This window comes from Monodelphis domestica, chromosome 6, assembly GCF_027887165.1.
Source record: "Monodelphis domestica isolate mMonDom1 chromosome 6, mMonDom1.pri, whole genome shotgun sequence".
Lineage (NCBI taxonomy): Eukaryota > Metazoa > Chordata > Mammalia > Didelphimorphia > Didelphidae > Monodelphis > Monodelphis domestica.
The window spans coordinates 188,039,126-188,163,848 of NC_077232.1; the positions used below are offsets into that span (position 1 = coordinate 188,039,126).

General features: G+C 39.4%; 1 protein-coding gene across 1 annotated transcript; it reads left to right on the forward strand.

Annotated features, from left to right (window-relative positions):
- Positions 1–2,358: 2,358 nt before the first annotated feature.
- On the forward strand, positions 2,359–58,303 carry FHDC1 (FH2 domain containing 1). The gene is made up of 12 exons (XM_007496225.2): positions 2,359–2,662; positions 12,089–12,728; positions 26,069–26,130; positions 26,930–27,032; positions 35,708–35,793; positions 35,899–35,999; positions 41,167–41,237; positions 41,331–41,438; positions 43,024–43,094; positions 45,125–45,242; positions 51,069–51,233; positions 54,157–58,303. The coding sequence occupies exons 2-12, from the start codon at positions 12,129–12,131 to the stop codon at positions 56,257–56,259; spliced, it is 3,588 nt and encodes a 1,195-aa protein (XP_007496287.2). The 5' UTR covers positions 2,359–2,662; positions 12,089–12,128; the 3' UTR covers positions 56,260–58,303.
- The last annotated feature ends 66,420 nt before the right edge of the window (positions 58,304–124,723 follow it).

Consider the following 124,723-nt stretch of genomic DNA (forward strand, 5'->3'; position numbering starts at 1 on the left):
CTGAATATCCCACAGACACCACATTTGGGATTTTGATCACCTCTCCTTGCCCTGGGAATCATCAGGTAAGAACTCCAGGTTTAAAGCATTTTCAAGCTTGGCTAGAAGGAGCCAAGGTTGTTGCAAACACAAAAGTCAGCAATAGATGCCACCAGGGGAAAAAAAAGCCCTCACTGGTTATCTGGAATTACAGGGATAAATGTCAAAGGTAGCCATGACTTCATCGCCCAGTTCCCCCACTGGGCATTGTTCCCTCCTGAGCAGCAGGTTGCCTCAGGTTGCCTGTCTCTTCTGAACTGATTCTCATTGACTGGTACCAGAAGTCACAGTAATAAAAGATAACAGATTGAGCCATTTCCCCCTCCCTGTCTGAAGAATGGTTCCCAAGCAGTGGCAGAGGGAGGCTGCTAGTACCTGGGTTTTCTTTTACTTTGTAGCTCTGTGGAAAAAGGAAATCCCACCCAGTTTAGCCTGAGAACTGCCACCAATTTGAGGGAGAATGAAAGCCACAGGGAAGTAACTGGACATGCTGATGGGGCCACACTCAAGCAGGAGTTTCTTTTTGTACTATGTTTTTAGAAAGAGCATTGAAGTGGAATTTAGAGTGCAGTTCACTTCAGTTTTGGGTCCTTCCACTTTTATGCATCTTTGGACAAATCAAGAAACTGAGCCTTCATTTTTTTGGTTGGATTTGGTCAATCAATAAACATTTACTAAGCTGCTACTCTGTGCCAGACATTATGCTAAACAGTAGGAATACAAAGAGAGGCATAAGACAGTTGTCCCTGCTCTCCAGGAGCTCACTGTCTAATGGGGAAGACCACACACATGCAAACAATTATGTACAAACAAGTCAAGAAGAATGTACACTAAATAGGAAATAATCAACCAAAGGGATGCACTAGAATTAAGGATTGGGAAAGGCTTCCTGGAGAAGGTGAGATTTAAACTGTGATTTGAAGGACACCATGGAAGAAAGTAGGAGGCATCCATTGGGAGTTTTTAGTGTTGTCATGTTCCCCCTTGGTAGTCTGATGAAGCCTATGGGCCCTTTCTCAGAATAGTTTTCTATAATAAATTTTATTTTACTAACAAATTTCCACATAAGGTTTCCAAAGTCATATGATCCATATTGTCTTTCTCTCATCTTCTCTCCTCCTTCAGGGAGCTGACAAGCAATTCAATCTAGGTTATACATGTATTATCACACAAAACAAAGTTCCGTATTATTCATTGAATAATCCTTTCATTTTATTCTTTATTAAAATTTTATTTTAACAACAAATCAGAATAATATTTTTTGATGAATAAAACACATAAAAGGAGATGAAGGTTAGTGAAAATAAAGATGTAATTTTTTCCCCATCCAAGTTCATAAACCCAGTTTAAGAACTTCTGGGTTCCTTCAGTTTTAGAATTAATACTTTGTTTCAGTTCTAAGGCAGTAGAGAGGGGAGGGCTAGGCAATAGGGGTTAAGTGACTTTCCCAGGGTCACACAGCTAGGACGTGTCTGAGGTCAAAATTGAACCTAGATCCTTCCATCTCCAGGCCTGGCTTTCCCACTGAACTACCCAGCTGTCCTCTCTCTTATTCTTTACAAAACTAGACTTTATTGGTTTCAGTGCATGGGCATGAAATAAACATTAAGGGCAAAGAGTGATTTTTTTTCTGGCAGTGGGTGGAGTGATTTGTTGATGTCGGGAGGAGGGGGAGGATCGGAGGGCTTCCATACAACTGCTCAGTTTTATGCTGTGTGTAGTGTGTCAGGGTGGAGCTCACCTTTGTCCCTTGCATAGGGGCACCTTCTCCGTGCCTCTATTAATAGCTGGTCTTTGTTTCTGCTTCTCTGGGTCTCTCCCTCTCTTAGCCTCTGGCTAAGGCTTTGTGGAACTGTCACACCAGCACACAAAGAACCAGATCTAACCCACACAAAGGGCAAGATCCAGACCTCCTCAAGGAAGACAGGCTCAGAGAAGTTTATGGATTTGCTCTAGTTTATAGAAGCAATCCGTACACCAGGGCTGGATTCTAATTCAGGCTTCCTCAGTCTCCAGACGTAGAGCCTTTTCTCACTGAACTGCTGCGTATCTTGGGGCCGGTAGCTGTTTCTTTCTGTGTTCCTCCCCGCCCCTCTCACCCCCCTTTTCTCTGCCTAGCTCTGTCTTTGTGCCTGTACTGTGTGCCTGTATCTGGATGTCACACACACACCGAGTCAGGGACTGTGCTCCAGCCTTTGTGTCCCTCCGGTTTCTCTGCCGAGGCTTCATCCTCCCTCTAGGCATATTCTCCTAGGCAAAGATGCCCGCCGCGCTCAGCACGACGGAAACTGTGAGGTCCGAGGGGGGAGAAAAACCGTGGAAAGCAAAGGGCGAGCAGCGCTTAGACAGTTCACTTGGGGAAAGAGGGAGGCGTATTGTTACCTGGAGAAGGGAAGGAGGCAGGCTGGCAGCCCCGCCTATCGCCTGCGCCCTCCTCCCGCTTCCTCTTCTCTCCTCCCCTAGGCTGCCGGGTCCCCTGCTAGTGGCAAGCTGCAGTGACATGGGAAGGGCCGGCCTCGGCGGTGGGAGGTAGTGAGACTACTGGCTCATCAGTCGGGGCAAGGGAAAGAGGAGGGAGGCTGATCGGCTAGTTGGCTGCTTCGGAGAGGGGAGCATTGGCGAGGTAAGGGCAGCCGGCGGCGGGCCGGGGGCAGTGCTGGAGGAAGGGAGGATCGAAGCTGGGAATGGAACGACCCTGGGAATTCACAGCCCACCGCCTCCCAGGAGGGGCCAAACTCAGGTCAGGTCAGCGCAGTGCAGTGCGGCTCCTCCGGGCGGGAACCGGGGCTGGTTCCCGGCCAAGACAGAAGGGAAACAGAGCCTTGGAAAGTGGTGGCGGGGTCCCGGCCGTCCTTCCGTCCCCGCCCGAGTGGGCAGCAGGAGGGGGAAGGGGTCTTTGGCCTCAGCTTGACCGCCCTCTCCCGCCCTCGCTCCCCCCCGCCAGCTCTGCCACTTCTTTTTTCCCCTGCCGTTCCTGCTGTTCCCGAATGCAGGACCGGGAGTTGGAGCTCTGAGCTCCCCCGAGGGCTGTTAATCCCTGCGGCTGTGAGGAAGCTGGGAGTCTTCGAGCTTCTCTTTACCCTTCACCTCCCTCCCAAAGCAGTGATGGCAGCGCGGCTGGGGGAGAAGTCACTATGCATCTGCTGATTGGGATCTAGTCTCATCTCCTCCTCCCTCCGCCTCCCCTTTTCTGGAAGGAACAAACGAGCGCGAATTCTTCCTGAGTCCGAACACCATTTCTTTCTGCTGCCAGACCAGGTTCGGGATGGGGTTGTGCTGTGTTTGGCTTTAGACCTGGGCCCCAGTGCCCTTCTACACCCCCACCCCTCAGCCCATCTTCCCCTGCATCCCCGGCCAGTCCCCAAAGACTTGTGGTGGGGGTTGTTCCGGGCGCACCGTACAACTTTGTACGCGGCGATCGGCTGTTACACTTGCCTCTTCTTCCCTTCTTCCCCGAGCTGCACACTACACACTTGATCCGCCGCAGAGCTCCGCTGACTTCCATTCTTGGAAGCGGGTGCGTGAGGCGGGGGCGGGGCGCGGGAACTTGCACCTTGGGGTATTGATGAGGCGACACACGCTTTTCTGGATTGATTGGGCTGCGCTGATTTAGGAATTGGAGTTGTAGCGTATGTTGGCATTAAGTTTGGGTGAAGAAAGGGGTGGGGGTGGGGAAGAGTGTGTGTGTGTGTGTGTGTGTGTGTGTGTGTGTGTACGCGCACTAAACCGCCACCCACTCCTATCCACCCAGCAGTGCAGGAGGAGAACAAGCCCTTTATTGATTCCTCCCCCTGATTCTTCGGTGGCGAGTTTCCCGCGGGTACTGGTCCCCCGGCTTCCTTCTGCACCTCAGCCGAACCCCTTTTAGGAATGCTGGCTGTTTCTCTGGGGGAGAGGGAGGAATCTCTGGGAGGAGGGGGCCGAAGGGGCGGAGAGGCTGCGGGGTCTGCGCAGCTCGAGAGCTGTGAAGCCGCATGTGGGTATTGTTAGAGAAGGCGGTGAGGGACCCATCACCTTCCCCTCACTACTGAGAAAAAGAGGCAAACGCCGAGACTTTGCTGGAAGCTGCGGCACTCACGTCCCCGCCACTCCTTCACGTGGCGCTGGCTGGGGGGGGGGGGGGGGGGCGCTGCTTCCACCTGGCGCTTGGTCCGGCTCCCCTCCGCCTTTTTCTCAGGCGGGAGGGCTTCGTGGTGGGCTCCCCTTGGGGACGGAAACTAACCTGTAGGCCTGGCCTGACTGGACTCTCTTCTCACACTTCTTCCCCAGCCCAAGTCCGGCAACTTTCTTGAGGGCACGGTGGGAGGCGGTGGTAGTTCAGAGGACCCGTTCCCCCCCTCCCTCCCCCCCCCCCCATTCAGCTCTGAGACTGGGGTGAGGGGAGGCCCTGGCCGCTAGTCTGGGAGGGGGGATAATGTGCTGGATGGGCAAGACAGGCCCCAAGAGAAGATAGAAAATCCATTCTCTGGTAAGGCGCCCGATTTTAATTGGGACTTAGCAAATGCTGGTACTAATACTCTCGCCTAGGGAGGGGGCTTTCTGCTTTTGCACTTCCACCTCACCAAGAGGTTTGAAAGAAAGCACTTTGCAATCATCGAAGCACTACAGAAATGGTGTCTCTTCCTCGCCCTACTCTTTGAAATGCCTACTTATTGGAGGGTGATTAGCCCAGGAAGCTGGTGCTGCCCGCTGGTCCCGGGTTTGATCGCTACCCCAAGTTGGCCTTTCGCCTTCCTCTTGGCCCTAGTGAGCGTGTGTGTGTGTGTCTGTGTCTCTATCTCTCTGGAGCAAGGACTCCCCCACCCTCTGCCGCCCCTCCCACGTGAGACTTTAACGCCTTGGAGAAGCGATCGGGCTCCGCCAAGATAACACTAACCCGCCGAGGGAAAGAGAGAGGGAGAAAGTTGACATCATTGGGCGAGCAGCCGCCATCGCCTGGGTCCTCCCAGCCCCCAAGCTCTTCGCGGCAGCTGGTGGTTCCGCAGAGGCAGGCTCTGTCCACTTTGGGTCTCTGGCTCACTCTAAGCATCTCCCTCTTCCCTTTCCCTAGATTCAGAACGCCAGCTCTTTTAAGTGGTTATCTATCCCCCAACGAGTTATGTATGGGTCGGGGCTTGTGCCCACCCACCAGTTGTGTGGGGTTTTTATGTGAATGAGTTGCGGGTGTTTGTCGCTGCCGTCTCTGGGTTTGGTCACGAGATGCTTCATTGATTCCTTTGTGTCGCTTTTATTGAGTTCCAGACGTCTGAATGCTGCAATGCCGGGGTGGTGAGTGAACCAGGAGGGCAGGTAGCTAAAAGCACCACTCTTGAGTGCAGGGTTTGGTGTGCACCTGAGTCGGAAGTGTGGAAGGATTGGCTGCTTAAGGAGACAGATAACTGATAAATAGGGATCCCCAAAGAACCTACTGTCTTTCCAAGGTGGCTTCCAAGAAATATTCCTGGTAGCCTCTCTTGCAATATCTATTTTGCACAGCAAATAACTCTCGTGTTCTCCTTTGGGGACCTTTTTTAAAAATTGACAAATAGTCGTTTTTGGAATATTTCAGTCATTTTCTTTCCTTTCATCCCTAGAAAATTCCTAGGGCTTTGCTCTACATGCTTTGTGGAATCTCTGTAAACTTGAGACAATGAGAAATTGAAACTGGAACATTAAGTTTATGTTTTACCCATCTTTCTCACAAGGTATTTGGGAATCTGAGAAATGTTTGTATTGACCATACAAACTTAATATGTTGACCAGAAACACATACAGTGCCTTGAAGTTGAGTTCTTTCTTTGTTGAGCAGAGCAGTCCAGGTTTTTGTAAATATGCCAAGAAGAGTTGGGTATTGGCAGCCCTGTTGTCAACTGTTGCAATTGTAGTGAATGACATTCCTTGCCTAAAAAGTTGGGAATGGGTGGCTTTTTCCGTATAAATTGGAATGGAAAGGGAGCAAGAATTCTACTTTTATTATTCCCCAGTTCTCTTCCCGTTCACTTCCTCTCTCCCCTATCTATAAAAACCAAGAGCTGTGTTTTTATGCCCCTGATTTCTAGAGGATCCCTTTTTCCTCTTCAGCTCAGATTCTTTTCTTTTTTATTTATCTTTCAAAGGGTGTTAACTGACCCTTTTTGCCACCCTCTGAATTTGTGACTCACTTAATGAGATGATGGTGCAAGGTTTTCTGATGTGTTTTCTTTGGCACTGCTCTTGATCTACCATCTTTATTTTCAGAGGGTGAAAGACTGAGCCTGATGATCCAAAAGACATGAGTGACCCTATTGGACAAAAGCCTTTGAACTAAACCAAGCATCATTAAAGTCAAATTATGTCTACCTTCTCTCCTTCCTTGTACATTCTCTTGGATCTATCAGAACTTCACAAAACATTATTGGCCCAAAGGGTAATGTGTGGTATTGGCTCAGTAAATAGGTGAGAACATTTTTTCTTTGGAAGGTAAAGCTTATCGTTCCCTGAATATCCTTCTGGCAATATTTATTCTGAGGCCCTTTGTTTTTTCCAATCTAACCAGAATCTAAGTAAAAATATTTTTAATAGTTCCTAAGTAAAAGTTGGCACAGCTGAGAACTATTAACCTGAACTCTTCTTAGGGGGCACCATTGTAGAGGGGAAGAGTGCTGGGCTCAGTCAGGCTAGCCGGGTTTGAATCCCTGTCAGACACTTATTAGCTGTGGGCAAGTCAGAGCTTCTCAGCACTTCAGTTTCTTTATCTATAAAATGGGGATAATGATACTTGCATTACCTCCCTCACAGAGTTGTTTTGAGGAAAGTGCTATGCAAACTTACATAGAGTTGGGAATTACTATTTTTATTACCCCAAGAGGGATCACTCCTAGAAATGACCTCTGTTGTATTCAGTGGATTAGAAGAAAAATGATCATCTTGCCTTAAAAGACACTCAGGGGCAGGTTGATGCTTCACCCTGTTCTGTGAGTTGCTCACAATAAATATAATGGGCAATCCTAAGGAGCTCTCTGCTCAAAGGCCCTAACGTGTAGAGGCAATATTGTATACAAGTCTCTTAGTTCCAAAGAGATGGACAGTTAAGGAGATACCTTACATTTTCTAGACTGAATGGCTGCTAGCATAGCACAGAAAAAATAGGCAATATGCACTATCTTTATAGAATCTGCTCTTTAGCGTTTGACATATAGGTGCATATATCATCTATAGTGTCAGATCTAGTTATGTATGTACTTGAGGTATTGAAATATATCTTTGGAAAGTGAGCTAAGTTAGATACTTTCAGGTGAGTTGGAGAAGTATTTGTCTTTCTCTAGATTCTGGGAGGTAACTGAGTAAATCACACGTTCCATTCATTCATTGACTTCAGATCCTGTTAAGGCTTCATTCCTCTTGAGGACTGGTTGGTTCTCATAGAGTGTCAGCATGCCCAATTGTAGCCAAATTTATTTGGTCTCCTCTGAACATTCAAAATCTAGTTCTCCTAAGGTCAATCAAGGACCTGCCAGCAAATTAGTACCTCCATAAAGTAACATTCATATTCTGGATAATCATTACTGACTGATGAAGTGGATTCAGGAGAAGGTGCTGGCATTCATCTATGTGGCCAAGGGAGAAAAAGAAAATATGGAAGCTCCAGTGTTGTAAAAGATTATTTCCTTTATGTTTTAGGGAGAAAAGTCATGCTTTGCCAAGTGTGGGACAAAGGATCATTGCCAGTCACCTGACATTAGCATTTTTTTTTACCTATCCCTTTGGCTCCTCCAGAATAGGGCTATTTATTTTTTGTGCCAGCGTCTGGCACATAGCATATATAGTTAATAAATGCTACTGGACAGTGGTCATGGGTATCAGAAAGTTGTATGTGCCACTGAGGTTGTGTGTCTGAGACATAATTTTGTGTGTTCTTTCTTGTTCTTTTCCAGACTTCCTTCACTGCACATGAATATGTGTATATTTTAATGCCACTGTTGTCTAAATAGGCAAAGGCAAATGAACTTGTGATTTGGAAGTGTCAGAAGTTTCAATATGTCTGGTCTTAAGGACAATAAACTGCAAATGGAATTTATCAAATAGCTGGGACAACTACAATGAATTTTTCTATGCAAAATAGTTTTAAATCCATTTCAAGGATAATCTGCCAAAATTGCCTGTACCTTCTTGAAAAAAGAAGAGTTCAAATATAACTATAAACTGTAATTGACAATGAGTCATTTGCTTTAGGGGTGCCAACCATGAAAATAACATAGCTATCATCTTAATGATCATTCAGAACACTTTATTAAAGAGTCAGATATATCTCATGAGACCTAGAAGAATGTTTGGAATACATTTTTACAGTTTTGTCTATGTAAAGAAATTAGTCTTGAATATTTGCAAGACTCACAATGTTGTGGTCCTTAGGGGTACAGTAAGGAATGGGGGTTGGACCATAGTCTAAAAAGTTTATATTTGAATGGACTTGTAAAAGGAAAAGTCTCATGTATGCCGCATGTAGAAAATCTAGTTTGTGGTCATTAGCAATGAAGAAACAAACAAATCTAAGCATCTTCTGATAAACTGAAATATCAGATGCAGATCTCTAGTTGCCAGCGGGACAGTCCTGTTTTATATTTGTAAACCACAGTTTAGGATTGAGCATAGGGAGGGAGCAGGTCTCAAGAATCAGGTAGAACAAAATTCAAATTCTTACTCTGATTTATACCCACTGTGTGACCTAGGGCAAGTCACTCACCCTCTTTAAGGCATGAAGTTGTGGAGTGCCTAGTCTGCTTTGGTAGAGAGAACTTTCTCACTTATAGTTCTCAATAATGAAGTCAAAGATCTGGATTAAAAATCCCCAAACCATAAAGTACATTTTAAAGCATATGAAATTCTTGTAAAAAGAAAGAGAAATGCCACATATGACACAGCTTAAAGATAATACTTTCTAAACATTTCTTGATGTTTTATTAACAGGTGTGATTTATCTGTCTGAAAATATTTATGCTTAACAAATCACATCTGACAGCCTATATTTTGGACATTGGTGTTTTAGAAGCACAACTCTTTCAAATAGTTGGATTTGTCTATTTTTAACATTCATCTTTAAAGGCTTTTGAGTTCCAAATTTTCTCACTCTGACTCCTCCTCTATCCATTGAGAAGGCAAGGAGTATGATATCTATTAGGGGCAGATATGTTAGCTCAGTAGATAGAACAGTAAGTCAGGAGTCAGGAGGATCTTTGTTCAAATCTGGTTTCAGACACTTCCTAGTTTTGTGATCCTGGGCAAGTCACTTAACTCCAATTGCCAAGCCCTTGCCCTTCTGTCATAGAGTTATTACTAAGACAGGAAAGTAAGGACTTAAAAATAAATACCAGTTATACATGTGAAGTCATTAAAAACATTTTCATGTTAGCCAGAAGCATCACTCTTAAATAACAACTCATATTTATATTGCCCTTTAAAGTTTACAAAACCCTTCTCTGTTAGGAAAAATTCAAGTATTACCTGTCTCATTTTAGAAATGAAGAACTGAGGCCAAGAGAGGTAAAGTGACTTGTCTAAAGTCACGTATCTTGTAAGTTTGAGTGTGGAGCTGACTAGATCCAGGACTCTTTCCACCATAACAGATTGCCTTTCCCTATGTTACCTTCTAGGAATGAAAGTGAAAATTAAAAATAAAAAGATTACATGTTGTTCTTGAACAGGATTTATTTTAAAGGAAAATTAATATGCTGAAATGGTAATATTGAATCTCCCTCCCCCCCCACTTCACTGACGATCTTTCCACCTATAGAGTTTTTTTTTTCCTCCCTTGAATCTTTCACTAACTTGCATTTTTCTTGGCCAGGAAAATACTTGTTCTTATCCCTGTTTCTTTTTTTTTTTCACATTAAAGCTACTGATAATGGAAATAGAAAGCAAAAAACTAAAAAAGATAATGCTAAAAGGAAAGAAAGGTTAACAAGATGAGTTAGTAAAGTATTTGCTATACTGAAAATGTTCAGTACACTATGATGTGGGTGACCATGCCCTGAACTCCTTTAAGGCAAGGAAATGTAGAGAATTTCTTACCTAGAAGGGACCAAAGAGATTATCTAGTCCATTACTCATATTATCCTGGATTCTGTCACATCACTATCACCAAATCTTAAGCCTTTAAAAAAAATAACCCTTATCTTCTGTCTTTGAGTTGATTTTTTAAAGTATTGATTCCAAGGCAGAAGAGTGGTAAGGGCTAGGCAGTTGGGGTTAAACAACTTCCCCAGGGTCACCCAGCTAGGAAGTATTTGAGGTCAGATTTGAACCCAGGTCCTCCTGATTCCAGGCTAGGCACTCTATCTACTGTGCTACCTACTTGCCCCTAAATCTTTTGATGACTTCTGAGGCCCTCTATGATCTGGCTTTCTACCAACCCTTTCAGCCTTACTGCCCCTCATCCCCCTTTTTACACTCTATTTTTGTCAGAATGTATCCTTAAGAAGCTGTTTTCTAAATTCATCATGTCATTTCCTATCTCCACACTTTCTCAGAAGTCATTTCTTATGCCTAGAACTGTATGTTTTCCTCATCTCTGCCTTTAGGAATATTTTTTTTATTGGATTTCTTTTAAATGCTACCTCTCTCTTGAAACCTTCCCTGATTTCCCTTGACTGAAAATATTTTGTGTCTTCAGATACTCCTGTAGGACTTTGTCTGGATGTGTCCTTTATTGCCCCAACCCCAATTCACTCCAAGTAGACCATAGCCTCCTTGAGGTCAGGGACTTCATCACTTCAAAATCTTTTTCTGGGGGCAGCTGGGTGGCTCATAGTCTGAGAGCCAGGCCTGGAGATGGGAAATCCTGGGTTTGAATTTGGCCTCAGACACTTCCTAGCTATGTGACCCTGACTGGTCTTCTGCCTTAGAACCAGTCCACAGTATTGATTGTAAGACAGAAGGTGGGATTAAAAAAAAAAAATCTTTGGGGGGGCAGCTGGGTAGCTCAGTGGATTGAGAGCTAGCCCTAGAGACGGGAGGTCCTAGGTTCAAATCTGGCCTCAGATACTTCTCAGCTGTGTGACCCTGGGCAAGTCACTTGACCCCCATCGCCTACCCCTTACCACTCTTCTGCCTTGGAGCCAATACACAGTATTGACTCCAAGATGGAAGGTAAGGGTTTAAAAAAAAAAATCTTTGTTTCATGCTTTGAAAGTGATAGTTGCTTGATAGATTTTTTTTTAAAAATAGGTAAATATCTAGTATATATCTGAATATTCAAATATATTTTAAAATTTTATTTTATTCCAGTAACCAGTTTCCATATAAGTTTTCCAAGGTTACATGATTCATGTAGTCTCCCTCCCCTATTCCCTCCCTGCTCCTGGAGCTGACAAGCAATTTTCTTAGGTTATGAATATTCAAATATTGACTCTCAAGTAGAAGACAGAGAGGCAGGGGTCACCAAAGAACCAGGACCAGGTTTGGATCTGTTGACTCTTCTAGATGGAGATGGGTGAAGGGAAGGCATAGGCCATGTGGGCTTGGAGTAAGTGAAGTAAGAGCAACCTTTTGAAGCAAAGGCATACTAGGATTTTGTAGCTTTCCACCCAGAATGTGCTCTCTTCATAGTAGTTAAGGGTGCTGTGCTCCCCAAGGATCATTATGGGGGAATGGCCATCTCTTTCTATATGTATTGAAAGGCAGATGTTTTCTATAGGTTTAGGGTCTAAGATTCTGGAGCAGATGGTGGGCATAAGTAAGTCATCAGTCATATGATGAATAATTGGGCCTTCCACACAGTAGGCACTCAATAACTATTTGTTGATTGATTAAGAGCAGGAGTAATGGATGAGTAAATGGAATTCATTGCAACATCTTTGGCTGCATTCCAAAGAAACTTGGTTCAGTTCACATCTAGAGAAATATGATTCCTATTTTATAGATTTCTTTTTGCAGTTTGAGACATGTTGAACATTAGAGACTTTGTCAATTAAATGGCAATCAGCAGTTTAGAGGATGCATGCATTTTCTTCTAATGGTGGTAGGGGCTTCATTAAAATCTTTACTTGCACTGACTTAAATTCTGATTAAAAAAAATTTTTTTTAATTGCTGCAGGTTTGGAAGATGACACGCAGCACTTGTGCTCTTCTCATGGATGGTCGATTGGAATTTGGAAGAGTATGATGGGAGGGGAAGTTCCATTATTGGATGTTCCAAGTGCTCCTCGAGCCAAGAAAATACCTCCCTTGAAGGCTACAGTACGATGCATGTTATGAATTGTGTCTCCTTGGCTAGTGAAAAAGAAAATGGGGAAGTCTCTGTTGCAGCTGGATTAATGATTGGGCAAACACCACCACCACCACCTCCACCACCCCCACCACCACCCCCTCCGCCGCTGCCATGTCCAGACAATGGGTATCCTCCTGTTCCTCCCCCACCACCCCTGCCAGGGGGTCCTCCTGCACCACCACCACCACCACCACCCCCTCCAGGACTACCTCCTTCTTCTTATGTGAATGGACATGGCCACCTTAGTAAGAAAAAGAAAATGAGGAATTTTTTTTGGAAAACAATTCCAGAAGAGCAGGTTCGTGGCAAAACCAACATCTGGACGATTGCTGAAAGACAATCACAGAAGTACCAGATTGACACAAAGACTATAGAAGAGCTCTTTGGGCAGCAAGAAGACACCAAATCCTTTGTTTCTAGGAGAGGTGGAACTTTAAATGCTTCCTTCAAAGAAGCTAAAGAAGAGGTAAGAATCAAGCCTAGAGGGATAAACTTCCATCCACTCCACTTTCCTTTAAGGGTGTGCAAGCACATACTCTTCCAACATTTGCTGTAATTCTTTAATTCCACTAGGGAGAACCTAACATTGGGCTCAGTGATTTGTCTTCCTTGTGGATTCACTGCTGATTGTGTCTTAGCCACTGACAGGATAGAGCATTTGGCAGGTACTGATACTTTGGATTTTTGTCCCATTATTGTATCATTGGAAGAGCATTGGTTCAGAAGTTAGGGTCCTAGGCATTCTGGTCTTTGGGATCTTGAACAAGTCACACCCTGTCCACACCTTAATAATCTCATCTGTAAAAAGAGGTTTGACTAGAAAACTTCTAGAGTTTCTTCTAGAATGGACATCCTGTGCTCTGTAGCTCATAGCCAGCCTGGGGCTTAGTAAATGATTTCCTTTTCTGGAGTACTAATGGTCAACTGAAAATCATAATGTAGGACCTAAAATCATCCAGTTCCACTGAACTGGTAATCAAGAATATTTCCATCTAATTCTTTAAAATGGTTTGACCCAGCTGCTCCTAAATGCCACCTCCCCTGGGAAGTGAGCCTTTTTCAGTTTTGTCAGTAATGCCCCAAACTGCCTCAGTGCCTTAAAGCACTTGGTCGACAACTTTCTTAGGTATCTGTGGTATATCCTTTTGCATTATGACTTCGTGTGTGTGTGTGTGTGTGTGTGTGTGTGTGTGTGTGTGTGTGTGTGTCCTGTTTTCCTGCTGTATCATGAATTTCACAAGGACAGACACTGGATCTTTTTTAGCTTTTTTCTCAACCTCCTCCCCTCCCAGTACTGATTCAGCATTGAAGTAAATGTTGGAGCCATACTCTCTCTCTCTCCTTCTATCTCTATCTAGAATGGATACAAAGTAGTGGTTCTAAGGCAGAAAAGTGGTAAGGGCTAGTCAATAAGGGGTTAAGTGAATTGCCCAGGGTCAATTAGGAAGGTCTTGTGTGGTTCTGCTGTCTGACTAAGGCTTAAAACAAACTTGGTATTGAACATCAGGACAACTAATTAAACTTGTTTTGTGACTGTTGACATTTAAGTCAATTTCAAAGCACCAAATATAACATTTTAGACTTTTCCTTTGAGGACCAGATCAAGATTCTTTTATCAATTCATTTTCTTTTCTTTCTTTCTCTTCTGCTTTTGCTTTTCCTCTTTTGTATTATTTCATCAAAGTCTTTGGGGATTTTATTATAGGTCTCAAAATCATATTCCATTGCATGAATGTATCACAAGTTATTTAAACTTTCCATTTTATTTAGATAATAGGATTGCTTCCATTATAGATAATTCTCCTTTGAGAACTCTTTATTTTTTTCCCATTTGAATTAATTTAGTCAATTTAGAACATTATTCCTTGGTTACAATAATTACATTATTTCCCTCCCTCCCCTCCACCCACTCTTCCTGCAGCTGACATGCAATTTCATTGGGTATTACATGTGTCCTTGATCAGAACCTATTTCCTTGTTGTTGATGTTTGCACTAGGATGTTCCTTTAGAGTCTACATCCCCAACCATATCCCTTCGACCCATGTATTCAAGCAGTTGTTTTTCTTCGGTGTTTTTACTCCCACAGTGTTTTCTCTGAATGTGCATAGTGGTTTTTCTCGTAGATCCCTCCAAGTTGTTCAGGGTCACTGCATTGAGAACTCTTTAGACAGATAGCTCTTGTTGAATTTTTCACTAACATTTTCTTGGTTTATTCCCTTTATGAAACTATTAGATCAAAGGATTGTTTTTGTAGCTTTTTCTGTGGTCAAAGATTTTTTCTTAAATTAAAATTGTATGTTCAACTAGAACTGGGATTGTTAATACTCAAATAGATCAGTTAGTTATCTGTAAGAAACATCCACTTAATAAAACCTAGAGGCTTTGGTTTGGGTTAATGCAGTTTAACAGATTAGACATCAGGAAATTTCTAGGAGATACCTGGGTGAACTAAAGTTCTTTTCCTTTGTCATTTCTTTTTCATTAGATTATAGGGTCTTTGATGGCAGGCAGGGAATATCCTTTGCCTGTCTTTCTACCCTCTTCTAAGGCACAGTGCCTGGTACATACTAACACTTAATTAATGTTGATTAACTATATTTATTGACTTGAATTATGAAACTGAGAACTAGCAAGTTACTTCTTCTTTGGTTCCATGACCTGTGCTACCTCAGGAAGCAAAAATACTTCAGCTTCATAGGACCTCCACACCTGTAGATCCCTTCATCTTTTCATATATGATTCCCTAGCTCCACTTATCAGCCAGAGCATAGGAAAACTTAGAATATTAAATCTGTGCCATGTTAAAATTAGAGTAAACAATCCAAGGAAACACATGTTTGGCAGAAAGTTCTGGAGAAGACACAGGGGCTACTACTATCTCTTGTGGTTTTGCAAATAATGTGCTTTATTGTTTCTGAGGAGTGACTGCCAGTTGAGTCAGATTGGGTGGTGGCCATTGTGGATGGGAGAATACGTTTTCTTTTTGTAGACTTGCCAATGTTGCTCCCACAAGGACCTGATTGATTCTAGCCTATGGTGACTCAGGAAAAAAGGAAGTCAAGCATTTAAACAAATAAAACCTAAGCTTTCGACAGGTCACCCTTAAATTCACTCTCAGTATCAGAGTTCTGAGAACCAGGGCTTCCATTAAAGATTAGATCTACAAATGATCTTCTGATGGATGGCTTCTGTTACAGTCGATGCTTATGACACTATGGTACTGTTTCTTGTTCTTGGTGTGAATTAAAATTTGCTTGGGACACATCTAGCTCTAAAATTATGATCATAGTAATATCATTGCCCTATTAACATATTTTTATATTTCCAGTATTATTCATTTTTGTAAATGAATAATCTTATAAAACCAATACTCCCAAACACAAACCCCAAAATAAGTGAAAAATTGTATGCTTTCATCTGCATTTCTATTCAAACAGTTCTTTCTCTGGAGGTAGATAGCATTCTTTGTCACAAGTCCCTCAGAATTGTTCTGGATTGCTGTATTGCTGAAAATAATCAAGTCTCTCACATTTGATCATCCCAAAATATTGCTGTTACTGTGTATAATGTTCTTCTGCATCTCCTTAGTTCCCTCTGCATCAATTCATGAAGGTCTTTCTAGTTCTTTCTGAAATCTTGTTTGTCATTCCTTATAGCATAATAGTATTCCATCAGCATCATCTACCACACTTTGTTCAGCCATTCCCTAATTGATGAATATCTTTTCAATATCCAATACTTTGCCACCTCAAAAAGAACAGCTATAAATATTTTTGTGTAAACTGGTCTTTTCCTATTTTTAAAATCTCTTTGGGATACAGATTTAGTAAGGGTATTACTGGATCAAAGGGCACTACATTAACATCTTGAGAACAGCAATTCTTTTCTTATTAATTCTGGGGGTAAGAATAATCAGAGGTAATGAACAGAGGAGGTAACCTCTGGGTCCCTTCTCTCTCTGTGTTCTGAAGATAGAAAAGTGTGAGAACCACAATATTAGAAGGAAGGAAAAGGGAGTTGTCATGCATGGAATAGTGGCATAAATACCTGATATCCCAGTGATGGCCAACATTGAAGTATTCATCTGTAGGACAGAGCTTGAATTTAGGGAGAATCTATCCTCATTTAACTTCTTTACTTTTGTCATAATTGGAGTAAAAGAAGAAACTGCATAAGGTGGTGGTTCAAATAAATGCCTCTGGAAGTCAGGAAGACTGCTGTTCAGATTCCATCTCTGACACATACTAGCTCTAGGAGCATGAGCAAGTCACAGCTTCTTGTGTTGTCCATGGTCACCACCAAGAAATCTCAGGTCAGAACCCCTCTCACCCCAAGGCTGTGAGTGAAAGCATTACTCCAAAAGGGTAATGACACTGTGATTGTGTAGTCAAAGAACACAGAAGAAGTGACTCATCAGCTGACTTAAACTTAACTGCATTATTGAGTCAAATGCAAATATTCAATTTATAGTAATACTTGAGGAAGTGACAGGTAGAGATCCTTTCTTTTTTATTTTATTTTAAAAATATTTTTCCATGGTTACATGATTTATATTGTCTCCCTCTCCTCTTCCCTCCCCCCTCCTGGAGTTGACAAGCAATTCCACTGGGTTTCACATGTATCATTGCTCAAAACCTATTTGCATGTTATTCATATTTGTAATAATCTTTTAAGTTCAAGACTCCAAATGCTATCCCCATATAAAAAAGTGATAAATCATTTTTTTCTTTTGCATTTCTTCTCCAATTGTTCTTTTAGAGATTCTTTCTAAAAATTGTTTCCCCACAAATATGGCCAGTGACAGTTATGACAAAGTTTTGTGTACTTTGTTTTTTGAATAACAGAATTCTAGATTTCATCCTGGAAGTAACCTTAGAGGTCATCTCATTCAATACCCCTTCTTCTACAGACAAGGAAATGGAGGCCCAGGGAGGCAAAGTAATTTGCTCAAAGCCACAGAGCTAGTAAGTGGCAAGACCTGGAATTTGATCCATTTGCTCTAGCTCCAAATCCAGTGCTTTAAAAAAAAATTCTTACCTTTTGTCTTAGTATCAATTCTAAAACAGAGGGGCAGCAAGGACCAGGCAGTCCGGGTTAAGTGACTTGCCCAGGACCACACAGCTAAGAAGTATCTGAGGTCAGACTTGAACCCCCATCTTCCTGACTCCAGGTCAGGAGCTCTCTTCACTATGCTATCTAGCTGCTTCACTGCCTTTTCTAATCCAGGGCCCTTAATACCATGCTTAGAAATGTTGGTGAAGTACCTCCTAAGTTATTCTTAGTGAGAGGTGTTATGTCATTGCAGCCTTGGAAGTTGTAACCTTGCTAGGATAGGGAACTAGCTGACTGGCTAATCAAAGTCACTATCAGCAATAAATCTTCCTTCTCACATGCTAGGTTATCAAGTGGAGTCCAGGGTTGAAAGCAATAGCTCTTATCATCTGCACATGTGATCATGCTGAAAAATGACAGATTCTGAAACTAGAAATATGCTTTTGGCACGTTATAACACAGCTCGTCATTACCCAGATTTGGGTAGATCATCCCTCCTGCAACATAATTACCACCTATGGAGATATGTGGGATTAGGCGGTTAGCTTGCACTTTTAAAGGGTTATAAAGTATAACAAATGGGTTCAACTGTGTTTCAAAGAGAGAAAGGGACATTTTTCAGCCTATTGAAACACTGAGTTTGAAGAAGTTTGCATGTTGCAAGGTCAGTACATTTGAAATTCGAAAGTGAGTGTTGAGAGTTGTTCTTCTGATGTATGTTTGAAAATGCACAAAAGTCTGATGTAATGGTATACCCCAGTACTTCTTGCTACTGCGAGAATGAAGATGGTGGCCCACTTGCCCTCAGGAATTGTGAGTTGCAGGAGGGCTCCAACTGATCAGGAGTCGGCCCTGGGTCAGGCATCATGGGGGTGAGCCTGGGAAATGTGGGACCAAATGGCTGTTGGTGAAAAGATCAACTGGTTCAGATTGGAAATAGAGCAGGTCAAAGCTTCCATGCAAAAATAAGAGTGGGTTCAGGCCAACTGTATGGCTGGTACACTTTCAGCCTGGGTAAGATAGGGAAGGGAGGGAGAGAGAAAAAAGCAGGGAAAGAGAAAAGACCGTGATTGTAAAGAGCAGTTATGGTAAATATAGAGCATAAGGACATGGGAACATCCCCAAAGTAAAATAATGGGGAGTTATGAAAGGAGAAAAATTTTAAATATTTAAGGTTACTTCTTCTGAAGACTAAAGTAATTTAAAACGGATCGTGTAAGCAATAGCTGTAATTGTAGTATAAAAATAACATACTGCACGAGGGGGTGGTTGTTGATCTGTGTGAGACAGTGCATTTCTTTTTTCCCATGCTGTTCAATGGTTAGCCATGCTGCTCAGAATCCCTTGTGATCAGATTTCATTTTATACCACTCCTAGGCATAGATTCACAGTCTAGAATTTTTAGACTAAAGAAAGGGAAAATGGAAACTATACTGGATCTGGATTTTCCAGTTTTTGTTTATTTACCTTTTGGGGGGGAAATTGTACAACTGTTTCAATTTACACTTAACAGACTGCAAATGATGTACCACATCAGATTTCCAGAAGCTAAGGGAAAAGAGAAGGCAACTGCACCCCACTGTTTAGGAAGTTGATTTAGCACATGGAGTCAGTCAATCAATATTTGTTTTGTTCCTACTGTGGGCCAGGTACTGTGCAAAGGTGCTGGGATGGAGTGTGTAAAGAGGAAGCTCTAAGGATTATGGAGGTATAATTTTTTTTTCCATTTCTTCTTCTAAAAGGTTATATCTAACTATGGAAGTAGGGCCTGGACCTAGGATTTCATTTGTGTATGCAACTCCGAGGTGTGGAAAATCCCTCTACTTGTGTAGGTTAGTGTCTTCTCTGCAGTTTAAAACACTGAGAGCTCAAGTGATTTGCCCAGTGTCACACAGCTAGTATGCATCAGAAATGGGGCTCAGAGCTTCTCTCTCAGCAAAGTAAATGAAATATCCCCATCATTTAAAATGCCTTAAGAAAGAATTCAATGAGGGGCAGTTAGCACAGTGGATAGAGTTAGGATACTTCCTAGCTCAGATACTTCCTAGCTAAATGACTGTGGCAAGTCACTTACCCCAGTTGCTTAGTCCTTACCACACTTCTGCCTTAGAAGTGATTCTTAGAATTGATTCTAAGAAAGAAGGTAAGGATTAAAAAAAATGAATTAATTGAGCCTGCCACTTTCCTACCTGTACCATTCTTGTTCATCCAGAATAGTTTATCTTCTGCCATTGGCAGAATTCAGGCTTAATAAAGAATTTATTCAGATAATACCATACAGACACAGTAAACCCTTGGCTATTACTTGGGATTATTCACACCTGGCAATGAATAACTCCCTTACCTTTCTGTAGCTCCACCAAATAGGACACTTTAGGTACCTCCTTTTCTCCCCCCCCTCCCCCCGCATTCGACAGGTTGATCAGATATCAGCTGCTCAGTCTGGGGCCACTTCTTCTGCTGACATTTTTGCACTGATTCCTGCATAGCATAGTCCAAGAGTGCTATAGCGGTGCAGAGGTCAGGTTCCACTTCACAAGACTTCAGAACTGGTTCAGACAGTGCTTCTTGGAGCTGTTTAGGTTAGAGATTGCCAAGCATTGGGAAGCAAGTTAACTCCATCAGCATGGAGAGTGACAGACTCCTTTTCAAGTTCTTCAGCCACTTTTCTAACTTGGTTCTAGAAAGAGTGACATTCACTGCAATTCAGCAAGTATTCAGGTCTCCCATTTGTAAGATCTTATGCTACAAAGACAAGCAAAGCCCTTCTCAGGGAGCTTACATTTTCTTGAGAAAGCACCGAGCACATAAAAATATTGAGGACATAATTTTGGTGGAATCATAAAAGCCTTCTTCCTCACCCATTTGTGAAAACAAACCCATCATATATGCATATTCAGGGAAGGAAAACAAGTTCCCACATTGGTTGTGTGTGTATTCTGGGTGTGTATGTATGTGTGCACATAAGTATACATATGTTGAATGTATACATATGTATATGCACATACATGACTCAATCTGTACACTTTCTGAATCCCACATATGTCTATGAGACACACATACATTTATTTATGCTTTAGGTTGTAGTCTCTCTGACACACCTGTATCTTTATGTCTCCACCTGTAGCTGAGACCAGCATCTCTCTGTCTGCAAGTGGGCAGCAAATTTCATCGTGCATCCTCTGGAACTGTGCTTTTTCTTTTGGCTAGTCCCCAAGACTTTTCCATTTCTCTTTTGTTGCTATGCACATTTTCTCCAGGTTCTCTTCACTTAGCTTTGCATTCGTGCATACAAGCCTTCCCTAGTTTCTCTAACAGTATCCTCTTGATCTTTTCTTATAGTACCAATATCTTATCGCAGCCATATACTATAATTTGGTCAGATGTTTCTCAGCTGATAGGTATCCTCTCAGCTCCTATTCTTGGTCACCACTAAGAGAGTGGTGACCAAGAATAAACATTTCAAACACAGAATATGTGTCTTTTTCCTCCTTCTTTGATCTCTTTCAGATATTTCCATATTACTTTTCAGAATGGCTGAACCAATTCATATGTTCACCAATAGTGCATTAATGTACCTATTTTCCCACAGTCCATCCAGCATTTGCCATTTTATTTTTTCTTAATCGTCTTTGCCAATCTGATGGGTGTGACATGGAACTTCATGGTTGCTTTGATTTACATTTCTCTAATTATTAGCAATTTGGAGCATTTTTATATGGCTATCGTTAGCTTGGATTTATTTTTCTATTTTTCTTTCTTTCTTTAAACCTTTACCTTTTGTCTTAGAATAGATAATGAGTGTCGGTTTGAAGAGTGGGAAGGGCTAGGCAATTGGGGTTAAGTGACTTGCCCTAGTCACACAGCCATGAAGACTGAGGCCAAATTTGAACCCAGGATCTCCTGCCTGGCTCTCTATTCACTGAACCACCTAGCTACTGCTGGATTTTTTTCTGAAAACTGTTTATTCACATCTATTGACCATTTATTTGTCAACTTAAATCCATTTTGAACTGTTTTCTCTCTCTCTTTTTTTAAATGTGTTGATAGATTTAGTTTAGGCACAATGGGTACTTAACTGAATAACCAGACACTCCCTCTATGAAGTATATTCCCTAATCTATTGTTTTAAAATAATTTTAATTGGTCTCCCTTGTTTTTGTTTTAGAATTTATTTTCCATTGCCCCCCTTCCCATATCCTAACCCAGGGAGTTATCTCTTATAATATAGAACAGAAAAAAGGGAAAGAAAAAAAGGTTTGGCACACTAACCAATATATTGGAAAAAAAGCTGGTGTTAATATGTAGGATTCCAAATAGACAATTACACACTTCTGCAAAGAAGCAGGAGAGAGCTATTTTCTCATCTCCCTTCTATGGAGCCAAGCTTAGTTATAAGAATTTTGCAGCATTCAATTTCAATAATTTTGTTGTTATCATTCTTTTAATTTATGTTGTTGTAGTTATTGTATATAATTTTCTAGTTATGCTCACTTTACTTTTTATCAGTTCATATAATTCTTGGTTTTCTTTTTTCTATAGTCATCATTTCTTACAGCAGAGTAAGGTTCCACTACATTCATTTATCACAATTTGTTCAACCATTCTCCAATCAATGGACATTTGTTTCTGGTTCTTTGTGACCACAAAACTTTACCACTATATATATTTTGATGTATCTGGAGCCTTTTTTTTTTTTTTGGTCACTGACTTCTTTGGGGTAAATGCCTAGCAGTGGAATTTTTGGATCTGAGAGTATAGATATTTTTCATCACTTTTCATTTATTTCCATATTACTTTCTCAAACAACTGGACCAATATAAAACTCTTCCAACAATGTATCAGTGTGCCTGTCTTTCTAGACTCTCTGACACTAAGTTTCTCCTATTTCATCACTGCCAGTTTGCTAAGTGCTAGATGGGAGTTGAAACTTAAGAACTGTTTTGATTTACGTTTATTACTAAGGATTAGAAGCATTATTTCATTTGGCTGTTGATAGCTTTCAAATCTTTTTTTAAGAAGTGTTTATCTTTTCACTCTTTTCCCTTGATCTACTATTAAGAGAACTGAGGGGTTCATTAACTGTGATAGTGTGGTATCAGACTTTATGGTTGTGTTTGATGAGACAACTTTATTTAACTTGGTATAGCCATCATCTATATTACTCTTTTTAGTCAACTTTTCTTCACTTTGTCCTGCTATATAAGTATTCCTATATCTTTCTGAATTCTTTATATTCATCTTTCCTTATAGCTCAGTAACATCCATTTTATTAAAGTACCAAAGATTGCTTTGCTATCCTCTCATAACTGAGCACATCTTGTGTTTCTAGCATTTGGTTGCCCCCAGATAATGCAGCTGTAAACAGTTTTATCTAGAAGAGTTTTGCATATGGCCCCAGTAAAGAACTCATTAGGCTATGAACAGTTTGTTAACTTTTTACATCATTTCACTTTTTTTTCAGGACAAGTAACACATAGCTCTGGTGGTAAATTAGCACTCCTGAATTCCAGCAAATGCTCCAGCACCAAGTTTTTCTCATCTTTCAGAATTTTTACTAGCTTAATGGATATGAGATGAGATCCCAGGGTTGTCTTAACTTACAAGTCTCTGATTATTAGTGATTTTGAACATTTATTTCAAGTGGTTTATACATATTATTTTGAAAACTTCACATCCTTTTAGAAATATTTTACTTTGCTTTCTATCTTTGTCATACATTAGGATGGAGAAAAAATTATATCTTTATTTTCATTAACTAGGATTTAACATTTTTCTCAGTTATGAATATAGACCAACAAATAGTATTTTGGAGAGAAGTCTGTAGGCTTTGCTAGACTGCCAAATGGGTTCATGACACACACAAAACAAAGATTAAGAAGTTCTGGTCTAGGGGGCAGCTGGATGGTCTGAGAGGAAGCCTCTGAGACAGAGAGCCTCTCTGAACATTGATCATATTCCAGTGAACCCCAAATTCCTCTGATTCCAGCAGAAGACAGTAAAAGTTGATTTGGGACTTTGTAGAAAGCCATCTACTAAAGAAGATTCTCTCTATCCCCAAAATTGTCATTGAACTTCATTTTACAACTAGATTAGATTAGGAGGAAGGACAACCTCAACAACTGACCAAAAGAGAGTCAGGCAGACAGCCTGAACCCTCAGGATTTGGGGGGAAGTGAGTTGTTAGTTCATAGGGAGTCCTACTTCCCCCTTTCCTCATTCAACCACCCCATTCTCCCTGCTTTATATGTTCCCTACAATAAAGAGTTATCCTTTTAGATCAGGTCTGCTTTCTAACATCACTGAAGGGGACTGAAGCTGTGGAGGGAATTATATCCTTCTCCCCAAGGAGGGGAGTTAGCTCCAGACCAGGCTGTATAGTGACTCAGGTCTAAAGGGGAGGAAGGTGGCAATTAGGAGATTGGGAAATCCAGGGGCAGGAAAATTACTCTGCCCTTTAACAACAGTCAAGATCAAGAAGGAAGACAGTGGGTCAATTCTTTAGGACCCTCTCCTTTAGTCCTTGACCTCCATATTCAACCTAATCTCAGAGGGGACATATTCTGTCCCTCTAAAAGACTGCTTGTGCTACCTTCCCCAAGGGGAGGATCATTTTCTTCCCTCTCTCCATTTCTTTAGCTCCTTCACATCCCTCTCTCTCTAGTTCCCCATTGTAAGTGTAGGTGACCTCATTCTAGTCCTATATTACACTCAGTGGATTGAGAGCCAGGCCTAGAGATGGGAGGTCCTAGGTTCAAATCTGGCCTCAGACACTTCCTAGCTATGTGACCATGGGCAAGTCACTTTACCCCCATTGCCTACCCCTGACCACCCTTCTGCCTTAGAATCAATACATAGTGTTTTTTTAACTTAGAATTTAATTAGAACATAATATTTACATAGAACTTTTAATTAGAACATAGTATTGGTTCTAAGGCAGAAGGTAATGTTTTTAAATTAAAAAAAAAATCCTGGTCTACATAATCTCCAGAATTTATGGTCATATGATCCTGAATTCACATCCTTTCCCCCTCATAATATGATCTTTCTTTGTGACAGAGTATTAAGTTTATTTTTGAAATTCTTCTTTCTTATTCTTTCTCTCCTTCCCCCACTTCCCTTCTTGAACATTGAAGCCAAACCAAAAGTACTTGGTGGGAGTACTGCTGAGGAGTCTGCCTGCCCCCTTAGCATCTGGAGTTGGTTTTTATGACTAGTGAATGACAGTGATAGAATGAAATCTATCCCTTGGGTTTGCAAATCAAGAGATTGTTTATTGCCTGTCATTGAAGTCCCCTTCCCCAAATTCAGTCTTGCAGAATATTAACCTTCTAGAAAAAAAGTGATATGCTCTGGGTTACATTGGTTTTGATTATTCTTAGAGAACTACGGAAGGTCACAGACAGAGCCAGGAAACTTGAGTTTCAATTAGAATTCTCTTTTGTTCAGAATGAATAGCATTTGTTTGAATGGAAAAGGGTTAAAACAATATTCTTTTTAAAATATATTTTTATTTTTTTATCAATTACATATTATGACAAATTTCCACACAAATTTTCTTATGTTATAGATCAACCTGATCTCCCTCTTTCCCTTCCCTTTCCCCCTCCCATTGTCAGCAGGTAATTCGATTTGGGTTGTACATGTATTATCCTGCAAACATTTCCATATCATTCATTTTTCTAAGAGAATAGTCATATAAAACCAAAACCCCAAAACATAAACCCAAATAAACTAAAGTAAAAAAATTGCATGCTTTCATCTACATTCTGACTCCCAACAGTTCTTTCTCTGGAGATGGATAACTCTTTCCCTCAGAATTGTCCTTAAAACAACATTCTTATTTGTAGCAAGTTTTCACTTTATTAAAAAGCAAATTTAAAAAATTGCTTGCCCTTTAAATTTATCTTCCTTCCCTTCTTCTGGATATTTACTTGTAGAGAAATGAATGATCCAAAAAAAAGTTCAATTTAGTCTGTTTTTCAATCTGATTAACCTTATCTAATTAATTATTCATGGTGATGCATTTGAATGCAAACCAGTGACTCTACCTCCAAGGAAAAATGTGGAGAAGTGAAGAAGCTAGAGTATTTAAAAATATTTCTATCTCAGGGAGACATACAAAACAGGCAGCAACTGAAGTTTGCATTTTGACAATATAGCAGAGTATCTGAAGAAAGAAATTGGTGTTCACATTTAATGCTGTGTGGGTTATGTTATTCCTAACCTTTTGAGAACTTCCCCAGTGACAAATGTGTTTGACTTAGAGATGCTTCTCCCCTTTCCCCTCCCTAAGTGTGCTTTTGGGCAAATATTTAGTTTTTAAATAAAAGCAAATTTAGTTTAACTGTTTTGGGGGGAAAGAGGACAAGAATGGAGGATTTCATGATAGTCCTTGAAACACTTAGAGACCATCCAGCTCTGTGAACCACCGAGCATTAGAAGCCTACACTGTTAGATTTAAGTCTCTCAGTTCAAGCCTTACTATCGCATAGCCTTAGCCATCTGTTTCTGAATTGTGGCTATTAATAGTGGGTAGACTGTATTGTTTCCAAGAAAAAACCACTTCCCCCTCCTTTTTTTAAAGAAATGGATAATCCTTCATATTGTAGAAGAAGGATGTCCAGCTTGTCAATCCTCAAACCTGGGAGTTGATAGCAATTCTCTTGAAAAACTGATTTTATGTTTGAAAGGTTTTATTTCCTTTTTTTTTTTGCAGATGTTCTAATAATCTTGTGGGTTTTCCCCTCTAGGTTTCTGTCTTGGATGCAAAACGGTGCATGAACATTGGAATATTTCTCAAGCAATTCAAAAAGTAAGCTCTTATGTTGGCATAGGTTGGATGTTGACCAAACTGCTATTATTAAGGAAAGTTTCAAACCCTGGGTGTGACAGAGAGATTAAATTTTAATGAGTTGAAAATGCCTTTCCTCTCCCTTAGCTTCTTGCTCCTCTTTTTAGATGGGGTATCTGATAATGCTCTGTGGGTATGTCACCCTCTGCAGTTGTAGCCCATGAAAAAAATAGGCTAGTGACTTCAGGTATAATAAGGAATATGTTGGACCTCTGCTTGGACCTCTGCGTGTTAGTAGGGTGGCAGGCATATTTATAGGTAGGTCTCCTTGTTTTTTAAGTGCAGGTTGAAATTGGGGAGGTGAAAATTTGTTAAATGCGAGAGAGCTCTCTAAAATGAAAATGAGTAGTCTTGAGACATTTCTTTATCTCCATCACCCTGACAAAAAAAAATGGAGTTTGGAGTAAAGAACACAAAGAAATTTTTACTGAATTTTCTTTTTTACCATAAGGGGAAAAAAAGGCCCATACCAGCTGTTGCTGCTTTGAGGTTCCCTGGGTGGCTGGTGGATTGTTTTCTGTGTAAAGGCAACATTGAACGTTGCATTAGAAAGAGTCACGCTGTTTCCCTGGCAATCAATGCTGCTGTTGGGAACATTTATACAAAATAGCTTGTTAAAATGGGGGAAGTTGTGGCCTTAGGAGTGTGTGTTTGATTTGAGCTGGGGAGAAGGGTGTTTGTGTCTTTCCTTTTCCCTGAATTGCAACTCCGTTTGGGACTAGCAAACACAAAATAGGATTTGATCCCCTGTCTTTTCAAGGTCTCCCCAGTCCATAGTAGAAGATATCCACCAAGGAAATGGTGAACATTATGGATCAGAAACCTTGCGAGAATTCCTTAAGCTTTTGCCGGAGTCAGAAGAGGTAAATTGGTTTGGGGAAGGGATGGGTTCAGAATTGGGGGCTGATTGTATTCATTCTCTCTCCTTTTAGTGTGGTGGAAGTGATTCTCAGTCCAAAAGGTCTCTGTTGTGATCACTCCATGGTGAGAACTTCCACTGTGTAGTGCCTGGTACATGGGAGGCACCCATTAAATGCTTGTTGATGATTAGTGCATATGTAGCCTGTCAGAAATCCACATTCCTCACCCATCGAAAGCAGACAATAGTTAAGATCCAGGATCATTATAGTATGACCCTTAGAATTCCTTTGACAGTCTCAAGACTTCACAAATTCTACTCTGACCACTGGGAATTCTAATTGTTAATATGCACTTAAAATGCCAATTTAACTAAGAAGATAGAAAAAAATATAAAAATAAAGAGGCTAGCTCTGGTTCATTATGATCTCCTTTGCCTCAATTATAATTTATTTTTTAAAGGTAGAGTGTACCTCAATCAGAAAGATGTGGGTTCAAGTCCCACACCTGGCATATTAGCTGTGCAAATTACTTACCCTCTTATGCCCTAATTAACTTTCTAAAATTCTTAAGCTCCAGAGAAGTCCCAACCTGTATGGATAAGTCTTCCTAAGGAGTTCCCTGCCTTAGTATAGTCACCAGCCTGATTTTGGTCCCCTCCAATTAAAACACTTTGGAAACTGAAGAAATAAAAGCCCCTCTACAAAATTGGCATGGAGCTATTTGTAAATAATCCACCAATCTAAATTCCTGAAAAGTGAAAAAAAAGGTCAGTGTAACTAACTGTTTAATGTGAGAAATAAAATTAATTTGATTCATTTTCAGAGTGCATTGAAGGAAGAGGGTAGAGTGAATTGACAAACTTCATGGAGTGGTTAGAAGTCCTATGGCAGAGGCTCAGGGTGATAGAGAAAGTCAAACTTTGCAAAATCTTCCCAAATGATGACATAACCTCTTTGTCTTTTTGTAGTATTAGCTCCAGGTAATTCATTCATGAACCCATTTATACCTTATACTGGGAACAGTGCAAAATCCTAGTTTAAAATATCAAGTTTAAGGATTTAATGAGTAAGTTGGCATTTTAAGGGCATCTTAACCCTCTCTAGTTCTCTTTGTACCTTAGAATTCCCAAATGTAAATTAAAGAGTAATTTCCATGAGCTAAGATTAAGTAATAAGACTTACTTAATATTTGTAAAGAGTCCTGAGGTTGTTAAAGGAACTCTAAAGGTGTCATTCTGTGATTTGTATGAGATCTTAAGTATTTTCTTCTTCCTTGTGAGGATTGTATGCAGATTTCTGTTATGATGCCTATTCTCCCATCTTCACTACATAGCCTTCCCAGGCCTGTTACATGAACTGCTGCTACCACAACCATCATTCAGAAGTGTTTGGCCATCCTTCTAAGTAAGGACTCTTTCTGATCTTCATTTGGCTGGGCCTTGAACTGTAGAGTGCAAGACAGATATATCCATCCCCTTGGCCATACTTGAAGCCTTTTCAATCAATTTAGAAAGTCTTTTGGAGACCTCAACATTACTACCACATTTCAGTGGGGAATCAGAGTAGAACTTGAGTTCAGGCATTAGTTTATAGGTATTATTTTGGGCAAAAAATAAAATAGGATTATTTTTAATCACTTGGCATTTCTTTGGGGGAAATCAGAGCTTTCCATAGGCTTTCCCCCCACAGTTGTATCATACATAGTTAGGACTAGGTTTGATATATCCATTCTATGATAGCTAACACATAGCTACGTGTTATGTGTTTAAAAAAAAAAGCACTTAATAAGTGCTTTCTCTGTTTCAAGCACTCCATATTAAGTGCTGGGGATACAAAAACAAGTGAGCAAAGCCATTTCTGCCCTCAAAGAGCCTACATTATCATAGAGAAAGATGACACATAAAGGAGATCTGGAGGTGGGGTACCAGAACAGTGGCATTGTATGGAGATTGCTGGGAAGTGGAGGGGTGCAGAGATAAGCAAAAAGTATAAATTGTTAAGTAGTGTTCAAATGTACTTCTGATACCACGTAAGCATGGGTATATCTCTCAATTTTTCTGAGCCTTGATTTCTAAATCTGCAGTCTTAGATGAGATGATGATACTTATGAAGTACTTTTCAAACTTTAAAAAGTATATAACTGCCAGTTGTTATAAATACTAGAGAGTCTGAAGGTACTAGGCATTTTAAGGAGGAAAGCAAAATGATTGTCAAAAACCTTTTATTTTAAAGATTATTCTTCTCCCCATAACACCATGAGGACTTTCAGAGTTTGTTTAGAATCTCAGGGCCATTGGATCTTTTAGATTTTGAATTGGCAGGGGCCTCAGAGGCCCGTTGTCTTCCAGGTGTTGAAGAAGTGAAATTACTTTTCCCAAGGCCATACTGGTCATAAGCATTAGAGACGGGATCTGACTCTGGACCTTTGACTCCAGAGTTGAGTCCCATTCTCATTTTAAGTGTTGGTTAGCCCATCCACGGGCCTTTGAGCAGCAACTTAGATGACTCTGAGATCAGCAGCAGCTGTTTGCATTGCTTTTCCTGGTGCATCAGCCTTTGACAGTCTGACTAGCCCTGTCACACTCCTCCTTGTTTACAGTACTGACTGTTGGTTCCAACTCACCACACCCTCTCCTCTCAAACTGGGAGCTTCCTTCATCAGGAACTCCCTGACAGTCAGTCAGTCAGTCCCTAGGCTGACTCCCCACACCTCCCCTCCTCTCTTGTCCCCTCCCTAAACAAGTCCAGCATTATCTCTTGTTGAAGGGAGTAGCAGTGAAAGGCTGGTGACTGACAGCCTGTGCAAGAACAAGTTTTTGTGGGTGGTGCTAGTCCTTGTGGCTTGTGGCACCACAGGACCTGAAGCTCATTGTCTCCTTCTTTCTCCTGAAGATTAGGGTCTATGGGAACTCTCAGTGCCAGGAAAGCTAGGGCAGAGGCTTGATTTGGAGGAAGTGGGTTAGGGAAGAGCCTAAGGAAGAAGCAGGGTCAAAAGGAGAAGCTGAAGAATGTATGAGGAACATGTTAGTGATGGAATGAACCATCATTTACTGGAGTAGTGAAATCTGTGTTCATTTGTGGAATAAGTAAGAGTGAGCTGACAGAGGCAATATAGCATATTAGAGAGGGCATAACTGGATTCAGATCTTGCCTTCCTAGCTGTGACTGCCTGGGCAAGTTGCTTAATCTCTCTGTAACTCAGTTTTTTCATCTGTAAAATGAAAGAGTTGGATTCAGTGGCCTTGAAAGCACCTTTCTGTATTAAACCTATTGTCCTCAGATTGAATTGTATAAGGTTTATGCCACAATTTGTATATATTCATTTGATCCTTTTATTTTTTTAGTAAGAATATAAATTTAATGATATCCATTTATTACATAGACCTGTATCATAAGTACTAAAGAAATATAGTTCTCCATGGTTGTCTCCAATGACCAGAGACAATCTGGAAGCTGAGTCAGCCAGCTTAACAAATAGAGTTTTAGGAACTCATTATTCAACCCTTCCTTGAATATCCCAAGACATCTTTAATTGGCAAACTGCTAATTGGTGGTTCATAAACTATCCAGCCATCCCCATACCAATATAATGGGGAACATGTACACAGGAAAAGACCTCTTCTCTCCTTCATTTATTAATCCAATTCTGCTTTAAAAAAAAAAAGAAGACCTTCCTTGAGATTTCCAAGGACCAAGAAAATACAAAAAAGCAGTAGTCTGTATGGAATCTCTGAAACACACCTCAAACACAAGAAATATGCAATAATTCTCCTGAATATACCAGAATTGATTTAAGGCCTTTCTCCTCTGGAGCCCTGCCTGATATAAGAATGAATACATGAAAAATAAATTTGGAAACTATTTATAAACTTATTATACTATGTGGAAAGGGAGCGATTAAGGAGAGAACAAGAACATTTTTACATATTCATACATACACCTTTATCTAGGCACAGAGATATCTATATATGTATGATATCTATATATCCAATGATGAAATATCATATATTTCATTTCAGTTTAAATAAAAAGCTCAATGAGATATAATACTTATTTTTAATCTTATATTTAATTTCCTATTTTAAACAAGTACATAATTTATATTTAGATACACATATCTACTCTGATTCCTTACTTTTTTTTTTTAACCCGTACCTTCTGTCTTGGAATCAATACTGTGATGTCAGAGTCAGGACTGCAAAAAAACTTTTTAGATTTACTTTTATTCACAGCTTAACACACCTCAAAATAAAAAGAAACATTTCCATCTACGTAGCAGAATTGAAGAGAACATTCATTATAGATGGAACTACAGGTCTCTATGATGTATTGCTTTTCTTTTGGGGTATTTGCTAAGACCACCTGTATTCTCAAAACTATTCTGCCTATCTGGACTTCTTCCTAATGGCCCTTTTCTCTGGTTTTCAAAAAGAAGATACTTTAGTGACCCCTTTTTTCTGTCTCAGCTCCGTGCCCCTTCTCTATCTCACCTAGTTCTCCATTTGAAAAGAAAAAGAAAACCCACATCCTTGTGACAAATATAAATAGTCCAAAAGAGGAGATATTTGAAGGCACATCCAGCCTATCTCTTGAAAGAAGTAGGAGCTTTACCAGTGTTACATAGTACACATTTTCAGATTTTTTTCAGTGTATCTGTCCATGGTGATGACTTCTTTTCCCTCCTCTCTAAAAAAATAGTTTGTCATAGGGGATGGTTCTTTGAAAAGGAGAGGTTTTCAAAGTTGCTGTTCTTTATGAGATTATCATTGTATAAATTGTTCTACTGATTCTCACTTTACTTTGGATCAATTCGTGCAGGTTTTCTCATTTTTCTCTGAAACCATGTTGTAGTTTTTTAGACTAATGTGGTAAGATTCCTTTACATTCATATGCTACAATTGTCTAGCCATTCTCCAATAGATAGGTATCCTTCCTTCATTTCTTTGCTATTTCAGAAAGAAACATTGTAAATATTTTGGGGCATATAGGATCTTTCATCTTTCTTTGATTTCTTTGGAGCATAGGCTTAGTAGGATCAAGTCACAGCTCCACCAACAATGCATTAGTGTCAGAGGCAGAGCTTGAGCCCAAGTGTTCTGAACTTCAAGGTTATTCCTCTATTCACTATGCTAGATTCATAGCTTAGGAAACTCAAACTTAGGGAGCTTAGATCACCTCTCATAGTCACAGAGCTGGTAGCTATCAGGGATTGGAGACTGGGATTCAGACTCAATTCTCTTTTGACCTTAACAGAGAAGTGGCTCGAATCAGCACTGACCCCTTTCCTTGCTTTTATATCTCACCTTTGTTATCAAAACACATTGGTATGGGGTAATTACAATTTTCTCCCTGTGCTGGAAAAATATAAGAAAAAAGAAAAAGAAAAAATGTTCTTTTCCTTCAACCTTTCCAAGGTGAAGAGCTGTGTTTTATTATTTGTTTCTCTTCTATCCAGTCTGCTAATCTTCCCTCAAATGAAGACAGAGTGAGAATGTAGGCTTTAGAACATGAAGGATGCATGGGTGGCCTTTGTATCCCACAGAAGGCTTTGTTCTTTGGGGAGAATGAAAGGGCTTTGTCATGACCCAGGGGCAAGGTCTAAGATTATTGCCTTTGATTCCTTTCTTTCACTATATCCCTCTGTTCCTGGTTTCCTGCTTGTTCCATGCCTACTCTGGCTAGCATGACTACATGGTCAACAGGACTACATGACTAGAAAGGAGGAAGAAAATCAGGGCTGAGTTGGGAAGCCAACTGTTTCCTCTTCTTTTCATTCCTTTTCATGCTCTACTCCTCCTAGAGGAATAGCAAGGGGAGACTGCAGGGTTTGGTGTGTCTCTGATTGGTGGGGAGTGGGAGGAGAGGAGACATTTCATAGGATAAGGGGAGAAAGATTCCTTTATTAAAGGATGCAAGAATCTAGGCTTCCATTTCCCCCTAAACTGAGCAGAGTTAAAAAAAAGATTGCAAGTTTGAGGATATATTTTGGGGGGAGTATATCTTATTAAAATTTATGACCAAAAAAGCCCCTTTCTCTTAGCTGACATAATGCTTAATGATGCTTAGTGAATGTTTCTTACTAAGTTGTGGGTCATGAATGTTATGGAATATTACTGTCCTTTAAGAAATGATGAATAGAATGAATATGGTGAAGCATGGGAAGACTTACATGAACTGATGTAAAATAAAGTTGATGAAACCAGTATAATCAAATATAAAATGCATGCAAGAACACAGATGAAAAAATTACATTTAAATGAATGTTGTGAAATTATAATGATCACACCTGGCTTCAAAGAAGACCTATGATGTGGTATCTTTCCTCCTCCTTTATCTATGAGTGTGGAACACTGCCTATATTAAAAATAATAATGATGACTCCTTGTCTTCTATCTTAGAATCAATACTAAGAATGGGTTCTAAGGTAGAAGAGCAATAAGGGCTAGGCAACTTGAGATTAAGTGACTTGTCCAGGGTCACATAGCTAAGAAGTGTCTGAGACCACATTTGAACCCAGGACCTCCCATCTCTTAGCCTGGCTTTCTATCCACTGAGCACCTAGGTGTCCTCACTGCATATATTTTCAGAATTTTTCAATACATTAGTTTTGCTGAGTTGCCCCCCCTTTCATTTTTTTTTATTCTTTAATTTAAGGGATGGTTTTCTGGGAGGGAGAGTAAAGAAAGAATATATTGGGAAATGTAGGTGATGTAAAAATAAAAGATAGCAATAAAATTTATTTTAAAAAAGATTTTTGATGGGAGTTAATCATAATTATAGACTTGTTCCCTGTAAACTTGATTCACTCTGATTCATGTGCCTCTCCTATTGCTATAGTGCCTTTTCTTCAGCTGTCACTGAGATTTTACTACAGTAGGGAACTTCCATTGAGGGAACTCACTCTACCAACACAGTTCAGCAGCAGCTTGAGGGGTAATCAGAGCCCTGGAGTGTGAAGTGATTTGCCTGGTGCTTCTCACTTATGTATCAAGAAGCTGTGGCTCATCCAACAAAGATGTCCAAGCTGTGTCTCATTTTTTGACATGGGGGTGGCCTAGGTAAATGAGGTTGAGAAAAAAGAGGTAGATATACAGAACACATTAGTGGCTAGACATGGAAGTCTTTTTTTTTTTAATTTTTTTTGGTTACAATACCCACTTTATTTCCCTCCCTCCACTCCACTCACCCTTTCTGTAGCCAATGCACAATTTCATTGGGTATTACATGTGTCCTTGATCAGAACCTATTTCCATGCTGTTGATGTTTGTACTAGGATGTACATTTAGAGTCTACATCCCCAACCATATTCCTTTGACCCATGGACATGGAAGTCTTGTAGATGCTCCATGTGCCCAAGTAGGATTGGAGATGGGTTTTGTATTGACAGGATCAAGAAACAGAACTATACAGAAAATTACTCTTGAATCACTTTCTTCCTGGCAATTAAGTGCTCAGGAGGAAATTCACCTTTTAGCCCACTGCAGGGAAAAAATGGTCTTTTCTTTCTTATATAAATTAACATGCATCTGGCTCAATTTAGGGTATAAATTTCATTTATTGTTCCAGAGAAATAGTTAGATTGAATATTTTCAAAATACTACATCTGTATTGTGTTAGGCTTTATTTAAAACCTTTAGAAGACAATTTATGCTGATACTCATTAGCTCCCAAATGAATTGCTTGGAAGGAGGAGTAAGAATTTGTAAAGTAGATTTTAAAAAATGAGAGAAAAGAATAATGTTTTGTTGGGGCCATGTGATAGCGTGGATGAACTGTTCATTTTCGTATTCTTAAATGTATGTATACAAGGAAGAGATTTTTTTTTTTACATTACACTCACTGTAGCAATGGTCTTACCAATGTTTTTGCCAACAAATCTTAGTAATCTAGTTAACTGAGTGTGTGTTAGGGAATGACACTTCTGTTGTCTAAGAGCCCTTCTGTGGAACCCTGCAGTCCATCTCATGCTGTTGGAGCATATATCTTCCAGAATGTGTTTTTTTCTTTTTTGGATAATTCTGGGAAGGACATTTTGAAGACCGTTTCAATTATTAGGTAGAATTTTCCATTTTTCCCCCCTCTTGCTTGGGAACTTCAGAATATACCAGTCCCTCCCCATAAAACTATTTATTATAGGAATTCGGTAGAATGAAGATGTTATATCTTATCCACGGATGGTTAGTTCCTAATATGTGAAAAAGTAACATAGTAGACATTTTATCTGTTGTTGGAATGATTTTTATCTTTCCTCCTCAAATGGTGATTTGCCCTTTCAGGATATTTCCTTCCATCTCAAGTCATCCTTTATCACTTCAAATAATTTAAATTGGACAATTGTTAAATGACTACCATGTGCCAGGCTTTGGGGGAGGTACCGGTGTAAGGAGTCCCTGCCCTCAAGGAGTTTATATTCTAGTTCCACGTGACACAGTCTAATGGTGCCAGATCCAGATGGTTTGTAGTTTCATGTATTTCTCTTTCAAATCTATAATCACATGAAAAATAAAATCTGTACAGGGCATGTCTGCCCATGAGCATAGAAACTCATCATCTGTACCCATTTCTGCTTTCATAATGGTTTTGCTTAGCTCTTTAAAATTAAAAAAAAAAATTCAGGCAGTGCTCAAGTTTTGACCATAAACTGTAATTTCTCTATTCTCCTCTCATTTGTCTTTTAGGTAAAGAAATTAAAAACATTTAGTGGAGATGCAGCCAAGCTGTCTCTGGCAGATTCCTTTATATATCTCCTAATTCAGGTGCCAAAGTAAGGATGGACTAGTTATTCTTTTCATAGTGAATTCTTTGATTCTTGACTGTTTTGTGTAAATGGCTTTCTTGTCTTGTCTTTTTTGTTGTTGTTGCCTCTTAGTTATTCACTTCGGATTGAAGCCATGGTGCTAAAGAAGGAATTTTTACCTTCATGTTCTTCTCTATGGGATGACATGTCCACGTTAAGAATGGCTACGAAGGGTAAGCGACTAATTCTATGGTTACAAATGTCTGTACTGTTTGTACTTGTACTTACTCAATTTAGCTTATTTTTTACTTATTTTAAATCCTTACCTTTTGTTTTGAATCAATACTGTGTTTTTGGTTCTAAGGCAGAGCTAGATAAGAGCTAGGCAATTGGGGTTAAGTGACTCGCCCAGGGTCACACAGCTAGGAAGTGTCTGAGGTCAGATTTGAACCCAGGTCCTCCTGACTATAGGCCTGGTACTCTAGCTACTGTGCTACCTAACTTCCCCTTAATTCAGTTTTACGAACACTTAGCTCAGTGCCAGGCACTAGGGACAAAGACAAAAATGAAAGAGTGCCTGCCTGCAAAGAACTCCTGTTGTTTTAGAGAAATCTCAAGAAAGAGCCATGGTTTTAGCATTATGGATCCTCCCTTCATCTCCAGGATATAGCCCCTTTGTGCCCTGCTAGACTGCTTCATGAATTGCTATTGCCAGAAAAATCCATGTCCTGGTGGCTCACCTTCTGGTGATAAGCTTTTCTGATTCTAGCCAACTCTTGGATGACAGATGCATTACTTATTGCCAGGTCAGTGGTGGAAATCTTTCCAGATTGGGCAGACCAGCAGGACTTGGGCATAGCTTGGAAGCTCAGGGTCACCTCCAAGCTCTGATAAGGAACTGAACTTGAGTGGAAGTTGGATGAAGTCCAATTGTTGATAATACCCTAAATGTGAAATGGATAAGGTCATAGGATCTTAGCACTTGAAAGGAGTTTAGAGAGCAAATAGTCTGGGGGTTCCTGAACTTGAGCTCTGTGAACTTGATTTAAAATTTTTAAAACTGTATTTCAGTATTATTGGCTTCTTTTGTAATCCTGTGGTTTTCCTTTTACATACTTAAAAACATGATTTTCAGAAGAGGTCCATAGGTTTCACCAGAATGCCAGAGTGCTCCATAACACATACAAAATGCCCAACACAAAACTTGATCTAGTCCACTTCTCTCATTTTGCAGATTAGGAAATGAAGATAAAGTACCTTTTCTAAGGGTCCAGGAAGTATATTTTTTAAAGGTTCTGTTGTTAAAGCTTTATTGAGGCCTTTTGTTTTTTATATCAACACAGTATGTTCTCTATATATCCTCCCCATTCCTCAATTTAACCTCCCTTGTATAAAGAAGAAAAACAGTTAAGTAAGAACAGTGGAGTCACAGTTGTGACAGCATTTACATCATCTCTGAGCCCTCCCCCCCTTTCCTACATAATCTTTCCTCCTTGACCAAGAATAGCTCATTACAAGCAGAGTTCAGTCATTCTTCATTTTTTCCTTTACATTATTGTAGTTATTATATATGGTCTTTTTCTGGATGGTCTTCACTTTTTGTCTTCACTTTTAGTTCATATATTTCAGTTTCTGCATATTTGTCTTTTTTTTAGCATGCAGTAACATTCTTTTACAAAATGGGGGTTCCTTTCAAATATGGGTGAGACTAGATAAGCAACGAGATTCTTTTCAGATAGTTCCTACAAAATTCTGTGATTCTGCCATTTCTATTGGATCTTCTAAATCTAAGATTGAAAGTGACTCTAGATGCTTTTTAGCCCAACCCTTTTTATTTTACTGGTGGGGAAGCTAAAACCCACAGAGGTTATGTGACTTGTTCAAGGTCAAACAGATGGCAACTACTTGAGGTTGAATTTGAATCTTCCTTGAGTCAGGAAGGCTCACCTTCCTCAGTTTCCCCATCTGTACAGTGAACCGGAGAAGGAAATGACAAACTACTCCAGTGTCTTTGCAAAAAAACAAAACAAAATCCTAAATGGAATCATAAATGGGAGTAAGATATGATTGAAAATGACTCAACAACAACCTATATAACTCTAGAGTTAGTACTCTATTCATATATGACATAATTTGTTATAATGATATTCATATGTATGGCCTCTATATTTTTTTGTGACCTTCCCCCCCCCCCCCCCCAATAAGTCCTGTTTGCTAGGATTACTTACCTAGCTTCTCGGAACCAGTATGTTGTATGAATCTATCTTTTTCTTTGTCTTTTCTTATTTTTCATTGAGTCGTGACCATATGGTGGTGTGAATAAACCACTGGGTTTGGAATCAGGAAGTACCGAGTTTGAATCCTACCTTAGACACTTACTAACTGTGTTACCCTTCAGTGAGTCAGCCTCAGTTTCTTCATCTATGAAATGGAGATAAAAATAGCTTATAGATTTCTTAGGAGGATTAAATGAGATAACATACTGGAAGTAGAGCACTTTGCAAATGTGAAAGTGCTCTATAGTTGTTAGCTATTATTTTGTTGACCATGAACTTTTCTGTAATTTATCAATGCCAACTAGATTTCCTCTTTGTCATCTTTGAGGTTTTTAGTTATTGTTTTATTTGAATTTGGATTTCCTGTTTGTTCACTATTCCCTGTTGCTGAGTTAATTTTTTTAGACCATTTATTTTACTTCTTAGAAGACTAAAAAATAAAAAATACTTTTTTTCTCATAAAATATTCTTTTCTTCTCTCTTTGCTATAGTAACACATGTAGCAACTTTTGAAGACTTTATGATTTTCATTTTGCATTAGTTAGAAGAGGTACTTTTCCCTTTTCATGTCTAGTAAGAATGTAGTTTAATATTATTTGCAAATTAGTGGGCATGGTGGAAACATCCCTTATCTGTTTTCTCTTAGAGAACTGGCCTACTTAGATAACATAATATAGGCCAAGATCCAAGTATAATTTAATTGAAAGTATTTCTAGTACTACCAGGCATAGAAGGAGAGAGTACAGATGCCACAATATTAGAGGTGATTCGCTACTCTTCAAATTGGAGCTTTTTCAGCTTTGTACATGCATTCAAATAAATAAAAGATAGATAATTTGTGGTTTTTATAGTACTCTTCATCTAACATTTAAGAAGTCATCTTGAAGACACGTACAGGAGATGGATTGCTTAGGGAAAAGGGTCATTTTGTTGTGGACATGAAATATATATCTTTTTGTTTTTAAAGAAACCACCATTTTGAAATGAAGGCAGAGTGTTGACAAGGTGGCCGTACTGTAAGCATAGTTCTTTGCAAATTATTTGCATGCTCTCTTGGCATGACTGGGGGGTGTGGGGAAAGCTTTTTGGAGCTCATTGGAAAAACAAAATACCACCTGCTTTTTAGTCCTTCCCATTCTTTTAGCCCAGTCTTAAAGTGAATGTGAGAAAGAAGAAAATTAAAGGAATAAAACCTAAAACACAAAGTTTATTGCTAGGACACATAGTCTTTACCCTCAGAACTTAAATCTTAAATGTAATACAGAAAGAGAGGATGTCATCTAACCCAGTTATTTTGCAATTGAGGAAATAGATTCCTTTAAAAAAAAACTTTACATTAAAAATTTTTTTAACAAGTATAATAAGCATTTCAATACACAAGGTAACAGCAAAAAAGAGGATTGTCCATGAAACCATGACTGTACAACTTTTTTTTTTAAGTATGTAATTTTAGCATGTAACTTTTAAAGCTAACCTGTTTGTGCTTCTGACCTTAGTTCTGTGTTTTTAAAAATTGCTAGTGATTATTTTTTTCTTTTGTGAGTGTCTGGGGAAGAATGCTATCTAGTGGTTTCACTGTTTCACTTTGGAAAACAAAAGGAAAAACATAGTCATAACAGATATAAATAATCAAGTAAAATAAATTTTCATATGGACCATTTATGTGTCTTTTTTTCTACATCCAAAATTCATCGTCTCTCTCTCTCTCTCTCTCTCTCTCTCTCTCTCTCTCTCTCTCTCTCTCTCTCTCTCTCTCTCTCAATAGCATTCTTTGTTATTTGTCCACGGAAATAATGCCTGGTTATTGCATTGAACAGAATTCCTAAGTCATTCAAAGTTTGTCCTTTATTATTATGTAATTCTTATGGTTCTGCTCATTTTATTCTGCATCAGTTCATACAAGTCATCTCAAGTTTTGTACCACTGTCTCTTCCTCATTTCATTACTTATCAGTATGACTCCATTACATTCATTTACCATAATTCAGCTAGTTCCCTGGTGATAGTAAGACACCCCTTTAGTTCCAGTTCTTCACTATAATTAAAAGTATTACCACATATGACCCCCTTTTCTCATTATTTGATATCTTAAGGTAAAAGAACTTATGCTATTTAGTACTTTTAGAGGTGAGAGGGCAGAGTTCCAAATTGATTCCAGAAAGGATAGTCCTTTCTGGCTTCCCTAACAGTGTAACAGGGTGGTGCCTGTTTTCCCATAGCCCCACTAGTATTTTTTGTTTTCCCTTTTTGGGGGTCATCTTTGACAATATTATGGGTATGAACCCATAGTTCAGATAGAATCTCATTGTTATTTTAATTTGTATTTCTCTAATTATTGAATCAGAGCATTTTTGAAGTATGGTTTTGTTTAAAAATATATTGTTCCTATTCTTATTGAGAGCTTGCATTTCTTCCTTCAAAAACTGCTGAATCCCCAAAGAATTAAGTGGCTTGCCTACAGTCTCCTGACTATTCTTGTGTTAGAGCTAAAGTTGGAACCTATGGTTTATTCTCATTGGATATTCCTTCAGCCAACAATGATCAGAGCCTCTGAGTTGTTTGTAAGAATCAGTCTTCAAGAGTTGCTTTACCAAAAACCTAGTAGCTAGCCTTCAGGTGATGACCCTGTCTATGCTCACCTGCATGGGTCCTTCACATGATAAACTCACAGACAATTGCCTGGCATGTACTTGAAACTCCAGAGGACCTATCAGAGCTTGTACTGCACTGGCATAGCTTTTGAGGACCCACTGTTATCTTGAAACCATGGCAAGGAACATGAGTATGCCAGGTGAGAATAACACATGGCCTTTGGCTTTATTCCTCTTGTACATTGTTTTCTCCTATTTGCAAACTTAGCTCATTGAGCTATTAATAGTGATCTCAAACAAATAGAGGAATATTTGCAATTGAAACTAAAGGGCCTGGTAGATTCCTCAGAGTGGCTGGGGGGTTGAACTTCTAATACCCAGGATAATGCTTTGTTTTGTCTATTTATCTGTGCTTTAATGCCCTCCTGGTTCAGTGTTCTCCTACAGTTTTGATACCAATATGATAAACATTGAGTAGGGATTAGGAATTAAATTTAAAACTCTTCAAGAGCTTCCTTCTGGTCCTCTTTACAGAGCTGATGTCCTGTGAGGAGTTACATTCTATCCTGCACTTGGTCCTCCAGGCTGGAAATATTATGAATGCGGTAAGGCCAATTCTAAATGGAAATGGAGCTTTCCCTTTTTGCTGGGGCAGCCTACAGGAGGTATATGCCTTTTCTCTTGATTGTCTCTTTTAGGGAGGTTATGCTGGCAATGCAGTGGGTTTCAAATTATCGTCTTTGCTCAAATTGGCTGACACGAAAGCAAACAAACCAGGGATGAATCTCCTCCACTTTGTGGCTCTGGTAGGTACAGCTATGTGGGGCGACTGTGAGGTAGATCAGCTAGATAAGGGGCCTTCCAGAGAAGCTCTTGTTTTTGTGGAATGAGGACTATTTCCCTGCAGCAGCTTTGTACACTGCCATATTAAGCAGTTGAAAACCCCATATTATGTGCCACTCCTGGAAACCTGGATCCTTCCCATCCTTTACCCAATTAAATATCCTTAAAAAGGTGAGGGACATTTTCTGATGTCAGATAGAAACATTTTAGCCTAGTAAATCAGATTGTCATGCATTTGATAATCTTCGCCAGAGAGGGTTAAGGTAGACCCTATGCCCTATTTTTTAAAATAACATTTTATTCTTGCCTTTTATTTTTAAATCAAGGCCATTTCTTCATAACCCTTTATTTCCCCTAATAAACAGATTCATCTGATCAGAGAAAAACATTCACTAAAAATAAACTGACATAGTGACTGCCTGTGGTATAGTTGATGCTGCATTTTGCATCCTTTCTCTATTTTGTAAAGAGAGGGGTCTTGTTATTACCAGTATTCTTTATCCATTTGTTGACCAGGCAGTTAGGTGGCTCTTTGGCTCACTGTTGCTGGAGTCAGGAATACCCAAGTTCAAATTCAGGTGCTTACTAGCTATGTGACCCTGGGCAAATCACCTGGCCCTTTTTGCCTCAGTTTCCTCATCTATAAAATGAACTGGAGAAGGAAATGGCAAGTCTTTGCTAAGAAAATCCAAATGGGGTCATGAAGAAATGACTGTACAATAATACATAACCTAGGAATAACTGATTGAAAAATGAAGGATTTATCCCAAATACCAGGGCCTTTTTCCATTTGTTTTTCTGCTGCCAAATAATCTATTTGCCTCCTTTTTCTTATGGATTTGAACTAGTTTTGATGTCACAAACACAAGTTTCCTTTTCAGAGGACAATAATAATAATTCATTTTAGCAACATTCTTGCTTGAAAAGCTCATTTTCAAGGCTTCTTTTAACCACAAATGATTTGTTTCTGTCAGAGTTCTCTTGTTTCTCTTTCCCACTGACATAATTGGGATGGGTCTCTGCCCATGTACGGTGAAGTTTCATTAGTCAGGAATTGTTCCCCTCCCACCTCCACTCCTCCTATCCTCCAAATAGGCACAGAATCTAAACACTGCCATGGCATGTACCTTCTGATTCAGCTCAGCCTGCGAACTGCTTAAACTGCTGCCAGATGCCTTGATCATTTCAAGGCAAACATTCAGGTATGGGTGGCATTCAGGCAGGAAATATTGGATTCTCTTAGACACAATGGACCCTGCTCAACTGTTCCCACCTCCTCCCATTCAGCTCTAGGGCCAAGGAATTGTATCCCATGGCAGGATAAGGTGCTGATTGCTCTGGGAAGTGATAATTTATTTTGAAACTTAAGGCGTCTGGTAAATCCTGCTAAGAATATCATAGTTAACCTTCTCAGCAGAGTCTACAGCAAGAAGGGAACTGTGCTTAAGTTTTAAGGTCCCTTTCAAGCACTTACAAAAAAATCCCTTTTAGATGGTCTCTTTTAATGTTATGTCTATAAAGAGAAGAAATTATTTTTTCTTCTTCTAGGAAGCCCAAAAGAAAGATGCTGTTCTTCTGAACTTTTCTGAAAAATTGCGTCATGTTCAGGTTGCTGCCAGGTAAGCAAGAGAAATGGGGAGATTCTAGGAAGAATTTGGGAATTTTTTAAATGAAATAATGAAACAGATTCCCAGTTTTTAGCCTGAAGTTCAAAATCTTCTAAAACACTTCTCTTATCTAAAACACTTCTCTTATATAGCTTTTAGACCTTTGATTGGCCTATGGAGGTATATTTCCTTGGTCGTGCCCCCCTCCCCAAATAATCAATGTTGAAAAATTTGGAGATTTTTTAAAGAGTTTTTTAAAATAAGAAACCATGATCAGTTTTAAAATCGGATTTAAGGAAAAAAAGTGGATTAAGAACTTTAAATCCCTCCACACCCAACGAGAGCTCAGACTACCTCACTCTACTTCTATTGTAATAACTTTTGATAGCAACTTGGTGTGACACAGGGTTTGAGATCCAGAAAAATCTAGGACTGAATCCCTTTCTACTATGCTACAGCATTTAAAATATTACATTTCAAATTTGATTTTCTGAAAGAAATTTGTGGAAAAATTTTTTCTATGATTAATAAAAAAGTGTCACAAAGAAAATATGTAAAAGAAAGATTCAGTATCAAATTCAGGAATTAGCTTTAGGTTATAGTTCTAGGGCAGTGCTGGTGAACCTTTTAGAGGTCATTTGCCCAAACTGAACCTTCAAGCTGCCTGTGAGTCCCCAGAATTACCCCAGAGAGTGGGAGAAGGAAGTTCTCACATTAGTCTACTAGACAGAGGGGCAGGGCATGCAAAAAATTGGTGGAGATGGGGGATGGAGAGCTCCCTCCAGCATGCTGCCAATACAACTCTAGGGTGAAGGATACCAGAGAATTATCTTATAGAAAGGATCCCATCCTATGTCTTGATGATGGAAAGAAATCTGTGAAGATATTGACTTACAATTAATAGAATTAGTTAGAAAAGTAAGATGTAAAGCTTCTAATGAATGAAGCAGTGTTATTAGCAAAATTTAGAAACTTTAAAAGGTCAGTGTTGACTAATAGTACAGATGATTAAGATGAAGGCAGGATACTTGAGTTTCAACATGATTAGAGTTGACAGTAGGAGGGGAAATAGCCCTCTAATGAATTGGCTAATTTAGCCTCTTTGTCAGGACATTAGCACTCTTCATATAACTTGCAGATGGCTAAAAGCCACTCATCCAGCTATATTAAACTTATTAACAGTTTTCAATATTTATGAATTAATGATTAATTTGCTATGGGACAGGACTCTGAAATGAGTCCAGATCCAGTTATGGGCATTTAATAGCTGTGTGACCCTGTAGAGAAATTATTATACCTCTCTGATCCTTAGTTTTCTTGTCTGTAAAATGAGCACAATTTATATCATCTACTTCACAGAGTTGTTCTGAGCAAGAAAGTGCTTTTTAGTCCCTAAACGGCTATGAAAATATTAGCTGTCAACATTATTACCTCTTGTTGGAACTAGCATGTGGCTCCTTTCTCTTCAGAATGCCATTTTTGGTGTAGGAAGTACCAGACTACCCTGTCTCCTATTTCTCAGCATTAGGGTTGGGTTTTTTTGTTTGCTTTTAATGACTAGAAGAAAGCAGGAAGATTTCTCTGTCTCTCTGTTTGTCTGTCTGCCTCTGCCTGTCTGTACTCTGTTCTCTCATCCCAACTTCCACAGGGTTTGGGAAGTTGCTATATAAGGTTTTAAGATTTACATTGTTAGAAATCATACCCTTAGAAGAGGGCAGTAGGCTCCTGAGCTCCACTTAATGGCACAATCTCTTTGAACCTGTTATCTCTCTTTGGATTTGTGAAGGAGTCATCATCTCTTCTTTCTCTCAAAAACAAAACAAAACAGAAAAAGCCCCACCACAAAGCATGAAAGGAAACCCACAGAGCCTTAACTATGGGGAAAGCTGTTGTAATAACTCACCTTCTGTTTGGATAATGTTGACCAACAGGGAAAGGTCTTGTTTGATGTACTGCTGGGACACATTAGATAATTCCCCAAACACGATATTCTGGAGTCATTTCCTCATCCTAACTGCCCACTTCTGCCTTTCTTCTGGTAGATTATCTCTTGATAACACCGAGTCAGAGCTTCACTCACTGTCTGCACGGACAAAATCTCTAAAAGAAAATATCCAGCGGGATCCTGAGCTTTGCCAACAGATGAAAGCCTTTATTAAGGTTTGTTGTCAATGGTTCAAAATTATACTTCTAACACTTCAAAAGGTCTGTGATTTCATTGACATGGGTCCTCCCTGACTGAGCCAGTACAGATAGAGTACAGTCCTTCCAGGCTTTCCTGACTTGCTGGGACTAAACTCTTCATCACCTGGTGGCCAACTCTTGGTGAAAAGCTGAACTTGGTTAGCCTGGTACTCAGGCAGTAACCCCTTCCCAGGTCCATGCTCAAAGGAGCACCAAATCTGTAGTGAAAAGCTTGGGGTTCGAATCCCCTCTCTGACATATAATATTCAGTGGCCTTTGGACAGGTGACTTGGACCTTGGTATTACCATCTTTTAAATGGAGGAGGGGTTGGATTCAATTGTCTTCTGAGCTCCCTCTCATCTCTAAGTCTGTATCTTGGTGCAGAATTTGCCAGAATCCACAGTCTGCTGGCATATATTTTGAGTATCCAGCGTCACTTGCACACCTTGCTGAAGCTTTGGTTGTAGGATATTAGAGGAGGACTCAAAATTATGGTCGGAATTTCAGAGTGCTTTAGAGCCATTTAGCTTGGTGAGAATTGCACAGGTGGGTTTTTGGAAGCAGGAACATTTCTGGGGCAGGAAAGAGAATGTTTATTCCATTGCCTCTTCACAGTCATATGCCTCAGGAAAAAGCTCTATTTTCTTCCCAAAAGAAAGTATTGGATAGGGCAGTAATAATAATAGCTCCTATTTATGTAGTACTTGAAGGTTTCCAAACCTACACAATCTCATTTGATCCTGTAAGAGCCTCAGAGAGGTCAAGTGATTTTTAAGAAAGATTTGTCAGAGATTATATTCAAACGTCATTCTTTGCAGGAATTCACTGCTTTGAACATGGGTCAGATTTCAGTGCTCCTGCCTGATCTGTGCCGGGATATTTTCATCCTGGTTTGGTTTGTTGGCTTTTAAATTAAATCACAGATTAGAGCATTTATTTTCTTCTCATTTCCTTTTAAAATTCAGAACTTTATGAAAAGCAAATAAAATTAGTATTTCCATATGCATTGTAGGGCTGAAAGAGAGGGCTAAAACTGCAAACTGTCAGGAAATATGGGATTTCTGGTTGGACTTTTCAAAGAGCACCGAGTCTGACATCCCTACTATACAAAGAAAGAAACTTTGGACCATAGAGGTGAGCTAGGAGTGAGGGTTGTGTCAGCCTCGCTCCATAATATTGCCTATAGACCAAGATTTTGTGTAAATTTTAGAGTCGTGGGACCATAGACTAGGAAACAATTTAGCCAGTTTTCCTTGGCCTCGGTATCCTCATCTGTTAAATCAGGAGTAGATTACCAAGGTCATTTAACAGATGGGATACTGAGGCCAAGGGAAGTTGTTTAAATTATTTAATTTCTAAGCATAAGATATGGGATTTGAACCCATTTTACAGAGAAACTATGGTTTTAAAAAACTGGTTATTAAAAAGAATGGTAGAATTGGAGGGAATTTTTGAGGTAATCTAGTCAAGTGCAGATGAGGAAAACTGTCTCACTGAAGGGAAGTTATTTGTATGTTTCTTTAGTTGTTTATAAGATATAAATTGTGAGATCTAGATGGTTTCATGCTGTAGAATGCATTGGATAGCTGTGCCTGTTCACACCCTGAGTACAATAGCCTGATTGGGTGTGTCTGATGAGTTGATCAGAATAACATAAACAAAAAAGTAGTCGAGTGGACATGTTTGTGACAGCTCATTGTGACTCATTAATTATATAGTCTGACATATACCTTTTATCTCCTATACGGAAAAACAAAAGTAGTAACTTTTCACACTTGTAGGCTGGGGGAAATGTTTGTGCTACTCGTGGTCTGTTAGCACTGTGAAACGTGGGGAGATCAGAAGATTAGTGAGGATTTTTCTGGTCCTTGGCTCTGGTCAGCTTTGAAAGTTTGTGGACATAAGCCTCCACTCCTAGCTTGAGTTGATTTTAACCATCAATACAAATCAGAGTCTCACCTTCTGTGTGCCTGGCATCCTCTGACCTTTCACAGAAATGTCCCATGTGCTAGAGGCACATCCCTCATTCTTTAATATCCTAAAGATACTGAGTAATAATAACAGTAACTAGAACTGACATTTATATAATGTTTCAAGGTTCGCAAGACTTATTACACATTCCATTATTTGCTTCTCAGAACAATCTTGGAGGTTTTTGGTTATAGGCATTTTCTTAAGTTGTAGAGAAGGTGATAACCTGAATTGGTAGAGGAAATTTCCTCACTAGGGCATCCCCTACTCCAATAAAATTACCAGTCAGTTCTCTATCCTATAGAACTTGTCATTGACATAAATGGGATTTGAACCCATGTTGTCTTGGCTTTGAGTTTAGCACTATTGTCATTAATGGTGTCCAATGGATGCGTCTCTCTCTCTCTCTCCTTACATGACTATCCTCTACCCTTTTCTGGTCATATTCATCTTCGACAAAGGCTTTTTATGTCATTTTTCTCAAGTGCAAGTAATGGGTAGTAGTAGAGCATTTGATATATCATGTAGCTTTTTTTAAGTTTGAATTTTCATTTAAAAACTAATTATTTAAACATTAAAAAAATTTCTTTTGAGTTCTGAATTTTCTTTCTCCCTCTCTCCCACATTGCCCATACCCATCGAAAAGGCAAGAAATGTGATAACAATCATACATGTGAAATTATGGTTCAATTTGCACGCAGACTCCCTCATTTCTCTCTGGAAGTGGATAGCGCTTTTCCTCATGAGTAACTGATTTGAATCATGGTACTGATTAACGTAGCTAAGTCTTTCATAGTTGATCATTGTTACAATATTTCTGTGTATAAGGTTCTCCTGGTTCTGCTCACTTCACTTTGAATCAATTCATATAAATATTCTATCATAATCATATACCACAACTTTTTCAGCCATTCCCCTACTGATGGGTATCCCTTCAATTTCCAATTCTTTGCCACCCCATGTATCTTTCCATTGTTCTCTGTCATTTTTGACTGTTTGACTTAAATATTTTCTCTCTAATGTGACTGCTCATATGATGAAAGTCTTCATGATTAGTTATGTTAGCATGGACATTTCCAAACTGGTACCAGTGTAAGATTTATCTTTGCCCTTAGGTACTAAAGTCTGTTCAGAGTCTCTTGAGATTAAAGAGTTGTTTTATTTGGCTGTTCAGATGCTAATTCATTGGCATTTGATCCAATAAAGACATCTCTCTTGGGGGACCTTAGTTGTTGTTTGTTGGAAAGATTGCCTTTAAAAATGTACTATTTATGATATTTAAATGTAATGCAGAAAATAAGCCTTAATAAGATAATGAATTACTTCAAACTTGACTTGTACATTTGTTTTATCAACATTTTCTATGGAATTTCTTCCCCCAAGCACAGGGAATCAGTTTGGTTGATTTTGTCTTCCTTATATTATATTCCCAGGATCTAGAGAACATACCAACAAGGCAGAACTAACACACCATGTATGGTCTTGTCAGGAGGCCTATTTTTCTTCGATTGAGTTATTTTCTGGCACTAGTCCATTTTTATCCCCTGTTGGGAGAGTGACATGTAATGATTTATTCCCTCATATTCATACTTTCTCTCCCTAAAGATACATGTGCACACACCCTCAAACCACATTGCCTTGGGCTCTTGGTTCAGATACATACTTTCTCCAGTATATTCTAGTTTACTAAATAGTTTTTGTTTTCCTGTTTCTTTTCTGGTATCATTTCACAACAACAACAACAACAAAGAAAGTCATCCTTCATATTTGTGCCCCAAAAGGACGTAATCAAGAACAAAATTTCATTGAGATTATTTTGGTGTGGTGACTTATTGTTGGTTTTGTTCTGAAAGGCAAGGAGTGATAGCAACCTTAGGACATTTAAACAACAATCCATCTTAAAGTCATCATGTATTTCTTTTCTCTCCCCCGCTTTGCATATCTCTCAGCAGAGAGAGAAATACATAGGCAATTTGAAATATAACTTTTTTCTAGAGAGGTGGCATGGGGTGATGGGAAACAAATTAGCCTTGGAGTTGGAAGGACTTGGTTCAATGTGCCACCAGGGGCAAGTCACTTTAACCCCTCAGTGCCCCAGGTAACTCCAAGTTCTCTTTTTAAAAGAGTTATCAAGGGTGGCTCCATGGATAGAGTTTCAAGCCTGGACTTGGGAAGTCCTTGGTGTAAATCTGGCCACATTTGTATGATCCTAGGCAAATCACTTAACCTCAGTTAGCTAGCCCTTACTGCTTTCTCTTTTAGAACCAACCAACATATAGTATAGATTCCAAGACAGAAGGTAAGGTTTTAAAACAAAAAAAAAGTTATCTGTTTATATCAGGGAAAGGAGTTTCCACACTAGGAGGGCCATGTACAGATGAAGTCATAGGGCTAGGCTTCCCCTCTCCCCCAATTTGTTTTTGTTTTTGTTTTTTCCTTTTAAGTATCAAGCTAAAGGAAAGATGACATGCTGGGGGCAGGGGACAAAAGGAGGAAGGAGCAAGGACAGTGGATATATAATGCTGGATTTGCTATCAAGAAGACTTGGTTCTTACCTTTGTGACTGGGCAAGTAAGTCACTTCTCTGGCTTTCAGTGTCTTGCTCATTTGTAAAATAGCAAGGTTGGACTAAATGGCCTCTAAGCCCCTCCCAGTTGGAAGTCAGTACCATTGTTTCTCACCATAGTTGGCCATTGGTAACTTGAGAGCTCTAGGGAGCAGAACATGTTGGCAGCTCCTAGCTAGGCTGCTCTCTCCCTTTGGCTAGAAGAAAGCATAGCCCTTCCAACTTCCCACTTCCCTACCTTGTTCCAGAGGATCCTGCTACTCTATGGAAGTGAAAAGCAAATCCTTTCTTAGAAAAAGATTGAGGGACTCTCCAAGAAGAGACCGAACACATGTTCTTTTTCAATAGACAGTATCAGAACCTATGAGGAACCTGGAGTCTTATCCTAGAGAAAACAAATGGCTTAGAAGGAGGGAGGATTGGCAGAGATGTAGCTCAATTATTTGGCTCTGAGCTGCCATTCTTCACCAGGTGGTTTAATAGGCCATCACTACCAGATGAAGAACTCTCCAAATCACTTGGGACTGTTTAAAATTCCTCTCAACCACCTGGATTAATTGAGTACTTTTTTTGCTGGATCAGTTTGGATTATTCTGATAAACACCTGTGATGTGTTTGGGGATGATGTGAGTCTTGAACAGACTGGATGGATATATAGAGATAGAGGCAGCCCTAGGAGAAAGCAACCTAGTAATTTGGAGTGGACTCAGATAGGGAATTTGTGATTAACATATAGAAAGGGTCAGTACCTGTGAGCCTGTGTAATGTATTTCCATGACATGAGAACAGTGCACACTAAGGATGACAGCTCTTTTAAATCTGTTTAGTTCTTTCTAATTCTGCATCCTTCTCCTTTTCCCCCCAGGATTCAGCTCACACCACAAGGGTCCCCTTTGAGATGAAATTTTTCCCCTTTCGTCCTTAGAATTTTCCAAATTAGCAATAAACTTGACTTCTTCCTGGCCTTGAACTTCTGTTAGGGCACAAGTATCATATAGAATCAGGGAAGGTAAAATTGGAAGGGACCTTCAAGGTCATCTCTTCTAAGATTCTCATTTTATAAATGAGGAAACTAAGGTCATTAGAAGTGAAAGGGACTTGACTGAAGTCCCACAGCCAGTAATCAACAAAGCCAGGACTCAAAGCTAGGCGTCATGCCTTTTGATTAGTATATACTGCCTGATTCAGTGGAAATGCCAGGTCCTGAGCATCTAGCCAGCTCATGTTATTTGCTTATGGCTTTGCCTCTTTCTTTTTTCTTTAGTTTGCTCTACAAAAGCTGGAGGAACTAGAGAGATGGAGAGAAGAACTCCAGAAGGAGGCCCATGCCCTCATCGATTTTTTCTGTGAAGACAAAGAAACTATGAAGTTGGATGAGTGCCTTCAGATATTCAGAGACTTTTGTACCAAATTTGATAAAGCAGTTAAGGTAAGAAGGACAGGAAGTTTTCCTAATATCGACCAGCATTTTCCTCCCCGACTTTAATTTTTTTTTTTGTTTTCCTAACATGATCCTTTGCCTGAATTAGGAAATCAGCTCAGCATTCACAGTTTCAGGAATTTTTGAATTTGATGATCAGTGTATGGCAAAGAATACTATCTCACTAGGGTTTGGCTTACTGAGAATAAGTAGCCTTTACTTTAGACAATGAGTATCAAGTGACATGCCAAAGGTCACCTAGTTAGGAAGTGTCTGAGGTGGTGTCTTTTTATTTAAAAAAATCTCATTCTATCTGTCTGTCTGTCTGTCTATCTATCTATCTATCTATCTATCTATCTGTCTCTCAAGGCCATTTTTGGCTTCCTGTAAAGCTTACTTATGGCAACAGGAATTATTGGCAAAAGCCATCTTCAGGATAGTTCCTTAAAGTCCATCCCACAAGAACACAAGAATTCCCTCCGCCCCCAAAGAGAGGGGATTGTTATAGTGTTATAGTACCCTGGACTTCTCTTTCTTATCTGACTTAAACTCCACTACCAGTACCTGGAGTTCTCAAAGTCAGATCTGCTTGGTCCTTCTGCTGCAGACAGGTCTTGTATTTTTATTGAGCACCCAGGGAGCATATTGATTATCCTAAAGAAAAGGTCACATTCTCAAGTTGGAGACCAGGCCCTGGACCCAGAAAACCCTGGTAGCTGACTATAAATTCAGGAGTGGTTAAAAGAAAAAACTAGTAATCTTTCTTTTAAAAAAATTACCTATCCTTCCTCCTTCCATTCGGAGAGTTCTACATTTCCCTTCAGAGGTCAGAAGAAGAGCTAGCCATTTATTTTTTCCTTCCATTTATCTTGGAAAACACAATGATTGCCAGTTGCTAGGACTGATCACTTCAGCTTAAGAAGAGCCTTTCCCGATGAAATTAGAGGCACAGGCTTCCCCTTGCACGACACAGCTTGTGGCCACGTTGACTCTCTCTTGTCCAAGCAGTGATCTCAGCTGTCAGACAGAAAAGGGAGCATTGCCATCGGCTTTTTTCAAAGGCCCCCTATTCCTGGCTGGAATCCAATCGTTTTTTTCTTTTTCTCCTTAAATGAGGCCACCTGCTTCATAGTCTCAGCACAGCTGTCCTGGGAGTAGGAGCTTGTCTCCACCCCTGTCACAGCTGGACCAGAAGAGGGGGAGGAGGGGTGGTAAAGCCTGAACTACAGCCCCTTCAGGAAGTGCCTAGACACCTAAGGGGAGGGTCTAGGAGAGCCAGGGAAGTTCAGCCAGAGGGCCCTTTGCGGAAGGGGAAGGGAAATTCCAATTATTGTAGTCCTTGATTTTAAAGGGCTAATGATTACATTTTTCTTAGTTAGCCTAGCCATGAATTTACATGACAGAAATGTACTAAAAGTTCTTCACCTTTTAGCCTGAAGTAGTGCTGCTGGGAGTGGGGAGAGTATTGTTACTTTCTGGGCTTGTGGAGGGGATTTGATTGGGAAGAGTACCCCGATAGCTTGCAAAAGGCTGGTGAGAGGTAGGATGAAGAAGGGTGTGAGTGTTAGAAGGCACATTTCTGCAGAAGTGGAAGAGCTGGCCCAAAAAAGAAGGTGCTTTCTGCTGCGATGGTATTTTGATTTCTCTGTCATGTGCCATGAAGAGTAATACTTTTAGAAAGAGCTTTAAAAAGACTCTTAGAGGGGAGGGAAAGAGCATGAATGGTGGAACCATGGAAAAATGCTTAAATAAAAAATTAAAAAGAAAAGAAAGATGGTTGAGGATGTAGACTCTAAATGAACATCCTAGTGTAAACACCAACATGGAAATAGGTTCTGATCAAGGACACACGTAATACCCAATGAAATTGCGAGTTGACTTCGGGAAGGGTGGGTGGAGGGGAGGGAGGGAAATAAAGTGATTATTGTTACAAAAAAAAATAAGAAAAGAAAAGAAAGACCCTTAGAAAAAAATGAAACTTGTATAAGCACTTGTTATCTTTTCTTCCTCCCATATTGAAAAGGAGCTTAACATCTGCATAACCCAACAAAACAAATTGAGAAATATCCATTTTATGTTTTCTTCTGCATGTATCACCTCTCTGGCAGGAGGTGGCTGGCATACTACATCTTCTGTGCTCTTGATTCATGATATGTGAAGTTCTAAAGCTTTAAATTAAGTTTATTTAATTAATTAACTTAGAATATTTTTCTATGTTTCCATGATTCATGTTCTTTCCCTCCCCTCCTCCCACTCCACTCCTACAGCCAACACACAATTCTATTGGATAGTAGATGAACATTAGTGATGCAGAAAGAGCATAGGTTTGGAGAGTAGTGGAGTCCACCTAAGCAACAATGAATGAAGATTAATTTCAGATATTAAATTCTGGGAACTGCCAACATGTCCACAATAGGGAGAAAGAGCTCTGGATTTCAAATGAGAAAGATCTGTATTCAAGTCCCATTTTAGACATGTACTAGCTGTGTGACCCTGTGAAAGTCACTTGTCTCTCAACTTTAGTTTTCTTCTCTGTAAAATGAGTGCAATACTATCACCTGCTTACAGGGACTGTTATGAGGCTCAAAATGAGAAAACATTGTTTTTGTTGCTATCACAGTTACTATTATATACAGTTATTATGATGTATTATTATATACTATATGTTATATATATTACATTATGTATTATGTATTATATACAGTATAATTTATTACATAATACATAACATATTGTGTATTATATACAGCATAATATAGAATATTATGTAACATATACAATATATGACATTGTGTATTATATATAGTATATTATACAATATACACTATGGCATATATTATGTATCATACCATATACAGTTATTATTATGTATTATTACATGTCATTGTGACTTATTAGTATCCTTAATGGAGTTTTTCTCTCCACTCTATAGGACAACAGGGACAGAGAAATTCAAGAATTCCGCCAGCTACAGAAACTGAAGGGACTGGAGGAGAAGAGACGTTCCTGGGCAGCTGGGGAGCTTGGGGGCTTTGGGAGGAGCAGCAGTGAGAATGATGTGGAACTTTTGACAAAGAAGGGCTTAGAGGACTTCCTCCCCTTCTTGCATCAGAGGCCTGTTAGTCCTTCCCACCGACCCCCCAACGCCCGTCGGTCCCGGCTTTCCCTGGGTACTTCTGCAGATCGAGAGTTGCTCACTTTCCTGGAGACCTCCACAGGGGAGGATTTAAACAAATTCAACAGCCTTCCTCGGACCAGCACAAGACAGGCCAGGCCCTCAGTGGCCTGGATGGAGCCCACAGAACCAAAGGATGTTAACTCAAATCACTTACACTTCTATCCGGCCCCAGAGACTGAGAAAGTCTGCAATAATCCACCTCCGAGTCAGCCTGGCCAGTTTCTCAATCCATGTCTGGAGAATTCTAATGCTATCCTTTACTGTACACAGAGCCATGCCAATAATAGCAACTTACAAAGGGACAGTGGGCCTGGGGCGCAGCCTCTAGCCTCTTTCCCTCCATTGTCCACCTTGACCATGGGGATTGAAGCAAGAGAGCTGGCTCATGGCTTGATCCAGTTTGACCTTCAGGAGCCAGCAAACCAAGAGGAGCCCCCGAGGTTTACCTCTGAAGACTCTAGCCCAGGGGAATCAGAATCACTTGATGATGCGAGCTTGCCATCCCTTACTGCTGGTGACGACATCCCAGTACCTATTGGGAAAGACTCTAAAAAAGTGACAGGAAGGGAAAATGGCGCCATGGTCCCCAAGGACATGGTAGCTGATGTTACAGTGTCTAGCAGTACAGTCCCTGCCTCCCCAGACAAAAGTGAGTCTGAAAGTAAAGAGGCTGGGCCTATTTTCTACATCTCAGACACCACTGATTGCTCCTTGACTTTGGATTGCTCAGAAGGAAATGATCCCCAAGTGGGAAGCCATGAATCAAAGATGGGGAAACCAGTGAATGGCTCTGTCACTTCTGATCCTGGTGACACGGAGGGAGAGACCAGTAGTAGCAGGGTCCCTTCCATCCCAAATTTCAGTCCCACCAGGGAAGACTCCACTTTGGCTCTTGGGAAGAATGAACCTGGTGACAAATGTGGCCTGCCCAGGGAGAAAGTAGTCAAAGGGAAAGAGGCAGCAGGACCAAAGAGAAACTCCCTGAAAGATACACCTATGAGTGCCCCCAAGCCTGGGAGTATGCGGCGTAGCCTGGGGCCTCCTTCCAAGCCAGTGCGGACCCTGAATGCCTCTGAAAATGAGAGTATGCGCAAAGTGGTCCCCATCTCCAAATCCAGCAGAGGTTCAGGAAGCTGGAAACGGCCTGAAGTTCCAGCCAGGGTGACCCCTCGGGAGGCCCCCAGCAACACAGAGTCTCGAATGTCCCGCCGAAGCTCTGTCAGAGGCACCGCGGACACGTCCCCTCGAAGACCTTCCGGTGTGGCCGTAGCAGCAGCTGTGGCAGCAGAGGAACAGAGACTGCAGAGGGGAAATGCCATGTCCAGCAGCATCCGTTTGGGGAAGGACTATCCCCTGCAACATAAGACCTCCCTCAAAAAACCCAGCGCCAAACCCATCAGGAATCTCCCCAAGCCAAAGGCAGATGAAACAAAGATCTGCCGTACCAACCCTCAGGAATTGGAGGATGCTGAGGAGGCACCCAAGCCCCCGCCACCTGTCCCTCGGGTCCCACCCCCCATCCCAAGCTTTGCCAGGAACACAGTTGCCTCCTCCTCCAGGCGTTTGAAAACTGATTTGCCTCCTGTTTCCAAGGTGCCTGGTATCACCCGGGCAGCGTCCCAGCGGCAGCTGAGGATGAAGACGGCTCCTGAGGACACCCAAACCAAGAATGGCAGTTCCTTGAAACGAAGCAGCAGTGCAAGGACTGCCCAAAAGTGCCCAGAACCCAGTGAAAGCACCAGTGGTAAAGGGGAAACCTCTTTGAAAGGAAGAGGCACAGGGGAGAAATCTTCTCTTAAACGGAAGGATTCAAATAGGACCACGCTGGGGAAAATTCTGAATCCATTATGGAAATAAGTTGGGTGTATTCTCCTCTTGAGACCACCGATCTGGATTTGGGGATTTGTGAACAGATTGGCAAGTGGGATGTCCACATTGGACGTCTTTATTCCACATGATCCAGTACATTGGTTGACTTTGAATCTGTTCATTTTAAAGTCTCTAAAGGTACAGCCTCCAAGGACCAAACCCCACATCCGTCCTCTCCTCTCCATCCCGTGGTAAAAGAACAATATGAATGTATAGATTGTATGCTGCTGTGATGGAGCTGAGGGCATGGTACCCAACGGAGCTGTTGGCATGGGTGCAAATGATCAAATGCTCCCCCCTTTCCAAAAAAAGAAAGAGAGAGAGAGAGAGAGGGGGCTTGGAAATACAAGATGAACTTCTTACATAACAAGTGAAAAAAACTTTTGGCCAGTTTTTGTATGACAAAGACATTTTATAAGATGATATAAATTAAATATTCCCAGTTCCCTTTTCTAAGTGAAATGCCTCCCACGGAACAGTACAGGGGAAGAAAATGACATTAATATGAAAATCTTTACTGTCTTCCTTTAATTCCTCGGCCTCAGGACTCTGATGTGCCTCTCTCGGGGTCCTTTTGCTGGCAATAGGACCTTGTGGCCTGCAAACCCCAAAGTTGATGTTCCCTGGTTCGCTTCATCTCGATAAATTCACGGCATGGTCGCTGCTCCATGTGCATGGGCCCAGGTGTGTTTTTGATGCATGTGTGTTTATGTGTGTGTATGAGAGAAAGAGAACACGTGAGAGGAGGGAGAGAATTCTCTGCTGGGCAGAAAGCCACTCCTTGTGAACTGCAGTTTCTTCTATTTAAAAACTGAGCTTAGTGGAAATGAGGGACTGTGAGAGGTGGGCAGGCCTGGCCTCTCCAGGGGAAAGTGTTTGGATGAGTGGCCGCCATGTGCACAACCACCACCTGGTTTTCCGGACCTTAGAAAGGGGTTAACTCAGTGCTGTGGACTAATTTGTTACTTCCTCTCCCTGTTTGTTCATCTGCTGTAAAATTCTGTGAATGCTGCTATAAAAATTTGTGTAAACTCTGGTTAGAGAGGTGGAGGAGAGTCTTGTTGCCCAAGGAGTCTTCCTTGGTCTGTGATTGCATGGAGAGAAGCTGTCTGTACAGGGTTTTGGAATCTTGCTTTAAAAGAAAAACAAAACTCGACTTTTGGATAGGCAAACATTGCTTTCAAAAGAAGTTTTATCGGCAGGGAAAAAAAGAGAGGGGTATAAAAATCAGATGAAAGGTTTGGGCCTTAACCAGCTTTACCAAATGCCCTTTTCCTTCTTCCCTTTGAGAGTAATTTATGCCAACAGGGACCTAAAGGTAATTCTAATTTTTTATTTTATTTTTTTAAAGTTGTCTTTTTATTTACTTATTAGTGAAATCTTATTTTCTGTCCAACAGTGGCAAATGTATTTTAGGCAAGCACGGATCAGTTACTGACTTCAATCAATACGTTGTTGATGTTACTCTTTCCCTCCTCTGATAGAATGTGTTGTCAGTAAGAATGAATTTTATTTGCCTTTCTATTTCCATAAATCAGCCAAGTGGGACAGGATGAACTTTGTGACTTAAGTAAGACCACTGATTGCCAGACTTAAAGAACAAAAGATGTAGTCCCACCAAAGTCTCTATCTTCCCTGAGGCCTGCTTTGAGGAACCAAACTAGAGTATCTGAAAATGCAGGGCTGAATGAAAAGCCAGATGGAAAGAAAACACTTCTAAAAAGAGATTTTGCTTGAAAAATCTTATAAGCTGTTTGGGGCTTCCCGTCCTTGGACTTGCTATGAAATGGAGTCGTATTTAGTTCCATATATATCTTCTGTGTGTTCATCTGCCTGAGCAGGTGATTGATTTTTATTACCTTTTATTGGTAGTAAGATTGGAAAAAAAATAATTTAAGTGAGTTTCAGAAAATGTAAATAAGTTTCTATATAAATTTGTGTAAGATGAACTGAATGTATTTAATGGACCATTTATACGTTCTTCAACAACATGCAGTTTAATAAAGTTCCTGTTTATGGGAGTTGAATCTTATCCTCAGCTTTTTAATTTGGTGTGATTGGGGGATTGAGGTGTGTTCAGTTAGCTTCCTTGGTAAGAAGACCAGATGGTGGGTCGGATGGAGTTACGTCACCACAGTTTCCAAAAAGGTGATGGGAGGTATTTTCCTGTAGCACAAACCCCCAAGTGCTTGGTGAGTCCTCTGTAGCACTAGAAGTGGGATCTGGGCCAGAATGGGGGGAAGGAAGGCATTCATCTGAAATGAAAGACAGTCAGCGGAGTGATCAGCATCTCTTACATGTGCATGCTATTCCGTGTTTTGGGGCCAAGCTTCATAATCTCTGTGGGGCCAGCAAGTCTGGATCTGCTACTGGGTGTCCTCGTGTATTCTGGCTTAGCTCCACTGTGAGACTTCACAGCTTACCTCTTGGTTTAGCTCAAGAAGGAAATGCAGCTCAGTTTTCTCTGTCCCCTCTTAGGGGTGTAGCCGTCTTGATGTCAGAGCTCAGTTACACCTCTTTTTTTTTTTAATTAATAAAAGTGCTTAAATCGGGAATGAGAAAGAAAGTGCTTCTACAAAATCACAGAACTAGGGCTGGAAGGGATGGTTGAGGTCACCTAGTCCAATTCTTCCATTTCACATATGGGAAAACAGACAGTTTAAATGACTTGCCTGATGTCACATGAGGAATGTGTCCAATTTGGGATTAAATTTCAGGTCCTGGGACCTTTCATATTTACCGTGTTCTCCTTCCACGCACCGGTCAGCCTCCGGTTGGTCCCAAAGCTCAAGCAAATGGGACCTACTGCTGTGGTATTCCTCCGAAAACTGGAGTTCCAGATTTTCCCCTTCCCTTATTTACTGTTCATCTATGATTGCTGCCCCTCAGATCTCTCTATTCCTGCTGTTCTGGTGGAGTTTTGAATGCAAACTACAGAAAGTCTTCACCTTTTTTTCAGAATGGTTCTTAAAATAACCGATTTGCCTTTGGAATAATTTTCTTTCTTTTTTTAAAATTGAAAATCTATTTAATTAATTAATTTTGAATATTTTCCCATGGTTACAAGATTTGTGTTCTTGCCCTCCCTTCTTCTCACCCCCCTCCCATAGCCAACCCACAATTCCACTGGGTTTTACATGTGTCATTGATCAAGACCTATTTCCATATTATTAATCTTTGTACTAGGTTGATCATTTAGAGTCTACATCAAGCAGTTGTTTTTCTTCTGTGTTTCTACTCGCACAGTTCTTCCTTTGAATCATTTTCTTAAAAGGTCACTCTCTGCCCCTCTGGTGGGAGGAGGTGGGTGCCTGACAGGGCCAGGTCAAGGTATTTGTGCACCCTGGGCAAAGTTTGGAGTTGTTTCCTCTTTACTTCCCTTTTGTGCCCTGGTGAGAATTGTGCCCTTGGTGAAGTACTATCTACCAAGGGAGAACGGATGCAATTCAGGATTTCACTTGGAAGACTTTCCCAAGCATTTACTTTAACCTCATTTTGGCAGATGAGGACACAGGTCCAGGTAAGGGAAATAACTTGTTTAAGGTATACACACAGCCAGTAAGTAGAAGAGTTAGGATTTGAATCTAAGACTTCTGTCTATAACAATAACAATAACTAATATTCACAGCACATTTACAATGTAACAGGCACATTGCTAAGTAGTTTACAATTATCTCATTGATTCTTACTGCAATACTTATTTATCTCTGTTTCACAGATGAGGAAACTGAAGCAAATAGGCGTTAACTGACTTGCCCAGGGTCACACAGCTCTTAAGTGACTGAGGCCAAATTTGAACTCAGGTCTTTTTGACCTCTCTAGCCAATGTACTATGTAGCTGCACAAATCTAATGTTCTTTTCAGAGTGCTAATCTTCCTTCCAACTACTCCCTAGCTGATCCTGATCACTGAAGGGAAGCTCCAAAGAACCCAATCTCCTGTGCTCTGCTTTTCCTCTGTCTAAAGTCAGTTCCTCAAGTCTGCCCAAGCTACCAGCTGCCTCACTGGAGGAGGCTCACTGGGTAACTTTCTTTCCTTTTTTTGGATTTTGAAAATCTTTTCAAGTCTTATTGATGCCTTTTGTTTTCAGACCAATGATTTCCCCATAAATAATGCCCCCTCCTATTCAAACCTCCTTTTTTCATTTTTTCATTTTTATTTAATTAACTAATTTAGGATATTTTCCCATAGTTACATGATTCATGCTCTTTCCTTCCCCTCTTTCCTCCCCCTCCCAGAGCAGTTCTACTGGGTTATACATGTAAAAACCCATTTCCCTGTTATTGATAATTGCACAAGGGTGATCATTTAGAGTCTACATCCCCAATCATGTCCCCATCAAACTATGTGATCAAGCAGTTGTTTTTCTACTCCCACAGTTTTTCTTCTGACTGTGGATAGTGTTTTTTCTCATAAGTCCCTCAAAATTGTCCTGGATTGTTGCATTGCTGCTTCAAGCCTCCTTTGGAACAAAGGGAATTCAGCAAAATCAGTATTCCAGTGGCCATGGCTATGCTGTGTCTGACAGTGCCCAGCACACTCTCCACCCCATGTTCTCCACCTCCCTCTACCTCCCCCGCCTAAGGAGGCCACTTTCGTTCATCATTTGTTTTCCTTGGACTGAGATTGGTCATTACAACTAATCCGAGTTGAGTTTTCATTTTACATTTTTGTAGTCAGTGTGTATACTTTCTGCATCAGTGCACACAAGCCTTTCAGAATTTTCTCTGAATTCTTGGCATTTGTTGTTTTTTACACCAGGATGATATTTCATTGTCTTCATGTCCTACAATTTGCTCAGTCATTCCAGTTCTTTGCTTGTTCAGAAAATGTTACTCTCAATAGTTTGGTATGTTTGAGACTTTGCTTTTTTAGCTTTGATCTCTTTTCAATAAATGGTCAATTATTTTTCTCACAGAATTCTAAATTCTTGTCCAGAATAGTCAAACCAATTCTCTGCTCCACTAACAGTGTATTAGTGTGCCAGTCCTTTCACTTTGTGTGTGTGTGTGTGTGTGTGTGTGTGTGTGTGTGTACCATATGTGCCACTTGCTGGGCGTGAGGTGATAACAGAGTGATTTGGAATGATACAATCATTCTTAGAGTTGAAGACCAACTTTCTACCTCCCAAGACCTTGTGACATTGTCTTCAGAGACTATGAAATATATGAGAACTATTGAAATGTTATAGCTTCAAGATAGGACATATACACAAATCTAAACATAGCCCCCCTGAGTTTCTCTTTTATAGATTAGAAGAGAGGCTGTGTCTCAGAATAACATTCACAGTTTTCTCAGACACTAGCCAGTCACAGTGCCCACCAATTGCTTGGCACTGTGGAGTAGAGGTGCCCAGTTCTTTCCATGCCGGGCATTCATCCCAAGTTCCCCTCATTGTGATTCATGTAACTCTCTTGGATACAGTTCTGATTTTGTCCCTATTTCTACTTCCAGAAAGATTGCCAGAGTTCGGGATTAGAATAGGCAGGCCTCCCCAGGGAAAGGAAGCTCAAGCAAACAATCTGAGTTTAGAAGCAAATAAGAATATTCGTGAGCCACATGTATCAAGAATTGATTAGTAAATAGCTGGAGAAGCTGAGTTTTAAAACTTAAAATGTAGGTTGCCATTGAAACAATGTCATGGAATCAAGTCAAATCAATAAACATTTTTAAAAATTTGTATTAAAAAAAAAATCCTTACCTTCTGTCTTAGCATCTGTTCTAAGACAGGAGAGTTATAAGGACTGGGCAATCTGGGTTAAGTGACTTGCCTAGAGTCACACAGCTAGGAAATGTCTGAGGCCAGATTTGAACATAGGACCTCCTGTCTTCGAATTGTTGCTTTATCCACCATGCCACTTAGCTGTCCCATTAATCATTTATTAAGTGCTGACTATGTGCCAAGCACTATGCCAGACCCAGGGCTTACAAAGAAAGGTTGAAAACAACTCTTGCCTTCAAAGAATTCACACTTTAATAGACAGTAATGCATAATCAAATCTAGAGTTGGAAGGGAACTCAGAAGGCATCAGATCTAATCTCCATTCAAATCATGGATTTCTCTACATCTTGCTCCTCAACTGGTCATTCAGCCTCTTTGAAGGCTTTCAATGATAAGAAACTCATTACTCTGGTAGTCTGTTCCATTTTGGGGGACCTCATAGCTAGGGCACCCAGTGGATAGTTGGGGGACTTGAATTCAAATCCTCCCCCAGACACTTACTAGCTGTATGATCCTAGGCTTCTCATTTAACCTCTCAGTCTCAATTTCCTCATCTGTAAAAAGGACTCAAAATTTTCTTTGAGATCTAAAAATATAATTCTAATTGTAAGCAAATTTTCCTTATAATAATAATATTTATATAGCACTTTAGAAAAGTTTATGAAGGCCTGTCTATATTATTTCATTTACATATTTATTTCACCAGGAATCTAGCTCTATTCAACTGGACCTACTTTTTTTCTGTAGGATTGAGCAAAGTCAGTCTAATTCCTTTTTTACATGACAACCCTGCATGTATTTAAAGGCAATTCTATTTATTCCCATCTCCTCACATTCCCTTGCCTCCTTTGGCAAGGGTCCTTTTCTTCAGACTAAAAGTCTCCAGTCTTTCCCATTGATTCTGATGTACCGTGCTTTACTAACTTTACTAATTTTGTCATTCTTTTCTCTCTGGCTTGCCAGTGTCCCTCCCAAAATGTGGAAATGAGGCATGGGCAATGGCTTCAGATGTGCTCTGATCAGGTTAGAATACAGTGGGTTCTACCACCTATCTCACTGGACACAATTCTATTAATGCAACATCAGAACAAAATAATATCTGACTGCCAAATAACTGTGAGCCATCTTGAGCTTACAGTCCACTGGAACCCTTAAATCTTCCTGCATTTTAAAAAAATTTATTGTGGAGGATAGGGCAACAATCTCATTACCTCTCAGGCCTTCATGTCTGAAAGAAACTGACTGTGTGAGCTGGAAGGAACCCCAGAAGTCATTGAGTCCAACACATCCCTGAACAAAAATCCCCGCCACAATGATTTTTAGCAAATGGCCCTCCATTGTTCACTTGAAAACCTCAAGGCAGCCACCTGTCTAATTCTGGGTCACTCTATTAGGAAGCTCATCCTTACATCAAGTCTGCATCTTTATAACATTTATCTTTTATTCCTCTTTCCAACCTCAGAATCCTCACAAAGCAAGTAGAATCCTTCTCATGACAGTCCTTCAATACTCAGAGACAGCTATCATGGCTCTTCTAAATCTTCTCTTCAACCCTAATCTCTGACTTTCTACAAGACCACATGTTCTACTTTACTGAGCATTCAAAGCCATCCATTCTCTCCTTCCTGCTCTCATCTACTCCATGTCTTGTAACAGCTTTAAGTCTTTGTAAGACTCCTGTTTTAGAGGGTGAGGCAGCAATTCTTGTGATGGTCAACTCCTTATACTCTTTAAAAAAAATCAGCTTTACCTCCTGTCTTAGAATCAATACTAAATATTGGTTCCAAAGCAGAAAGGAGGTAAGGGCTAGGCCTTGGGGTTAAGTGACTTGTCTAGGGTCACACAACTAGGAAGTATCTGAGGCCAGATTGAAAATCAGGACCTTCCATCTCCAGGCCTGGCTCTTTATTCACTGAGCAACCTTGCTCCCCTCTTCTTGTGGTCTTTTCTCTTATTCACTCCATGATATGGTTTGTCCATCAATCATTTCCTTTCCCTTAAATTCCTTCCTCTACTTAATGACTTCTTCCAAACTGCCTGCTCCCTGCTCATAGAAAAGACAAGCAACTTTGAAAGGCTTAAGAATTCTGTTCAACATGATGACTAACCACAATTTCGAAAGATGCATGATGACCCCACCTTTTGACAAAGAAGTGATGGACTCAGGATACAGATTGAGACACATATTTTTGGTCATGACCAATGTGGGAATTTGTCTTGATATATACGTTACAAGGGTTTTGTTTTTGTTTTATATTCCTTTTTATAGTGGGGGAGGGGCAGGAAAGTGGGAGAGAGAGAAAACATTGATTTTAATTAAATGCAAAATATTAAATAAGAAAGTGTTAATGTCTTCGCCTAAAAAAAATATGACCGTACCATTCCCTTGAGCTTACCCTACCAATATAGCTTTGGACACTGATGATCACATCTTCCTCCTGGATAAGTTTGTCCTCCTTGGTTTTTATGACTATTCTCTCTTGGTTCTAATACTACTTGTGTGACCATTTCTAGTTTCTTTTCCTGGATCATCATCCATTTCCTGACCCTTTAACTTTGGAAATTCCATGGATTCTCTTTTTTTTTCTTTCTACCTTCTCTCCTTTGCTGGTCTCATAAGTCTATGAGACCATCAGGTCAAGTCTCATGATTATAATTGTCATCTCTTTAGGTTCACTTCAAGATGTATGTTCTTTGAGAACTCTGATCAACACAAGGACCAATAACAATTCTAGAGGATTCATTGATGTAACATGCTGCCTATCTTCTGATATAGAAATAATAAACTCAGAGCATAGATTTGGAGAGATTTTATTGGACATAACCAATTAAAGAATTTACTTAGTTTGATTGCACATATTTCTAACAGGAGTTTTATTTTAGTTATTTTCTCATAGAGGGAATGGAGAAAAGGTGAGGGGGGAAAGGGAGATCTTTATTTGAAAATGAAATAAAATTTAATTACAAAAAAAAGACTTGATTCCCTTCACAAAATCTATAACTACTAGTTATACTAGTCTTTATTTAAATGTGTTGTCAGTACCTCAAATTCAGTATTGCCAAAACTCAACTCATCATCTTCCTCACTTAACTCATTCCCCCTTGAAGCTTTTCTATCTTCCTTTCCCCCCTTTTTCCTTCTTATTTTTTTTAAAAGAACAACAGAATTCCTCTTTTCACCTTGGCTGTGTAACTGTGTGGAGTCATTCTTAATTCTTCCCTCTCCCTAACCCCACATATCCAGGCAATTATTACTTTTGATTTTTAACTTCAAATTGTCTCCTGTGAATGTTTCCTTCTTTCAATTTATAGTCACTCCCCTTGTTCAGCCACTTCTTACTTCTCTTTTGGACAATTCCAATAATCTCCTAATTTTTGTCATTTCATTCAATGCTCTCCTCTTCCCAATCAATTCTTCTTTAAAAAGAATAACAAATCTTCTAAGACACAGGTCTGATCACATCACTTCCCTAATCAAAAGTCATCAATGGCTTCCCATTGTCTTAAGGATAAAGTACTAATTCCCAAGTCTGGCATCTTAAGACTCATGATAATTTGACCCCAATGTACCTTTCTAGCTTTGTTTTATGTTGTTCCCTTTCATGAACCCTAGATTTCAGCCAAAATGGACAAACAACTCATTCTCAAATTCAGTATTCTAAGTCCTTGAAATTCACAAAATCCATTGCTAATACTTAGAATACACTCCATCATCACAACCTTTTAGAATTATCTTTCATATGCCAACTTCTCCATGAATTCTTCCCTGATCCCCTCAACTAACTCAGTTACTAGTTCTTACAACTATCTTAAATATTTCTAGAGTCCTTTGTCTGAATCCATCCATTGTTCCCTTATGGTTTACCTTTTATTAGATGGTTCCCCACCCCTCAGTGGGTGGCTAGTCAGTTGCTAGAGGCTTTCCTTCTCAGATTACCTTCTTTCTAATTTATATATATATATATATATATATATATATATATATATATATATCCATCCTATATCTAGCTAGCCATTTGTATGCTATCTCTCCTTTTAGAGCATAAGGTCTTTGAGGGCACAGACTATATTTTTACCTTCCTTTGTGCAAAGTACATGGTGCACTTAGATGCTTGTTAACTGACTTATTTACATAAAAATTGTATCCCTCCCCTAGAATGTAAGTTCCTTAACATCAGGAATTTTAGTACAAAATAATATAAAGGATATCAGCAGGTAGAAATTAGTTTCTCTCTGCAAGGAGTATTATATTTTTATGTGGTTTATTAAAGATTAAGGATTAAAGAAAATACAGACTAAGAAACATGTGCCTAGGCCAGAGAGGCCTAGACAAGACCTCACCTACATTATGAAAAGAGCCACCTCTGCTCCAAAACGGAAGTCCAAAAAAAAAAAAAGACCACAAAAGCCTTTGCAATCAGGTTAAATCCCTTCTCGATCTCGGACCACCTGAGAATTCAGTGAGATTACAAAGCATTTTGGGGAAGTGGAGCAAGGGCTTGTGGGGATTGAAGTCCAGAGTTTGAGTCTATTTTTATAGTCTCCCCTTATAAACAGGTTTTGCCATCCACTATTTCTTCCATTTCATCTCTCAAGAACCAATCATAGTTCCTTAATTTGCCTGGCACCACCCAGGGGGAAGTGCTTGTGGGATCAATTTCCTGTCTCTATCTTTCCAATTTCCTATCTCTGAGGGTGCATCTGTACTTGCACATCTCAATGGTAAACACTAATTGATTATATCAAAGAAAACAAAGGAAGGGTAATTCCCTTTTCACAGTCCTCCTGTGATATCAGGAAATGAGTAGGTTGAATTCTCCCCAATTGAGAGTTTTGAAAGATTAACATGCCTAGTCTCCCCATAACCAGCTTATACGTCTAAAGATTCTCCTAGAGGTTGCAACAACTTAGAGATAAGAAGGAAAGAAAAGAGAAAGAAAACAAAAACAATGATTGATAGATGCATTGACAAAAAAAAGCCAATCAGAGGGCATTCCCCATTGGTATAAGAGTTTACATTCAGAATAAATGATATGTTCAAACCCCTTCAGTTCAGTTCATTACATTCCAAAATTCACTTTGGATCTTTTGATACAGTGTGTGGTTTCCATAGGCTTTCTTATGGCAACTTCTTCAAAAGATTTGTTTTCTTAATTTGGGGTGTTGGTGAGTTTCTTTTCCCAAAATTTCTCCAAAAGATTTCAAAACTTGGATTTTAGGATAATTATACAATTCCCTCTGAAAAGGGTGTTGGCCAACACCAGAATCACCTCGGGATAAATGGCTGAGTTATAGGGTATATGAATCAATTGTCAAAAGAAAACCAAAAACATTTAAAAAAATAGAAGAGAAAAAATAAATTCTGGGGAAAATATATATATATATATATAAATCTTATCTGTATAAAATTATGAGTAAACAAGAATAAATCCATAACAGGTCCTTGAATCACCAACAAGGCTCAATCAAAGTATTTTATGTACTATAAACCTGCAGGACGAATGTAGCAATATAGCATTTACCCAATGGCAGCCAGGACTACAGAAAATTGCCATACTATAGAAAAGCAGGGACTAGATTCTGAGGTAAAAGGGAAATATGATTCCCTGGTCTGACTTTTCCTTCACTCTCAGGGATAGGGGAGCCAAAATGAAAACCAAACTAAGGTACTTGTAACAATTCTGGCACTGGGAAGTACAGCCTCTGAAGTTGTCAAACAGCCACTTCCTTGAACCTCAAAACAAGTCCAGTTTCTTGGAGCAGATTCTCACCAGTCCCACAGGGATTGTTGATCTCCTTGACCTTGTGCTTCTCGCACTGTGTAATGGCTCTTTTGTGATCCCTTCTTCTGAAATCAGACATAATTATTAATAAAAATCCCATTATATTTAACAATCAATGGCAGGTTTTCACAGTCTAAAGCTCTGGGGTATGCATAAGTATTAGGACTAATAGATATTTTAAACTTATCCTTAAAAACCAAAAACATTAATGCTGATTTCATATACTTCAGGTACAAAAAAATAAGAAGAAAAAAATTTAAATATCCTACTGTAGTGTGAAAAGAAATTAAACATCTGGAGAATGATAGATTTGGGATTGAGAAGGCATTTGTGGAATAGTGAAGATCATGAGCAAAGGCACAGAGGAGGGAAAGGACAGATTGTATTAGAAACAGAGAGTAGTCCAATTTGGTTGCACATGGTTGAACACAAAGGCGTTTAGTATAAAATAAGCCTAAAGCATAGTGACTCCACATTGTGGAGACCTCTGAGTGCCAGGCAAAAACAGTGGTTAAATGACTTGGTTCTTGTGGGAGGCGACAATGGATTCAGCACTGCTCTTGGACCAAGCCACATAATGAAACCTTTGCTTAGTCAACTCATGCTCTATTTCTCCCCTGAAGTCAGTGCTGACAAACATTTTGAAGGCAGCTGCTCGTTCCATGCTGAGGCAGCTGCTATTTAGGTCACATCCTTATTAGTGAGGGAATTGCCAGCTTTCCATCCGGACTGAGGAATTGGTCTAATTTGTACCTTTTTGAAAAGCACAGCATTGCCAATCATACAGGTGGCTGATCAAAGAATCTGACATGTTTCATAACACTGCCATATCATCAGAGACTCCGGAACCAGAGCTTGGGGAACAGAGGAAGCAACACTTACCTAAAGCCCTCTAGTAAGAGCTGCTCATTTGAGAAGCTATAATTTAGGGATCGTGGTGCTCCTGGGGAAGTAACTGCTAACCAATTCTGGCTGCCCCCCAGGGTGCTGAAGACCATGCTGGTTTCTACCCTATGTGCCTTCTTCCAGGGGTTCTTAATCTGAGGTCTGTGAATTTAAGAAAAATTGTGATAATTCTATTTCAACACAATTAGTTTCCTTTCTAATCCTACATATTTCATTTTATGCTCTTAAAAGCATCATTTTACTATGGAGCTGTAGGCTTCACCAAAGGAGTCCATGACCACACAAAAGGTTAAGAATCCTAGATGAAACTTCAGGCTCTGTGGGTCTTGGGGGCCAAGACTTTTCATAGGAAATCAAACTCCTTAAGAATTTTATATACACTCTATAGGTCCTTCCTTCTCACTATGCATTGGAGCAAGGAAGTTAGGGTGATCTCATGATTTAGGGAGGGCATGGGGGAAGTTGTGTCCTGCTTCATTTCAGGGGCAGAGACATGTACCTATGAGTATGAAGGGCAAAGATAAAGGATACAAATGTGTGACTCTGAGAAAGTCACTTAAATTCTCAGAGCCCCAAGTTTTTCATCTGCAAAATGGAGGCAACAATAATGCAATAATACCCACTGTACAAGGTAGTTCTAAGGATTAAATGAAGTAATGTACATAAAATGCTTTGTAAACCTTAAAGAAGAGCTACATAAATATGAATTACTGTTATTATTGTTATTGTCACTATTACCCAGGTTCAAACCTGGAATACTGACATAAAATTCTCCTCACTGGTGGAAAGAATGATGAATTAGCTTTGCACATCTGCATGAAGGACAGAGATGTTTTGAGAACTTGGAAGAGAAGAAACCTTCATCCTTTGTGATATAATCCATGTGGTCCTAGATTTACTCAGGGGAGAAACCTACGGAGAGAAAGAACAGACTTTGGAAGGCAGACATACAGTGGAAAGCCAGTTTCTTCAGCTTGACCTTAATTTCCAGCTTGCCTTATTTGAGACTTTGGGGAATTCCCTTTTGATTAAAATGGAGCCTTCTCTCTCTCCGTTGAACTGAAATATATCACTTCCAGTGGGACAGCTCCTTCATCCTACGTATATTCTAATTTATATAACTTCTCTGATATCTCTTTGCTATGTGCTTACATAAATGGGTCTGCTCTCTGTTCATTATTTGTGATGGTCTTTTGTGTAACTATTTTTTGAGGAGAAAGAAGAAATACTTCCTCCATGAGCTTTCCTCTCGAGAGGTCAGAGACCAAGAAAGCAGCTTGAACTTAAAACAAGCATTCCCTTAGATAAACAACTGTGTGTGTGTGTGTGTGTGTGTGTGTGTGTGTGTATGTATGGGGAAGTTAGACAAAATTCTAATCTGGTACCTCTCTCGCAGAGGGAAGCAGCACAATACTTCCTCTCCTCCTTTCCATGCAGGAATCCGCAGTCTCACTTCTAGAGGGCTGAGCAAGATTCATCTCTGTCTCTCTAAGAGCTACACTTAGACAATCCATGTAGGCAGGCATATACATCATCTCTATGGCCAAGCAACTCCCCTTTCTTATTAAAAAAGAACCTAGACAGCTTTATCTCTGCCTGTTCCTTAGCTCTCAAAACCTTCTTGTCAATAGACATGGAATCAGAGGACATGGACATGCTCCTTATTCTCCTGGTCACTTCCATCCACTTCCGTTCAAGCCAGTGAGTAGTTGTTTCTTCTCCCCAAGTCACTGTTTCCTCTCAGTAAAATGAAGAGATTGAACCAGATGATCTGTAAAGTCCCTCCCAGATCTGGAAGTCAGTAGAAGCCCTTCCCAACCTCCCCATATCTTTTGAGGGCATCATCATCCTTCTAGTCTGAAAAATGGACAACTTTGAAGTCTTGTTCAGCTCCCCCCTCTCCTTTCCCACACGGAGTCAGTCAGTTGCCAAGTGTTGTCTAAGTCTTCCTCCATAACATCTTTTGTATTAATCTCCTCTCCACTCATGTAATCAGGACCCTAGTTCAGGGTCTCATTATGTCTTGCCTGGACTTTTACAATACCCTATTAACTAGTCTCTGCCTCCAGATTCTCTGCCTTTCTAATCCACATTCCATACAACTATCAAAGTTATATCCCTAAAGCACAAGTTTTACTGTGTCATTACCCTCCTCAAGAAGTTTCAATGACTCCCTATCACCTCTAGGGTACAATACAAACTCTTTTTTTTTGGTAGAAAAGAAAATAAACATTTATATAGTAATTATGTGCCAGCTACTGTGTTTTACAAATATTATCTCACTTGATCCTAACAACAATCCTCATTTTGCAGGTAAAGAAACAGAAAAACAGAGGTTAAGTGGAATGACCAGGGTCACACACTAGTAAATATCTGAGGTCAGATTTGAACTTAGATCTTCCTGACTCCGGGCCCCAGGGCTCTCTTCACTTATACCACCTTGCTGCCTCAGAACAAACAAAAACCAACTCTTTGGCATTTAAAGAACTTTACAATCTGTCCCCCTTGTACTTTTCTAGCCTTAGACATAACTCACTTGCTTTCTCTCTCCTACAGAAATATCTATCTCCATCTCCATACCATGACACTGGATGTATTCATGACATCTTTCTTGACCCTCCCAGTTGCTAATGTTCCTTCCTTCCCCAGAACCTGCCTTGTTTGCTGTTTGCCCTTGCATATATATATATATATATATATATACACACACACACACACACACACACACACATATATATGTATGTATATACATATATATGTTGTATCTACTACGATGTGAACATGTGCTTTTCCCTGATCAAAAATAAGCTTAGGTCCTGGATTATTTTATGTCTTTGCATTCTCAAGGCCTACTGTACCACTTAGCACCTAGTAGGTACTTAACAAATGCTCTGATTTTTTAAGATAACTATGATATTACTGACTCAGGACTTGTTTAAGTCTGAAATACTAGCAGTCTCAGGAAGTAATTTCTCCTGGGAAGTCCAAGGGTGTAGAGAATGTTCAAGTCTTTTTCTATTTAAAAATAATCATTTTGGAATACTATTGTGCTCAAAGGAATAATAAGGTGGAGGAATTCCATGGGGACTGGAACAACCTCCAGGAAGTGATGCAGAGTGAGAGGAGCACAACCAGGAGAACACTGTACACAGAGACTGATACACTGTGGTACAATCAAATGTAATGGACATTAGTGGCAATGCAATGACCCTGGACAACTCGGAGGAACCTACAAGAAAAACCACTGTCAACATTCAGAGGAAACACTGTGGGAGTAAAAACAGAGAAGAAAAACAACTGCTTGAATACATGGGTCGAGGGGATATTGCTGATGTAGACTCTAAATGAACATCTTAATGCAAACACCAACAACATGGAAATAGGTTCTGATCAAGGACACAAGAAATACCCAATGAAATTGCATGTCAGCTGTGGGAAGGGTGGGAGGAGGGGAGGGAGGGAAATAATGCAATTATTGTAACCAAGAAATACTGTTCTAAATTGACTAAATAAACTAATTAAAATGGAAAATTTTTTAAAAATCATTTTTCCTGTGTCAGTTAAGTGTATCATAGGAATTAGGGTTATATTTTATTTTGATCAACCCTATTTGATTCAGACAGTTTTAGAAATCATTGGAGTGTAAATGAAGGGAAAGAAAGACAAAACCTATTATAGTTATTGTGATTCTTAAAATACACATACAAGTTACTTTTTTAAAAAATAGTTTAATGTATTTTTATTTTTAAATTAAATATTTTTCCATGGAAGCTATTTTTTTCTGAAATCATGTTTGCAACAAAAATATTGATAATGACAAGAGAGATAAATAGGGACACTATTGTGCTTAAAATATCAAAGACAATAGGAAAATAACATTATAACATATATATGTATAGCATTGAAGTTCCTAAAAGGATAACTAGTAGAATCAGAAAAAAGGCATGGATAAGAGCATCATCATCATCATCATTGACTTTAATATTCCTCAGAGCTAGATAAATGCAATGAAAAGCTACACAAGAAAGAACATATAGTTGAATAGATTTTCAGAAATTTAGGTTTGACTGAACTATGGTACTTTTTAATGGATAAATCATATGCTTTTCTTCTGTGTTTCTACCCTCACAGTTCCTTCCCTTGATGTGGATAGCATTCTTTCTCTTAAGTTCCTCAGGATTATCCCGGATCATTGCATTGCTACTAGTAGCAAAATTGATAACATTTGATAGTTCCACAATGTTTTACTTTCTATGTACTGCACTTTTTATTTTTATTATAAGTTTTGGAAATTTTTATTTAATTAGTTAATTTATAATATTTTTCCATTGTTACAAGATTCTTGTTCTTTCCCTTCTCCCCCTTCCCTACCCCCCATAGCCAATGAGCAATTCCACTGGGTTTTACATGTCATTGATCAAGAACTATTTCCATGTTGTTGATATTTGCACTAGGGTGATCATTTACAGTCTACATCCCCAATCATATCCCCATTAAACCACTTGATCAAGCAGCTGATTTTCTTCTGTTTCCCACAGTTCTTCCTCTGGATGTGGATAGTATTCTTTCTCATAAGTCCCTCAGAATTGTCCTGGATCATTGCATTGCTGCTAGTAGAGAAGTCCATTACATTTGTATCAGTTTCTTTGTACAATGTTTTCCTGGTTCTGCTCCTCTCACTGCATCAATTCCTGGAAATCTTTCCAGTTCATATAGAAATCAAGCAGTTTATCGTTCCTTACAGCGCAACAGTATTTCATCACTAATACATACTACAACTTGTTCAGTCATTCCCCAATCGAGGGACATCCCCCTATTTTCCAATTTTTTGCCACCACAAAGAGCTCAGCTGTAAATATTTTATGTACCATACTTTTTAATGGGAATATTATGGAAATTTATCATGTGCTAGTGAATAAAGTAATTATTAGCAATATAAAGAGGCAGAAATAATAAACACCATTTATAGGCCATAAAATAATGAAATAGTAATTAGAAAGTATGAATTAAAAACACAAACCTAAATGGAGTTTAAGTAATGATATGATGACTAATGAGTGGGTCAAAGAACAAATCATAGAATCAATAATTACTTCTAAGAGAATGGTAACAATAAGGAGCATGTCAAAATTTATAGGATACAGCTAAAGCATTACTCAGGAAATTTTATGCTAACAAAATAGAAAAGGAGAGGATTAATTAGTTAAGCATGCAATTTCAAAAACTATAAAACAAACAAAACAATTAGCAAGTACAAGAGAATGAATTTTGAAAACTAGAGAAACTTAAAACAAAAAAGTATGGAACTGATAAACAAAACTAAAAAATTGTTTTTTTTAAAGACTAATAAAATCAATAAAACATGAATGTACTTGCTTAAAATCAAGTGACAAAATTAAAAAAATTAAAAGGTAAATATAGAGAAGAAATAAAAAGAATTGTTATAAACTGTCATATATGATTATAGATCAGAAAAACTGAGAATTCAAAGGAAAACAAATTAATATCTATAAAAATACCAAGTTCCAGAATTAATAAAATAATAATTAGAAATCTTGATCTTAGAAAATCTCAGTAAAAGAAAAGAAATTATCCATGAAATTTTAAAGAAAGAAAGGTGATATGCCAATTTACAAATTAATTTTATCAAACATTTAAAGAGCAATGACTATTCATGCTACAAAGTTATTTTTGAAAATAGAGAAAGAAGGCACTCTAAAAACTTCTTATTAATTAAATTTGCCTGATATCCAATTAAGGATAGGTGAAGGAGAGAAGGGGAAAGAGAAAGACACATAGAGAGATCTAGATCGATTTTAATAAGGACAAAAATTTTAAATAAAGTAATTGAACATAGATGATGGCAAGGATAGTTCAGACAGTCCAACACTGGAAGATAGGAAACATTTATTCTGTAAACAGCCATGATAACAACACATGATTATTTCAGAAATAAAAAAAACTGACAAAATGTAATATCTATATTAAGAACTCTCAAAAACATAGATATGGAAAGTTTTTCTTTAATATAATCTAAAGTCTGTCTCTAAAACCAAGAATTAACATTATTTGCAATGAAGAAATACCAGAAACTTTCCCAATATAAGCAGAGATAAAACAAGGATGCTCTCTTTTCTTACCTTATTTGATAAAGTTTTAGAAATGTTAGCTGTTGTGATAAGGCAAGAGAAGAAAATTAAGATAATAAACACTGGCAAGGATGATATTAAAATTATCTTTTTTATAGATGGCATAATAGCATTCTTAGAAAAACACAATTAGTAAAAAAATAATTGCAATGATTAATAGTTTCAGTAAGAGTATACAAAATAAATCTACATCAACACCATTTCTATTTGATACTAACAAAAGTCAGGAAGAAATGGTAATAAGAGAAATTCCATTTAAAATAACTTCCAAATGTATAACTTGCCTTGGAGTTAGCCTATCAAGGTACATAACATTTATATTGATTTAACTCTCAAATCTTCCTTATCAAAATAAAGGATAACAGATAATTGGAGAGACATTCACTATCATGGTGATATCAGGCTAATATTTAAAAAATGATGCTGCTGCCAAATTTCATTAAAGATTTAGGGTTATACCTATGGCAATAAAATCACTAGACAAAAAAAACTAGACAAAAATATTAATTTTAAGGCAGCAAAAAGGTCTAGAATGAGAAAAAGTATGAGTAAAGAGCATATCTTAGCCAATATAGCAAATCAGGAAGTATCAGAATTATTGGATTCTGTGTTGTGAGGATGGGGTAAGCAGTCCAAAACCTGTAATCTCATAAAGAAAATTCTCTTTTCAAAAACAATTTATAAGTTGTTCAATAACTATAATATTAGAGAGTTACACGAAAATGGAGAAGGTGAGTGATAGGTTCACAGTCACAGAATTGGTATATGTGAGAGGTGAAACTTGGACTCACATCTTCCTGAATGCCAGGCTGACTCTATTCAGTGGGCCATGGTATATCTCCTTGCTACTAGTTTAAAAAAACAAAACAGGAAGATATACCAGTAGAGCTGATTATATAAATGACAAAGAGAGTTAATCAGAAATAGTCTTGTGTTTGCTAAAGCTAAGAACATAAAATACTTGGAGGACTATCTTTTTTTAAAAGTTTATTTGTTTAATTAATTAATTTAGAATGTTTTTCCATGATTACATGAATGATATTCTTTCCCTCTTCTCCTCCCACCCCCCTCCCATAGCCAACAAGCAATTCCACTGGGTTTTACATGTGTCATTGATCAAGACCTATTTCCATATTGTTGATATTTGCACTAGGGTGATTGTTTATAGTCTACATCTCTAGTCATATCCCCATTGAACCATGTGATCAAGCAGTTGTTTTTCTTCTGTGTTTCTACTCCCACAGTTCTTTCTCTGGATGTGGATAGTGTTCTGTCTGTCTCATAAGTCCCTAAGAATTGTCCTGGGTCATTGCATTGCTGTTAGTGGAGAAGTCCATTACATTTGATTGTACCACAGTGTATCAGTCTCTGTGTACAATGTTCTCCTGGTTCTGCTCCTCTCACTCTGCATCAGTTCCTGGAGGTCGTTCCAGTTCACATGGAATTCCTCCAGTTCATTATTCCTTTGAGCACAACAGTATTTCATTGCCAGCATATATCACAATTTGTTCAGTCATTCCCCAGTTGAAGGGCATCCCCTCATTGGAGAACTACTTTTTTGACAAGAATTACTGGGAAAATAAAAAAAAAAACAATTTGGTAGAAATTAGGTTTAGAATAATGTCTTAAACCATATCCCACAATAAGATCAAAACTGATAAATGAACTGAATATAAAGGGTTATACTATAAAGAATTATAGCTGAGAAGATACTTTTAACTACTGTGAAGGAGTCAGATTCTTGACCAAATAAGAGAGAGAACTTTTAAAAAACAAAGCAGAAAATTTTGATAATACAAAACTTGAAATTTTTTGCATGAACAAAACCAATGAAGATAGAATAAAGGAAGCTGTCAAATGGGGAAAATATTTTTTACCAAATTATCACTGACAAAAATTTTATGAACAAGCTATATAGAGAACTGTCATAACTATATAACATCAAATGTCATTCTCCAAATAAGTAGTACAGATAAATAATCTAGGAATATAAAGCAAAAGTTTTCAAGAAAAAAATGCAAACTCCCAGTGATCACAATGGTCACAACAATAGTGACCAACCACTAATAGAGAAATGCAAAGTGATAGAACTTTGAGGTTTTTTCTCATACCTTACAAAACTCTACAACTTCAATTTTTTCTCTTTTACTTAGATAAATAAATAGAAATATATAATAATATGCAGTATAATTATATCATTATATAGAGCATTAATAAGATTATAATTGGATATAATGATAGAGTGATATCATAACACAATAAAGATACATCACTATTCATTATCTGTGATAGTCTTTTGTGTAAGTATCATTGTTGGTGGAAAGGAGTTAAGCTGGTGGGAGTGAGCTAAGATCCAGAAACCAGAAAAGTAAGTTTTATTTTGAAGCACTCATACTTTATACCAGAATGACTTTGGGGGAGGAGGAGCAGTTATCATTCTAGTCAGTCAGTAAACAAACATTTATTAACACCAACTATTTCCTGGGCACTGGAACTCTGCTTGGAAACTAGAAAAAAAGGGTGCCTAGCATCAGATTCCTCTCTCTATCTTCCCTCTGCCCCCTCCAGATTTTGTGTTGATGGTAGCATGGATAGTGCCCGAGGCTCTTCTCTTCTCAGAACCTCCTTCTACCCCATCACCCACCTAAACCAAGTCCAACTGCGTTTAGGCAATCCATGTGGACATATACATCTTAGAGAGGCACATCCAAACATCTTAGAGTTGCAAGGGAAGGAGCAATTTGCATTATCATAGGAGGTTTCCCCCCTAGAAATGGGAACAAAAGGATATTAAATAAATATAAAAACAAGAATAGCAAGATATAACTATCAAAGGCAAGAATATTGATTTCTGTCTTCCAAAGGAATGGTCCAGCAAAGTTGGTGGTGACCAGTTTTATTCTTTTTTTTTAACTGTGCCAGGGGTTCCCACTTGCTACTGTGCTCCTTTCAAATAAGGAATGGGAAGTTGACTGGGTACAAACTAAATAGGGAGTCTGTATGTGCTGAGAGGTCTTACAGAGCATCCTTCTAAGTTTTCCACCAAAATACAAACATTTCAGACACAAAACAAATTGGAAACACCTTGATTAAGAGCTAGGTGAGGGGGCAGCTAGGTGGTTCAGAGAATTGAGAGGTCCTGGGTTCAAATACGATCTCAGATATTTCCTAGCTCTGCAAGTTATTTAACTTCCATTGTCCTAGCCTGTATTGCTCTTCTGCCTTGTAAGCAATGCATGGTATTGGTTCTAAGATGGAAGGTAAGGATTTAAAAATAATAGATGAGGTATATAGCTAATTGCTTAGACCTTTCCCTCCATCTCGTTTCCTAGGATACTAAGAATTTTATTTTGAACCTTACAGGATGCTTGCCCTCCACCCCTAAGGTCCCCAACATTTTTCAGACAGTTCCTCATCCTTGATCACATCCTCTTTGGGAACACAGTGAGTCGTGGGTCTTGCCATTTCTATTTGACTTTTGAAGGAATTGAGAGTAAGTGGCTAAAAGACTGGTCCAGAACATCCTTGACTCCTTGATCCCCTGAACAGTGCTTAAAGAAGGCTCTCTTCCTTCATGGTGGGCCTAGCCTTTGGGCTACCAAACTGCATTCCCATGGTGTAAAGAGGTATCTGCCTCCTTTGGGAAGTTTTCAACTGTCCAGGATTGGTGATGAGCATTTATTAATTACTCCTCCTGTATGCCCAGATCAAGAACCGAATAAATCATAATAAAAATAATAAATTCTTAATAAATAAAAAAATTAAAGTACTTAGTAAACAAAATAAGTAAAAATCAGTAACTGTTCCACACTGTTTAGTCTTAGAAGTTGTCTGGGGGATGCAGAGAGCTTAAACGATTTGCCCAGGATCATGCAGCCAGTCTGAGACAGGAGTAGAATGAAGAGCCAGATTTTCCTCATTCTGAGACCATGCCCCATGCTCTCTCCAAGGGGCCTTCATGTCTCTCCTATAAAAAGAGCAAGTAAGATTGGAGCCCTGTGCTCAGACCTCCTTTTGTCCACTCAAGGAAATGTGTCCAAGCTATACTGAGGATGTGATTGGCACACTGCTGGCTCAGAGCTAAATGGCAATCTAGACCAGGGGACCTATGCAGTACACTGGAAAAAGCCTTGGGTATGGAGCCAGGTGACCAGGATTTAAATCCCAGTTTTGTCCCTTTTTGCCATTATGTCTTAGGGCAACCAAATTTCTTTCCCTTTCCATGCCTCAGTTTCCTTATCTGTAAAATGAAGGGAAAAAGGGGGGACCATGAAGTCCTTCTGGCTCTAGGACTATGATGATGGTTCAATAACCTCGAAGGTCCATTCCAACTCTTGGTCTTTGATCCTATTCTGAGGCTTCTTACATAAGCATTGTCCCCATTTGGCTAGGCGACCTTGGGCAAGGGCCATACCTAACTGGTTAAAGACTCCACCATTCTTGTACTATTTGTTGGGTCCATAAAATGCTTCTCCTTTCAAGGCCTCTAAAATCACCTGTAAGACCAAAGTCTGACAATATTTATTTCCCTCTCCTAGCAAGACTCTGGGAGTCATTCAAGATGAAGTAATGTTTGTGGAACACTTTTATAGGAGAAAGGTTCTATATACACACCAGCACTGCACCATATTATCGTTCAAGGAAAGGTCAAAGTCATATCATGCATCTCGTGGCTTGGCACTGGGCCTACAACTGTGTTCAAGGGTCGAGTACTGTTCTAAGCCCATGGCTTGACTTGACATTTTCCTGGACTGAGGCACAATGGTACTCTGGGATTTTATAGATAAATAAATGTTTATATATTCTACAGTATTAGTAGTAGTAGTAGTCTCTCGGTAACCGAGGATGACTATTGTCTTTGTACGTTTTTGTGCACAAAGACACCTGTGCATGAAGATTTAAGTGGAAAAGTCGATGCACAGAGACACTCTCTTGGCGTTGGAAGCCTGGGTCCAGTGGCACGAAAAGTCATTACACCTGGAGACTTCCTCAGCTGCATTGGATGGCCATGTCGTCTTTTATTCTACAGTATTATATATAAAATATATGTATACATATAAATCGGGTCAATCAAAGGAGTGCAGATGAATCTAAATCCTTTAAAGTACAGCCATATCTTTCTGAAAGTCTTCCCTGACTTCCCTTGTTGGCAATTTTCTTATCCCTTCTCATTCATTTATCATATGCTATTAGTTATTAGAGTTATTACTGCTGGTAACATCCTTCTATAAGCTCTTTTTATAGATGAGGAGGTGAAGAGGAAAAATAACTTGCCCAGGGTAGGTGAACCAGGATTTGAACCCATGTTCTCAGCCTCCATTTCTAGACCTCTTTCTACAATTTTAAGTTGCTTCATTTTCAATTGCTCTTCTTCAAAGTATTCTCCTTGGGAGGAAATAGTAATTTTTTTCAACAATGTTGCGATTGAAACATGTCTTTTGGAGTTCCTTGCAAGGGCAGTTTATAAACCTCACAATTAAATTAGGCTCTTGAATTTCTAATATAATACACTCATATTCATATAGATATGTCTATATTGTGATAGAGACAAAGAGAGAGAGAGAGAGGTTTTGCAGGACTTATGGGCCAAGATGCAGGCCTGGAGATCTAGCTCTAGATGTCAGTCAAGAGAAGATTCCAATGGAATGTTCCCAGGAGTGGCAGTTGGGGGCTTTTGCTGGACACACTGGGAGGAGAAACTTGGCTTCTGGACTTTGTCTCTGACTGGAAGTCACTCTCTCTCTCCCTGGAGGTTTGAAGCCGGCTGAAAGACCTTTGTGAGGCTGACTTGGTTTTGGGGGTTTCTCTGGCTCTGAGCAGTTGAAGTTGACACTGAGAAGAGAAACTTGGCTTTTGGACTGGGTCTCTGTCTCTCTGGGAGAAGTTTTTGAGTTGGTGGTCTATGTGAGAGTTGAGCTGGCCAGGAGAAAACTTAGAGACTTTGAACTTTGTTTTTCTCTGGGGTTGAAGCTGAGAAAAGAGACAAGCCAGGCTGAAGAAGAGATTTTCTTGGTGAAGAAGATAGAAGATTCAAACAGTTGTCCTCCATCTCTTTAACTGTCTTAGAGTCACAGTTTGTGACTAGGATACTTTATCAAACCCCCCTTTAGATTAGGGAAATCCTCATCCCTCTTAACTCAGTTTCCCACCCTGTTATCCCAATAAACCCCTTGTCTTGAAAAAGGAAAGGAAAAGAATATCTTTATAGTTTACTTAAGTGGGGAGGGAAGAAGCCAAAGGCTTCAAGAAGAACTGGGTGGAGAGGGTTGGTTAAGGGAGGAAGTGAGGGAAGAAGGAGGTTATGAAGTAGATTGATCCATCGACCATCAGTAGGGATCAGTAGGCAGACCCTATAAACCCCAGGGCATTCCTTTATAAGTAGTTCCTCTTGTAGGCAGCTCCCTTGTGTACCAGTATCCCTGTGTGGCATCCCTCAGCATTTCTCTGTTCTACCTCTATTACCAATAAGCAGGTTTAGGTTCCTGTATCAGCTCTCTAGTCAGCCAGAGAACAACAGTCATTGTCATAGTAACAGTTTCCCTCAGTTTACTTCTCTATTTCAACAAGTAGTAGTTTCAGTCAGAGACAACGTCCAAAAGCCAAGTTTCTACTCTCAGTGTGTCCAGCAAAAGCCCCCAACTGCCACTCCTGGGAACATTCCATTGGAATCTTCTCTTGACTGACATTTAGAGCTAGATCTCCAGGCCTGCATCTTGGCCCATAAGTCCTGCAAAACCTCTGCCTCTTTATGTCTCTATCACAATATGCAAATACATACATGTGTATCTCTCTCCTTCTCTCCTTTCATTTCTCTCTTTCTTTCCCTCTCTTGTTCCCTTTCTCTCTAATTCCTCTCTCTCCTACCTTCTTTCTCTCTCTCATTAACTCTTTCATTTTCTTTTCCTCTCTTCATTTCCTCTCTCATTCACTTTCTCTTCCTTCTCATTCCTTTTCTCCCTCTTTCCTCTTTCTCATCCCCTCTCTTTTCTTCTCCCCATCTCTCTCTCATTCTCTTTTTCATTACCCCCTCTCTCATTCCCTCCTTCCCTTTCTCTCCCTCTTTCCCTCTTCCTCAATCTCTCTCTTCCTCTACCTTCTTTCCCCTCCCCTTCCATATCTCTTTTTCTCTCATTCATTCTCTCTGCCTTTGTCTCCCTCTGTTTCTCTGTCTCTTTCTCTGTCTGTCTGTCTCTGTCTCTGTCTCTGCCTGTCTGTCTGTCTATCTCTGTCTCTCTCTTCATCTATATGACCCTGGCCTAGTCACTTAACTTTTCAGCACTCCAGATAGCTCTCCATGACTCTAAGTTGCAGAGAAGCTGATGTGTACTGATTGAGGAGTTTCCTTACTGGAAGTTCCCTCATGAATGAAATCACATCTCTAAATATATGTATATTTATTCACTCATTCATTTGTGCCTGTCACTTCATTGGTCCAATATTATGCTTTTTCTCCCTCCAAACAGTATTACCCTGGTTGGTAAGCAGTACAGGGTACTAGGAGCAGGAGAAATGGAGTCAGGAGTCTGAGTTCAAGACCCACCTCTAACAGTTCAACATTTGTGACCTTGGGCAAATCATCTAACTTCTTGTACCTCAGCTTTCTCATTTACAAAATGGAGACCATAAGATATACATTGCCTAGCTCATAAGGCTAGTGTGGCAAAAGTGCTTTGTAAATTCAGTTATTATTGTTATCTACCAGCTTTGATTCCAATTTTGGCCAAAATACACAAGGATATGTATTTGCCACCATCATAGAAAGTCAAAAGAATCAGTCAGGGGGTAGCTAGGTGGCTCAGTGGATTGAGAGCCAGGCCTATAGATGAGAGGTCCTGTGTTCAAATTTGACCTTAGACACTTCCTAGCTGTGTGGCCTTGTGTAAGTCACTTGGCTTCCATTACTTAGCCCTAACCACTCTTCTGCCTTGGAACCTTGGAATACACAGTATTGATTCTAAGACAGAAGGTAAAGATTTAAAAGAAAAAAGGAATCAATCAATCAACCAACTAACCTTCAATGTACCAGGCATTGTGCTAAATGTTGAGGATACAAAAACAAAAATGAAAAGATCCTTGTCCTCTAGTAGCTCATAGTTATCAGGAAACACAAAATGCATGTGTCTATTTCTAAATAAATAAATGTCGGCACAAACAAAGGTAATTGGCATGAGCAGGTGGGAGAATCAGGTAAGGCTTCATACAGAAGGTTATGCTTTCCTAAAGCTTGGGAGGAAATGAAGGATTCTAAATGGTAGAGGTAAGGTGGGAGTGTGTCAATGAACTCCTATCTTGTGGAAAGGATCGCTTAGTCACATAGGCAACTTTCAGCCCTGTATTTGCACGAAGGAGGAAACCTGGCAGCAGTGTCCTCTCCAGACATAGTGGTGGAGGTCAGATGGTGGAGGAGGAGGCCAGGGCTTAACCAGGAGCCTTGGCTCCTATTCCCAGCCCTTCCACTGACTCACTTTGTGACCTTGAGCTTATCACAAAATTCTCTTTGTGTCTCAGCAGCTCCAAGGATGGGAAATTTGCCTGTCGCCTGCCCAAATCACTGAGGAATTAAGAAGGCAAATGAGTTCACGTTGGGGAAGGGCTTTGATCTCCAATGACAGGGGCTAAGTTAAAGAGGAGCAGCCTTTCTAACCACATAAATGTTCATGACTGGAACTGACTCAAAATTTTACTTGGCTCCAGAGTCACCCAAAGAACAGGCACCTCCTACCTCCTCATGTTTGCAGCAACATTTCTTTAATTTCTCCTTTGCCTCTCAGCCAATCTGACACCCCTGGGAGGAAGGTTTTTCCCATAGTTTGGTAGCAGGGGCTCAGTTTGGTACCAGAAATGATTTTGCCAGAAGAGGGAATTGTCTCCACCAAAGTCCTTGGTTCAGCATCAGAAATGTCTCTGGTTCTCTTGCTCCTCCCACTTTGTGCATTCTCTCCCCCCCCCCCCCCCCCACTAGTAGAAGTAACTCTAAGAAGCATCTGCTCTACTGATGGGCCCCCAGGATGACCTGGCCTTTTTACATGACTTGTGGCTGAAATTGTCTATATCCATTGTTTCCCCCATATGAGGATGGGCATTCTCCTTAAGAGCTCAGCTTTCTTTGTTTTTCCATTTGTGTCTCCAGAGAGAAGGGAAGAAGGGAGGCAAGGAAGGAAGGAAGGAAGGAAGGAAGGAAGGGAGGGAGGGAGGGAGGGAGGAAGGAAGGAAGGAAGGAAGGAAGGAAGGAAGGAAGGAAGGAAGGAAGGAAGGAAGGAAGGAAGAAAGGAAGGAAGGAAGGAAGGAAGGAAGGAAGGAAGGAAGGAAGGAAGGAAGGAAGGAAGGAAGGAAGGAAGGAAAGAAGGAAGGGAGGGAGGGAGGGAGGGAGGGAGGGAAGGAGGGAGGGGGAAGGGTGAAACAAAGGAAGGAGAAGAAAAGAGGAAGGAAGAATGGGAGAGAAGAAGGAAAGGATAAAGGAGGAAAAGTAGGGGGAAGGAAAGAAGGGAAGGAAGGAGGAAGGAAGGGAAAGAGAAAAGAATTCTTTATTGTGCCTACTATGTGTCAGGCACTGCTGTGTGTTAATCATTTAAAAAATATTATCTCATTTGATTCTTAAAACAACCCAGGGAGGTAGTATTGTTATCCTTATTTTACGGTTGAGATAACTGAGACAAAAAGAGGTTAAGTGACTTGCCAAAGGTCACATAGTCAGTCAGTATCCAAGACCAGAAATGAACTTGTCTTCCTGATTCTAGACTCAGTGTTCTATCCACTGTACTACCTAGTTTCTTGGTACAATGTTTTGTACATGGTAAGCATTTAATGAATGCTTTTCTCATTCATTTTTCCCTTTATTCATTATGGGCTATTGCAGTTCAAAAGTCTTCATGGTCTACAGGCCAAATTTTTGGTGGGAAATATTAAAAGAACTTGATTTACCACAACCAAAAGGACAACAGAGATCTACATGAGCAGCCGGCTGAAGCATGTCAGTGCTGATGAGTTATGGGAAGTAGCCATTGGTGGCCACAGAAGAGGGGCTTGTCATATATTAAAAATGAGAGACAAGTAGACTGCTATCTAGACAGCCCTGTGACATGAAAGGTATCAGGTGAAGGTTTCCACCAGATTAGGCTGATGTTCTGTGGAAGATTTATGGGAAGTCATTGACGAGTTTCACAGACAATGAGAGGGCCAGTAGGGTTGTTGGCTGTTTTTCTTTTGTTTTGTTTTTAAACCTTTACCTTCTGTCTTAGTACCAATCTAAACCAGAAGAGGAACAAGGACTAGACAATCAGGGTTCAGTGACTTGCCCAGTGTCTCACTGTTAGGAAGTATCTGAGGCCAAGATTTGAACAGGTAGGTAGGGTTTTGACTTTCACCAGCAGGAGTGTCCATGATGTTCAAACACTGGCTCCGGCTAGAAAGCTATGAACTGAACTGAATGACACCAGCTCCTGCGACTGGAAGGTTTAGGCAGAATCCAAAGATCATGTACCTTAAACTATAATGAGTGATCCCAGTATTGGGTATTGCAATGGGTATTAGGGCACCAAATGCAGGAGCCCTTAATGGCACTCAGTTCCTTTTCTCTTGATGAAGGAGTTTAAAGGATCCTAGATCAAGAGCCAGAAGAGACCTTAGACGCCAGCTAATTTAACATTCTCAATTTCACAGACAAAGAAACTAAGTTCCAGGAGATGAAGGGACCTGACCAGGGATACACAGGTAGTAAGAATTGGAGGTAGAATTTGAAATCAGAATCTCTAATTCCAGATAAAGTGATTTTTTTTTCATTTCACTGAATAAACATTTATTAAACATTTAGTGTATATAAGTGAAGTGAGGTCAGGATCATTCAGAAAAGAAGGGTTCATCTCTGCTCCTCCCAGTCATGTAGAAAGTAAAAATGGTGAGAGTTTCATTTTGTCATGTCTCTAAGCTTTCCAAAATGCTGTAGATCTGAGTTCAAAGCTGATCTCAACCACTTTCTAACTGTCACTCTGAGCTTAGCTCTTGCCCTTCTGTCTGTCTTAGAGATGTTACTAGGACAGAGTATGTTTTTTTTTTTAAATTCCATTCATCTTAAGCCATCCTGTCATTGATATGGCCCTTATCTAACCAACCATCTACAGGTATGTTAATATCTTGTTTAAGACTATTATTATTATTTTGTAAGACTTATTTTCTACTTTGGTTTCTATACCATGACTGCCTCTGACCCTTTTGAATCCTTCCTTGTTACAAAGAAAACTATTTGAGTTAAGTAAAACCATTTGACTCAATGACCACATCTGAGAGTATAAACATAAATATCCCTCAATTATAGGGCTGCCCCTGTCTCCTCTGAACAAGGAAGAGTGAAGTGTGTTTCAAAACTGTTCTCCTGATTTCCTTTTAATATTATTTTCCTTTACATCATTGTAGCCAGATTGTTCTCCTGGTTCTGTTTATGTCACTCTGTTGTTTGTTCATACAAATCTTTGAATTCTTCATATTTGTTTCTTACTATACAACAATATTCAGTTACACTCATATGACTTTATTTAGATATTTTACATTTCATGTGAATTTGATTCCTTTACTATCTATCCCAGGGTTTGTTTGTTTTTTTGTTAATGCTCAAAGTACTTTTGCAAATATTTTGGTCTCTCTATGACTTTTTTTCCTTTTTTCCTTCTTCTTGGGATACATGTTCAGTAGTTAAAACCAGCCTCTAACTATGTGATGCTGGACTAGTCTCTTAACATTCTGGTGCCTCAGTTTCCCCACCTGTGAAAAGGAAAGGGTCCTACCTTCCAGAGTTGTTGTGAGGATCAAATGAGATAATATTTGTAAAGCACTTTGTAATAAATAAGAAGCCCAATACAATAAATAATAAACTTTATAGTAAATGATAAGCCTGATATAATATATAATGAGCCTAAAAGTGCCATATAAATGCTAGCTACAATGATCATTGCTAACTCTGAATATGTGCACAGTTTAATGACTTTTCTTGCATATATCAAAATTATTTCCTAGAACGGTTGGACAACTTCACGGCTCTACCAGACACTATTAATGTTCTTGTTTTCCTGCAGCCCCTCTATCCCATTTGGCTTTGCAGACAGAAGATTTCTGGGCTAGGGTCCCAGCATTTACGTGACAAATATTAAACATGCCATTTGAGGGGTGTGGAAACTGAGTGATGAATGTGACTACATATGAGATAACCTAGACCTCTCCTGGAATGTGGCAGAGATGAGTTCAGTCCTTGGAAAGAGTTCCCTCTTCAGAACCACTGATGGTATCATTTCCGGTGGCAGGCAGCCTGGGTTGTGCTGCCATTAAAACCCTGTCCAGGCTCTGCGCCTACCTGCCCAGGTGATTTAATGAGCTCATTTGAGGTCTGAAGTGGTTGCCTTGGAAGGAGGAACAATACATAGCAACAGAGAGAGAAATAAACTGCTCTCCCTTCCAGCTGACCTGAAGCTCAAACTGCATTGATAGAGCATTTAATGCCATCCTACTTTGTCAGTGCCAGCTTCTGAGTGTGAAAGTAAACACAGCAATGCCCTTTATGTCAACACCTGCTGAACAACAGCATTTTTCTAGAAGGAAACCAGTCTGAGCCCCCACAGCTGAAGTACTCCTTGAGATGAGGTTGGGCAGCAGGAAGACCATTGGGAGAAAAGACATGGGATCACAGGATCCGAGATTTAAAGCTGGAAGGGACCTTAGGGGTCATCTAGTGACCAGCCTCTCCATTTACAGATATGGAAACTGAGGTCCTCCTAGAAATGAAGTAATCTGCCAAAGGTCACAGCACTGGGAAGTGACAGAGGCAGGATTTGAAGTCAGAAGGCTCAGGTTACAGTTCGTCATCTAAGAAGCCGTATGATCTTGGATATCTCACCTTCTCTGGACTTCAACTTCCTCTGTTGAATGTAGGTCTGTAAATGAGGCCCTTTCTCACTCTAAAGTGAGTTCCTAAAGTAGGTCTGTCTTCTTCTTTCCAGGAAATTGCTGATGACTGCAAAGCTGTGCTGAAAAATCCAATGATGGTATTTGAGAGAGCACCTTAATAAAGAAAAAAAGGGGTGGGGGGGAGGATTTGACCGTGTGATTGGTTTTTAGCTTCTCTACCTTCCCCTTCCTTGCCCGTGAAACCTTGACCAGACAATCAGTCCAATTCAGCCAGTATTTATTGAGTATTTTCTTTGAGCAAAGCACTGTAAACATTTATAGACTGACCACCGTCTGGTAAGAATTGTGAATTTGGCCAATGGGGAATAGCAGTGAAGCAACTGATACAATTCTTGCCTCAGAAAAGTTTATAATACCCCAAGAAAAGCTTTAATTCTCCAGACGCTGTGGTTTTCCATAACTCAGAGTCATCTGGTGCAATGGGAAGAATATTGATGCCAAAAAATAGGCCTTTGTTTTGGGAGAAACTTGGGGTCTTTAAAAGTGCCATATAAAAATATCCCTAAAGCAATTAAGCAAGTCATTTTACCTCGTGGGACCAAAGACTGAGAACTAGAAGGCACTTAACCCTTTCATTTTCCAGAGAAGGAAACTGAGATGGAGGGATTATAAGTGACTCACTTGAAATTGAACAGGTAATAGATGTAAGAGGCAGAATCTGAACCACGTCCTCAGGTTCTAATACTCTTTCCCCTGCCCCATGATGGCCTTAGGTTCCTCATTTATAAAATGAGAACAGTTGGACTAGACATCAGGTGGCACAATGGTTAGAACATCAGGCAGGGAGTCAGGAAAAGCTGAGGTCAAATCTGACCTCAGATACTTTCTAGCTGGGCAAGTTACAGAAACTCTGTTGACCTTCATTTCCACAAATGTAAAATGGAGACAGTAGCAGCATGGAGTTCATAGGATTATTGTGAGGATCAAAAAAGATAATATTTTGTTTTGCTTGATAATACCTGCATGACCTAGATTGAATTGCTTGCCAGCTCCAGGAGCGGGGGGAAGGAAAGGAGGGAGACAATTTGGATCACAAAACTTTGGAAAACGTATGTGGAAATTTGTTATTGCATGTAATTGGTAAAATAAAACATCTTTATAATAAAAAAAAGAAAGAAAAGAAAAAGAAGGATAATATTTGGTGTTTAATAAATCCTGCTTGGCAACTGCCTGACTACAATGGCTGAGGGGACATGACAGAGGAGAGACTCTAAACGAACACTCTAATGCAAATACTAACAACATGGCAATGGGTTCGAATCAAGAACACATGTGATACCCAGTGGAATCACGCGTCGGCCACGGGGGGGTGGGAGGGAGGAAAAGAAAATGATCTTTGTCTTTAATGAAAAATGCATGGAAATGATCAAATAAAATACTATAAAATTAAAAAATAAATAAATAAATCCTGCTTGGTTTCCCTTCACCATCTGGGGCTGATGACTTCTAAGATCCTTTCTAGCCCTAAATTTATGGTTCCATAATCCAAGGGGTTCTCCTCTTCACCTCTAAGACCAGTTCAGGGTAACTGAGTAAGTTAGAAAGGTACAACTGGGCCCTGACAGGGAGATGAAAGATATATCTCAGCCTTGCCCTGATACAAGAAAAAGTTATTCTGTCTTCCCAGAAGACCTTGTCTTTAGGAGGTAAGGAACATTGATGCCCTCATCATAAATAGGGCACAAGCAAGATCTCCTTGCTACCAGGTCTGGTGAATCTCTGTGGGTCTACATAACAAAACTCTTCTTCTAGGTCACACTCTAGATTTCTCCACATTTTCCTTTGCCCACAGAAGCCCAAAGAATGTAGTGTTGACCATCTCACTACCTCTTAAGTCCAGAAACTGAAATCTGAATAACAGACTATCCCAATGATTCTATGGGAAAGCTTCCTCACCTGAGGGAGAACTAATTATCTTTCTGCTTACTTCAATTCTCAGTTTGCCACCCTTTCTCTTTTCTCCACCCATTGCCAAACTGGACTTTCAGGCTACCCTGCCTTTGGGGGGAAGAAGTACGGGCTCCCATGCTTTCTCTTTGCCATTCTCACTGCTCCCTTTCCCAGCTGGTGGGTGTTTGTTTTAATCTTACTTTTACCTCCTGACCTTAGATTGATTGTCAGATGGCAGAGATGAAATTCAGGTATAACCTCTGGGGCAGGACCCCAAGTTCACCAGGATCGATGACTAGTAGACAATAAAACTCCATCATTTAGTGTTTGTTGAGATCCTGGTAATAGACAAGATGCTTCAATAGGAGCTTCAAGACAGAGGAGAGAGACAAGAGTCCCTTCCTTCAAGGAGCTTACAATCTCATTGGAGAGATGAGATTGGAAATCAGATCATAGCAATGCATCTGGATATGGGTAAAGACATAAGAGAGGTTCAAAGAAAATGCAATGAGAAATCTCCAAACTGATACAGAGTGAAATGAGCAGAACCAAGAGAACATTAGACACAGAAAGTGAAACATATTGGAACAATGCAATGTAATTGACTTTGCTAACACAAGACAATCCCAGGGGATGAAAAAGAATGCTATCCACATTGAGAGAAAGAACTGTGGGAGTAGAAACACAGAAGAAAAACATATGATTTTTCACTTGTTTATATGGGAATAGGATTTGGGGTTTTGGTTCCCAAAGATTGCTCTATTGCAAAAATGAATAATATGGAAATAGGCATAAGTGATAACATTTGTATAACCCAGTAGAATTGCTTATTGGATTGGGGGGGAGGGAAGGGAAAAAAAGGAAATATGTAAACATGGAAAAATATTTTAAAAATTAAAAACAAATCTCCAAGGGGAGAGATTACTTCCCCCCCCCAACATTTATTTAGTTGCATGTAGAAAGAATTTTTGACAATTGATTTTTGACATTTTAAAAATCAGTTTTTCTCGCTCCCTGATGTGGTGGAATAGTCTGCTATAGTTTTTATCCATACCTCCCTTTAATATCTGTTTCCATATTGCTCATGCCATGATATAGGACACATAGCACACATACAACAGAAATTGGACAGATTACTTCTAATTGGGGGCATCCTGATGAAGGCTTCTTTGAACCTTGAATTGGACCTTGAAGGATGGGAAATGTTTCAATGATCAGAGTTGGAGGAGGACATGTAGGGGAATGTATTCAAGGCATGGGGAGGGGAAAGGGGGATGTGAGCAAAGGTACAGAGGGTATAGAGGTAGGACAAGTCTAGGTAATAGTGAGTCATCCATTTTTGCCCAGAAAAGAAAGTGCATAAAGAGGAGGAAGGTGAATGACCCTTTTCTTCCTTCCCTTAAAATATGATTGTTGGACATTTTGAAGAAAAAAAAAACAGAGTTTTTACACTTAAAAATGTTTTATTTTATTGATTTAACATTTTTTGTGGTTCATAATTATTATGCAATACTTGGTAAAAATGGAGTGGATGGACTTGGAGTCAGGAAGACATGGCTTCAAGTTCTGCCCTCAGATACTTGCTAGCTAAAAGACTGGGCAAATCCCTTAATTCTTCTGGGGTTTAGAGCCTCATCTATAACATAAAGGAATGGTTCTAATAAAGGGTGCCTAACTTGGCATCTATGAACTTGCTTATTTAAAATTTGATAACATTTCAGTGTAATTGATTTCCTTCATAATCTTTTAAAAAACGTTTTCATTTTTCCTCAATTACAGGTAAAAACAGTTCTTAACCTTCATTTTAAAAAAATTGAGCAAAATTTTCCTCTTCCTTCTTTCCTCCCTCCATCCCTTCTATCTCCCCTCCCTGAGATGGCAAACAATCTGATATAGATTTTACAAGTCTAATAATGTAAAATATATAATCATATGTCTTATGCAATTGGAAGACATTCCAAGGAGGGCTTCACCGGACGGCCAGAGGGGGCCATGACATAGAGAAGGTGAAGAACCTCAGAGCCAGAAGGTCTCTGATCCTTCCCAGTTCAATATACGTGATCTTATGAAGATGCAACATATAATCACATCACTGAACTTGAGTTGAACTACCAGACTGATTTCAATTTACTTGTCACCAAAAGAAATTTATTTTGCTAAGGATTGTGAAAGACATTTTGTAACAAGGTCAAGGGAAAGAGGATGCGTGTCTGAGCTTGTTGAAGGATGCACTCTCCTGTTATTTCAGATTCTGTCTTAGCTTCAAGATAGACAAATACAAGGCACTAGCAGATGTGGACCTTTTGACAAGTTTGCTCGTAAGCCTCATTGTTTACTAGTGAGCGGTGAGGGTAAAGAAAGTATTGCTGGTGAGAAAGGACTGAAAAGGGAAGTTGGAGTTGGAGTCAGATTGTGGAGAGACTCAAGTGTCAAGCAAGGGCCTCGGATTATTCTGAGATTTGGGGGCAGTGCAGAGATTCTTAGACCAGGAAAACTTGGGTGACCCAACCAGCTTGCTTGGTAGAGCACAGTTCCTGGTGTAACAGCTGACCTATATAAAAGTTTGTTAGAACTTTCATACCTGTCCCACCAGATACTATGTCAGTCAGTCAATCAATCAGTCAATCAGTGAACATTTATTAAATACCTACCATGGGTCAGGCATTGTGTTGAGCTCCTTTTGTATTTCTATAGCTTTACTTAAAGTGCTGTCATCCTCAGAAAAAGAGAAGCTGAGTCACATTGGTCCTACTGCTTGGGTAGAAAGATATGGTAGAAGGATTGTTAGGGAAATCCCTGTTGCTATAGAGGGGGCTGATATAGTCCAGATGTTCTAGGACAAGTTGAGGGAGAGAGGAGAAAGAGAGAGAGAGAGAGAGACAGACAGACAGAGACAGAGACAGAGAAAGAGGGAGGGAGGAGAGAGGAGAGTGAGGCTTGGGGGAAAAAAATGAGTGGAGAAAAGGGGATAGATTAGCTCATTAGTTTTCTGCAACCAAAGTAGACAAAATGTTTTTAATTATTTATTCTAGAAATTAAAGTTAAAAATTATATATAGAATAAAAAAAGTGAAAATGAAACTGTTGAACCCTCCTAGTAAAACAGGGATAACGGGTTTGAGTACAAAACATAAGTGAAAGAACTTTGACAACTTTCTTGTTGTTTTTAGTCATTTTTCCATCATGTCCTTCTCTTTATGACACAATTTGGAGTTTTTTGGCAAAGATACTGGAGTAGTTTGTTATTTATTTTTCCAGCTCATTTTCAGATGAAGAAACTGAAGCAAATAGGGTAAAGTAACTTGCCGAGGGTCATACAGCTAGGAACTATCTGAAGTCAGATCTGAATTCAAGAAAACGAATCTTCAGGTCTGGCGCTCTATCCACTGTGCTACTTACCTGCCTTATAGTGAACTCTCTCTCTCTCTTTTTTCAGATATAATTGTATATCTGGAAATTCCTAGAGATTCAACTAAAAAGTTAGTTGAAATTATCAATAATTTTAGCAAAAATAGCAGGATATAAAATAAACCCACATAAATCATCAGCATTTTTATGTAATACTAACAAAGCCTTGCAGGAAGAGATAGAAAGAGATATTACATTTAAAATAGAATAGAATAAAATATCGGGGGGTGGGGGGAAGCTGGGTAGCTAAGTGGATTGAGAGTCAGGTTCAGAGATGAGAGGTCCTGAGTTCAAATCTGGCCTCAGACACTTCCCAGCTTTGTGACCCTGGGCACGTCACTTAACCCCCATTGCCTAGTCCTTACCACTCTTCTGCCTTGGAATGGATACACAGTATTGACTCCAAGATGGAAAGTAAGGTTTAAAAAAAAAAGAATAAAATATCTGGGAGTGTACCTGCTGAAACTAACCCAGGATCTACATGAACTTAAATATAAAATGCATTTTTTACAGATAAGATCAGATCTAAATAACTGGAGAAATAGTAATTGTTCATTGATGGGCAAAGCCAATATAATTAATATGGAAATCTTATTTAAGCTAATCTACTTATTCAATGCGATCCCAAACAAATTACCAAAAAGTTATCTTATTGATCTAGAAAAAAATACTAATGAGATTCATTTGGAAGAACAAAAGATCAAGGCTATCAGAAGAATTAATAAGAAAAAAAGTAAAGAAAGGAAGTCGAACAGTACCAGATTTTAAATTGTATTATAAAGCACTAATTATCAAAACTATCTGGTACTGGCTAATAAATAGAAAGGTAGATCAGTGGAAGAGAACAGACACACAATAAACAGTAAAAGATTATAGTAATCTTATTTGGCAAAAATTCCGGGGACACCTGGAAAGTCATTTGGCAGAAATTAGTTATAGACCAATCTCTTACACCATTCACTAAGATCAAAATGGATACATGATCTAGACATAAAAGGAGATAGCGGACTTCTGGGTAAGCATGGCAGCAGATTAGATGTGGCTCACTTTCTCTCCTCAGACCCAACAATATAGACGACCTCAAAAGACCCCCCAAAAACCATCCTCATAAGAACAGAGGGACTCTACAATAGGGTGCAGCATTGAAGGTACATGGGATTCGGGCATTTCCACACTATAAGGGAGCGAAAAAGCTCCCACCCAAACTTGAGCTTTTCTACCCTCCCCCACCACACCTACAGAGCCAGAGTTAAAGTCAGCATTCCCCAGAATCAACGAGTGAGTGAGGGGAACCTCTGGAGTGAGCAAGGGGCAGCTCTAGGTCTTGGGAGCTGACTAAGACCACCAAGGACTTACCCCTGAGAGCAGTAACACCTGAAATACTAGCAGGCAGGGGAGCACAGACCTTGGGCGCCCCCAGGAAGGTAGTGCAGCTGCAGAGAATTGAGAGATTTCCCCAGGCAAAAGCCTTGCTCTGTAGCTCCATACACAGAGAGCCAGCCCTCCTCACTCAGATTTCTGACTGGAAAGGGAAGGAAAAACCATAGAGATGGCAAACAGTGCCCAGGAACAACTTCCCAACATCAAGAAAAGCAAGAAGAAGGGGTTGACTTTGGATAGTTTTTATGGAGGAAAAATAAAGACTACAGAGGAAATAGCAGAAGAGGAAACCCAAATAAATGCTCCAAAACCTTCCAAAAGAAATGGAAATTGTCCACAAGTTCTGGAAGAATTTAAATTGGAGGTTATCAAACTTCCATCTGGTGGAAGCCTTCTGGCATGAAAAATAGGAAAGCATGCAAAGAGAATATAACAATCTGAGGGACAAGAACTCCCGATTGGAGAAATAGCTGGAAGCCTTAAAAAGCAGGATAGACCAAACTGAAAAGGAAAACCAGTCTTTAAAGACCAGATTTAGGCAACTGGAAGACAATGATCTTGCAAAACAGCAAGAATTAATAAATTAAAGTCAAAAGACTGACAAATTAGAAGAAAACAAAATATTTCACTGACAAGGTGATCAGGAAAACAGAGGAAGGAGAGACAATCTGAGAATCATTGGTCTACCTGAAAAGCCAGAAATAAACAGAAATCTTGACATCATAATACAAGAAATCATCCAATAAAATTGCCCTGATGTTCTAGAACAAAGGGGCAAAATAGACATTGAAAGTGTTCATAGAATACCCTCTACACTAAATCCCCAAAAGACAACTCCCAGGAATGTAATTGCCAAATTCCAAAACTTTCAAGCTAAGGAGAAAATCCTACAAGAAGCCAAAAAGAGACAATTCAAATACCAAGGAGCACCAATCAGGATCACGCAAGACCTGGCAGCTTCCACACTGAAGGACCACAAGGCCTGGAACATGACATTCAGAAAAGCAAGAGAACTGGGTCTTCAACCAAGGATCACCTATCCATCAAAACTGACTATATACTTCCAGGAGGAAAGTATGGGTATTCAACAAAATAGTATTTATAAAGAAAAGACCAGAACTCAGGGGAAAATTTGATATCCAAACACAAAGAGCAAGAAAAACATGAAAAGGTAAATATGAAAGAAAGGGAAAAGGAGAAAATTTTTTTCTTTATTCAAACTCTCTTCTATAAGGGCTACAATTAGATCAAATTATATATATTAACATATGGGGAAAATATTATTTGTAAATCTCAAAAATTGTATTCATAATTATAGTAACTAGAAGAATCACTCACAGGGAAAGATTGGAGCATTAAGGGCTAGAAGATGATATGTACCAAAAAAAAAGGAGAGAGAAAAGAAAAAGGGTGGGGAGAATCGATGATGGTACCAAGAGATACTTGAAGAAATACAAATAAAATAAATAGAATAATCTTTTTCACACAAAGATTCACATCGGAAGGGGAGGGGAAGAATACTCTTATAAGAATGAGAGGAAGAGAGTGCTAATAGGTAATACTTAAACCTTACTCTCAGTGAAGTCAACTCCGAGAGGGAAGAGCATCTATGATCCATTGGGATCCTGAATTCTATCTTATCCTACAGGGTAAGGGAGAAGGGGAAACAAAGGGACATAGGGTGGAGGGAGTACAAAAAGGAAGGGTAGGAGGAGAGGGGGGAGGGAACTTAACAGACCCTAAAAAAGAAAGGGAAGCATATCAAGGGAGGGGAATAAGGGAATTGATTAAAAGTAAACCACTGGTTTAAAAGGTAATAGCAAAAGAAGAAAGGACAGAATTAGGGGAAGATATCAAAATGCTAGGGAATTCACAAGTGACAATCATAACTTTGAATGTAAATGGGATGAACTCACCCATAAAATGCAGACAAATAGGAAAGTGGATTAGAATCCAAAATCCTACCATATATTGTCTGCAAGAAACACACCTGAGGTAGGTAGATATTCACAAGCTCAGAATTAAAGGTTGGAGCAAGACCTATTGGGCCTCAACTGATAGAAAGAAGGCAGGAGTTGCAATTATGATATCTGACAAAGCCAAAGTAAAAATAGACCTGGTTAAAAGGGATAGGGAAGGTAAATCCATCCTGATAAAAGGGAGTATAGACAATGAGGAAATATCACTAATCAACATGTAGGCACCAAATGGTATAGCACCCAAATGTCTAATGGAGAAACTAGAAGAATTGAAGGAGGAAATAGATAGTAAAACTATACTAGTGGGAGACCTGAACCTATCACTATCAAATTTAGATAAATCAAATTAAAAAATAAATAAGAAAGAGGTAAAAGATGTGAATGAAATCTTAGAAAAAGTATAGTTAATAGATATATGAAGAAAAATAAATAGGGACAAAAAGGAATATACCTTCTTTTCAGTAGCACATGGTACATTCACAAAGATTGACCATATATACTAGGTCACAAAAACATGGCATACAAATGCAAAAAAGAAGAAATAATAAATGCAACCTTTTCAGATCATAAGGCAATAAAAATAACAATCAATAAGGGTACATGGAGAGCCAAATCAAAAATTAATTGGAAATTAAATAATATGATTCTCCAAAATTGGTTAGTTAGAGAACAAATCATAGAAACAATTAATAATTTCATTGAAGAAAATGACAATGATGACACATACTTTCAAACCTTATGGGATGCAGCCAAAGAAGTATTCAGAGGAAAATTTATATCCCTGAGTTCATATATTAAGAAATTAGTGTGATTCTTAAAGAAGATTTGATTAAGCTATTCCTCATTTTAAACAATGCAGGTACTTGGTCAGGAATGTATTGAGAACTTTAAAATTACTCCACCCTGCTCAGACAGTGCCTTAGGGGAAGATAAAATTGTAAACTCCTGATGGAACAATGAAAAAGTCCCTAACTCATACTTATAGTAAAACTAGAACCTTAAGCTAGGTCTATTTTTAGATCTAATACAAAGGGTGCTAAGTACCTATAAAGGTTAAATTAATCACTAAAAGGTCAAGCAACTTACAAAGGGCAAGCTTAGCAAAGAGATGTGAAATACTCAGAAGATATAATCTAATCAGAGAAGGTGATTACAAAAGAAGATGTGAACTAAGAATGCACAGTCCTGGGGAAAACATCTACTATGATTGGTAGATGTGAAAATTTAGGGCAGGTGACATAAGAAAAATTTCTCTTTAAAAGGAGCTGGCTCTCTGAACTTAGTGGGAGTTTGGAGTTTGTTTGGAGGACCTGGCTCTCTGAACTTAGTTGGAGTTCGCTGGGCAGGTTGGAGTTTGGATTTAGTTGGAGGAGCTGGCTCTCTGAACTCAGTTCAGGAGTTGAGGATTTCAGTGAAGGACTGGAGTTTTGCTTGGGACAAATCTTGTGGTGAGTGATAAAAAACTGACTAGTCTCTCTTAAGGCTCAGGCCTAGGCCATTTGGCCTAGGCCCTTCCTACTATTTCCTCTTACTCTGTCTCTCTCCCTTCCCTTAATTCCTTCATTTGTATTAATTAAAATCTCCATAAAAACCCAGCTGACTTGGGTATATTTTAATATTTGGGAATTCTCCCATGAAGACCACTTATTTTTTATTTAAATCAAGGCATTAAAATTATCTTTACAGTTTTGGCAATTCACAGTCTTGAAACCCACATTTTTCGCAGTTACATTAGGGAAGGCAGAGGTTAATGAATTAGACATGCACATCATAAAACTTGAAAGTGAACAAATTAAAACCCCCAGAAGAAAACCAAATTAGAGATCATAAAAATTAAGGGAGAAATCAATAAAATCAAAAGTGACAGGACCATTGAACTAATAAATAAGACTAGAAGCTGGTATTTTGAAAAAAAAACAAAATAGACAAAATACTGGTCAATCTAATTAAAAAAAGGAAAGAAGAAAACCAAATTAACAGTATCATAGACGAAAAGTGGAACCTCACCTCCAAATGAAGAGGAAATTAAGGCAATCATTAAAAACTATTTTGCCCAAATATATGGCAATAAATATGCCAATCTGGGTGATATGGATGAATATTTACAAAAATATAAATTGCCTAGATTAACAGAAGAAGAAATAGAATTCTTAAATGATCCCATATCAGAAAAATAAATTGAACAGGCCATCAAAGAACTCCCTAAGAAAAAATCTCCAGGGCCTGAGGGATTCACAAGTGAATTCTATCAAACATTCAAAGAACAGGTAATCCCAATACTATACCAACTATTCGACATAGTAAGCAAAGAAGGAGTTCTACCAAATTCCTTTTATGACACAAATATGGTACTGATTCCAAAGCCAGGCAGGTTAAAAACGGAGAAAGAAAACTACAGATCAATCTCCTTAATGAACATAGATGAAAAAATCTTAAATAGGATACTAGCAAAGAGACTCCAGCAAGTGATCAGGAGAGTCATTCACTATGATCAGGTAGGATTTATACCAAGAATGCAAGGATGGTTCAATATTAGGAAAACCATCCACATAAATGACTACATCAACAAACAAACCAATAAAAACCACATGATTATCTCAATAGATGCAGAAAAAGCCTTTGAAAAAATACAACATCCATTCCTATTGAAAACACTAGAAAGTATAGGAATAGAAGGGCCTTTCCTAAAAATAATAAACAGTATATATCTAAAACCATCAGCTAACATCATCTGCAATGGGGATAAACTAGATGCATTCCCAATAAGATCAGGAGTGAAACATGGATGTCCATTATCACCTCTATTATTATTACACTAGCAGTAGCAATTAGAGAAGAAAAAGAAATTGAAGGTATTAAAATTGTCAATGAGGAGACCAAGCTATCACTCTTTGCAGATGATATGATGGTCTACCTAAAGAATCTGAGAGAATCAACTAAAAATCTAGTCAAAATAATCAACAAATTTAGCAAAGTTACAGGATACAAAATAAACCCACATAAGTCATCAGCATTTCTATATATATCCAACACATCATAGCAGTGGGAATTAGAAAGAGAAATTCCATTCAAGATCACCCTAGACAATATAAAATACCTAGGAATCTATCTCCCGAGACTATAAAGATTAAAATTTAGGAGAGATGGGGAGACTGAGGCAGGTAGAAATTAGTTTCTCTCTGCAAGAAGTATTATATTTTTTAGAGGTTTATTAAAGGTTAAAGATTAAAGAATATATAAGTAAGAAACATGTGCCTAGGCCAGAGGCCTAGACAAAATAACCTCACATCATGCAAGAGACGCGCCTGCTCCAAAACGGAAGTCCAAAAAGAGCCAAGAGAGAGCCCCTCAAAAGCCTTTGAATCAGTTTAAATACCTTCTCGATCTCGGCCCAGGTGAGATAACAAGGCATTCTGGGGAAGTGGAGCAAAGGCTCGTGGGGATTGTAGTCCTGTATTCGAGTCTTTTTTTTACATTCCCACGTGTGATCATTTTTGGAAAAATTAATTTTTCCCCAAAAGGATCATAAAAACATAATAAACTTAAAAGATTACAATAGTGTGAGGATAAGAGAAAAAAGAATAAAACCAATAATTGCTGAACACATTGACAAAAAGCCGTTAGGGGGCAGTCCCCTTTGGTATAAAAGTATACATACAAATAAATGTTCAATCAACCACACCCAAAGTTCAATTTTGTGTAACTTGTGATCTGGAGGCTTCTTCATGGTGGCTTCTCCAACAGTTCAGTTCTGGATTCAGAGAGGTAGCATCTTCTTTACCTAAAATTCTTCTCAAAAGGAATTTAAACTTTGCAATTTAAATAATGATATTTTTTTACAAGACAAACACAGGAACTATATGAACACAACTACAAAACATTCTCCACACAACTAAAAGTAGATCTGAGCAATTGGAAAAACATTAACTGCTCATGCATAGGACAAGCTAACATAATAAAAATGACCATCTTACCCAAACTTATCTATTTATTTAGTGCCATACCCATAGAACTTCCAAAAAATTTCTTTACTAAATTAGAAAAAAAATAACAAAGTTCATTTAGAAGAACAAAAGATCAAGGATACCCAGGGAAATACTGGAAAAAATAAAACCAAACAGACAAAGGAAGGTGACCTTGCAGTCCCAGATTTCAAATTATACTATAAAGCAGTGGTCATCAAAGCACTATGGTCACGGCTAAGAGAGAGAAAGGAGGATCAGTGGAATAGACTTGGGGTAAGGGACCTCAGCAAAACAGTCTATGACATACCCAAAGAGCCCAGTTTTAGGGACAAAAATCTACTATTTGACAAAACTGCTGGGAAAATTGGAAGACAGTGTAGGAGAGATTAGGTTTGGATCAATACCTCACACCCTACACCAAGATAAACTCAGATTGGGTGAATGACTTGAACATAAAGAAGGAAACTATAAGTAAATTAGGTGAACACAGAATAGTATACATATCAGATCTTTGGGAAGGGAAAGATTTTAAAACCAAGCAAGACTTAGAAAGAGTCACAAAATACAAAATAAATAATTTTGACTACATCAAATTAAAAAGCTTTTGTACAAACAAAACCAATGTAACTAAAATCAGAAGGGAAGCAACAAATTGGGAAACAATCTTCATAACAAAAACCTCTGACAAAGGTTTAATTACTCAAATTTACAAAGAACTAAATCAATTGTTCAAAAAATCAAGCCATTCTCCAATTGATAAATAGGGAAGGGACATGAACAGGCAGTTCTCAGCCAAAGAAATAAAAACCATTAATAAGCACATGAAAAAGTGTTCTAAATCTCTGATAATCAGAGAGATGCAAATCAAAACAACTCTGAGATATCACTTCACACCTAGCAGATTGGCTAACATGACAGCAAAGGAAAGTAATGAATGCTGGAGGGGAATTGATAAAATTGGGACATTAATGCATTGCTGGTGGAGTTGTGAATTGATCCAACCATTCTGGAGGGCAATTTGGAACTATGCCCAAAGGGTGATAAAAGACTGTCTGCCCTTTGACCCAGCCATAGCACTGCTGGGTTTGTACCCCAAAGAGATAATAAGGGAAAAGATACATATGAAAATATTCATAGCTGCACTCTTTGGGCGGCAAAAAAATTGGAAAATGATGGGATGCTCTTCAATTGGGGAATGGCTGAACAAATTGTGGCATCTGTTGGTGATGGAATACTATTGTGCTAAAAGGAATAATAAAGTGGATGAATTCCACGGAGACTGGAACAACCTCCAGGAAGTGATGCTGAGTGAGAGGAGCAGAACCAGGAGAACATTATACACAGAGACTGATACACTGTGGAACAATCGAATGTAATGGACTTCTCCATTAGTGGCAATGCATTGATCCTGAACAACCCAGAGGGATACAGGAGAAAAAACACTATCCACATTCAGAGGAAAAACTGTGGGAGTGAAAACACCAAAGAAAACAAGTGCTCAATGACATGGGTCGAAGGGGATATTATTGGGGATACAGACTCTAAATAAACATCCTAATGCAAATACCAACAACATGGAAATGGGTTCTGATCAAGGACACATGTGATACCCAGTGGAATTGGGTGTTGGCTATGGGAAGGGAGGGAGGAATAGAAAGTGATTTTTGTAACCAAGGAATAATGTTTGAAATTGACCAAATAAAAAAAAATAAAAGGAGATAGCATAAACAAATTAGAAGAGGGAATGTTTTACCTATAATATTTGTGGATGAGAGGAATTTATGAGTAAACAAGAGATTGAGAGCATTGTGAGATGTAAAGTATATAATTTTGAATACATTAAATTGAAAAAGTTTTGTACAAGTTAAATAAATGTTGCCAAGTTTAGAAGGAGAGCAGGAAATTTGGGACATTTTTTCATAGACAGTCTTTCAGATAGAAGTCTCATTGAAAATATGTAAAAAACTTTGTTAAATTTATAAGAATAAGAGTCATTCCCCAATTGATAGATGGTGAAAAGATATGACAGTTTTCAGATGAAGAAATCAAAGTCATATTTAGGTATATGAAAAAAATGCTCCAACTCACTACTGATTAGAGAACTGCAAACCAAAACAATTCTAAGGTATTATCTCATATCCATCCAATGGGATAAAATGACAAAAAGGCAAAACAACAAATATTGAAGGGGATGTGGAAAAATGGGGACACTAACATACTGTTGGTAGAGCTGTGAACTGATCCAACCACATTGGAGAGCAATTTGGAATTATGCCCATTTATAAAACTGTGTATGCCCTTAGACCCAGGGAAAAAGAAATGAACCTACATGTTCCATAATATATTTATTGTAGCTCTTTGTGGTGGCAAAGAACTAGAGATTGAGAGGATGTCCATCCTCTGGGAATGGCAAAAAAAAAATGTGGTATGTGATTGTGAAATGGAATTCTGTTGCACCATAAGAAAAATTGAGAATATTATTTTTTTTAACTTGGAAAAAGCTACATGAGATAATAAAGGGTGAAATGAGTAGAATAAGAGAACATCATATACAGCTACAAATTTAAAATTTGAAGAATAACTTGTGAATGTTTGCCTTCAGAAAATAAACTAAAAATCGAAACATGAAAGATGTAATCTTTACATATGTATCTTTGTGCCAGATGATGCCTTCTATGGTTTGGGGAGGGTAGGGAGAGGCTGAGATACCTGGAAATAAATTCTATCAATAAAAATAAAAAAAAGAAAAAGAAAAAGAATGAATGTTATAGAAGAGTGACCACACATAATAATTATTTATTGTCATCGCCATTGTTAACTGTCCATACTCTTACTGGTTGCTCTCTATTTTCTCTAGGAAAGATGATAAACTCTACCATTTAAAATTCTTCACACCCTAGCTCTATCCTGTCCCTCATCTTTGCCAGATTTTGTCCCTCATCTATTCAGATTCAGAAGTGAACATGGAGGAGGTGATTGCTTTGAACAAAACACTTAGGTTTGAGCCACCCTCCCAAGGGACCATAATGGTAGGGCAAGAACATGCTCCTGCTTTAGGGGAGATGTGTTTTTAAGCTAGTGTTCTTACTCTACCATCTTAGTAAATATCCCTTGCAAAAAGCTAATTAAGTCTGGTTGACTCATTAATATCAACTGATAATCATAGTGGAAAATACACTGGTGGGAGTTTGTGAGCTATGTTATTAAAAAAGCAACCACCACCTCTGAAGCTAAACCTAAAATCCTAAGGAGATGTAGTAGTCACACTCTGGGGAAGCCCATATAAGGGAATGGGAATTAGAAGAAAAGCTCCAGGGCCTGAGTTATGACAAGATCATAGATTTAGAGCATCTTCTAGGCTTCAGAGGCCATTGAATTCAACCATCTCATTTTGCAGATTAGGATATTGAGGTTGAGAGGTTAAATGATTTGCCCAAGGTCCTACAGCTAGTAAAAGTGGGGGTGCTTACACTTTTGACATAGTGTCAGCCCAGGGTCTGGCACAGAGCAGGTATGCAATAAATGCTTTCCACCTCGCTTTCTTCCCCCTTTCTTAATTACTTTTTGATGATTCTCTTGAGTTCTGTGTTTGGGCATCAAATTTTCTTTTTAGGTCTGGTCTTTTCTTTACAAATGCTTGGAATTTCTTCTATTTTATTAAACAACCATACTTTCCCCTGTAAGAATATAGTCAGTTTTTCTGGGTAGTTGATTCTTGGTTGTAGACCTAATTCCCTTGCTTTCCGGAATATCATATTCCATGCCTTTCGGTCCTTCAGTATAGATGCAGCCAGATCCTGTGTTATCCTAACTGTAGTTCCATAGTATCTGAATGACTTCTTCTTAGCAGCTTGTAATATTTTTTCCTTGGCCTGATAGTTCTTGAATTTGGCTATAACATTCCTGGGTGTTGTGAATTGGGGATTAAGTACAGGAGGTGAATCTATGGATTCTTTCAATTTCCACTTTTCCCTCTTGTTCTAGAATATCGGGGCAGTTTTCTTGGATAATTTCCTGTAGGATGATGTCCAGACTTTTTCTTTTGTCATGATCTTCCAGTAGACCAATGATTCTTAAGTTGCCTCTCCTGGAACAATTTTCTAAATCTTGTTTTGTGAATGAGGTTGTTTCATATTTTCTTAAATTTTTTCATTCTTTTGATTTTGTTTTATACTTTCCTACTGCCTTGTGAAGTCGCTTGCTTCTAATTGTTGTATTCTGGTTTTTAAAGACTGGATTTCATCCCTGGATGAAATCCCTTCTCCTTATGGTCTGATTTTCTATGGAGGTCATCTTTCATCTTCTTTGCCTCAGCTTTCATTTTCTTTGCCTCATTTTTCATCTCCTTTGCCTAATTTTCAAGCTGATTAATTTTGGCTTTCAAGACACTATTTTCTGTTTCCAGATGACTTATCTTGCTCTTAAAGTTCTTTTCCCAGTTGTCTTCAGCCTCTCTTAATTGTGTTTTGAATTCTATTTTGAGTTCTTCCAAAGCCTGTGTCCAATACACTGGAGTTTCTGTGTTTTGCTTGGTGTTCCTTCATCTTCCTCTGTTACATTTGCTCTTTGTGCATTGCCTAGATAGAAGCTGTCGATTGTAATTTCTTTTTTCTTTTTCTTTGTTTGCTCATATTTGCCCCTTCTTTTCTGCCTGTAGTTGCCTGCTCTCTTGCTCCTCTCATTATGTGCTGGATCTGTGGTTTTGGGCTTTTCTGTCAGCCTTCATCCTTGGAGCTTAGTCAGCAAATCTCTTAGAGCAGTCTGTGGGAGAGGGGTGTTGGAGCTTGAGCTTCCCTGCCCTCTGAAGGCTTGATGAGACTAAGCCCAGCTGAGTTGAGCTTGCAGAGCTGGATGTACCCTGAGGCCAAAACCTTGGGAAGGAGGGGGCAATATGGAGTGTCTCCACTGCTGCAACTAGGCTGCCAACTCTGTGCTTCTTCTCCAACTGCTTCCCCACTGCCTGTGTTTGAAGCTCTGAGCCTTGCACAGCTTTGCCTGCAAGGTACTCCCTTCAGACTAGCACCCTTGCCCACCAAGAGGTTACAGCCACCACTGGAGGCTTCTTCCTTCTTCCTTCCTCTTAAACCTGAGTGTTCTCAAATTTAGGCTTTTGGGGGGCATACCTTTTAAGTTGAGTCCAGCAGGAGGGTTCCTTAGCTCTGTCCTATTGTTAGGTTTGTTTTTCAGTCCCCTAGGAGCATTTAGTTTTTAATTGGTAAGGAAGGGTTTTCAGAGATTTGAACTTTTGCTGCCTCTATGCAGACATCTTGATTCAACTTCTCGCAATAAATGCTTTTTGCAATTGATTGAATGATTCCCACCTCTACCCAGTTTCCCCTTTCCTTCTTTCAAGTGGAAATAAGGTAGGTCCTAAATCAAAAAGACTTAGTTTTGAACCTTATCTTTTGACTTTTTGAGCCTCCATTCTCTTTTTTGTAAAGAGAAGAGAGAGACAGACAGAGAGACAAAGACCCAGAGGCAGAGACAGAGACAGAGAAAGAAAAAGAGAATAATGGTAACACTTCTTTCTCGGATGATAGGGATTGGGTAACAACTTGATAAACCTTAACATATCAGAGAAATAATATCACATTGATAATAACATATTTATTTGCAAGATGTCTGGTCCAGGTTTATCAACCTTATTTGTCAATGTTCTCTCTAACTAGATACAATTATTCTGTATATACCTGTTTCCATATATACCTCCCAGTAGAATAGGGAGCAAGACTTTTTTGGGGTTTTGTCTTTGTTTCTTTCTATTCCCAAGTGCCTAAAAAGTGTCTAATATAGTACTGGTATATTCTTCTTCTTTTTAATATTTTACTTTCATGAGTACATGTAATAATTTTCAATATACATTTCCAAAATTATAAGACTCGAATTGTCTCTCTCTCCCTTCCCCAACTCCTTCCAGAGATGGTAAACGATTTTATTTGAGTTATACATGTAATGTCATGCAAAACTCCCTCCCATATTGGCCATTGTTGTAATAGAATATGCCTATAAAACCCAAATCCCCAAATAAAAATATAAACCAAAGTGGGAGAATAGTATGCTTTGATCCGCATTCTGACACCACCAGTTTTTTTTTTAAACCCTTGCTTTCTGTCTTAGTAACAACTCTAAGACAGAAGGGCAAGGGCTAACAAATGGTGTTAAGTGACTTGCCTGGGGCCTGGTACATTCTGTTGTTCAGTTGTTCCCAGTCATGCCCAACTCTTTGTGACCCCATTTGGGGGTTTCTTGGCAAAGATACTGGAGTGGTTTGCCACTTCCTTCTCCAGCTCATTCCGTAAATGAGGAACTGAGGTAAATAGGGTTAAGTAGGAAGTACTTAATGAATGCTGGGTGGATTGGATCAGAACATGGAAGCCAGCAGCGTTAGCAGCCACTTTGACTTTCATCTTCTTTACTACAGTTCTCCAAGCCATGAAGGTATGTGGTGATCTCTCAAAGTCAGACTTTCCCCTTGTCATTAATCAGTCCAATTACTCTATTATAAGTCATTAGGCAGCCTTTTGGTGGGATTTCTGCTCTCCTTGGTCCAACACACAGGTCAGGAGAATAAGATGGTAAGAGAGAGAGAAGAGGAGGAGGTGAAAAAGGAGGCCACTCCAACTGGCCACCATTGAATTCTCAAGGAGAATTTTCTGCACACAGATAACCTACCTCTCTCATCAGATGAGTAATCCTGCAACTTTTCCTGCCTTGAGGTAGAGTGAGGTAACTTCTCTCTGTTCCAATTTCAAGAGTCTGAGAGAGTGAGTCATTCTCACTGTTTTCCTTAATTGTCCAATTTGTGAGCAGCTCAGTCCTTTTAAATAAAAGGGCCTTATGATGATCCTTTCCCCAGCCCTTTTTGTTTCCTCACTGCTCTGGTTTTATATTTTTGGTTGTAAGATTTCAATCAAAGGATCAGAGTTCTAGAGTTGGAAGTGACCTTAGTGATTATCTCAGAAAATGACACCCCCCCCCCAACAAGTGAAATGACTTGTCTAAGATCACAGTGATACTAAATACCAGAGCTAGGATTTGAATCTGGTCCTCTAACTTCAAAATCAATCAACACTCTTTCTGCTGCATTCTCCAATAGAAGGTTAAACAAGATAATCTCTAAAGTCTCCTTCCCCTTGAAGATTTCCAATAATACGTAGGAAGTAGGCAAATGTAAGTGGGTTTATAAGACATCTTTTTAAATATGTGGAGCTCTTGGCATTCTTCCTTTATACTTCTATAACTTGCTAGAAAGAAAGCCCTTTATACTTCTATAACTTTAGTTCAAATTGATATAGCATTCAATAGTTGCAAAGTGTGCATTGGATTCTCACCATGCTTATGGAATAAGTAGCTCAAGCATTATTTCCACCATTTTATAGATAAGAAAACAGAAAGGTTAGGCAATTTGAGCTAGTCACATAGTAATTAGTAGCAGAGCTTGGGACTTGACTCTAAGAACACTATCATAATCACAAACCTGTAGTTATTTAATTAGCTTATCAGAGGCCCCAAGCAAATCCTAGTCTACAAATTTCAGAGCAGATGATATTTTGCATTGGTAGAAGAAACTTCCTCACTGGGAGTTCCCTTAAATGATGAAACGCCATGTCTTGTTTATCCCCTTTTGTCCTTATATCCAAAAGGCTGTCCATCCAGTCTTTTGGTTAGAAAGATGAAAACTCAACAGTCTTTGCTCTTAAGAAGCTTCCATTCTATTGGGGAGAAGGGAACAACATGGGCCCAGATAAGTAAACAGAAAAGAATTTCCACGTGGAAGAGCACAAAGAGCCAGAGGGATCAGAAAAGCCTTCTTCTGGGAGATGGCATCTAAGTCAGAGATTCTAGGATGTGGAGTTGAGGAGGGAGAGCCTTCCAAACATGGAGGATATGGGTGGTGGGAGAGATGGAAAGGCATACATGGTGGACCAGCAAATAGATTGGTTTGGCTATTTAGAGTGTGGATACATGATGAAGTTGGGGCCTTTTCACTGTGAACCTGTAATGAAGGACACCTGAGTTTAGATTCAGCCTCATACACTTACAAACTGTGTGATCCTGGACAAGTCACTTAACTCCTGACTACTTCAGTTTTCTCAAAGTTAAAACAGGGATTAAAATGGAATATTCTTCCCAGAGTTGTTGTGAGGATCAAATGTGGTAATGTTTTTAAAGCTTGGCACATAGGAGGTACCTAATGAATGTTCCCTTCCTCCCTCTTTCTCACCTCTTCTCTTTCATGAGGTCTTTCCTCATCCCCCTAGGTATAAACAGTGACTTCTTCCTGAAAGATTTACTTTTTATCTATGTAGAAAGTTAGCCCCAAAGGCAAAGACAAAGATAAAACATTGTTAGGACCGCCACTGGACTTGGGGTCTAGGGTCCAATCTTGCCTTAGACATATAATGGCTTTGTGGCCCTGGGCGAGTCACTTAACCTCTCTTGTCTCAATTTCCTCCTCTGTAAATAGAACCTGATGATCTCTAAGGTCCCTTTCAGCTCTAAATCCATAATCCTATGGTTCATTCCAGTAGGAAGTCTTTGGGAAGGAAGGTGGTTTCTGAGGGCCAGGGATTCTGACAAGATCATTTATCCTTGGGTTCCAGCCTAATGAGAAACATATCCAACCAGTTCTAGAGGCTTCATGGTCATCTGTCATAATCATAGCTCCACCTAGGGCTCAGTTACATACTAGGTACACACTAGATGTAAGCATCTTGCTCACTGAACTTAGTTTGGGGATGACTGTTCTTTCCAAGAAACCATGAGATCAGTGGAAACTGAGAAAATTCCTGTTTTGTGCCCCCAGATCCTGAGGAAAAGAGGCAGGAAGAGGTTGGGGAAGGACTTCCCTCTTCTCCTCTTCCCTTCCCTCAAGCTCTGTGACTCATATCAATATTTGATCTATTTACATGGGCACAGACAACCTCAGCATGAGACAGGGCCACTGTGGCCTGGAGGAGTGGTGTCCTCTGGAGAAAAGCAAGGCTGGTTTGTTTATCTCATTCTGACCATGCCAAAAGGCCAGAGAAAAAGGAGAGCTGGAGAGTGTGACCCATTGGGAAAGGTGAAGGCTCTTGGCAAAACTCAATTTTCACTTGACTCACTTACTGCATAATAGAGGAGACTTGGGAACCCTGAAGAATCTACTAGTGCGCTAAAGAAAACTATTAAGTATGCTCTGCGGCTGTCTTGGAATCAATCCTCCTATTGATTCTAAGAAAAGATTTTTAAAAATCAAATAGAAATGGGGTCACTAAACCAAATATAAAGATCTCTTCTGGCACCTGTTGACTTAGAAAACCTCATAATAGCATTGTCAATGTTCTATTATATACTTACTTATTCTGTCAAACATTTCCCAAATACAATTTAATCTGGTTCCTGGGAACTGGGGAGTGTTGTGGTTGCAGTTTAGCCACAGGTCTCGTGTCTTATACTTCTGGTGTAGGGAATTTAACAATAGGCTGTAAAAGTCCTTATCAGCCAGAGGACCTTGGGTAAGTCACTGAACCTCAAAATCCTTGTTTGAAAAGTGATAATATTTAGATAATAATACTCAAATGATCTACCATACAGGATTTTGTGGAAAAAATATACTGTAAACTCTGAAGTGCTATATAAATGTATAGCTAGTTTTATTACCCTGCCCAGTGGCCCAGCAAGCAGAGAACTTGCCCAACCTGTTCTATTAATGTAGACCAGCCCTGACTCTTGGCTAACAGGTCTCTGCCTGGTTAGCCCTTGAATTATATGAACTATCTCTCCCTCTCCCTCTCTCCTTGAGTGTTGCTCCAGGAGTACTGGAAGCAAGAAAGAGTTAGGAATTTGTGCTCAGTCTACCTTTAATCCCAGGGTGCCACCAAGAGGAGATGCTCTGAGTGTGTCTCCAGCCCAGATGGGATGGTGCTGCTCAAGATCATTATTGACTGGCACCTGTGGCTCAAAGTCTAATATACCACAAGATTACATCATATGTACCTTGCACCAAGGGAAAGTATGGTGGTATGGAAAGAATACTACAATTGAAGTCAGGAAAGTCTATTTCAGATTCCTCATTAAACATGTGCTCCATGTGAAACATTTTCCCTAATGTAACATAACATCTGAAATGCTGCACTTCCAGTCAGGAAGACATAGATTCAGTTCTGCTTCTGCCATTTACTACTGTGTGACCTTGGACAATAAAAGCAAACATTTATGTAACTCTGATAAGATTTACATGTTATCTTATTTGGTCACCATAACAACTCTGGGGCTAAGTGCTATTATTGTCCTTATTTTATGGATGAGGATATGGAGATAGACAGAGTTTATAGGACTTGCCCAGGGTCATGCAACTGGTAAGGATCTCAGGGTGGATTTGAATTCATTTCTTCCTGTCAATATCCACAGGGTCATCTAGCTGTTCTACCTGCCAAGGTGTTAGTTCTTCATTTTTAAAATGAATGCCTTTCACTAGTTGGCCCTGGAGGTCCTTTCCAGGTCTAAATCTGTGATCCTATTATCTATAATATGTGAGCAGGTCACTCATCCTCAGTTTTCTCATATGTGTAATGGGAGAACAAATCCTTGCTGTAACTGCCTTACAAATTTTTTTCCCCATGACTTAGTGAGAACATGGAGATCAAGTGCATTGCAAACCTAAATGTGCTCTGTGTATATGCCAGCTGACATTTTATTACTCAATATTGCTCAGTTGGCTTGAGTAGATATAACCAACACCCTTCCTCCTCATTTTTAATATCCTCCACATTCATCAGAATTGTGGGATAACACATAAAATGCCCCAATCCTGTCTCTCTCTCTTTTAACCCCTTACCTTTTGTCTTAAAATCAACATTAAGTATCAATTCCAAGGCAGAAAAATGGCAAGGACTATATAATCAGGGTTTAGTGACTTGCCCAGGGTTGCACAACTAGGAAGTATCTGAAGTCAGATTTGAAGCTGGCTGTCTATCTACTGAGCCACATAGCTCCCCATTCGCTCCAATCCTCTTTTTGATGGAGAGCTGGGGTGGAGGGGGTAGAACAATTGCCTTGAGACCTGGCAGCTACAAAGTAGGGTTTATTGTACAGCTTTCTGTCAGGGGTGAAGGGACATGGTACAGGAAGTGTCCTTCCTTCAAGCCATAGGACCAGAATGAGAATGTCCCAAGGCCCTGATCACTTTAGAGAGATGGTCTCTGGTGAAGGGAGAGTGGGAAAATTGTGAGGAAGGAGCTTGGCCTTGGCAAGTCCTTTCAGATACCATCCCCAGACTTCTATTCATTCTCACTGTTTCCAGCCTTCCTCTTTACCCAAAGCTCTGAAATCCTTTCCCAAGGAGTAAGGGGTCATGGGGAGGAACTTCTGAACAAAATAGCCTGGAGATCAGAAATTGGCACCCTAAATTCCTCCCTTCTTTGCTAAGCCCAGTGAGATTTAATGGTAAAATAACCTCCCCACTGAATTTGGAGGCAGAAGACCAGAAGTTTAGATTATCTCCTTGCTGTGTGATCCAGAGCAAATGAGTCCCTGAGCCCAAGAGGCTTCATCTATAAAATGAGGAAATTGGACTAGATAGTCTTTAAGGTCCCTCCCAGTATGATCCTTCTGAGGTACCTCTGTGGGTGTAGCATTGCCCCAGCCACCTCTGTAACACTTTCAAGAGAACCGTTGGGAAGGGTGGTGGTCCTCACTTGCACCCTGGTGTTGCTAGATCGTCCTGATCTACTTCTAGGATTGGCAGAAAGTTTCTAAAACACTATTTTGCCTTCCAAGATACACATGTTAGTGTTTTCAGAACTATTTTATTTTACCAATTGCACGTAATAACAACATGTAAGCTTTCTGAAGTGTATGATCCATGTGGTCTCTCGCCCCCTTCCTGGAGCTGGTAAGCAATTTGTTCTGGGTTATATGTATATTACCTTTGAGCACCCTCTAACTTGGAGGAACCTCCTTGTTCTTGAAGGGTCAGTGGCTGGGCTAGAGGAGAATGAATAACTCCCATGGCTCTGATCTACATGGAGAAAGTCCCCAGAGAAGCAGAGAAGGAGCTGGAGCTGGTCACTCAAGAAAACTTATTTTAATATGGAAATAGGTATCAAGTGATAATCCTGGTACAACCCAGTGGAACTGCTTGCCAGCTCTGGGAGGAGGAGGAAGAGGGTAGGGAGACACCAAGAATCATGGAACCATGGAAAAATATTTTAATATTTAAAAAAAGTAAAAAAGAAACCATATTCTTTTTCTTTCTCCAATGCTTAAAGTCAATAAGGATTTATTAAAGTTAATTGATTATCACTAATTAATTAATTGATTGATTAAGCACGTGATATGAGTCAGGTACAATGCTAAGTGTTGGTTCAAGTAAAGTTTGCCCAACTAGTCCCTGAAATCACAGGAGAGATTGGAGAGCTATTTCTTCTGCATTTCAAATGGGACAAAATGACTTAAAAAAAATAATAGTGGCTCAACTGTGAGCTTATGAAGGGGAATAATATAAAATAGGCCTAGAATGAGAGGCTAGGACCAGACTCTGAAAAGCTTTAAATGCCAAGTAGAGAAGTTTGTATTTTAAAATACTTGACCTAGTCGGCAGCCATTTAAGCTTCTTGAGCTGCAGAGTGACATGACTTGTTCTCTGGGAAAACCCCTTTGGTAGTAGCATGCAGGATGGATTAGAGAGGGAGGGACAAAAAAAATGGAAGGATGTCTTTGATTTATTTATTATTTGTTTGTTTGTTTTTATTTGGTCAATTTCAAACATTATTCCTTGGTTACAAAAATCATATTCTATTCCTCCCTCCCCTACCCCCTTTCCCGTTGCTGACGCACAATTCCACTGGGTATTACATGTGTCCTTGATCAGAACATATTGGAAAGATGTCTTTGAAAATTTTATATCTCTATCTTTTTTGAAACCATTTGTGAACACAGAAGACTTTAAAATTTCTTGTCTTTAATAAAAAAAGAGTCAGTTATTTTCATAGACATTCTTTGATTTGCTAGAGGAGGGAGGAGCACATTATCTTTTTTTTAAAACCTTTACCTCCCATCTTAGAATCAGTACTGTGTATTGGTTAATACTGTGCATTGGTTCTAAGGTAGAAGAGCAGTAAGGGCTAGGTAATGGGGGCTAAATGACCTACCCATAGTCACACAGCTAGGAAAAGTGTCTGAGGTCAGATTTGAACTCAAGATCTCCCATCTTTGGGCCCAGCTCTCAATCCACTGAGCCACCCAGCTGCTCCTGAGGAGCACATTATCAAAGAAGGGCTGGGAATGGAAGGGTAATCCAGGGGACCATTTGGTATATTCAAACAGAAAGTCTAAGACTCAATGGACTCTAGTGCATCCTGGGACTGATTACTCAGGGCCCCTTCAAGCTTCCCAACCAGAGGGCAGTGACAGGGGGTGGGGGCTTTGGGTGGGTGGAGGTCACAAATGAGACAATGGTCCTCCTTGAGGGTTTGGCCCTTCTCAGTATATTACTTTTGAAAAGCTGCCAAGCACCTGTCTTAGGACTTCTGCCTTCAAGAATCCCACAGTGTTTAGAGTGAGAGGATGATTCAACAAAGGAGGTGTTTGTGAGAAGGGGATGAAAATAATGGAAAGACTTCCGGTCAAGATGGCAGCTTAGAAAACCTAAAGTTCAGATCTCCTGAAACCCTTCCTTACCCATCTCAAACTGAATGCTCCTAGGGCACCAAAATCCAAAACGATCAACAACATAGACCCCGGGAGTCCTCCTCCTGGACCTGGACCTGAATCAAAAGGTACGGCACCCCCAAAAGCCAGAACCCGAGACCACTTGGACCTAAGGGGTAGGCAGAAGGAAGGTCCTAGGACCCATCCCCCCCAACCCAGAGCGCCAAGTCCGAGTCCGAGGTAGCAGAGGCAACCTCAGAGCCCCACGGCCTGCTATTCTGAAGGCCGCTTCCTGAAAACAACCTGACCCAGTCAAGGGGGCACCCAGACAGCAGGGAAACAGAGAGAGACGGGGGAACTCTTAACCCCCTGGGAGGAGCCCTCGGAGCTCCAGGAAGCCGCGGCCCCTCCCCCTCAGAGAGCAGGGTCGTCTGGAACAACAGCAACTCTCAGGGCTGGCAAAAGGGCCTCGGGAGCCGGCTATTCTGAAGGCCACATCCTGAAAATAACCTGACCCAGTCGAAGGGGCACCCAGGCAGCAGGGAAACAGAGAGAGAGGGGGGAGCTTGTAACCCCCTGGCTGGATCCTTCCATTGGAGTTTGACGAAGAAAGTTCCTGCCTCAAGGCATACTAAATTCAACCCAGGGAAAGCTAATCTCATTAGGAGCCCTCAGAGCTCCAGGAAGCCATGGCCCCTCCCCCCACAGAGTGCTGCAGCTAACCGGCTAAGGCACAGGAACAAGGGCCAAGCTAGGCTCAGAGCGTGGAAGTAAGGCAACAGAGAAGCATCAGGAGGGTGCCAAGGAGAGGAGGGCAGTAACAGGGACACACCAGCAATTCCTGTCTTCCCCGGGAAGACAGAACAACAACTGTATAGAACAGACAATCTGCCTAGGGCTAAAACCTCTGAATGCCAGACAGAGATAAGAAAAGCTAATCCTCCCCACTCAGATAGAGATGGCAAACTACACAGAAGCACAAAAGCCCCCAAATTCCAAAAGAAACAAGAAGAAGGGGGCAACTTTGGACACATTTTATGGAGCAAAAATACAAAACACAGAGGAGATAGAAGAGGAAACACAAGCAAATGCTCCGATACCTTCCAAAGGAAATGGAAACCCTCCACAAACACATGAAGAATTTGAATCTGAAATGAACAAGAAGATGGAAGCCTTCTGGGAGGAAAAGTGGGAAATTATGCAAAAGAAATTCACGCATCTACAAAACCAGTTTGACCATACTGTAAAAGAAAACCAGGCTTTAAAGCAAGAACTAATAAAGCAAAGCCAAAAGAACAAGAAATTAGAAGAGAACATAAAATATCTCACTGACGAAGCGACAGATTTGGAAAATAGAGGGAGAAGAGATAATTTAAGAATAATTGGACTTCCAGAAAAGCCAGAAATAAACACCAAACTTGACATTGTAATACAAGAGATAATCAAAGAAAATTGCCCAGAGATTCTAGAACAAGGGGGCAATACAGCCACTGACAGAGCTCACAGAACACCCTCTACACTAAATCCCCAAAAGACAACTCCCAGGAATGTAATTGCCAAATTCCAAAACTCACAAACAAAAGAAAAAATCCTACAAGAAGCCAGAAAAAGACAATTTAGATATAAAGGAATGCCAATCAGGGTCACACAAGACCTTACAAGTTCTACTCTAAATGATCATAAGGCATGGAACATGATCTTCAGAAAGGCAAGAGAGCTGGGTCTTCAACCAAGAATCAGCTATCCAGCAAAACTGACTATATGCTTCCAAGGGAAAGTATGGGCATTCAACAAAATAGAAGATTTCCAACTTTTTGCAATGAAAAGACCAGAGCTCTGTGGAAAGTTCGATATCGAAAATCAAAGAGCATGGAATACCTGAAAAGGTAAATATGAAGGAAAGGGAAAAGTAAAAAATGTTATCTTCTTCTTTTACTCAAACTCTCTTCTATAAGGACTACATTTATATCAATCTATGTATACTAACACATGGGGAAAACGTAATGTGTAAATAGGGGGAAAAGAAAGACCAAATAGAATAATTTTTCTCACACAAAGATTCACATGGGAAGGGGAGGGGAAGAAAACTCCTATAAGAAGGAGAGGAAGAGAATTTTTACTTAAACCTTACTCTCAGGGAAATCAACTCTGAGAGGGAAAAACATCCAGATCCATTGGGATCTTGAATTCTATCTTACCCAACAAGGGTAGGGAGAAGGGAAAACCAAGGGGGGAGGGAGGGGCAGAGGGAAAACAAAAGGGGAGGGAAATAGAGGGGGGAGGGGAGGGAACAAAAAGGGAGGGTCTAAAAAGGGAAACATATCAAGGGAGGGGACAAGGGGGACCAATTTAAAGTAAATCACTGGACTAAAAGGTAGAGCCAAAGAAGAAAAGGTTAGAACTAGGGAAGGATATCAAAATGCCAGGGAGTACACAAATGACAGTCATAACTTTGAACGTGAATGGGATGAACTCACCCATAAAACGTAGATGAATACCAGAATGGATTAGAATCCAAAACGCTACCATATGTTGTCTTCAAGAAACACACATGAGGTGGGTTGACACCCACAAGGTCAGAATTAAAGGATGGAGTAAGACCTTCTGGGCCTCAACTGACAGAAAGAAGGCAGGAGTGGTAATCATGATATCTGATAAAGCCAAAGCAAAAATAGACCTGATCAAAAGGGATAGGGAAGGTAATTATATTTTGTTAAAAGGGACTTTAGATAATGAGGAAATATCACTAATCAACATGTATGCACCAAATAATATAGCACCCAAATTTCTAATGGAGAAATTAGGACAATTGAAGGGAGAAATAGACAGTAAAACCATATTAGTGGGAGACTTAAACCAACCATTATCAAATTTAGATAAATCAAACCAAAAAATAAATAAGAAAGAGGTGAAAGAAGTGAATGAAATCTTAGAAAAATTAGAATTAATAGACATATGGAGAAAAATAAATAGGGATAAAAAGGAATACACCTTCCTCTCAGCACCACATGGCACATTCACAAAAATTGACCATACATTAGGTCACAGAAACATAGCACACAAATGCAGAAAAGCAGAAATAATAAATGCAGCCTTCTCAGATCACAAGGCAATAAAAATAATGATCAGTAAAGGCACATGGAAAACCAAATCAAAAACTAATTGGAAATTAAACAATATGATACTCCAAAATCATTTAGTTAGAGAAGATATCATAGAAATAATTAATAATTTTATCGAGGAAAATGACAATGGAGAGACATCCTTTCAAACCTTTTGGTATGCAGCCAAAGTGGTAATCAGAGGTAAATTCATATCCCTGAGTACATATATGTCAACAAACTAGGGAGAGCAGAGATCAATCAATTGGAAATGCAAATAAAAAAACTCGAAAGCGATCAAATTAAAACCCCCCAGCAGAAAACCAAATTAGAAATCCTAAAAATTAAGGGAGAAATTAATAAAATCGAAAGTGATAGAACTATTGATTTAATAAATAAGACAAGAAGCTGGTACTTTGAAAAAACAAACAAAATAGATAAAGTACTGGTCAATCTAATTAAAAAGAGGAAGGAAGAAAAGCAAATTAACAGCATCAAAGATGAAAATGGGGACAGCACCTCCGATGAAGAGGAAATTAAGGCAATCATTAGAAATTACTTTGCCCAATTATATGGCAATAAATACACCAACTTAGGTGATATGGATGAATATATACAAAAATACAAACTGCCTAGACTAATAGAAGAGGAAATAGAATTCTTAAATAATCCCATATCAGAAAATTAAATCCAACAAGCCATCAAAGAACTTCCTAAGAAAAAATCCCCAGGGCCTGATGGATTCACCAGTGAATTCTATCAAACATTCAGAGAATAGTTAATCCCAATACTATACAAACTTTTTGACATAATAAGCAAAGAGGGAGTTCTACCAAACTCCTTTTATGACACAAATATGGTACTGATTCCAAAACCAGGCAGGTCAAAAACAGAGAAAGAAAACTATAGACCAATCTCCTTAATGAATATAGATGCAAAAATCTTAAATAGGATACTAGCAAAAAGACTCCAGCAAGTGATCAGAAGGGTCATCCATCATGATCAAGTAGGATTTATACCAGGGATGCAGGGCTGGTTCAATATTAGGAAAACCATCCACATAATTGACCACATCAACAAACAAACCAACAAGAATCACATGATTATCTCAATAGACGCAGAAAAAGCCTTTGATAAAATACAACACCCATTCCTATTAAAAACACTAGAAAGCATAGGAATAGAAGGGTCGTTCCTAAAAATAATAAACAGTATATATCTAAAACCATCAGCTAATATCATCTGCAATGGGGATAAACTAGATGCATTCCCAATAAGATCAGGAGTGAAACAAGGATGCCCATTATCACCTCTACTATTTGACATTGTACTAGAAACACTAGCAGTAGCAATTAGAGAAGAAAAAGAAATTGAAGGCATCAAAATAGGCAAGGAGGAGACCAAGTTATCACTCTTTGCAGATGACGTGATGGTCTACCTAAAGAATCCTAGAGATTCAACCAAAAAGCTAATTGAAATAATCAACAACTTTAGCAAAGTTGCAGGATACAAAATAAACCCACATAAGTCATCAGCTTTTCTATATATCTCCAACACAGCTCAGCAGCAAGAACTAGAAAGAGAAATCCCATTCAAAATCACCTTAGACAAAATAAAATACCTAGGAATCTATCTCCCGAGACAAACACAGGAACTATATGAACACAACTACAAAACACTCTCCACACAACTAAAACTAGACTTGAACAATTGGAAAAACATTAACTGCTCATGGATAGGATGAGCCAATATAATAAAAATGACCATCCTACCCAAACTTATTTATCTATTTAGTGCCATACCCATTGAACTCCCAAAATATTTCTTTACTGATTTAGAAAAAACCATAACAAAATTCATTTGGAATAACAAAAGGTCAAGGATATCCAGGGAAATAATGAAAAAAAAAACACATATGATGGGGGCCTTGCAGTCCCTGACCTTAAACTATATTACAAAGCAGCAGTCATCAAAACAATTTGGTACTGGCTAAGAAACAGAAAGGAAGATCAGTGGAATAGACTGGGGAAAAGCGACCTCAGCAAGACAGTATACAATAAACCCAAAGATCCCAGCTTTTGGGACAAAAATCCACTATTCGATAAAAACTGCTGGGAAAATTGGAAGACAGTGTGGGAGAGATTAGGAATAGATCAATACCTCACACCCTACACCAAGATAAATTCAAAATGGGTGAATGACTTAAACATAAAGAAGGAAACCATAAGTAAATTGGGTAAACACAGAATAGTATGCATGTCAGACCTTTGGGAAGGGAAAGACTTTAAAACCAAGGAAGACATAGAAAGAACCACAAAATGTAAAATAAATAATTTTGACTACATCAAACTAAAAAGCTTTTGTACAAACAAAACCAATGTAACTAAAATCAGAAGGGAAACAACAAATTGGGAAAAAATCTTCATAGAAACCTCTGACAAAGGTTTAATTACTCAAATTTATAAAGAGCTAAATCAATTGTACAAAAAATCAAGCCATTCTCCAATTGATGAATGGGCAAGGGACATGAACAGGCAGTTCTCAGCCAAGGAAATCAAAACTATTAACAAGCACATGAAGAAGTGTTCTAAATCTCTTATAATCAGAGAGATGCAAATCAAAACAACTCTGAGGTATCACCTCACACCAAGCAGACTGGCTAGCATGACAGCAAAGGAAAGTAATGAATGCTGGAGGGGATGTGGCAAAGTAGGGACATTAATTCATTGCTGGTGGAGTTGTGAACTGATCCAATCATTCTGGAGGGCAATTTGGAACTATGCCCAAAGAGTGACAAAAGACTGTCTACCCTTTGATCCAGACATAGCACTGCTGGGTCTGTACCCCAAAGAGATAATGGACAAAAAGACATACAAAAATATTCATAGCTGCGCTCTTTGTGGTGGCCAAAAACTGGAAAACGAGGGGATGCCCATCAATTGGGGAATGGCTGAGCAAATTGTGGTATCTGTTGGTGATGGAATACTATTGTGCTCAAAGGAATAATAAAGTGGAGGAATTCCATGGAGACTGGAACAACCTCCAGGAAGTGATGCAGAGTGAAAGGAGCAGAACCGGGAGAACATTGTACACAGAGACACTGTGGTACAATCGAACGTAATGGACTTCTCCATTAGTAGTGGTGTAATATCCCTGAACAATCTGCAGGGATCTAGGAGAAAAAACACTATGCATAAGCAAAGGATAAACTATGGGAATAGAAACACCGAGGAAAAGCAACTGCCTGACTACAGCAGTTGAGGGGACATGACAGAGTACAGACTCTAAACAAAACTCTAATGCAAATATTAACAACATGGAAATGGGTTCGAATCAAGAACACATGTGACACCCAGTGGAATCACGCGTTGGCTATGGGGGGTGGGGAGAGGAAAAGAAAACGATCTTTGTCTTTAATGATTAATGCTTGGAAATGATCAAATAAAATATTATTTAAAAAAAAGAAAATAATGGAAAAGTTCTATTTATATTTAGGATTTGCTCTGGGGACCAACAGGTCTCCTGCAAGTCATGAGCCTCCTCCTTCTTCCCAGTAGCAAGCATCAGTCTTACTCATGGGTGTCTCCTGGTTCTTAGCTTCTGGTAGATCTTGCTTGTTGCATCTTCACAGTTAAGTCCCCCCTGCCCCTTCCCCTTGCTCCCTAATGAAGGGAGATTCATGAAAAGTTACAATTAACGGCTGGGTTGGGGACAAAATAACAGATGAGTATTTTCAGTTGGCAAATGCTTTTAGAATGAATTTTGATCCCCAACAGTAATAAGACTGTCCTTAATTCTCGGTAGCTCTCTCCTTTCTGCTTTGTTTTCTTCTTTTCTTTCTGGGCTTCTAAATTGGGTTCCACTGTGAAAGCCATAGAGTTGAGTGGGCAGAGTTGCCATTTCAGCAATCTATTTTTCCAGTCTTCACTTTCTGTGACTCGGGCAAGACTATACTCCTCAAGTTGAGAGGAGAAGATTCACAAGATCTCTGAGTTGGAAGAGACCTCAGAGACCAGATGAGTCTAACCCATAACTGGACAGAAGTCCTATCTCCCACTTCCCCAACTTGTGGCCATCCAAGATCCACTTAATGACCTCTAAAGAGGGGATGGCCACTCCTTCTGGAGGTAGCCACCTCTATTTATAGACAATTTGATTGGAAATTTCTTTTTGTATCCATTGATCCTAGTTCCACACTTGGAGGCCAAGCAGAACCAACCTAACCCTCTCTCTCTTTCACATGCCAGCTCCTTACATCCTTGAAGAAAACTGTCACATCGTTCCCAAGTCTCCTCTCTACCCAACATCCCAGTTCTTTCAACAGATCCTTATATGTCTCCTCACACATCCCTCCCTCATTTTTTCCTTTGGATGTGCTCTGTCTTTTCAATTGGCCTTCTTTACTGTTGTACCTACTTCTGAGCACGATACCCCTTCTGTGGTCTCACCAGTTCATAGTTGAACAACTCTATCAACCCTCATTCTGGAAACAGTATCTTTCTCAACAGGATAGCATTCTCTTCTCTTCTTCCTCTTCCTCCTCCTTCTCCTCCTCTTTCTTTTTTTGGCTACCAGATCATCTATTGACTCATTAGAGATAGCTCTCTAGATGGTTCAGTGGATAGAGTACTGTACCTGGAATCAGAAAGACATGAGTTCATATCCATCTTCAGACACTTCCTAGCTGTATGTCCCTGGACAAGTCACTTAACCTCTGATTGCCCAAAAATAGGATCCATGGAGAAGGAAATGGTAAATCACTCCAGTATCCTTGCCAGGAGAATCCTCTGGATAGCTGTGTCCTAGGGGGTCTCAAAGAGTTGGACATGACTGAACAACAACAGTCAAATTGTTTTCATGATTTTCATTTTTTAATAACACAATTTGAGATCTGGCATGGGTGGGCTGCCTTCCTTCCCATTTCTTTTCCTTAATTCCAAGGTGGTGGTATGATCTCGGGAGAGGAGTATTTACTACTTTCCTGGCCTGTGCTCCTGGTGTATGAGTGACCACAAGCACTCTTTCCTCCCCTGTAACTCTGATCAGGGGCCACAAACCCTCAGGTATGATTGCTTCTCCTTGCTTTGGGACTGAAAACAGCATCTACATATGGGCAATGCAACATGGTCCTGCCCCCAGCGGCATCAAAGGGATCCCTCTAATCTCATTCTGACCAGTTGTTTGACCCCTTTACCATCTGTGGCCTGAGAGCTCCAGAAGCCCCTGCTGCTGCTCATTCAGTTGCTCCCAAAAGGCCAGCCTGCTCTGGTTTCAAGGTAGGGACTGCCCTGAGCTAGGCTGCCCTCCACTCCCATGCTGGGGCAACAGACTTTTTCTACAGACCTTCTAAGTTGTCTGGGGCTTCACGCTGTTGTTTTGTGGGTTCTGCTGCTCCAGATTTCATTTGAAGGAATTATTTAAAGTTGTTTGGAGGGAAACTTGGGAAAGCTCAGGTGGATTTTTCTCTGCCATCTTGGCCAGAAAGCTGATTTCCTAGAGCACACATCCTAATGGAAGAAGATAACACAATGAGGGAAGCTGGAAATTAGGGGAAAGGAACACAGCATCTGTTGAAGCTGATGGCTAGGATTCGATGAGAGGCCTGACTCCCAGAATAATAATGGAAGAAGAGCTCACCCATCAGAGCATTGGGTGCATCCAGGAATTGGGTTCAAAGGTTTTGACAGACAGAATAGTATGATTGGAAGAGAGCTGTGATTTTTGGAGCTGATGTCCAGAAAGCTTCAGTTCATTACAACTACCAATTTTTTTGCAAGAATTATTATCTGACAGGGAGGTAATTCAGTGAGCACTGGATGTGGAGCCTGGAAGACCTGAGTTCAAAATTGACATCAGACATAGGTTAGCTTTGTGATCTTGGGCAAGTCAGGCACTTAACCTCTTTTTTCTTCATTTGTAAAATGGACGTTATAAAAGCATCTACTTCTCAGGGCTGTTGTGAAGATCAAATGACAATAATTGTAAAGTGTTTATCACAGTGTCTAGTAAGTATTATATAAATACTAACTTTCTTCTTTTTCTTTCTTTTCTCTGGTTGTACTCAATCTGTCCTATGCCAGTGAATTTGATTTTTTGAACTCTTGTAGGATCTCACACACATCCCTATTAAGCATCTTTTGTGATTCAGTCCATCAAGCCAAGCCGTTGATTATCTTTCTGGATCCTGATTCAGGCAGATACTGTGTAAGCTATTTGATCCAGTTTTGTAGCTTCTGCAAATTTAATAAGTAAATCACATGCCATTATTGTTTTAATGAATGAAAACACTGAGTAGCATAGAGTCAAGGACAGCTCTCTAGACATGCTATCTTCTCTAGACTTCCCTCCAAGTTAATATTTATCCATTGGGTCTATCACCTAGCCCCCATCTCTCTCTATCTTACCCACAAGGAATCTTACTAAAATACTCTATATGTTCAAAGATAGACTCAAAGACTCTGTTATCTGGTTGATGTGAGTGTTTGTGCCAATGTTTTGAATCATAGCACATCCAAGATTTCCCATTTTTAGCAACTCTCTGTCCATGGCTTCCCATAGGGTCATTGCTAGGGATGCATTCAACATGATGGAAATATAACTTCCATTTTCCTGACGTCACAAGGTACTAACCCTTGCTTTTGCTGAGTGGTCAACCTAGTAATCCAATGCTTAATAAGGACTTATGAATTGAATTGAATGGCATTCCCACGATCTAGTTGTCTAATAACCCAAGTTGCTAGACTAATAAAAGGAAATTAAATTTAAGATAGCATAACTTATTTTCAATGAAAATATGGTGAATCCAAGCAATCATTTTTCTCTTTCTAAATGCTCATAAACCATCTCCTCTACCTTTTTTCTTATTCTAGAATTTTTGCTGCAATCAAAGATAGGCTTATTGACTTCTTCTTCTTCTTTTTCTTCTTCTTCTTCTTCTTCTTCTTCTTCTTCTTCTTCTTCTTCTTCTTCTTCTTCTTCTTCTTCTTCTTCTTCTTCTTCTTCTCTTCTTCTTCTTCTTCTTCTTCTTCTTCTTCTGCTTCTTCTTCTGTTTCTTCTTCTTCTTCTTCTTCTTCTTCTTCTTCTTCTTCTTCTTCTTCTTCTTCTTCTGTTTCTTCTTCTTCTTCTTCTGCTTCTTCTTCTTCTGCTTCTTCTTTTGCTTCTTCTTCTTTTGTTTCTTCTTCTTCTGCTTCTTCTTCTTCTTCTTCTGTTTCTTCTTCTTCTGCTTCTTCTTCTGCTTCTTCTTCTTCTGTTTTTTCTTCTTCTTCTTCTTCTTCTTCTTCTTCTTCTTCTTCTTCTTCTTCTTCTTCTTCTTCTTCTTCTTCTTCTTCTTCTTCTTCTTCTTCTTCTTCTTCTTCTTCTTCTTCTTCTGTTTCTTCTTCTGCTTCTTCTGCTTCTCTTCTTCTGCTTCTTCTTTTGCTTCTTCTTCTTTTGTTTCTTCTTCTTCTGCTTCTTCTTCTTCTTCTTCTTCTTCTGTTTCTTCTTCTTCTTCTTCTTCTGCTTCTTCTTCTGCTTCTTCTTCTTCTGTTTCTTCTTCTTCTTCTTCTGCTTCTTCTTCTTCTTCTTCTTCTTCTGCTTCTTCTTTTGCTT

Bases quoted from the DNA above. Each gene is read 5' to 3' on its own strand.
- FHDC1 (XM_007496225.2), top strand. From the start codon at position 12,129: ATGGTCGATTGGAATTTGGAAGAGTATGATGGGAGGGGAAGTTCCATT. The intron at 41,439-43,023 runs GTAGGTACAGCT...TTCTTCTTCTAG, and splicing joins TCCTCCACTTTGTGGCTCTG to GAAGCCCAAAAGAAAGATGC. The intron at 51,234-54,156 runs GTAAGAAGGACA...TCCACTCTATAG, and splicing joins AATTTGATAAAGCAGTTAAG to GACAACAGGGACAGAGAAAT.